The following is a 144,179-nucleotide window of genomic DNA, read 5'->3' as shown; positions in this document are numbered from 1 at the left end:
TCAAATATGATGGTGAAATTAGGACATTTCCAGACAAGCAGAAGTTTAAGGAATTTTTAAAAACCTAACCAATATGACAAGAAATAATAAAGGGAGTTCTCCAGTTAGAAAATCAATAACATCAGCTAACAACCCAAAACTAGAACACGGGACAGAACTACCAGATATCAACCCACATAGGGACGTCACAAATAAATGAAAGCTAAAACACTGAAAATATAGAAACAGAGACATTGATCTGTAAAAGATGACAACATTAACACAAAAAAGAGGGACTAAATAATGTAGTCATAGATTTTTCATACGGAGAGGAAGTCAAGACGATATAAGGAAATAAAAGATTGGTTTAAATTTAGAAAAACAGGTAAATGTTAAGGTAACCCAAAGGAAACTAACAATCCTACACATTAAAATTTAAAAAAAAGCAAGGAAAACATAAATTTTCAGCAAATACAAAAGCAACAAGGAAGAAGATGAAAGACTAAAAAGAAAAACGATTCAGCACAGAAAAAAATAAATTAGCAGTAAATACAAAGGCAACAAAAATGAAGAGGACGGAAAGAAAATGCACCAAGAAAAACGACTCAACAGAGAAAATTAAATGGAATAAGGAAAATGCCAACAAGACATACACAAAAAAGATGAAAATGACAGCACTAAACTCATAAAAAAACTCGTTAACTATGAATAATTACGATAAATGTAAATGGTTTAATCGCACCCATAAGGAGACAGAGAGTAGCAGAATGGATTAGAAAACATGATCCATCTGTATGCAGACTGCAAGAGACACACCATAGACTCAAAGACATAAACAAACTAAATCTCAAAGAATGAAAAAAAAAATATATATATATACACATACATGAAGCACACAACAATAAAAAATAAGAGTGGCAATATTAATCTCTGATAAAATAGGCTTTAAAGTAAAATCCTCCACAAAGGAAAAGGAAATACACTATATAATGATTAAAGGGTCAATATACCAGGAGGTCAAAATCATAATAAATACTTATACACCCAATGATAGGGCTCCAAAATACACAAAACAAACTCAAACAGCATTGAAAAGAGAAATAGCTCCACAATAATAGTAGAAGACTTCAACACACCACTTCTGATGACAGACAGGATGTCCATAAAGAAGCTCAGTAAAGACACGGAAGATCTACTTGGTCTCATAGACTTAAACACAACACTTCACCCAACGGTAGTCAAGTAAAACTTCTTTTCTAACGCTCATGGAGCATTCTTGAGAATAGACCACATATTAGGCCACAAAACAAGCATTAACAGAATCCAAAACATCAAAATATTACACAGCATGTTTCCTGAGCATACAGCCATTAAAGTCAAAAGGCTGTAGTTATCATAAATTCTAATTTCTTACATATTTTAAACCCAATAATGTCTATTCTTATTATGTTATGCAGTCAGTAATCCTCTATTTTTACTCGTTTCACTAACTTTCATTCCTTCTTGCATCTTAAGCCTTTCACCTTATTTTCTTTCTGCTTGAAGAATACCTTTGGAATTTTCTTTAATGTGGGCATGCTGATGTTAACTTATCCACGTTTTGTTTGTCTGAAAACAAAAGGTCTTTGCTCATTCATGATGTTTTTCCTCAGCATAGAGTTCTGGGTTGCCATGTGTTTTCTCTCTATAATTTAAATATATCATCTTATTGTCTTTTTTTTTATTATCGTAGGGTTGTCGCTATTTCTCTAGAGAAGTCATCAGTCAGTTTTTTTGTTTGTCCTTTAAAGATAATCTCTTCTATTCTTTAAGTAGTTTTAAATTATTTGTTTTTTGTGGGTTTTTTTGTCTTTAGCTTCAGCAGTTCTACTATGATGTACCTAGATACGAATTTCTTTGTATTTACCCTACATGGGTCTTATAAGGAAACCCTGGTGGTGTAGCGGTTAAGTGTTATGGCTGCTAAGCAAAACGTCAGCGGTTCGAATCCACCAGGCGCTCCTTGGAAACTCTACGGAGCAGTTCTACTCTGTCCTGTAGGGTCGCTTTGAGTCAGAATCGACTCGACGGCAGTGGGTTTTTTTTTTTTTTGGTTTGGGTTTTGTAAGTCTTCTAGGATCTGTGACTTGATATCATTAATCATTTGAAGAAAATTCTCAGCCATAATCTCAGTTTTTCTGCCTCATTCTTTTTCTTCCTTCTTAATCTTATGCTAGATATTCTCATTGTATTCTCTATATCTTATTCCTTTTTATATTTTATATATTTTTTCTTTTGTCTATGCCTCTATTTTCTTCCAACATATCTTCCAGTTCACTAAATCTCTCTTCAGCATTTTTAATCTGCTGTTATATACATGCATTAAGATTTTAACTTCAGCTATAGTTTTCAGTTGACTTTCTAAGTTGATCTTTTTCTTAGTTTCTAGTTTTTTGCCAAATTTCTAAGTCTTGCCTTTATTTCTTTGAACATAATAGAGTTATTTCAGTGTCTTTGTCTGATAGCTCAAATATCTAGTTTTTCTGTGGATCTCATTCTGTTATTTGTTGTTTCTACAGGTTTCACTCTTTTTTTTCTTTTTTAAAAAAATTGTTGATTATATTAGAGAGGCGAGGCCAAGATGGCAGAGTAGTGAGACGCCGCCAGTCATCCCTCTTACAAAAAAGACCAGAAAAAACAAGTGAAGCAAGTATATTTATGACAAGCTAGGAGCCCTGAGCATCAAAGGCAAAGTTAGAAAATGGACTCAGCGGCAGGGGGAGGGAGAGACTATTCAGAAGTGGAGAGGAGTTACTGGACCTGAACAGCCAGGAACCCTCAGGCACCGTTCCCTGGAGCGACTGCAGCGGGGCTGGCAGTAGTGTTCCAGAGGCATTTAGCTCACGGAAAGACTGCAAGTTGCACAGACTACTCACACCTCCAGAACAAGAGAAGAACGGCACTCTCAGCAAAAGCTAATTACTTGTGTTTATTTTACCACGCCCCCAGCCCCCAAGCTGGCTTCAGTGGCTGTCAACTTCCCTGGGCCTGAGATAGGCCCTGGTACCACTCTGAGCCATTTTTCCATCCTTGAAGAAGGTATAAGTTCACAACTGGGGGAAAGATAATCTGCCAGCTCAATTAAGCTGGGGAGCTCAGGACAGAAGCAGCTCTTGTTCAGGCACAAACAGTCCATGGGCTTTGAATACCTTTCACCCCAGCATGGACCTGTGTGGGCCCATTTCAGGAGAACAGGCCCTTGTTGCCAGACTGCAATGGTTTCAGCTGGACGGTGGAAAGATGGGTGTTTGATGTTTGACACTGCTTTGCCTATTAAACAGGGTCTTCACCTACCCACATCAGGGGCCTAAGGACTGCTGGCTCCACCCACAATACCTGGCCACCTGTGACAGGGCTCCAAGGATAAGTAGTACCGCCCAGAACTTACAACCAAAAGCATTGGGTACCCATCGCCCTTCTGCAGAACCCACCCGTGTGCTCTACAGAACAGGGATGCACTTTCCTCACAGACACTCAGAGCACAGCTGTCAGACCCCTGCCTTGATCAGAGCCTGACCCCCTACTGCAGCCAGATACTTCTGCCTACACCAATAACCCCTGCCCCTCTAAGACTGTAGGACAGAGCCCGTACCACACACTTTATGACCAACTACCTGGGCACCTGAGTTGAATCCATACAAGAAAAGTAAATGAACTCCTAGGCTCATATACCTGGTAACAGTGCTAGCCATCTGGTGATAGTACATTAGAGCTTCAAAGGTGAAAATAATCAACCTAGCGCACTCAAGCAGCTTATTTGGGTATACCAAAACTAAACAAAGCAAGAAGCTAGGATACAAAAAGCAAGCATAAAATAAACTGATACAATAACTTACAGATTGCTCAGAGACAACAGTCAATATGAAATCACATAAAGAGGCAGACACAGGAGCAGGACCAAGATGGCTGACTAGGTAGAAGCTTCCGCTTATCTCTCTTGAAACAAAGACTCGAAAAAACAAGTGAATCAATTACATAAAGGACAATTTACAAACCCTGACCATCAAACACAGAACTAAGGAGTTGACCTGAGTGACAGGGGAGCAAAAAGCCACACTGCAGCAGGGACCACTTCCGGAGCCAGTGTCCCATGCCACAGCCTTGAGCCCTCGCAGTTCCCTGGTGCCAGAGTGGTGGGGCTGATTGTGGCTTACTGAGACAGGGAAGCACGGATGTAGGCCTAACCCTCAGGAAGAACCTCGGAGGAGACCCAGGCAGCACACACAGGCTCCACACAGACGCGGCTGACAGGGAAATGAAAAACCATGGGGAAGCAACGACTGGTTTTGGAGCCTGGAGTGCAGCGTCCCAGAAAGGAAACCTTGGTGCTGGGCTTGGGACTAAGTGTGGGGGAGCTGATTGCAGCTTCCTGAGACGGTGTGAGCATGGACGCAGCCCTAACCCTCTGGGACAGTCTCAGCAGGGATCTAGCCACCACACACAAGCTACACAATGCTCTGGAATCTCAGAAAAAACAGTCCTCACCAAACAACATAAGTAAACTTTGTATATTTTGCCAGGCTACTCTCTTCTATATATCTGATTCCACCCCTCATTGCCCCAGCCAGCTTCATTAACATTGGAATTCTCTGTGCTAGAGAGTGAAGTGCACTGCTCGATTTTTTTTCTTCTTTCTTTTCTAACCCATTCCCCTGGCCTGAGAAAAGCAGCATTTAACAATCAAAGAAAAAATCCTTCCCTGACTTCCCTAAACTGGAATAACAATACAGAATCAGCTCCATCCAGGGATTAAGAGACCCATAGTCTTTGGCTTTTACCCTACAGGTAACTAGGTGGCTATTATAATGCAAAGGCGATTCTGATAGAGATCTCACCATAATTATTTTAGCTCGGCAGTGGAAAGGCAAGTTTTGGAGGTCAGATACCTCTCTACCTACTAAACAGAGCCCTCGCTGATCCACACCAGCGAAAAGAGGGCTGAGACTCCACCCACACCACCTAGCCACCTGCTAGAGGGGTCTGAGAATAGTGACATCTCCCAAGCATTGGGTGCCTAAGATACAGCTGCAGAGCCCACCCACCAGAGTGCTCTAGAGAATAGAGCCACACCTACCTCACTGACACTTGAAGGAAGGCTGTCAGCATCCTGCCCTCCTCGAAATGTGACCCCCTGCCACTAATAGAAACTGGTGCATACAACCATCACCACTACTCCTCTAAGATAATAGGTGAGAGCCTACACCACACACTAGGTGACCAGCTATCAGGACACCTGAGCTGATTCTATTCAAGAATAGTGAATGGGCTCATACAATTATATACCTGGTAACAGCTCAGGCAAGCTGCTAATAGGACGTAAGTGATTCAAAACCTACAGCAATCACCATACCACAACCTAGTAGCCCATCTGAGTGTATTGTAACAGAACAAAACAACAAGATAAGACTCAGTGAGCAAATATAAAAGAAAATATTACAAAATCTTATAGATGGCTCAGAGACAGCAGTCGACATCAAATCACATGAAGAAGCAGACCATGATTGCTTCTACAAACCCCCAAATCAAAGAATCAAAATCATTCCTGGATGTAGATACATTCCTAGAATTGCCAAATATAGAATATAAAACAATTGTATACAGAATGCTTCAAGACATCAAGAATGACCTCACAAATGAAATAAGGCAATCTACAGAAAAAGCCAAGGAATACACGGGTAAAGCAGTTGAAGAAATCCAAAAGGTTAATCAAGAACATAGTGAAAAAATTAATAAGCTGTAAGAATCCATAGAGAGACAGCATTCAGAAATCCAAAAGATTAACAATAAAGTCACACAGACAACTCAATAGGAAGTCAGAGGAGCAGACTCGAGGAACTGGAATGCAGAGTGGGGGAGCTGGAAGATAAGACAATTGACACAAATATAGTTGAAGAAAAATCAGATAATAGAATTTAAAACTATGAAGAAACCCTAAGAATCATGGGGGACTCTATCAAGAATAATTTGCGTGTGACTGGAGTTCCAGACAGGGAGGGGTAACAGAAAATACAGAGAGAATAGTGGAAGATCTGATGGCAGAAAAATTCCCTGGCATCATGAAAGATGAAAAGATATCTACCCAAGATGTTCATCGAACCTCATACAAGATAGACCCCAAAAGAAAATCACCAAGACATATCATCAAACCTGCCAAAACCAAAGATAAAGAGAAAAATTTAAAAGCACCCAAGGATAAACGAAAAGTTACCTACAAAGGAGAATCAATAAGTTTGCACTATTCGGCAGAAACCATGCAGGCAAGAAGGCAATGGAATAACATATATAGAGCACTCAAAGAAGAAAAACTGTCAGCCAAGAATCATATATCCAGCAAAACTCTAAAACCTGAAGGTGAAATTAAGATATTTACAGATAAACACAAGCTTAGAGAATTTGCAAAAACCAAACCAAAACTGCAAGAATTACTAAAGGAAATTCTTTGGTCAGAAAATCAATAATATCAGATTCCAACACAACACAAGGTCACAGAACAAAACATCCTGATATCAACTCAGATAGGGAAATCACAAAAACAAAATAAGATTAATTAAAAAAAAACTGCTCAAAACAGGGAATCATTGATGTGATTATGTAAAAGATTACAATAGACAAAAAAGAGGGACTAAAATACAGGAGGCATAGATCTTACATATGGAGAGGAAACCAAGGCGATACAGGACAAAACAACTTAGGTTTTTACTTAGTCAAACCGGGGTAAATATTAAGGTAACCACAACGAGGTCTAACAATTCCATACTTCAAAATAAAAACCAAGATAAACATAACGACTCACCAACATAAACTCAGATACTATAAAAAGGAGGAACACACATTCTATAAAGAAAAACTCAGCACAAAAAAGTAAATGGAAAAATGAAATTGTCAAAAACAGGCATCAAAATGACAGCACTAAACTCATACTTATCTATAATTATATTTAATGTAAATAGACTAAATTCACCAATAACGAGACAGAAAGTTGCAGACTGGATAAAAAAAACACGATCAGTCCGTATGCTGCCTAAAAGAGACATGCCATAGACGTAGAGACACAAATAAACTAAAACTGAAAGGATGGATAAAAATATATCAAGCAAACAACAATCAAAAAAAGACCAGGAGAGGCAATATCAATTTCCAACAAAATAGACTTTAAAGTTAAATCCACCACAAAGGATAAAGAAGGACACTACATAATGATTAAAGGGACAATTTACCAGGAAGATATAACTGTATTAAATATTTATGCACCCAATGATAGGGCCGCAACATTCATAAAACAAACGTTAACAGAATTAAAAAGTGAGACAGACACCTCCACAATTATAGCAGGAGACGTCAACACAACACTCTCGGTGAAGGATAGGAAATGCAGTAAGAAGCTCAATAGAGACACGGAAGATCTAATTGCTACAATTAAACAACTTCACTTCATAGACTTATACAGAACACTCCACACAACAGCTGCAAACTATAATTTCTTTTCTAGTGCACATGAAACATTCTCCAGAATAGATCACATATGAGGTCATAAACCAAGCCTTTACAGAACCAAAAACACTGAAATATTACAAAACATCTTCTCTGAACGAAAGACCATAAAAGTAAAAATCAATAACAGAAAAACCAGGGAAAAGAAATCAAATGCTTGGAAACTGCACAATACCCTGCTCAAAAAAGACTGGGTTATGGAAGACCTTAAGGAGGGAATAAAGAAATTCACAGAATTCAACAAGACTGAAAACACTTCCTATGAAAACCTTTGGGACATGGTGAAAGCAGTGCTCAGAGGTCAATTTATATCAATAAAGGCACACATATTAAAGAAGAGCCAAAATGAAAGAACTGTCCCTACAACTTGAACAAACAGAAAGAGAGCAACAAAAGAAACTGTCAGGCACCAGAAGAAAGCAAAAAATAAAAACTACAGCAAAATTAAATGAATTAGAGAATAGAAAAACAATCGAAAGAGGTAACAAGGCCAAAAACTGCTTCTTGGAAAAAATTAACAAAATTGATAAACCATTGGCCAGACTGACTAAAGAAATACAGGAAAAGAAACCAATAATCCAAATAAGAAATGGGATGGGCCATATCACAACAGATCCAACTGAAATTAAAACAATCATAACAGATTACTACAAAAAATTGTACTCTAACAAATTTGAAAACCTAGAAAAAATGGATGAATTCCTAGAAACACACTACCTATCTAAACTAACACAAACTGAAGTACAACAACTAAATAAACCCTTAACAAAAAAAGAGATTGAAAATGTAATCAAAACACTCCCAACAAAAAAAAGCCTTGGCCCTGACGGCTTCACTGCAAAGTTTTACCAAACTTTCAGGGAAGACTTACCACTACTACTGAAGGTATTTCAAAGCATAGAAAAGGACGGAATACTACCTAACTCCTTCTATGAAGCCAGCATAACCCTGATACCAAAACCAGCTAAAGACAACACAAAAAAAAGAAAATTACAGACCTATATCCCTCATGAACATAGATGCAAAAATCCTCAAGAAAATTCTAGCCAACAGAATTCAACAACATATGAAAAAAAAATCCACCATAACCAAGTAGGATTTATACCAGGTATGCAAGGTTGCTTCAATATTAGAAAAACAATTAATGTAATCCAGCACATAAAAAAAAAGACAAGAACCACATAATTTTATCAATTGATGCAGAAAAGGCATTTGACAAAGTCCAACACCCACTCATGATAAAAACTCACAGCAAAATAGGAATAGAAGGAAAATTCCTCAATATAATAAAGGGTATTGATACAAAGCCAATACCCAGCATCATCCTAAATGGAGAGAGCCTGAAAGCATTTCCCTTGAGAACGGGAAACAGACAAGGATCCCCTTTATCACTGCTCTTATTCAACATTGAGCTAGAGGTCCTAGCCAGAGCAACTGGGCTAGACAAAGAAATAAAGGGCATCCAGATTGGTAAGGAAGAAATAAAATTATCTCGATTTTCAAACGACATTATCTTATACACAGAAAACCCTGAGGAATCCTCAAGAAAACTATTAAAACTAGTAGAAGGGTTCAGCAAAGTTTCCGATTACGATATAAACATACAAAATCAGTTGGATTCCTCTATATCAACAAAAAGAACATTGAAGAGAAAATCACCAAATGAATACCATTCACAGCAGCCCCCAAGAAGATAAAATACTTAGGAATAAACCTTACCAAAAATGTAAAAGAGCTATACCAAGAAAACTACAAGGTACTACTGCAAAAAAACAAAAGGGACCTACGTAATTGGAAAAACATACCTTGCTCATGGATAGGAAGACAACATTGTAAAATTGTCCGTTCTACTAAAAGCCATCTATAGATACAATGTACTTCCGATCCAAATTCCAATGACATTTTTTAAAAAGATGGAGAAACAAATCACCAACTTCATATGGAAGGGAAAGAAGTCGCGGATAAGTAAAGCATTACTAAAAAAGAACAAAGTGGGAGGACTCACTCTTCCTCATATTACAACCAATTATACTGCCACAGTAGTCAAAACAGCCTGGTACTGGTACAACAACAGACACATAGACCAATGGAACAGAATTGAGAATCCAGATAGAAATCCATCCACATATGAGCAGCTGATATTTGCCAAAGGCCCAGTGTCAGTTAATTGGGGAAAAGATAGTCTTTTTAACAAAAGGTGCTGCCGTAACTGTATATCCATCTGCAAAAAATGAAACAGGACCCATACCAGGACCCCTACCACACACCATGCACAAAAACTAACTCCAAATGAATCAAAGACCTAAACATAAAATCTAAAACGATAAAGATCATGGAAGAAAAAATAGGGACAACATTAGGAGACCTAATACATGGCATAAACAGAATACAAAACATTACTAAAAATGATGAAGAGAAACCAGATAACTGGGAGCTCCTAAAAATCAAACACCTATGCTCATCTAAAGACTTCACCAAAAGAGTAAAAAGACCACCCACAGACTGGGAAAAAGTTTTCAGCTAAGACATCTCTGCCCGGTGCCTGATCTCTAAAATCTACATGACTCTGCTAAAACTCAACCACAAAAAGACAAACACCCCAATTAAAAAATGGGCAAAGGATATGAACAGACACTTCACTAAAGAAGACATTCAGGCAGCTAACAGATACATGAGGAAATGCTCTCGATCATTAGCCATTAGAGAAATGCAAATCAAAAAACTACAATGAGATTCCATCTCACTCCAACAAGGCTGGCATTAATCCAAAAAACACAAAATAATAAATGTTGCAGAGGCTGTGGAGAGACTGGAACTCTTATACACTGCTGGTGGGAATGTAAAATGGTATACAACCACTTTGGAAGTCAATTTGGCGCTTCCTTAAAAAGTTAGAAATAGAAATACCATACAACCCAGCAATCCCACTCCTCGGAATATATCCTAGAGAAATAAGAGCCTTCACACAAACACATATATGCACATCTATGTTTATTGCAGCACTGTTTACAATAGCAAAAAGATGGAACCAACCAAGGTACCCATCAATGGATGAATGGATAAATAAGGTATATTCACACAATGGAATATTACACATCAATAAAGAACAGTGATGAATCTGTGAAACACTTCATAACATGGAGAAACCTGGAAGGCATTATACTGAGTGAAATTAGTTGCAAAAGGTCAAAAAGTGTATAACACCACTATTATAAGATCTTGAGAAATAGTTTAAACTGAGAAGAACATATTCCTTTGTTGTTACGAGAGGGGGGAGGGAGGGAGGAGAGGGGAGGGGTATTTACTAAAGAGACAGACAAGAACTACTTTGGGTGAATGGAAGGACAACACTCAACACAGTGGAGGTCAGCACAACGGGACTAAACCAAAGCAAAGAAGTTTCCTGAATAAACTGAATGCTTTGAAGGTCAGCAAAGCAGGGGCAGGGGTTTGGGGACCATGGTTTCAGGGGACATCTAAGTCAACTGGCATAATAAAATCTATTAAGAAAACATTCTGCATCCCACTTTGAAGAGTGGCATCTGGGATCTTAAATGCTAGCAAGCAGCCATCTCAGATGCATCAATGATTCTCAACCCACCTGGATCAAGGGAGAATGGAGAACACCAAGAACATAAGATAATAACGAGCCTAACAGACAGAAAAGACTACCTGAACTAGAGACTACATCATCCTGAGACCAGAAGAACTAGATAGTGCCGGGCCACAACCAATGACTGCCCTGACAGGGAACATAACAGAGATCCCTTGAGGGAGCAGGAGAACAGTGGGATGCAGACCCCAAATTCTCATAAAAAGACCAGACTTAATGGTCTGACTGAGACTGGAAGGACCCCAGTGATCATGGCCCCCACACCTTCCGTTTACCCACTACGGGAACCATCCCCAAAGCCAGTTCATCAGACATGGGTTGGACTAGACAACGGGTTGGAGAGGGATGCTGGTGAGGCGTGAGCTACTTGGTTTGGGTGGACACTTGAGACAATGTTGGCATCTCCTGCCTGGAAGCGAGATGGGTGGGTAGAGGGGCTTAGAAACTGGCAAAATGGTCACGAAAAGAAAGAGTGGAAGGAGGGAGTGGGCTGTCCCATTAGGGGGAAAGTAATTGGGAATATGTAACAAATTGTGTATAAGTTTTTATGTGAGAGACTGGCTTGATCTGTAAACTTTCACTTAAAACACAATAAAAATTATTAAAATAAAAAAAAAAGAAGCTGACCCATGATTGCTTCAACAAGCTCTCAGAACAAAGACTCAAGCAATCTTCTGGATGAAGGTGCAATCCTGGAATTACCAGATGCAGAATACAAAAGATTAATATACAGAACTCTTAAAGACATTAGGAAGGAAATGAGGCAAGATGCAGAACAAGCCAAGGAACACAAAGATAAAGCAGCCGAAGAAATTAAAAGGGTTACTCAAGAACATAATTAAAAATTTAATAAGCTGCAAAAAACCATAGAGAGACTGCAATCAGAAATTCAGAAGATTAACAATAAAATTACAGAATTAGAAAACTCAATAGAAAGTAGGAAGAGCACAACTGAAGAACTGGAAGGCAGAATTACTGAGACTGAAGATAAAACTCTTGGGACTAATATATTTGAAGAGAAAGCAGATAAAAGAATCTTAAATGAAGAAATCCAAAGAATCATGTGGGACTTTATCAAGAGAAATAACTATGAGTGATTGCAGTACCAGAACAGAGAGAGCTAACAGAAAATACAGAGGGAGCTGTTGAAGATTTGTTGGCAGAAAACTTCCCTGATATCATGAAAGATGCTCATCAAAATCCATATAAGGTATATCTCAAAAGAAAGTGACCGAGACATATAATAATCAAACTTGCCAGAATCAAATATAAAGAGAATTTTAAGAGAGGCTAGGGATAAAGGAAGTCACCAACAAAGGAGAGTAAATAATAATAAACTTGGACTACTCAGCAGAAATCATGGAGGAAAGAAGGCAATGGGATGACTTATACAAAATACTGAAGGAAAAAAATTGCCAGCCAGGAATCAAACCATAACCCTGGCCCTCTAACTCTAGCCCCTAAGCCCTAAGCCCCAAAGCCCCTAAGACCCTAAGCCCTTAGGTCCTAACCCCCAAGGCCCTAAACTCTAAATCTAACCCAAACCCTAACCCCTATACCCTAAAACCTACAACCTAAACACCTACACCCCAAAACACTACACACCAAAACCCTACACTCTATACTCTAAGCCCCAAACCCTAAACCCAAACCTCAAACCCCAAAGCCCAAACACTAAACCTAACCATAAACCCTAAACCCTAACACCTAACCCTAACCACCCTAACCCTAACGACCCTAACCCTAACCCTCGAACCCTAACCCTCTAACGCTAACCTGAAACCCTAACCCAAAACCCTAACCCTCTAACTCTAACCCTCTAACCATAGCCCTAAACCTAACCCCAACCCCCAAACCCAACTCCAAACCCTAAACCTCAAATCCCTAGCCCTAAACCTAAGAATGAGCCTAAGCCTAACCCTATCACTTAACCTTAAACCATAACACTTAAAACCCTAACACCCTTAGCCCTAACACATTTAACCCGAACACCCTAAACACCAAAACCCTAAACACTAACACGCGTAACCCCAACCTCTAACCCTAACCCCTAAACTTAAACGCTAAACCATCGAACCCTCTAACCCTAATACCCTAACCCTAAACCCTAACCCCAGCCCCCAGTCCAAACCCTCACTCTAAGCCTTAAACCCTAAACCTTAAGCCCTAAACCCTAGGCTCTAAGCCCTAAGCCCTAAACCCTAAGTTCTAAAACCCTAAACAAACCCTAAGTCCTAAAACCCTAAACTCTAAGCCCTAAACCTAACCCTCTAACCCTAAACCCTGAAACCTAACCCCAAACCCATCCCAAACCCCTAAACCTGAACCCCTAAACCCTAGCCCTAACCCCTAACCCTAAACCTCTAAACCATACCCCTAATCCTCTAACCCTAAACCTCAAACCCTATCCCTCTAACCCTAAGTCTCTAACCCTAACCACAACACCAACCCCAACTTCTGAACCCTGAAACCCTAACCCCCTAACCCACTAACCCTAAGACTCTGAACCCTAAGCCTAAACCCTCGAACCCTAAACCCTAACCTTTACCCCCTCACACCCTCACCTTCTCACTCCCTCACTCTATAATCTTCTCAACCTCTAACCCCCTCACCCTCTAACCCCTCACCCTCTAACTCCCTCAATCTCTAACCCCCAACCCCCTAACACCCACCCTCTAACCCAAACCACATATCCCAAACAAACCCAACACCAACCCCAACCCTAAACCTAAACCCTAACCCCTAAAACCTAACCCAAACCCTAACGACTAAACCCCAAAACACTAAACCCCCAAAACCCTAAACCCCAAACTGCAACCCCTAACACCTAACCTATAATTCCAAACTCTAACCTCAAACCCTAAACCTAACCCTAACACCTAACCCCAATCCAAAAACCCTAACCGAAAAACCCTAACACTAAACTCCAACCCCAAACCCTAACTCTAACAACCCTAACTCTAACATCCCTAACCCCAAACCCTAACCCTTTTTGTTAGCGGCCATAGCACTTATCCACTAGCCACCAGGGTTTCCATGAGCAGTCACAGGAATTGACATATGCACACCCGTGTTCACTGCAACATTATTCACAGTAGCAAAAAGACGGAAACAACCTCAGTGCTCATCCACGGAGGAACGGATAAACAAACTACGGTACATACACACGGTGGAACCCTACACGACAAAAAAGACCAATAATGAATCTCCGAAACATCTCACACCATGGATGAACCTGGAGCACATCACACTGACTAAGTCAATCACAAAACGACATACACAGTGAGAGACCACTATCATAAAATCTCATGAAAACATTTACGCACAGAAACAATCCTTGATGTTCACCAGGGAGACGGAGTGGGTAGAGAAAAGCTAACTAAACAATAACCAAAACAACGAAACCCACTGCCGTCAACTCGATTCCAGCTCATAGAGACCCTATAGAACAGATTAGAACTGCCCCATAGAGTTTCCAAGGAGTGCCTGGTGGATTCGAACTGCAGACCTTTGGTTAGCACCGGTGGCTCTTAACCACCACGCCACCAGGGTTTCCTACCAAACGACAGATATGTGGTAACTCTGGTGAAGGACGAGACAGTACACAAGACTGGGGAATCGACCTCAGCCTCACTCCAACCCTAACCATAACCCTAAACCACTTGTGCCCAAGCCTAGTAACCCCAGCCCTAACCCCAACCCCCAACCACCTAAAACCTATACCCCTAAACCTAACTCCCAAACCTCTAACCCCCAGACCTGAACCCCTAACACCAAACCCTAACCCCTAACCCTAATCCTCTAACCCTTCTGCATCTCTGGGCCTCTCGACTCTCCGTCTATTTTCTCCCTCCAAATCCTACTAACACTCGGTGGAATTTTGAAGTTTCAGCTGTGCTTTGCTTCTTGTTGTCTCCACCGGTCCCATCAAGGCACTGCATCATTTGCTCTGCTTCACTATTGAGTTCCAGAACCATGGCTTAGAATCCCCTTACACTGAACTTCAGCGATTCGGCGCAAGGGGGCGTGAGGGCGCGCGCACCGCCGGTTCTGTTCTGCCCACCAGGCCCTCCGAGCATGGGAACCTCCTGGACCTAAGCCGGGACGACCTGGGTACCGCTCCAGTGGCGACAGCAGAAGCTTTTCTTCCCGAGGGACTCAACGCCCCAGGGCGCTCTCTCAATACTCCCATTAATGCTATGATTATCCTAACCCACTCCTTCTGCAAGACCTAGTGGGTCCTCGACCAGGCCCAGCCTTCACGACCCACACCCCCCCTGCCGTGGTCACGTAGAGGAACCTGCAGGGCCGCGCCCTCCCTGCCCAAGCTCTGCCCCTCCATACCCTGATGCCCTGCAGGCCTCTACGAGGTCCCCGCGCAGGGGAGAGCTGTCGCCCCGCACGAGGAGGGGGGGCCACGAGGAAACATTCGGAAACCACCCCCCAGGCATGAAGCCCACTGCCCCTATTGAGACCATGTGAGCAGGGCTGCCCCGCCGACTGGAGCCTGCAGGGCATCACTCACGTTTGTCAGCATCTCACCGCCCTCTGGGCTCGGGGTCCCAGAGCAGCCAATCCCCCCGGGGCGGGGGAGGCGGTCGGTCCGCAGGGGCTGGAAGATCGGGTTGGTGCCCATGGCCGGAGCACTTAAAACCCTTATAAACCCTCATAAACGGCCAGCTCCAGACCTTCAAATGTCAGCCCGAGAGACACCTAATCTCCTCCAACCTAAAAAAAAAAAAAAAAAAAAAAACCACACCTGTGGCCATCGAGTCAATTCTGACTCATAGCGACCCTATAGGACAGAGTAGAACTGCCCCACAGAGTTTCCAAGGAGCGCCTGGTGGATTCAAACTGCCAACCTTTTGGCTAGCAGCCTTAGCACTTAATCACTAGCCACCAGGGTAACCCACTAAACCCACTGCCACCAGAGTAGAGGCTCCAAATCCCGCCAGTGTGAGGAACCCTCAAATCCCCTCAGCACCAGAGACCGCGTCCACAGCGACCGGTACACAGCGCCGCACAAATGCTCAAGTTAACAAACAACATGGGCGCTCAGGACCCCTTCCTGCTACCCCCACCCCCGCCACCCAGAGGGGGAGCGGGACCGGCATCCACACTGTTAACACACACTGAATCGCTGCTTCCACAAGGAGTAGGATCCCCGCACTGCTCCACAGATTCCCAGGACCCCTTCCTTTCCACGTGGGGCCGGGGCCGCGCCGACGCCCCAGCCCTGAGAGTAGACCAGCTGGGCGCGGGCGAGGGCGCGGGGTGCCTCAGCCTCCCAGGCACAGAGCCCAAAACAGTAAGGGGCAGCGGGGCCTTGGGCGGGGGATCGCTCTCTCCCCGTCCCTGGCACCCTACGGAGTCTGGTGGGGGTGGGACGACGAACGGGGGCCAGTGCCCCGTCCTCAGTCTGGAATGTCACCGCCCCCGGGCGAACTCTGGGCCTTGGTTTCCCCCCTGGCACAGGGAGCAGGTGGGGGGTGGGGGGCAGGCGCCCATCCCCCAGCTTGGCCCGCAAACCTGCCCCAGGCAGAGTAGGGACCTTGGCGCAGCCCTGGACACGGCCTTTCTCCCCAAACCCTTCAAGCCCCCAGGCCCGAGGGCACTCCGCAGCTGGATCCCGCGGCTGGACCCCCCCCCCCGCAAATCTATGGGGATGCAAATTTCGCAGACCCCTAGAGTGGCTGTGTCCGCCCGGCCCCGCACCGTGTCCGCCCCTGGGGATCACTCGGGACGCGGTACGCTGGAGGGGGCGATGCAAGCTGCTAACCCAACGTCCGGACTCTCCAACCTCTGGAGCCCACGAGATGCTGGCACTGGAAACCGCCCTCCTGGCGCCTTCCCTCCACACCTTCGAGGGGCCGGGCTTGTTCAGTCTGGGAGCGGGTCCCTCCACCCACCTGCCGGAGTTTCATACCTTTCAGAAAACACGGCACGGAAAGCAGCAGGAACAGCATCCTCTCTAAGGCGCGCCATCCAGCCCAGGCCCCTCACCACCCCACCGGGCGCTTCCGTGAGTAACTGGCTGGACGGCGTGGAACATGGCTGCTGGCCCCGCCCAGCGGCCGGGTGTGGGGCGGGCGTGGGGGGGTTGGGCCTCCAGAGGGGAGGGTGGGGTCTAGAAGCAAGGACTACGCCAAGGTGTAAGGGGTGAGGAGACAGAAGACGTCAGGAGAGGGCCCTCTCGCGTACAGAGTTAAGTATTGGAGGTGCAACGGTTAAGTGCTTGGCTAACTGAAAGGTGGGCCGTTGGAACCCACCAGCTCAGGGGTTGAAAAGATCTGGAGATGGGCTCCCATAAAGATTCTAACCAAACAAAATACAAACCAGTTGCTGTTGAATCAATTCAGACTCGTAGTGACCCTATAGGGCAGAGTAGAACTGCCCCATAGGGTTTCTAAGACTATAAGTCTTTACAGAAGCAGACTGCCATGTATTTCCGCCAAGAAGCAACTGGTGGATTTGAACTGTCCACCCTTTGGTTAGCAGCCGAGCTCTTAACCACCGTGCCACCGGGGCTGCACCATAAAACGCTGCAACCTAGGAAACCTTGTGAAGCAGTTCTAAGTTGTCATACAGGGTTGATATGAGTCAGAATCTCCTGATGGCACACAACCATGATTGTACTAAGAAAAATTCCTCCAAGCAGCTGTCTACATGACTCCTGAAGCAAACATGCATGCACGCTACCAAAGCAGTGCGGTCAAAGACAGGAAACTGGAATAGAGACATTATAGAGTGGACAGTGAAAAGTGATTTCTGAGGGGCATGCAGCTCAAGCGGAGGAGGTAGCATACAACTAAATGCCCTTCTCCTTCTATTGTTCAATGGTCTTGAGAAAGAATGTGTCCCAGGAATTAACTGTAGCCCAGGAGAACTTGAAGACAGCAAATACAGAGGACCGGTCAGGATGCCTCTGCAGTGGTCAGGGTGAGCAGTGATGGTGGTAGTGCAGGTGGGAACAGTGGGCAGGCTTGAGGTGTACTTTGGAGCTTGAGCGGCCAAGAATTGCTGGTCGATCAGACGTATGGGATGAGGGGAATGGAGAATCAAAGGTGACTTCTGGAATTCAGGCTACCATGAGAGCATGGTCACCAGAGCCATTCTCTACCATGTGGAAAACCATGGAGGAACAAACTTGAGAAAATGACCAAAAGATTTTTTCTGGACATGTTAGATTTGGATGTCTGAGGTCATCCAAGTGTGGAGAACAGTTTCCAGCTGTGGATACCACTCTGAGGTAGAATAGTTTTCCAGGTTCTAAGAATTTGGAGATCATCAGCCTATAGCTGATTTGAAAGCCACTGGTGGTGCAGTGGTTATGCATTTGGCTGCTACCAAAAGGTCTGCAGTTTGAATCTACCAGTTGCTCCTTGGAAACCCTGTGGGGAAGCTCTACTCTGTCCTGTACGGTCCCTATGAGTCAGAATCCACTCGATAGCGACTTCTTTTTGTTTCATTTTGTTTTAATACTAAGGTCAGAAAAGTTGTGTGTCAGGGTTGTATTTTTTCACAATACTTATTCAAGCAGTTCGAATCTACCAGCCACTCCTTGGAAACCCTATGGGTCAATTCTACTCTGTCCTTTAGGGTCGCTATGAGATAGAATTGACCCAACAGCAATGGACTTAGAACTTGGACTTAGAGGAGCCCTTTCTTTGTCAAAGCTGAAAGTTTTACTTCATACTTTTTAAAAACTGCCATGTCTCATGCTACGTGGCTACACTTACAGGAGCATTTTTGGTGCTAACTTGACTTGTTCTTGGTGAAGGGCTCTGTATTCATTTTCTAGGGCTGCCATAGTAAATCACCAAAAACTCAGTGTCTTTAAAAAAACATATAATCCATACAGTCCAAGAAGCTGGATCATATGAAGAAGAAGGGGCACCAGGATTGGAGGAAGACTCATTAACAGCCTAGACATGCAGATGACACAACCTTGCTTACTGAAAGTGAAGAGGACTTGAAGCACTTACTGATGAGGATCAAAGACTTCAGCCTTCAGTATGGATTACACTTCAACATAAAGAAAACAAAAATCCTCGCAACTGGAACAATAAAAAAATCACAATAAACAGAGAAAATACTGAAGTCGTCAAGGACTTCATTTTACTTGGATCCACAGTCAACACCCATGGAAGCAGACTTCGAGAAATCAAATGACATATTTTATTGGGCAAATCTGCTACAAAAGACCTCTTTAAAGTGTTAAAAATCAAAGATGTCACTTTGAGGACTAAGGTGTGCCTAAACCAAGCCATGATATTTTCAGTCGCCTCATATGCATGCTAAAGCTGGACAATGAATAAGGAAGACAAAAGAACTGAAACTTGAATTATGTTGTTGGTGAAGAATAATGAATATGCCAAGGACTGCTAGAAGAATGAACACACCTGTCTTGGAAGAAGTACAGCCAGAATGCTCCTTAGAAAACTGGGTGGCAAGACTTGGTCTCACGTACTCTGGACATATTATCAGGAGGAATCAGTCCCTGGAAAAAGACATCGTGCTTGGTAAAGTAGAGAGTCAGTGAAAAAGACAAAGATCCTCAATGAGACAGATTGAGACGGCGGCTGCAACAGTGGGCTCAGACATAGCAATGAGAAAGGCCCAGGGCTGGGCACTGTTCCGTTCTGTTGTACACAGGGTCACTATGAGTTGGAACTGACCCAACAGCACCTAACAACAACATCATAAACTCACTAGATCTCCTGGGGATAGAATGTCATATTCACTGTGGAGTAGATAGTTTGTCTGTTTGTTTACCATATTTACTAATACTATGATTTACATTTGATAACTTCCACAATCAGTTGGATCGCTTTTCTTTGGAGTGGACACAAACGTGCATCTCCTGCAGTCTGTTGGCCAGGTAGCTAGCTTCCAAATTTCTTTGCATGGTGGAGTGGGCATGAACAGTGCTGCATCTGTTTGTTGAAACAACTCAGTGGATGTTCTGTCAGTTCCTGGAGCCTTGTTTTTCGCCAGTGCCTTCAGTGTAGCTTGGACTTCTTGCTTCACTACTACCAGTTCTTCATCATGTGCCACCTCATGAAACGACTGAAAGCTGACCATTTCTTTTGGTACTGTGACTCTGTGTATTCTTTGCATCTTTTGTGTGCGTGTGCTTTAAGTGAAACTTTACAAATCAAGTCAGTCTCTCATACAAAAATTTGTATACAGCTTGCTATGTACTCCTAGTTCCTCTCCCACCAATGAGACAGCACACTCCTTCTCTCAACCCTGTATTCCCCGTGTCCATTCAGCCACTTTCTGTCCCCCTCTGCCTTCTCGTCTCCCCTCCAAACGGGAGCTGCCCACATAGTCTCATGTGTCCACTTGAGACAAGAAGGTCACTCCTCACCACTATCATTTTCTATCCTATAATCCAGTCCAATCCCTGTCTGAAGAGTTGGCTTTGGGAATGGTTCCAGTCTTGGGCCAACAGAAGGTCTGCGGACTATGACCTCCAGGGTTCCTCTAGTCTCAGTCAGATCATTAAGTCTGATTTTTTTTTATGAGACTTTGAGGTCTGCATCTCACTGTTCTCGTGCTCCATCAGGGATGCTCTGTTTCGTTCCCTGTCGGGGCAGTCTTCGGTTGTAGACGGGCACCATCTAGTTCTTCTGGTCTCAGGCTGATGTAGTCTTGGATTTACGTGGCCATTTCTGTCTTCTGGACTCATAATTACCTTGTATCTTTGGTGTTCTTCATTCTCCTTTGCTCCAGGTGGGTTGAGACCAATGGATGCATCTTAGATGGCCGCTTGATAGTGTTTTTAAGACTGCAGACGCCACTCACCAAAGTGGGATGCAGAATGTTTTCTTAATAGATTTTATTATGCCAATTGACCTAGATGTCCCCTGAAAACATGGTCCCCCAACTGCTGCCCCTGCTACTCTGGCCTTTGGAGCATTTGGTTTATTCAGGAAACTGCTTTTGATTTAGTCCATTTATGCTGACCTCTCCTTTATTGTATGTTGTCTTTCCCTTCACCTAAAATAGTTCTTGTCTACTATCTAGATTTGCAAATATCCTTCTCCCTCCCTTTCTCCCCACCCTCATAACTATCAAAGAATATTTTCTTCTCTGTTTAGACTATTTCTTGAATTCTTATAATAGTGGTCTCATACAATATTTGTCCTTTTGCAACTGACTAATTTCACTCAGCATAATGCCCTCCAGATTCCTCCAAGCTATGAAATATTTCACGGATTCATCATTGTTCTTGATCTGTGTGAAGTATTCCATCGTGTGAATGCACCACAATTTATTTATCCATTCATCTGTTGATGGGCACCTTGGTTACTTCCATCTTTCTGCTATTGTAAACAGTGCTGCAATGAACATGGTTGTGCATGCATCTGTTCATATACAGGCTCTTATTTCTCTAAGATAGATTCCAAGGAGTGGGATTGCCATATCCTATTGTAGTTGTATTTCTAGCTTTTTAAGGAAGTGCCAGATTGATCTCCAAAGTGGCTGCACCATTTTAAATTCCCACCAGCAGTGAATAAGTGTTCCAGGCTCTCTACAACCTCTCCAACATTTATTATTTTGTGATTTGGCATTAATGGCAGCCTTGCTAGAGTGAGATGGTGTCTCGTTGTAGTTTTGATTTACATTTCTCTAATGGCTAATGATTGTGAGCATTTCCTCATGTATCTGTTACCTGCCTGAATGTCTTCTTCGTTGAAGTGCCTGTTCCTATCCTTTGCCCATCTTTAAAATGGATTATTTGTCTTTTTGTTATTGAGTTTTTGCAATATCATGTAGATTTTAGAGATCAGAGGCTGATCGGAAATGTTATAGCTAAAAACTGTTTCCCAGTCTGTAGGTAATCAGTTTACTCTTCTGGTGAAGGCTTGGGATGAGCGTAAGTGTTTGATTTTTAGGAGTTCTCTTTTCTCTTTGGGTGCTTGCACATTGTTAGCAATGTTTTTTGTACTGTTTATGCTACATATTTTTTTTTTTTATTAGGGCTCCTAGTGTTGTCCCTGTTTTTTCTTCCATGATTTTTATCATTTTAGATTTCATATTTAGGTCTTTGATCCATTTTCAGTTAGTTTTTGTGCATGGTGTGAGGTATGGATCTTGTTTCATTTTTTTGTGGAGGGATATCCAGTTATGCCAGCACCATTTGTTAAAGAGGCTGTCTTTCCCCCATTTAACTGACTTTGAGCCTTTATCAAATATCAGCTAATAAGTGAATGGATTTATGTCTGGTTTCTCAGTTCTGTTCCATTGGTCTATGTGTCTGCTGCTGTACCGGTACCAGGCTGTTTTCACTACTATGGTGGTATAATAAGTTCTAAAATCAGGTAACGTGATGCCTCCCACTTTGTTCTTCTTTTTCAGTAATGCTTTATTTATCTGGGGCCTCTTTCCCTTCTATATGAAGTTGGGGATTTGTTTCTCCATCACATTAAAAAATGTCCTTGGAATTGGGATTGGAATTGCAGCATTATCTATAGATCGCTTTCAGTAGAAGAGACATTTTTACAATGTTCAGAGTTCCTATCTATGATCAAGGTATGTTTGTCCACTTACGTAAGTCTCTTTTGGTTTCTTGTAGTAGTGTCTTGTAGTTTTCTTTGTATAGGTCTTTTATGTCTCTGGTTACAATTATTCCTAGTATTTTATCTTCTTGGGGGCTACTGTAAATGGTATTGATTTGGTGATTTCCTCTTCAATGTTCTTTTTGTTGGTGTAGAGGAATCCAACTGATTTTTGTAGGTTTATCTTGTATCCTGATATTCTGCTGAACTATTAGTTTTAGTAGTTTTCTTGAGGATTCTTTAGGGTTTTCTCTGTATAAGATCGTGTTATCTGCAAATAGAGATACTTTTATTTCTTCTTTACCAATCTGGATGCCCTTTATTTCTTTATCTGGCCTAATTGCTCTGGCTAGGACCTCCAGCATACTGTTGAATAAGAGTGGTGATAAAGGGCATCCTTGTCTGGTTCCCGATCTCAAGGGAATGCTTTCAGGCTCTCTCCATTAAGGGTGATGTTGGCTGTTGGCTTTATATAAATGCCCTTTATTGTGTTGAGGAATTTTCCTTCTATTCCTATTTTGCTGAGAGTTTTTCTCATGAACGGGTGTTGGACTTTGTCAAATGCCTTTTCTGCATCAGTTGATAAGATCCTGTGGTTCTTGTCCTTTGTTTTACCTATATGGTGGATTACTTCGATTGTTCTTCTAATGTTGAACCATCTCTGCATACCTAGTATGAATCCCACGTGGTCATGGTGAATTATTTTTTTTGACATGTTATTGAATTCTATTGGGTAGAATTTTGTTGAGGATTTTTGCATCTAATTTCGTAAGGAATATAGGTCTGTAATTTGTTTTTTTTTTTTGTTTTTTTTTGTAGTGTCTTTACCTGGTTTTGGTATCAGGGATATGCTGGCTTCGTAGAATGAGTTTGGGAGTATTCCGTCTTTTTCAATGCTCTAAAATACCTTTTCTAGTAGTAGTGTTAACTCTTTCCTGAAAGTTTGGTAGAACTCACCAGGGAAGCTGTCAGGGCCAGGGCTTTTGTCGTTGTTCTTGGGAGATTTTTAATTTTTTTAATTACCTTTTTCAACTCTTCTTCTGTTATGGGTTTATTTAACTGTTCTACCTCTGTTTCTGTTAGTTTAGGTAGGCAATGTGTTTCTAGAAATTCATCCATTTCTTCTAGGTTTTCAAAGTTGTTAGAGTATGATTTTTCATACTAATCTGATATGATTCTTTTAATTTCAGTTGGGTCTGTTGTGATGTTGGGTAATTTGCTTCTTCTCCTGTTTTTCTTTTGTCAGTTTGGCCAATGTTTTAGCAATTTTGTTAATTTTTTCAAAGAACCAGCTTTTGGTCTTGTTAACTCTTTCAATTTTTTTTCTGTTCTCTATTTCTTTTAATTCTGCTCTACTTTTTATTATTTAATTTCTTCTGATGCCTGAGGGTTTCTTTTGTTGCTCTCTTTCTATTTGTTCAAGTTGTAGGGATAATTCTTTGATTTTGGCCCTTTCTTCTTTTTGGATGTGTGCATGTATTGCTATAAATTGACCTCTGAGCACTGCTTTACCTGTGTCTCAAAGGTTCTGGTAGGAAGTGTTTTCATTCTCATTGGATACTGTAAATTTCTTTATTCCATCCTTAATGTCTTCTATAACCCAGTCGTTTTTGAGCAAGGTATTGCTCAGTTTCTGAGTGTTTGATTTCTTTTCCCTGATTTTTTTGTTTGTTTGTTTTTGATATCTACTTTTATAGCTTCATGGTCAGAGAAGATGCTTTGCAATATTTTGATGTATTGGATTCTGTTAAGGTGTGCTTCATGGCCTAATATGTGGTCTCTCCCAGAGAATGTTCCATATGCATTGGAAAAGAAAGTATACTTGGCTGCTGTTGGGTGGAGTGTTCTGTATATGTATGTGAAGTCAAGTTGGTTGATTGTGGCATTTAGATCTTCCATGTCTTTACTGAGCTTCTTTCTGAATGTTCTGTTTTTCACCAAAGTGGTATGTTGAAGTCACCTAATACTGTCGTGGAGCTGTCTATCTCACTTTACAATGCTGTTAAGAGTTTGTTTTATGTATCTTGAAGCCCTGTCATTGGGTGTGTGAATATTTAATATGGTGATATCCTCCTGGTATATTCTCTGTTTAATCATTATATAGTGTCCTTCCTTATCCTTTTTGGTGAATTTAACTTTAAAGTCTATTTTGTCAGAAATTAATATTGCCACTCTTGCTCTTTTTTGATTCTTTTTTGCTTGATATATATTTTTTCCATCCTTTGAGTTTTAGTTTGTTTGTGTCTTTAAGGAGTGTCTCTTGTAGGCAGTATATAGATGGATCGTGTTTTTTAATCCATTCTTTCACTCTCTGTCTCTGTTTGTGCATTTAGTCCACTTACAGTCAGTGTAATTCTGGTAGTTATGAGTTTTGTGCTGTCATTTTGATATCTTTTTTTGTATGTTGTCGAGTTTCTTTTTTCTGCTTAATTTTTTGTACTGAGTAGTTGTTCTTTGAATATGGTCTTTTCCTCTTATTCATTGTTGATTTTTTTTTTCTGAGTTGTTACCTTTTTCTTGTATTTTATTTTGATGTGTAGGATTGTTAGTCTCCTTTTTGGTTCCCTTAATATTTGCCATTATTTTTCTAAGTTTAAATCTAACTTTTATTTCTCTCTACCCCTTGACTATCTCTCTATATGAAAGATCTATGACTACATTTTTCAGTCCCTCTTTATTATTTTAGTATTGTCGTCCTTTACGTAATAACATCACTGTTTCCCTGTTCTGAGCATTTTTTATCTTGATTTATTTTTGTGATTTCCCTACCTGGGTTGATATCTGGTTGCTCTGTCCTGCATTCTAGTCTTGGGTTGATATCTGATATTGTTGATTTTCTAACCAGAAAACCCTCTTTAGTATTTCTTCTAGGTCTTTTTTTTTTTTTTTTTTTTACAAATTCCCTAATCCTCTGTTTATCTGCAAATGTCCTAATTTCACCTTCATATTTGAGAGACAGTTTTGCTGTGTATATGATTCTTGGCTGGCAATTCTTTTCCTTCATCACTTTATATAACTCATCACATTGCCTTCTTCCCTGCATGATTTCTCTCGAGTAGTCTGAGCTTATTCTTATTGAGTCTCTTTTGTAGGCGACTTTTCGTTTATTCCTAGCTGCTCTTAAAATTCTCTCTTTGTCTTTGGTTTTGGCAAGTTTGTTTATAATATGTCTGGGTGACTTTCTTTTGAGATCTACCTTATGTGGGGTTCAATGAGCATTTTGAATAGATATCTGCTGCTCATCTTTCACGGTATCAAGGAAATTTTCTGCCAACAAATCTTCAACAATTCTCTCTGTTTTTTCTGTTAACCCTCCCTAATCTGATACTTCAATCACTCTTAGGTTATTTCTCTTGATAGAGTCCCGCATGATTCTTAGGATTTCTTCATGTTTTTAAAAATAATTTTATCTGATTTTTCTTCAAATATATTGGTGCCACGTTATTTATCTTCAATCTCACCAATTCTGCTTTCCATTTCCTCAATACTGTTCCTCTGTCCACTGAGTTGTCTAATTCTGTAATTTTATTGTCAATCTTCTGAATTCCTGATTGCTTTCTTTCTATGGATTGTTGCAGCCTATTAAATTTTTCTTTATGTTCTTGAGTAGCCTTTTTAATTTCTTCATCTAATTTATCTGTGTGTTCTTTGGCTTGTTCTGCATTTTGCCTGATCTCCCTGATCTCTTGAAAGTTCTGTATATTAACCTTTTGTATTCTACATCTGGTAATTCCAGGAAGACACCTTCATGTGGAAGATTCCTTGATTCTTTGTTTTGAGAGATTGTTGAAGTGATCATGGTCTGCTTCTTTATGTGATTTGATATTGACTGCTGTCTCTGAGCCATCCATAAGTTATTTTATTTTATAATTTTACTTTTGCCTACTGTATCCTAGCTTTTTGCTTTGTTTTGTTTTGATATGCCCAAATAGGCTGCTTGAGTAGGTGAGCTTGATCATTTGCAACTTTCAAGATTTAACGTCCTGTCACCAGATGGCTAGAGCAACCAGGTATATGAGCCTAGGAGTCCATTCACTTTTCTTGTATAGATTCAGCTCAGGTGTCTAGATAGTTGGTCATCAATTGTAGGTCATCAAGTCCTACAGTCTTAGATTGGGAGGGGTGATTGTTGGAGACACAGGTATCTGGTTGAAGCAGGGGGTCACACTCTGAACAAAGGCAGGGGGCTGACAACCATCTCCGAAGTATCTGTGAGAAAAGTGCACCCCTGTTTTCTATAGTGCACAGGTAGCTGGGTTCTGCATTTATACCACAGGCACCCTATGCTTTTGGTTGTAAGGACTGGGAGGCACCTGTTATCCTTGGACCCCTGTCTTGGGTGTCTAGATGATGTGGGTGGAGCCACCACTCCTCAGGCCACCAATGTAGGTAGGTGAGGACCCTGTTTAATAGGCAGAGCAGTGTCAAACATCAAAAACACACCTCTCCACTGCAAGGTAAAACAGTTGAAGTTGGATACCCAGCACATACACCATTGCAGTAACAAGGGCCTAATCTCCTGAGATGGGCCTACACAGGTCCATGCAGGGGTGAAAGGTATTTAAAGTCCGTGGACCATTTGTGCCTGGAAAGGAGCTTCTTCTGTCCTGAGCTCCCCAGCTTAGTGGAGCTGGCAGATTATCTTTTCCACCAGTTGTTAATTTATTCCTTCTTCAAGGCCAGGAGAATGGCTCAGGCTGCACAGCAACACCTATCTCAGGTGCAGGGAAATCTACAGCTACTGAAGCTGTCTTGGGGGCTGAGCGCACAGTAAAACGAATGCAAGTACTTAGCTTTTGCCAACAGCACTGTTCTTCTCTGGTTCCGGAGTTGTGAGTAGACTGTGTGACTTGCTGTCTCCCCCTGAGGAAACTGCATCCTGAATGCTACTGCCAGCCCTGCCACTGTCCCTCCAGGGGACTGTGTCCAAGGGGTGCAATTTCTCACCAAGTCAGGTCCGGCAACTGCTTCCCACTTCTGAACCGTGTCTCCCTCCCCCTGCCACTCAGTCTGATTTCCTAACTTGCCTTTGATGTTCAGGGCCCTTATCTTGTCATGTATAAAATTGTTCCACTTGTTTTTTCAGGTCTTTATTTTTTTTTTTTTGGTTTTTGTTGTAAGAGGGATCACTGGAAGTGTCTGACTACTCCGCAATCTTGACTCTGCCTCTCTCTATCTTCTTTTGATGCTTTCTGTGTCATTTAATATTTTCCCTGTAGAATCCTTCAATATTGCAACACAAGGCTTGAATTTTTTTCTTCAGTTCTTTCAGTTTCAGAAATGCCGAGCATGTGCTTCCCTTTTGGTTTTCTAAACTCCAGGTTTTTACACATTTCATGATAATATTTTACTTTGTCTTCTTGAGGTGCCCTTTGAAATCTTCTATTCATCTCTTTTACTTCATTATTTTCTTTTTGCTTTAGCTACTCTACATTCAAGAGCAAATTCGGAGTTTTTTCTGACATCCATTTTGGTCTTCTTTTTTTCTTTCCTGGCTTTTTAATGACCTCTTGCTTTCTGTTTTTTCCAACAGATATACATATATATTTTATTTTATATCTTTATTGTCATACTTTAGATGAAGGTTTACAGAACAAACTAGGTTCCCATTAAACAATTAGTACACATATTGTTTTGTGACACTAATTACCAACCCCACAATATGTCAACACTCTGCCCTTCTAGACCCTGGGTTCCCTATTACCAGCTTTTCTGTCCCCTCCTGCCTTCTAGCCCTTGCCCCTGGGCTTTTGTGCCCCTTTAGTTTTGCTTTATGGGTCTGTCTAATCTTTGTCTGAAGGGTGAACTTCAGGAGTGACTTCATTACTGAGCTAAAAGTGTGTCCGGGGGACATATTTAGCATCTCTCCAGTCTCTGTCAGGTGAGTAATCTGGTCTTTTTTTGAGAGTTAGAATTTTGTTCCACATTTTTCTCCAGCTCTCAGACCCTCTATTGTGATCCCTGTCAGAGCAATGACCTCTTACTTTCTTCAAGTATGATGTCCTTGATGTCATTCCACAACTCATCTGGCCTTCAAGCATTAGCCTTCGATTCATCAAATCTATTCTTGAGATAGTCTCTAAATTCAGGTGAGATATAATCAAGGTTGTACTTTGGCTCTCGTAGACTTGCATATGAGAAATTGATGGTCTGTTCCACAGTCAGCCCCTGGTCTTGTTCTGACTGATGATATTGAGCTTTTCCATTGTCTCTTTCCACAGATGTAGACATTTGATTCCTGTATATTCCATCTGGTGAAGCCCATGCGTATACTCACCATTTAAGCTGTTGAAAAAAGGTATTCGCAATGAAGAAGTCATTGGTCTTGCAAAATTCTATCATGCTGTCTCCAAGGCCAGATTTTCCAACTACTGTTCCTTCTTGTTTCCAACTTTCACATTGCAATCATCAGTAATTATCAATGCATCTTGATTGCATGTCTGATCAATTTCAGACTGCAGAAGTTGGTAAAAATCTTCAGTTTCTTCATCTTTGGCATTAGCAGTTGGTGCATAAATTTGAATAATAGTCATATTAACTGCTTGTCATGGATTGAAATGTGTCCCTAAAAAATATCTGTCAACTTGGCTAGGCCATGATTCCCAGTATTGTATGACTGTCTACCATTTAGTCATCTAATGTGATTTCCCTATGTGGTGTAAATCCTATCACAATGATGTGATGAGATGGATTAGTCGCAGTTATATTGATGAGATCTATAAGATTAGATAGTGTCTTAAGGTAATACCTTTTGAGATATAAAAGAGACAAGAGAGCAGAGAGATATGGTGACCTCATAACACCAAGAAAGCATCCCCAGTAGCAGAGGATGTCCTTTGGACCCAGGGTCCCTGCACCTGAGAAGCCCCTTGACCAGGGGAAGATTGATGATGGAGACCTTCCCACAGAGCTGACAGAGAAAGTTTCCCCTGGAGCTGACACCCTGAATTTTGAATTCTAGCCTACTAGACTGTGAGAAAATTAATTTCTCTTTGTTAAAGCCACCCACTTGTGGCATTTCTGTTACAGCACCACTATATGACTAAGACACCGGTCTTCCTTGTAGGCATATGGATATTATCCTATCACTGACAGCATTGTACTTCAGGATAGATCTTGAAATGTTGTTTTTGATGATAAACTTAATGCCATTTCTCTTCGATTTGGCATAGTAGTCCATGTGATTGTCTCATTCAAAATGGCGAATATCAGTCCATTTCAGCTCACTAATGCCTAAGATATTGATGTTTATGTGTTCCATTTCATTTTTTAATGATTTCTAATTTTCTTAGATTCATACTTCATACATTCTATGTTTCTATTATTAATGGATGTTTGCAGCTGTTTCTTCTCATTTTGAGTCATGCCACATCAGCAAATGAAGGTCTCGAAAGCTTGATTCCATGCATGTCATTGAGGAGTGTGTGCAGTTTTGTTCTTATGTAACTTGTATCTTTTAAAATAAATCTTGTAAAGCTTTTGTTTAATTATATGGTTTTGAAAATTCATCTAAAACCATTGCTAAGCTTTCTGTTACACTTCATCAATTGCATTTAATTTCTATTAGGTTTTCTGTTTACACTATTGTATAACCTTCAATAATAATTTTTTATATCAATTCACAACCATTATAATTTCTTTCTCTTTCTTTTTTGGGGGGGTGTAAATCTGAAATCTGAATATGAATAGAAGTGTTAAGAGCAGATATTATTTTCTCATTTCTTCTGTTAAATAAAGTTTTTTTTATTAACTTTTATTGAGCTTCAAGTGAACGTTTACAAATCAAGTCAGTCTGTCACGTATAAGTTTATACACATCTTACTCCTTACTCCCACTTGCTCTCCCCCTAATGAGTCAGCCCTTCCAGTCTCTCCTTTCGTGACAATTTTGCCAGCTTCCAACTCTCTCTATCCTCCCATCCCCCCTCCAGACAGGAGATGCCAACACAGTCTCAAGTGTCTACCTGATATAATTAGCTCACTCTTCCTCAGCATCTCTCTCCTACCCACTGTCCAGTCCCTTTCATGTCCGATGAGTTGTCTTCGGGAATGGTTCCTGTCCTGTGTCAACAAAAGGTTTGGGGACCATGACCGCCGGAATTCCTCTAGTCACAGTCAGACCATTAAGTATGGTCTGTTTATGAGAATTTGGGGTCTGCATCCCACTGATGTCCTGCTCCCTCAGGGGTTCTCTATTGTCCTCCCTGTCAGTGCAGTTATTGATTGTGGCCAGGCACCAACTAGTTCTTCTGGTCTCAGGATAATGTAGGTCTCTGGTTCATGTGGCCCTTTCTGTCTCTTGGGCTCTTAGTTGTCATGTGACCTTGGTGTTCTTCATTCTCCTTTGCTCCAGGTGGGCTGAGACCAATTCATGCATCTTAGATGGCCACTTGTTAGCATCTAAGACACCAGACGCCACATTTCAAAGTGGGATGCAGAATGTTTTCATAACAGAATTATTTTGCCAATTGACTTAGAAGTCCCCTTAGAGCATGGTTCCCAAACCCTGGACCTTGCTCCGCTGACCTTTGAAGCATTCATTTTATCCCGGAAACTTCTTTGCTTTTGGTCCAGTCCAATTGGGCTGCCCTTCCATGTATTGAGTGTTGTACTTCCCTTCACCTAAAGCAGTTCTTATCTACTAATTAATCAGTAAGAAACCCTCTCCATCCCTCCCTCCCTCCCCCAGTCGTAACCACAAAAGTATGTGTTCTTCTCAGTTTTTACTATTTCTCAAGATCTTATAATAGTGGTCTTATACAATATTTGTTCTTTTGCCTCTGACTAATTTCGCTCAGCATAATGCCTTCCAGGTTCCTCCATGTTATGAAATGTTTCACAGATTCGTCACTGTTCTTTATCAATGCGTAGTATTCCATCGTGTGAATATAGCACAGTTTATTTACCCATTCATCCGTTGATGGACACCTTGGTTGCTTCCAGCTTTTTGCTATGGTAAACAGAGCTGCAATAAACATGGGTGTGCATATATCTGTTTGTGTGAAGGCTCTTGTTTCTCTAGGGTATATTCCGAGGAGTGGGATTTCTGGGTTGTATGGTAGTTCTGTTTCTAACTGTTTAAGATAACGCCAGATAGATTTCCAAAGTGGTTGTACCATTTGACATTCCCACCAGCAGTGTATAAGAGTTCCAGTCTCTCCGCAGCCTCTCCAACATTTATTATTTTGTGTTTTTTGGATTAATGCCAGCCTTGTTGGAGTGAGATGGAATCTCATCGTAGTTTTAATTTGCATTTCTCTAATGGCTAATGATCGAGAACATATTCTCATGTGTCTGTTAGCTGCCTGAATATCTTCTTTAGTGAAGTGTGTGTTCATTTCCTTTGCCCACTTCTTGATTGGGTTGTTTGTCTTTTTGTGGTTGAGTTTTCACAGAATCATATAGATTTTAGAGATCAGGCGCTGGTCGGAGATGTCATAGCTGAAAATTCTTTCCCAGTCTGTAGGTGGTCTTTTTACTCTTTTGGTGAAGTGTTTAGATGAGCATAGGTGTTTGATTTTTAGGAGCTCCCAGTTATCGGGTTTCTCTTCGCCATTTTTGGTAATGTTTTGTATTCTGTTTATGCCTTGTATTAGGGCTCCTAGGGTTGTCCCTATGTTTTCTTCCATGATCTTTATCGTTTTAGTCTTTATGTTTAGGTCTTTGATTCACTTGGAGTTAGTTTTCTGCTTGGTGTGAGGTATGGGTCCTGTTTCATTTTTTTGCAAATGGATATCCAATTATGCCAGCACAATTTGTTAAAAAGACTATCTTTTCCCCAATTAACTGATACTGGGCCTTTGTCAAATATCAGGTGCTCATATGTTGTTGGATTTATATCTGGGTTCTCAATTCTGTTCCACTGGTCTATGTGCCTGTTGTTGTACCAATACCAGGCTGTTTTGACTACTGTGGCTGTATAATAGGTTCTGAAATCAGGTACAGTGAGGCCTCACACTTTCTTCTTCTTTTTCAGTAATGCTTTGCTTATCCAAGGCTTCTTTCCCTTCCATATGAAGTTGGTGATTTCTCTATCACATTAAAAAATGACATTGGAATTTGGATAGGAAGTGCACTGTATGTATAGATGGCTTTTGGTAAAGTAGACATTTTTGCTATGTTAAGTCTTCCTATCCATGAGCAAGGCATGTTTTTTTACTTAAGTAGGTCCTTTTTAATTTCTTGTAGTAGAGCTTTGTAGTTTTCTTTGTATAGGTCTTTTACATCCTTGGTAAGATTTATTCCTAAGTATTTTATCTTCTTGGGGGCTACTGTGAATGGTATTGATTTGGTGATTTCCTCTTCGATGTTCTTTTTGTTGATGTAGAGGAATCCAAGTGATTTTTGTATGTTTATCTTATAACCTGAGACTCTGCCAAACTCTTCTATTAGTTTCAGTAGTTTTCTGGAAGATTCCTTAGGGTTTTCTGTGTAGAAGATCATGTCATCTGCAAATAGAGATAATTTTACTTCCTCCTTGCCAATCTGGATGTCCTTTATTTCTTTGTCTAGCCTAATTGCCCTGGCTAGGACTTCTAGCACGATGTTGAATAAGAGCGGTGATAAAGGGCATCCTTGTCCGGTTCCCGTTCTCAAGGGAAATGTTTTCAGGCTCTCTCCACTTAGAATGATGTTGGCTGTTGGCTTTGCATAGATGCCCTTTATTATGCTGAGGAATTTTCCTTCAATTCCTACTTTGGTGAGAGTTTTTATCATGAATGGGTGTTGGACTTTGTCAAATGCCTTTTTTGCATCAATTCATAAGATCATGTGGTTTTTGTCTTTTGTTTTATTTATGTGATGGATTACATTAATGGTTTTTCTGATATTAAACCAGCCTTGCATAAAAAAAAAAAAACCTGGTATAAATCCGACTTGATCGTGGTGAATTATTTTTTTGATATGTTGTTGAATTCTATTGGCTAGAATTTTGTTGAGGATTTTTGCATCTATGTTCATGAGGGATATAGGTCTGTAATTTTCTTTTTTTGTAATGTCTTTACCTGGTTTTGGTATCAGGGAGATGGTGGCTTCAGAGAATGAGTTGGGTAGTATTCCGTCATTTTCTATGCTTTGAAATACCTTTAGTAGTAGTGGTGTTAACTCTTCTCTGAAAGTTTGGTAGAACTCTGCAGGGAAGCCGTCTGGGCCAGGGCTTTTTGTTTTTGGGAGTTTTTTGATTACCGTTTCAATCTCTTTTTTTTTTTATTGAAGTTTTTTGATTACCGTTTCAATCTCTTTTTTTGTTATGGGTCTATTTAGTTGTTCTACTTCTGAATGTGTTAATTTAGGTAGGTAGTGTTTTTCCAGGAATTCATCCATTTCTTCGAGGTTTGCAAATTTCTTAGAGTACAGTTTTTCATAATAATCTGATATGATTCTTTTAATTTCAGTTGCTTCTGTTGTGATGTGATCCTTCTCGTTTCTTATTCGGGTTATTTGTTTCCTTTCCTGTATTACTTTAGTCAGTCTAGCCAATGGTTTATCAATTTTGTTAATTTTTTCAAAGAACCAGCTTTTGGCTTTAATTCTTTGAATTGTTTTTCTGTTCTCTAATTCATTTAGTTCAGCTCTAATTTTTATTATTTGTTTTCTTCTGGTGCTTGATGGATTCTTTTGTTGCTCACTTTCTATTTGTTCAAGTTGTAGGGACAGTTCTCTGATTTTGGCTCTTTCTTCTTTTTGTATGTGAGCATTTCTTGATATAAATTGGCCTCTGAGCACTGCTTTTGCTGTGTCCCAGAGGTTTTGATAGAAGTATTTTCATTCTCGTTGCTTTCTATGAATTTCCTTATTCCCTCCTTGATGTCTTCTATCACCCAGTCTTTTTTCAGGAGGGTATTGTTCATTTTCCAAGTATTTGATTTCTTTTCCCAGTTTTTCTGTTATTGATTTCTAGTTTTATTGCCTTGTGGTCTGAGAAGATGCTTTGTAATATTTCGATGTTTTGGACTCTGCAAACGTTTGTTTTATGACCTAATATGTGGTCTATTCTAGAGAATGTTCCATGTGCGCCAGAAAAAAAAGTATACTTTGCAGCAGTTGGGTGGAGAGTTCTGTATAAGTCAATGAGGTCAAGTTGGTTGATTGTTGTAATTAGGTGTTCCGTGTCTCTATTGAGCTTCTTACTGGATGTCCTGTCCTTCTCCGAAAGTGGTGTGTTGAAGTCTCCTACTATAATTGTGGAGGTGTCTATCTCAGTTTCCAGTTCTGTTAAAATTTGATCTATGTATCTTGCAGCCCTGTCATTGGGTACATAAATATTTAATATGGTTATGTCTTCCTGGTCAATTGTCCCTTTTATCATTATGTAGTGTCCTTCTTTATCCTTTGTGGTGAATTTAAGTCTAAAGTCTATTTTGTCAGAAATTAATATTGCTACTCCTCTTCTTTTTTGCTTGTTGTTTGCTTGATATATTTTTTTCCATCCTTTGAGTTTTAGTTTGTTTGTGTCTCTAAGTCTAAGGTGTGTCTCTTGTAGGCAGCATATAGATGGATCGTGTTTCTTTATCCAGTCCGAGACTCTCTGTCTCTTTATTGGTGCATTTAGTCCATTTACATTCAGCGTAATTATAGATAAATAAGTGTTTAGTGTTGTCATTTTGATGCCTTTTTATGTGTGTTGTTGACAATTTCATTCTTCCACATACTTTTTTGTGCTGAGACGTTTTTCTTAGTAAATTGTGAGATCCTCATTTTCGTAGTGTTTGACTTTATGTTTGTTGAGTCGTTACTTTTTTCTTGGCTTTTATCTTGAGTTATGGAGTTGTTATACCTCTTTGTGGTTACCTTAATATTTACCCGTATTTTTCTAAGTAAAAACCTAACTTGTATTGTTCCATATCGCCTTGTATCACTCTCCATATGGCAGTTCTATGCCACCTGTATTTAGTCCCTCTTTTTGATTATTGTGATCTTTTACATTTTGACTTCAGTGATTCCCTGTTATGAGCATTTTTTTTTTAATTAATCTTAATTTGTTTTTGTGATTTCCCTATTTGAGTTGATATCAGGATGTTCTGTTTTGTGACCTCGTGTTGTGCTGGTATCTGATATTATTGGTTTTCTGACCAAACAATATCCTTTAGTATTTCTTGTAGCTTTGGTTTGGTTTTTGCAAATTCTCTAAACTTGTGTTTATCTGTAAATATCTTAATTTCGCCTTCATATTTCAGAGAGAGTTTGGCTGGATATATGATCCTTGGCTGGCAGTTTTTGTCCTTCAGTGCTCTGTATATGTCGTCCCATTCCCTTCTTGCCTGCATGGTTTCTGCTGAGTAGTCTGAACTTATTCTTATTGATTCTCCCTTGAAGGTGACCTTTCTTTTCTCCCTGGCTGCTTTTAAATTTTTCTGTTTATGTTTGGTTTTGGCGAGTTTGATGATAATATGTCTTGGTGTTTTCCTTTTTGGATCAGTCTTAAATGGGGTTCGATGAGCATCTTGGATAGATATCCTTTCGTCTTTCATGAAGTCAGGGAAGTTTTCTGTCAGCAGATCTTCAACTATTTTCTCTGTGTTTTCTGTCCTCCCTCCCTGTTCTGGGACTCCAATCACACACAAGTTATCCTTCTTTATAGAGTCCCACATGATTCTTAGGGTTTCTTCATTTTTTTTAATTCTTTTACCTGTTTTTTTTTTTCCAGCTATGTTGGTGTTAATTCCCTGGTCCTCCAGATGTCCCAGTCTGCATTCTAATTGCTCGAGTCTGCTCCTCTGACTTCCTATTGTGTTGTCTAATTCTGTAATTTTATTGTTAATCTTTTGGATTTCTACATGCTGTCTCTCTAAGGATTCTTGCAACTTGTGAATTTTTCCACTATGTTCTTGAATAAATGTCTTTCTTTACTCTCTGGTTCTTTTTAAGATTTTTTATTGTATTCATGTACTGAAGTTTCACTACATTATATCTTGATTCAGATTTATTTTTACTTTACCCTCTTGGGATATCTTTGCCTTCCCTAATCTAAGGATTTATATGTTTCATTGTTTTTAGTCACTAGTTCCCCAAATGTTTTTTCCTATATTTTTGAAGGGATAGAATTCCTCCACGTTTTGTGAATATATGTACATCATATTTACAATCACGTTTTTAAAATGGTTTTGCCCACGAGGTAGCTAATATTTTCCTAAATTAAAGAAGTGGGGAAAACAGCACAATACAGAAGTAAGGAATGCCACATCAGATCAGTTATTTGATGCCATGTCTTATGACTGCCAATGTAACATATTGTTTTTTATCCATGTCTCCCTGTTTATGTGCTAGTATCCTGTCCTGTGAACTCATTTCAAGGGCTGTGTGCCTGACCCGGAAGCAGCTTTAAGCATTTTCCCCAGGTCTAAATAGAAGAGGATGTTTTTTCTTCTGTAAAAAGAAATCCAAATAGGTTTTTTTTTTTGTCCCTTTTATTTTTATTTTATCCATTGAAAGAAAAATAAATATTTATTTGTAGTCTATTTACAAAACTTTTAACCTGTCTTTATTTTTAATTTTCCCCCATAATTTTGTGATATGGGCACTAGCATTTATTACATTATACACAAAAAGAAAGGACAAGGAGAAAAAAATCTGATGATAGTTTCAGAGAAGAAACAAAAGTGGGAGAAACAAGCCTTAAATCTGGACCATGACCATACATGGGAGGTAAAACTTTTATTCACCACCTTCACTGGGTGACACCTAAAATATTTCAGGATTTGTGTCAGGATTAAATTGTAGTTTATACTTCACACAACCTCTTAAGGTTGATATCACCACTGACATTTTATAGATGATAAAATTGATATGAGGGATTTTAAGTAGTTTTCCCTAAATGTCCAGCTAAATTATGTATATATATAAAACCTTTTAAAATACATACCCTGTAAACCAAACCCATTACCATAGAGTTGATTCCAACTCACAGCTACCCTATATTATCTCTCAACTATTTGGAACTGGTGAATCTAAAGGGTGGTACACTTTTTAATGACATAGAACAGAAAGAGAGAGAGAAAGGAAAGAAGTAAAGGAAGGGAGGGAGGGAGGAAGAGAAAGAGAGAGGGAGGAAGGAAGGAAGGTAGGAAGAAAGAAACGAAAGTTATTAAAATAGAAATTCTCTGTATATAGTACAGGATCAAAAATATATATAAAAGAATTTTTATTCCCAGATGAAATTGTTTTAGTGTTAAAAATTTATTGATTTTAACAAATTCTTGTGTTTATATTTCATCATATGTCCTGGCTCTAACATATTCTCATTCAACAGTGAGTTATTCTAAAACAACCAAAATCTAATGAATGATAGAAGGAGAATGCGTATATTTACTTAAGAGTCTTAACTAAATATACGCATTCTTCTCTTTAAGTATAACTTCTCCGTAAAACAGCCTTTCAGGAAAAGAGATTGAAAAGAGGTCAGCATTGCTCTCCTTTGAGTGCTTACACCCGAAATTTACTAAGAAAATCACCCTCATAGAAAATTTCTTTCAATGACGTCACACATTTATTATGACGTTTCAGGGGAATGAGGTCATTTCTAAGTTCCAAAGGAACAAATTCATTGGAATTCAATGCATGTGGAATTAAAGAAAAATAACTTCTTAAAAAATGGGGGGGGCGGAGCCAAGATGGCGGACTAGGCAGACGTTACCTCGGATCCCTCTTACAACAAAGACACGGAAAAACAAGTGAATCGATCACATACATAACAATCTACGAACCCTGAACAACAAACACAGATTTAGAGACGGAGAAGGAACTAATACAGGGAAGCAGCGATAGTTTCCAGAGCCTGGAGCCAGCGTACCAGTCAGGTACGGCACAAGCACAGAGACCTGCTCCACCCCCCTGAACTAACCCCGGGAGGGGGACCAGCCGGATCCACGGGCGGCGTGGGACACAGCCGGTAGGAGAAGTCCCCGGGAGGCAGTGACCGATCTTGGAGCAGAAAGAGCAGCATCCGAGCCGGGGAACCGTCCCGCAGGGATTTGGACTGCTCGCAGGTACGCCATAAACACGGAGAGTTGCTCCACCCCCTGAACTAACCCCGGGAAGGGGACCAGCCGGGTCGCGCGGGCGGCATGGGACGCAGCCGGTAGGAGAAGTCCCCGGGAGGCAGCGACTGGTATTGGAGTGGGGAGAACAGCGTTCCAGCCGGGACACTTGGTCGCGGCACAAGCACGGGGAGCTACTCCACCCATCTGAACTAACCCCGGGAGGGGGCCCACCTGGTTCACGGGGGCGGCACGGCCACGCGGCTGGAGGGACGAGAAGTCCCCGGGAGGCAGCGACTGATTTTGGAGTTGAGAGTGCACCGTCCCAGTAGGGGAGCCTTGATGCTGGGCGTGGGGCTGGAAGCGGAGGATCTGACTGTGACTCCAGCGGGCCAGACCCCCTGGGGGCAATCTCCACACAGCCAGCACACATAGGCGACGCGCCCGCGGGAATCTCAGATATAACAGTCATTCCAAGCAAGACAAGCAACTCTGGCTATATTCTGAGGTGCTACTCTCCTATCTCTCTGTTCCCTCCCCCACCCTCCCCAGGCGGCTTCATTAACATCTGAATAGCCTGAGCCAGAGGGAGAACTCTGATAGGGACCTGACTGCAGTTTTTTTTTAGCGGATTTTCTGGAAAAACTAGTTTCCCAGTGATGGCTCGGAGACAACAATCCATATCAAACCACTTAAAGAAGCAGACCGTGACAGCTTCTCCAACCCCCCAAACAAAAGAATCAAAATCTTTCCCAAATGAAGATACAATTTTGGAATTATCAGATACAGAATATAAAAAACTAATTTACAGAATGCTTAATGATACCACAAATGAAATTAGGATATCTGCAGAAAAAGCCAAGGAACACACTGATAAAACTGTTGAAGAACTCAAAAAGATTATTCAAGAACATACTGGAAAAATTAATAAGTTGCAAGAATCCATAGAGAGACAACATGTAGAAATCCAAAAGATTAACAATAAAATAACAGAATTAGACAACACACTAGGAAGTCAGAGGAGCAGACTCGAGCAATTAGAATGCAGACTGGGACATCTGGAGGACCAGGGAATCAACACCAACATAGCTGAAAAAAAATCAGATAAAAGAATTAAAAAAAATGAAGAAACCCTAAGAATTATGTGGGACTCTATCAAGAAGGATAACCTGCGGATGATTGGAGTCCCAGAACAGGGAGGGGGGACAGAAAACACAGAGAAAATAGTTGAAGAACTTCTGACAGAAAACTTCCCTGACATCATGAAAGACGAAAGGATATCTATCCAAGATGCTCATCGAACCCCATTTAAGACTGATCCAAAAAGAAAAACACCAAGACATATTATCATCAAACTCACCAAAACCAAAGATAAACAGAAAATTTTAAAAGCAGCCAGGGAGAAAAGAAAGGTTTCCTTCAAGGGAGAATCAATAAGAATATGTTCAGACTACTCAGCAGAAACCATGCAGGCAAGAAGGGAATGGGACGACATATACAGAGCACTGAAGGAGAAAAACTGCCAGCCAAGGATCATATATCCAGCAAAACTCTCTCTGAAATATGAAGGCGAAATTAAGATATTTACAGACAAACACAAGTTTAGAGAATTTGCAAAAACCAAACCAAAGCTACAAGAAATACTAAAGGATATTGTTTGGTCACAGAACCAATAATATCAGATATCAGCACAACACAAGGTCACAAAACAGCACGTCCTGATATCAACTCAAATAGGGAAATCACAAAAACAAACAAATTAAGATTAATTAAAAAAAAAAAAAACACATAACAGGGAATCACGGAAGTCAATAGGTAAAAGATCACAATAATCAAAAAGAGGGACTAAATACAGGAGGCATTGAACTGCCATATGGAGAGTGATACAAGGCGATATAGAACAATACAAGTTAGGTTTTTACTTAGAAAAATAGGGGTATATAATGAGGTAACCACAAAAAGGCATAACAACTCTATAACTCAAGACAAAAACCAAGAAAAACGTAACGACTCAACTAACATAAAGTCAAACACTATGAAAATGAGGATCTCACAATTTACTAAGAAAAACGCCTCAGCACAAAAAAGTGTGTGGAAAAATGAAATTGTCAACAACACACATAAAAAGGCATCAAAATGACAGCACTAAAAACTTATTTATCTATAATTACCCTGAATGTAAATGGACTAAATGCACCAATAAAGAGACAGAGAGTCACAGACTGGATAAAGAAACACGATCCATCTATATGCTGCCTACAAGAGACACACCTTAGACTTAGAGACACAAACAAACTAAAACTCAAAGGATGGAAAAAAGTATATCAAGCAAACAATAAGCAAAAAAGAAGAGGAGTAGCAATATTAATTTCTGACAAAATAGACTTTAGACTTAAATCCACCACAAAGGATAAAGAAGGACACTATATAATGATAAAAGGGACAATTGATCAGGAAGACATAACCATATTAAATATTTACGCACCCAATGACAGGGCTGCAAGATACATAAATCAAATTTTAACAGAACTGAAAAGCGAGATAGATACCTCCACAATTATAGTAGGAGACTTCAACACACCCCTTTCGGAGAAGGACAGGACATCCAGTAAGAAGCTCAACAGAGACACGGAAGATCTAATTACAACAATCAACCAACTTGACCTCATTGACTTATACAGAACTCTCCACCCAACTGCTGCAAAATATACTTTTTTTTCCAGCGCACATGGAACATTCTCTAGAATAGACCACATATTAGGTCATAAAACAAACCTTTGCAGAGTCCAAAACATCGAAATATTACAAAGCATCTTCTCAGACCACAAGGCAATAAAACTAGAGATCAATAACAGAAAAACTAGGGAAAAGAAATCAAATATTTGGAAAATGAACAATACCCTCCTGAAAAAAGACTGGGTTATAGAAGACATCAAGGAGGGAATAAGGAAATTCATAGAAAGCAACGAGAATGAAAATACTTCCTATCAAAACCTCTGGGACACAGCAAAAGCAGTGCTCAGAGGCCAATTTATATCAATAAATGCACACATACAAAAAGAAGAAAGAGCCAAAATCAGAGAACTGTCCCTACAACTTGAACAAATAGAAAGTGAGCAACAAAAGAATCCATCAGGCACCAGAAGAAAACAAATAATAAAAATTAGAGCTGAACTAAATGAATTAGAGAACAGAAAAACAATCGAAAGAATTAACAAAGCCAAAAGCTGGTTCTTTGAAAAAATTAACAAAATTGATAAACCATTGGCTAGACTGACTAAAGAAATACAGGAAAGGAAACAAATAACCCGAATAAGAAATGAGAAGGACCACATCACAACAGAACCAAATGAAATTAAAAGAATCATTTCAGATTATTATGAAAAATTGTACTCTAACAAATTTGAAAACCTAGAAGAAATGGATGAATTCCTGGAAAAACACTACCTACCTAAACTAACACATTCAGAAGTAGAACAACTAAATAGACCCATAACAAAAAAAGAGATTGAAACAGTAATCAAAAAACTCCCAACAAAAAAGAGTTCTGGCCCGGACGGCTTCACTGCAGAGTTCTACCAAATTTTCAGAGAAGAGTTAACACCACTACTACTAAAGGTATTCCAAAGCATAGAAAATGACGGAATACTACCCAACTCATTCTATGAAGCCACCATCTCCCTGATACCAAAACCAGGTAAAGACATTACAAAAAAAGAAAATTATAGACCTATATCCCTCATGAACATTGATGCAAAAATCCTCAACAAAATTCTAGCCAATAGAATCCAACAACACATCAAAAAAATAATTCACCCTGATCAAGTGGGATTTATACCAGGTATGCAAGGCTGGTTTAATATCAGAAAAACCATTAATGTAATCCATCACATAAATAAAACAAAAGACAAAAACCACATGATCTTATCAATTGATGCAAAAAAGGCATTTGACAAAGTCCAACACCCATTCATGATAAAAACTCTTACCAAAATAGGAATTGAAGGAAAATTCCTCAACATAATAAAGGGCATCTATGCAAAGCCAACAGCCAATATCACTCTAAATGGAGAGAACCTGAAAGCATTTCCCTTGAGAACGGGAACCAGACAAGGATGCCCTTTATCACCGCTCTTATTCAACATCGTGTTGGAAGTCTTAGCCAGGGCAATCAGGCTAGACAAAGAAATAAAAGGTATCCGGATTGGCAAGGAAGAAGTAAAGTTATCACTATTTGCAGATGACATGATTATATACACAGAAAACCCTAAGGAATCCTCCAGAAAACTACTGAAACTAATAGAAGAGTTTGGCAGAGTCTCAGGTTATAAAATAAACATACAAAAATCACTTGGATTCCTCTACGTCAACAAAAAGAACACCGAAGAGGAATTAACCAAATCAATACCATTCACAGTAGCCCCCAAGAAGATAAGATACTTAGGAATAAATCTTACCAAGGATGTAAAAGACCTATACAAAGAAAACTACAAAGCTCTACTACAAGAAATTCAAAAGGACATACTTAAGTGGAAAAACATACCTTGCTCATGGATAGGAAGACTTAACATAGTAAAAATGTCTATTCTACCAAAAGCCATCTATACATTTAACGCACTTCCGATCCAAATTCCAATGTCATATTTTAAGGGGATAGAGAAACAAATCACCAATTTCATATGGAAGGGAAAGAAGCCCCGGATAAGCAAAGCACTACTGAAAAAGAAGAAGAAAGTGGGAGGCCTCACCTTACCTGACTTCAGAACCTATTATACAGCCACAGTAGTCAAAACAGCCTGGTATTGGTACAACAACAGACACATAGACCAATGGAACAGAATTGAGAACCCAGACATAGATCCATCCACGTATGAGCAGCTGATATTTGACAAAGGACCAGTGTCAATTAACTGGGGAAAAGACAGCCTTTTTAACAAATGGTGCTGGCATAACTGGATATCCATTTGCAAAAAAATGAAACAGGACCCATACCTCACACCATGCACAAAAACTAACTCCAAGTGGATCAAAGACCTAAACATAAAGACTAAAACGATAAAGATCATGGAAGAAAAAATTGGGACAACCCTAGGAGCCCTAATACAAGGTATAAACAGAATACAAAACATTACCAAAAATGATGAAGAGAAACCCGATAACTGGGAGCTCCTAAAAATCAAACACCTATGCTCATCTAAAGACTTCACCAAAAGAGTAAAAAGACCACCTACAGATTGGGAAAGAATTTTCAGCTATGACATCTCCGACCAGCGCCTGATCTCTAAAATCTACATGATTCTGTCAAAACTCAATCACAAAAAGACAAACAACCCAATCAAGAAGTGGGCAAAGGATATGAACACACATTTCTCTAAAGAAGATATTCAGGCAGCCAACAGATACATGAGAAAATGCTCTCGATCATTAGCCATTAGAGAAATGCAAATTAAAACTACGATGAGATTCCATCTCACACCAGCAAGGCTGGCATTAATCCAAAAAACACAAAATAATAAATGTTGGAGAGGCTGCGGAGAGATTGGAACTCTCATACACTGCTGGTGGGAATGTAAAATGGTACAACCACTTTGGAAATCTATCTGGCGTTATCTTAAACAGTTAGAAATAGAACTACCATACAAGCCAGAAATCCCACTCCTAGGAATATACCCTAGAGATACAAGAGCCTTCATACAAACAGATATATGCACACCCATGTTTATTGCAGCTCTGTTTACAATAGCAAAAAGTTGGAAGCAACCAAGGTGTCCATCAACGGATGAATGGGTAAATAAATTGTGGTATATTCACACAATGGAATACTACGCATCGATAAAGAACAGTGACGAATCTCTGAAACATTTCATAACATGGAGGAACCTGGAAGGCATTATGCTGAGTGAAATTAGTCAGAGGCAAAAGGACAAATATTGTATAAGACCACTATTATAAGATCTTGAGAAATAGTAAACCTGAGAAGAACACATACTTTTGTGGTTACGAGAGGGGGAGGGAGGGAGGGTGGGAGAGGGTTTTTTTATTGATTAATCAGTAGATAAGAACTGCTTTAGGTGAAGGGAAAGACAACACTCAATACATGGAAGGTCAGCTCAATTGGACTGGACCAAAAGCAAAGAAGTTTCCGGGATAAAATGAATGCTTCAAAGGTCAGCGGAGCAAGTGCGGGGGTCTGGGGAGCATGGTTTGCGGGGACTTCTAAGTCAATTGGCAAAATAATTCTATTATGAAATCATTCTGCATCCCACTTTGAAATGTGGCGTCTGGGGTCTTAAATGCTAACAAGCAGCCATCTAAGATGCAGCAATTGGTCTCAACCCACCTGGAGCAAAGGAAAATGAAGAACACCAAGCCCACATGACAACTAAGAGCCCAAGAGACAGAAAGGGCCACATGAACCAGAGACCTACATCATCCTGAGACCAGAAGAACTAGTTGGTGCCCGGCCACAATTGATGACTGCCCTGACAGGGAGCTCAGCAGAGGACCCCTGAGGGAGCAGGAGATCAGTGGGATGCAGACCCCAAATTCTCATAAAAAGACCAAACTTAATGGTCTGACTGAGACTGGAGGAATCCCGGCGGCCATGCTCCCCAGACCTTCAGTTGACACAGGACAGGAACCATCCCCGAAGACAACTCATCAGAAATGAAAGGGACTGGTCAGCGGGTGGCAGAGAGAGATGCTGATGAAGAGTGAGCTAATTATATCAGGTGGACACTTGAGATTGTGTTGGCAACTCTTGTCTGGAGGGGGGATGGGAGGATAGAGAGAGAGGGAAGCCGGCAAAATTGTCAAGAAAGGAGAGACTGAAAGGGCTGACTCAAGACGGGGAGAGTAAGTGGGAGTAGGGAGTGAGATGTATGTAAACTTATATGTGACAGACTGATTGGATTTGTAAACGTTCACTTGAAGCTTAATAAAAGTTATTATAAAAAAAAAAAAAAATGAACTACCATAAACAGTGCCACTTTACAATGGAGACTTTGTCTTCCACAGCAGTGCCCCCAAAGGGTGGTGGGTCTCTGGGGAAGAAGAAAGAAAGCATGGGGTCTGCAGAGGTGGAGGATGTGGTGATGGAGAGGCCTCCAGCGGTCCCTATGACCAAAGCTTTGGGGTCACAGGTGAGCATAAGGACCCTGAAAGCTCTACTAAATCTACTCTCTATTCTCAGAGGTCTCTATCCAAGAGGAAAATGCCCAGGAGTCAACAATACCCCAAGCAAAAAGCCCAAGTTCCAGGCCCAGGAAGATTCCAAAAACCATCAGAGAGCTCTTTTCCTTCATTTTCCACCAAGCAAACCTCTCACTCCTCCAGCTAGGGGGCTGCCCCAGGAAAGCGATGGGTCATGTGCGCATATTTCACCAAGGTGCACACAGTCAAGGGGGTGGCGGTCGCCTGGCAGACCAAAACCTCCTTTGCCCCGTGGGCAAGATGCCCCAGGTCTTTGAGGCCAAGCTCTCTGAGGAGAGCACGATCAGCTCTGCCCCTACACTGGCCAATACTCAGTCCCTGGTCAGTACCCTGGAGCCCTGGCAGGACGGGACCCAGACCTGTACTCCGGACACCACCGACCAAGGGGAGGAGCATGGGGAGAACCCCGCGCAACCACCCCGGAGTGGCTGGTGAACCGTGAGCACGGCTTCCGCTGCGTGGTCCGCTGCCCCGTGTTCGAGTCCCGGGAGGCCCTGGTTGCGCACGCGGCGCGTGGTGTGACTCAGGGCTTTAGCTACCGGGTCTTCTTTGAAGAGCTGCTGGAGAGGTGGCTGCCACGCTCAGTCCAGTGCAGGCGCCAACGCTGCCACCAGCTGGCCAGGCGTTACCTGATGGCCTACAAGAAGAGGGAGGTGAGGGAGAAGAGAGCAGTCTGCAGGCACCTGTAGGAGCAGCTGGAGAAGCAGAGAGAAGAACTGAAGAGGCTGAGGCACCAGCTGGACAGGCTGCAGAGGCAGGCCAGGCTGCAGAAGGCACAGCACCAAGGCCAGAGGGGGAAGCACCTAAAGACCTGCTAGTACCCTGGGACTAGGAGGAGCAGGGCCTTTGGGCTGGAAACGTGGGCCCTTCAGGAGAGACCTCCATTCAGGGTCGTTTAACCCAGCTTCCCTGGAAGATCCTAGCCTCCTTCCCGTGTGCCCACCAGCCTTCAACCCCAAGGGCACAAAGAGCTCCAGCCCTAAGCGGGATCTGGATGGAAGAAGCCCCAGATAGCTGAACACAGACACCAGGTCCCCTCAGAGGCTCCCCTGGCCCAGGAGAGGACAGGACAGGCCTCATCTTGATGGTGAGGTCTTGGGACCCTAAGGATGAGCACAGCGTAAGTAGGGAAAGGGGAATGGGATTTCAGTGGGACTTGGGAGGCTAAGGGGGACCCTGTTGAGGTGTGATGGTGAAGGGGGTATCACTGAGTTCTTTGGAGAAGGAATCAGAGAGATGGCAGGGTGTCAGGAAACCTGCCTGCAGGTGAGCAGTGGGCATAAAGCCCTAAACGAAGGACTCTGGGTCCCTTCCCAGCAGCATACAGGCAGAGAAAGAGGTAGGGCTTGGCAGAAGGAGAGGAGGGCCCAGTGAAGGAAAATGAATTCACCCCAGCCATGTCTTCTGGTCTCCTAGGGTGAATTTGGGGTTATGATTAGGATGCATTGTTGTTGCCTCATTAGGGGAATGTAACTGGGAGGTGGTGTAGAAAAATCCCCCTGGGTGTTAACCATTTCTGGATAAGAGTTGATCCAGCGCTTGCAGGGTATTTCTTGTAGAGTATGTCCTCGGGTAAGGGGCAGAGCTTTGGAACTTTTTCTTCTCCTTTAAATAAAGCTGTACATTCCGGTTCTTGACACGTCAATAAATCTTGTTAATTTTTTTTCCCCCCCTGTGGTCAAATCTTACCTGTCCCGAGGTCAAAGAACTGGAAGAAAAAGGCCATCTGAGATCAAAGAAGCAAAAGAGAGGAGAGGCTTCTGAACCTGGGGAGAACAGCGAGAACACAGGTGACCAGAGGTATGGATGGGAAGAGGCAAATTCAGGCCCAGACTCAACAGTGGACAAAAAAGACCAAGTCTCAGTCACAACATCAAATCCCAGGTGTGGGGAAACCCTGGACATGACAGGGATGTATCCATCTCTCTGGGCAATGAGACCGCAGAGGGCAGAGGAAAGGAGGGCAGGGTCTCTAGGATGGACACCTCCGTCCACAGTCTGTCCTGTGTGTATGCCTCAGAGTGACAGAGACAGCTCCTGTGAGGGAGAGGGTCACAGGCAGAGAAGAGCCAAGGTGTTCAGGCCAGGTAAATTCTGCAGTCTCCTAAGGATCCAAACCGAAAAATCAGAGATTCTCAGAGGTATCAGGGTGGGAGGGGTTGGCATTCCCAGGCTGGGGAGAGGCTGGCTGGGGAGGTGCTGCTTTCTGAAATCTTTTGATCAACGTCTTTCTTCTTAAAAGCTACCTTCCCAGTTGATGTCCTCTTTTATGCTCTAGGCTCAGACCTGAAAAGGGCCTCGAATGCACAAAGGCGGGTTATACAGTGGGTCAAGGCAGGGAGGAGGTGGTACCAGCACATCCAGGAAAGAGAATTTTCTGGAGCGCCATGAGTTACCTAGTGAATCGCACATGGTGTCCAGCCTTCTACATTTAGCTGTAGACATGTGCTTGCAAACGTGTTTGGGGGTTAATTCTACTGAGTTCCCAAAATTATTTTTGGTCATTTCCAGTTATAGAGACCAGAAGAGCTCACTGGTTCCAAGAACAAGAAGAAATGCACTGGATCTGATTATTACCGTCTGTGGTGTGCTCTCCTTCCAGTGATTAAAATCTTTTGTCTGTCATTATAGAAAATTTTCACCTATTTAAAATATCTAATGAAACACATTAAAATATACATGTATCTATGATGTTTATCAACTTCCAAAGTTCTGAAATTGTTTTTTATTACATTTTCAAGATTACAGATTTGTATGACAAAAAAGTTATGTCAGGGTCCCACCCTCATATGTAATTTGCTCCCACTCCCACAAGGTATCCAATGTTAATAGACACATGTGTGTCTTTCCCTACATTTCTCTGCAGGGAAACATATACACAGTTATAGGTACACAAGTACATCTGCTGGAGTGTTTGCTTTTATGGAGACTTCGTCTCACTCTACCCACATTGTTCTCGCCCCTTCTTTCACTTGACATTCTACCTTGATTCTCTGTAAGTCATTAGATATGGCACTAACACTATATTTTGGGGTCTTTAACTTACATGAATAATTTAAATAGATGGTATCAACTCAGTACACTTTATCTGGACTTATACATGTTGTTGTTAAAAGCTATCAAGTCAGTTCTGAGTCACAGTGACCCTAGGCACCACAGAACAAAACTCGGTCCAGTCATTGCAATCCTAATAATCGTTGCTATATTCGAGCACACTGTTGCAGCCACTGTATCAATCTCATTGAGGGTCTTCCTCTTTTTCCCTGGACCTCTGCTTTACTAAGCATGATGTCCTTTTCCAGGGACTGGTCCCTCTTGATAAGATGTCCAAAGCCATCCTTACTTCTAAGGAATATTCTGGCTTTCTCTGCTCAAGATAGATTTATTTGTCCACACATAACACTACTAATACAGAAGCATTATCATCCATGCTTTTTAAGTCCACTCTTCCTGCATGTTCTAATTCTCCTCCCCCTGTTCCTTCCCACAAGTGAATCCAAGGTAATTCAGGTTAACAATGTAGTAAGTAGTCTCTCCTATCCTTGCTTAAACAAGCACACACAGACATACATGTATCCTCATCTTCTCATTTATACACACACATAAACATCAACAGGTATTCAAGCATATTCAAACAATTGATATTGTTTAACCCAGATGTGCTCATTTTATATACACTTCTCTGCACCTTGATTGTTTCAGTAATACTTCCATAATACTTCATAGAGATTTCTCCCACTCAACTACTACAACTCTTTTTCATTCTAATGACTCCCTGTTTTATTGAGGATGTAGCTTTACCATAAGTTCTCTATCATTCCACCATCAATGGACAAAGTTTGGTCATATTAATAATAACTATCCTTTCTATACTATAGGATTTGTTTCTGTGGAATAGACTCCACAGAGTGAGATTTCCAATTCAAAGAATGTTAAAAGTACACAGCCATGGCCATGTCTTTCCCCTAGAGGCTGCCATAATGCACCTTTCCAGCCACGTCTCAGGGTATCCTTCTCTCCACAGCCCAGCCAGCCGTAGGTTGCGCTGATTTTCCAATTCTGCCAGTTTCACTGGCAGTTTGATATTTTCTTAACTTGGACTATGTTTACTGGGCATGTGGATTTGCTCTGAATGAACTGTTTGAATTCACTGCTCATTGTTCAAGTGCTTAACTTTTATCCTTCTGTGTAAAATGGAAATTGTTATTAAGCCTTGTCCTCTCCATTTCACATGATTTTCCAAATCTATCATTTGTGTATCACATTTTTGCAAGCTTTTTCCCCCAGAACAATCACTTGAGTCAGCACCATTTATTAAATAAATATAATTTTCTTGAAATGCTACCTTTGTAAGTTATTGTGACTTCTTAACAGATTTTCTGTTTCATTGGTCTACTTGTCACCTTCTATGCTATGTAATATCAATTTGTTCTGTTACCCGAAGAGATAGACACCTGTTACTATCCTGCTTTTTCATGTTTTACTTTGGTAAAACCGCCCTGGTTTTGCAGCGATTAAGTGCTCAACTGCTAATCCAAAGAAAGTTTGGCAGGTCGGACCCACCAGGTGGCTCCAAGGGAGAAAGACCTGGTGTTCTGCTCCCATAATGATTACGACCTAGAAAACCCTATGGGGCAGTCAGATGGGATGGCTTTGAGTCCAAAATCGCCTCCAAGTCTCGTAACAACAGGAATATTCCTTGTTATCTATTCTTTGTTATCTACTGTACTATTTGTAGAATATGATCACTGTATACAGTTCAAAACAACTATCTTAATATTCTGGCTAGAAATGCATTCCACTTATATATTAGTTTTAGGGACCTCCATTTAATTGACAAGACGTTCCATTTGAAAATATGGCATATTTTTGCATATATTCAGGTTTCATTTTATGTACTTTAATACATTGTCTTCCCTCATAGAGGTCCTTTGCTGCTCTGGTTAAAACAATGTTTTGCTAAATATTTTACAGTTTTGGACACAGTGTGGTACAGTCAAGTAGTAGGGGAAAGAGAACGGTCTGCCCTTCCCACCCTTGCCAATTTTAGACCCTTATTCTATACTGGAGAGAAACCATTGATTTTGATGCATTTGTCTTTTATGCAGGTATGTAATTATATCATCATTATTTTAAATATCTTTTAATACTTGTACTAGTTATTTAAATTTTCTAGTTCATTCCTTCACCTAAAAACTATGTTGAGTAATACCAAAATTTTTGTCTAGTTCCAAATTTATCAGAATGGGTTTAATATTTTTCCATTTATCTCACACCTGATAAGTTTGGGGATATTTTGTTATGCACCAATAGATAACTAATACTCTGAGCTACTGACCTTTATGGTAATCTACACACAACTTGTTTCTGACAGTTAAGTACTTCCACCTGGCCTCTGTTCAGCTGGGATACCATGATTTACATTGCTACTTGGCAGCCCAGCCTCCACTAAAACCTGAGCCTATAGAGAATTGTTCTTGTTAGCTGTCATCAAGTCATTTCTGACTCATGACCACCCCATGTGGGCATAGTAGAAGTGTTCAATAGGGTTTTCAAGGCTGTGATCCTTTAAAAGCAGATCGTCAGGACTGTCTTCTGAGGTGCTTTTGAGTAGGTTCAAACCACCAAACTTTCAGCTAGTATAGAACACTTAACTGTTTGCGGCGTCCAGGGACCCCCTGCAAAGGTACATATTGGTAAGCTCCATGTTGCTGGTGCTCCCCTCAGCTCTACATTCCTTATTCTTTTAATGAAATGGGTGTCCTTCAGGACCTCCAAGAAATGGTCTTATAGAAGACTAACTCAGACATGCCCACATATTGGAGGCTTTTATTCCCTCTTCCAACACCTGACACAGTAGGTCTGGTATTTCGATTTCATAGAATGTGGGCCGTTGCCTTTTCCAAACTTCCAAAAGCAATCCCACAGCATATTAAACCCATTTCCAGAACCCTTGCTATGGCAATAAATCCTTGTCAACAAACAAAGTCTACATAAGAATTACAGTGTTTCCTTGAATGGACAACATTTTACATGCCCCCATAAAGAAAATGCCTCAAGGGCAAAGTTTAAGAGTAAACCAAGGCATTTCCCATCACTCCTTACCTGAGAGGCTCTTTGTGAGGATTTCCTGACACACATGGCAAAGGACGTAGTAGACACTGCCTTCTTTTTTACCTCTTCCCTCCTAAACAAACAGAGACCTTTGCTAAGATGTCAGGTGTCAATTCCCAACTCCTCTTCTTATCCTGTATGTAAGTTCTGTAATGAGACGAGGACCCAGGCAGTATTTCCCATCTTTCAAAGTTTCGAGGTCCAGTGAAATCCTGTTACAAGTCACTAGATCAGCCCAGGAGCTGGAAGACTGAAATTCCTGGTCCTCTGACAAGTGGGAAGGGCAGGATGGGATTGGGCAGAGCCTCCTTGACCATCACTTGCCCCAAGAGGCTCTGGAGGCTGCTTCATGTTATAAGTCAAAGGCCCTTCCAGCCCAGTCGCATAAGAGCAGCGAAAGACTTTTTCCATTGAAATAAAAGATGGGCTCAGGAGCAGCAGATTTGAGGCCATTCAGCTTCGGTCAGCTTTGCAGCTTCAGGACATCCTGGCCGCTGGTCACCTTCACAGCTGGGCCTTTATACCTTTTCACCTCTCTCTCCCTCCCATTTTTCTCCCAGTACCATGGGCTGTGGCTTCTGCTAGTTTCAATGATTTCAGTGTTTCAGTAGCTCCTCGCCCCGCTCAGAGGAGGCAGCTTTGCAGGGTGTGAGGGACAAACCCATAGTGCTGCTTAGGTGTCCTTCAACAGAAACAGTCCTGAGGTGACAAGCTGTCCTGACTGATCCTGACACCAAGACAGAGAGAAACTCAGTGAAAGGGTCATTGGCTTCTGCAAGTGTCAGCACTCTCAGGGTCATGTCCTGGGGTCATGCCCAATTGCAGGAAAAATGAACTGGCTCTGAACCAGTACACAGGCCCCGGAAGCCTCAGGAGGATTCTGTCTTAGTCTAACCCAGCACTGGGGAAATCCTCATGGGGTGGGAGCAGTGATATTCCTGGGATCTTTATTCAAAAATCTCAGAGCAGTTGATACAGTCTTGGGAGGTGGGAAAAGAGAAAGCTTGGGACCACAGGGTGGCAAAAGAAGGAGCCTCTTATCACTCACTCTCTCTGGGGTCTTGTTCAGGTTTTTTTTTTTTAATGCAACTTGGGCTCCAGGCAGGCACTTATTGCTAAAGTTCTATTTCTCTGTTTTAATTTGTGATATCTAAGTCAAATCTGGAGTCTTGAGCTCATTTTGATAATTCGTCTTTAGTCTGTGCAGACAAGAGTCCGCTCACAGCCATAATGAGAGCAGAGGAAATAAATTCCCTAGCCTAGACCAGGGCTGGCTCTCTTGCTCCTCAAAATAAGAGTACCACACTTGGGGAGCTCTCCTAGGGCAGCACAGGCGGTGAGTCCAGTCTGGGGCCCTGGGAGGGGGACAGAGGTGGGTGCCAGGCAGTATGGCCTCTGTGGCTTCACCTTCTCCTCCGGGAAGTGCATCTCGAAGGCCTCCACATTCGGATCCTGACGCTAACCAGAAGTTCCCACCCTTCTGTGTCCACTGTCTGGACCCAAGTCCCCATATGCCTCCTCTGCCCTCCTATCCCATCATAAGCACTATGATAAGGCTTAGGTATATACCCTGGATCTCGCCCTCTATGGTCTTAGGCTTCCCCTAATTCTATTGGGACCTGCCAGCCTGCTGAGTCTGAGGTCCAGGTGGGGCTGGGTGGGCTGGGACTGTCACAAAAGGCTCCTGAAGCCAGCTCTTTCCTGCTCCCCGCCAGCTTGTGGTAGGGCTGCCCGGGACCTCGCGCCTCCCCCGGGTGCCCCTCTCTGAGCATCCCTGCTGCCCCCTCCCCTAGCTCTTGAGGCGCCTTCTCTTGATGCACAGGTGCAACTGGGCACCTCACCACACTGAACCCGAAGTCGGTTCTCAGCTAGATTATAGACCTGAACCTGAAATGCACAACCTTAAAACCACTAGAACCAATAACTTGTTGTCATCTAATCCATTCCAACTCATAGGGACCATAAAGGGCAGAGTAGAACTGCCCTATAGGGTTTCCAAGGAGCGCCCGGTGGACTTGAACTGCCAACCTTTTAGTTAGCAGCTGTAGCTTTTAACCACTACTCCACCAGGTTTCTTAAAACTGCTAGATAGGTGTGAAATGAAAAAAGAAAAAAAAAGGAAAATAAAAAAAATTTAAGAAAAAGAACAATTACAGAATATATAAAAGAAAAAAATAACAAAACAAAAAAACAACTACAAAAAAATCACATAATATGAGACTGTAACCTCACATTATGGACTCAAGGAGGCTGGGTTGTATCTTTCTTTGCAAATAAGTCTTAGATAAGGGAATTGGTACCAGGAGTAGATACACACTCTCACTTCAGGAAAATGGAAAATCTGGGATTAATTGACCTGGATGAGGTGGAAAACAGTGATAACCACATAATATTTAAAGATGAAATCCTAACAGCCTAAAACATGCAGTGGAAATTTGTCTAAGTAAAGTAGCATCAGAAGAGGCCTTTAATCACTACACAAAATGGGTCAGTAGTTCGAGATCTCCCTACAAAGATGGAATCAACTCGATGGCCAACTGGTTTTGGGTTTGGTAGATCACTTTTAGGCAGGTTCCAGCAAACATGCAAAAAACAGATCATTTCAACCTTGTACACAGTCAATAAAGAAGAGAAAGCTATGAGATGCTCCCCAACTTGTTCCCTAAGGCTACTTTAATATTGATACCAAATTAGAAAAGGAAGGTATAAGAAGAGTTACAGGACAAGCACACTAAGCAACTGAGATGCAAAAACCTACATAAAATGCTGGCAAAGAAATCCAGCAAAGTATAAAGCACGTAATATGCGAGCATCAAGGGGGGTTATTGTCAGCATACAAGCTTGAGTGAACGTTAAAGATTTAATAATTTAATTCACCACATGTGTAGGTTAAGGAAGAAAAGACATAGGTTCACCTCAAGAGACGGTGAAAAGGCAGTGATAAAATCCAACCACACTGAGACATAAGAACTCTGAGCAAACATGGAACAGAAAAGGAGTTCCCGAATATGGAAAACTACAACTCGCATGATAATTCCTGGTGAAATGTGGGACATTCTCTTTAAAATTAATTAGAAATAAAATAAAGATGTTTTCTCTCATTATTTCTATTAAATATTTAACACGGGAGTACAAAAAGAAAAACATATAACTCTTATTATTCATAGATTACAGGAATGTCTCCACAGAAAAATTTAAGAACCATAGAAAATATTAGAATTAATATTAGTTAATCATAAATTTTTTTTTTTTATAAATACAAAGTAAAAAATAAAGTGAATGTCTATGCAGCAGCATCAAGGCAACTCTGTCATAGCTCTCAGTGAAAGCAGAGGACACTGACAGGGAAACAGCAGGATTCAGGTGGGCTAGACCACAGAGGGGAGAGCACTATTTTACACTGGGCTGGATTTATAAGCACAGGTATGTGTGTTAGTTACCTAGTGCTGCTGTAAGAAAAAAAAAATGACAGTTGGGTGGCTTTAAAGAACAGAAATTCATTTTCTCACAGTTCAGGAGGCTACCTGCCTGAATTCAGGGCACGGCTCACGTCTACTTCAGCTTCTAAAAGCTTCCAGCCACCCTTTGTGTTCCTGGTCTTGTAGATGCATCTGCTCCGTTGTCTGTCTTCCTCTGCCACTGAGTGTGTCTGTGTCTATTCTGCTCTTTGTATAACTCAGAAGGGACTAGGTTTAGGACCCAACCTACACTGGTATGGCCTCGTCAATATAATTTTAAAATCCCTTATATCCAAATCAGGTCACATTTACTGGTACAGTGGTTAGGATTTCAACATACCTTTTGGGGTTACACAATTCAGTCCATAATAGTGCCCTCACCAGATACTCTGGACTGAGAATACTAGCATGAGCAGTTGAGAATGGTTCTATTTTTTTTTCTGCATTAGTTGTTTGTAACTTGTCTCAATGGTCACTCATATGAACTTTGGAGCAACTTATTATGAAGACCCTGACCAACCTTTTGTACCCATGTCCATTGTGTGGAAAAACACACAGACTCCCATCACTGAAGCCTTGGGAAATCCATTGATAAGTGTGGGGAATGGAGTTGGGACCAGAATTGTTTCGTGGCCTTGATAACATGGCATAGCTGTTAGATACCCACATGGAGATGTCAGGTAATAATACTAACAGCTAACACTTACTGAGTACATGCACTGGTGCCAGGATTCTTGTAAGGGCTTCTCCTTTCCTAAGATATTTGTTCTGCTTGATAGCCCTGTGAGGAATGTACCATTATAATGCACATTTTATACATGAAGAGGCCGATACAGAGATTTAAGCTGATATTTGAGTATAAGTCTGGACCCAAGAGGAGTTGAAATGGCTGGAGGTGTGAATCTCACATCCTCAGCTACAGACCGATGGCTGTGGACTCACTGAGGCATCTCAGAGAGAGGGTGTCAACACAGAGAGAGGACTAAACACCGAGCGCTAGGGCACCCTGACGCCTACAAGCTGGCCAGGTGAACCACAGCCAATAAAGCTCTCTGAAGGTCAGTGTGGTTCCTGGAAGGTGGTCTGTCCTTTCTCTAGGCCGAATTTCCCACTGCCTCTCCCACCTGCACTGGCTTGTCCCCTTCCTAATGGCAGGGACAGTGTGTAACTTTCACCACTGCCCAAGATCCCAAGGTTACAATAACATTGGTATGGAAAGCAGAATGATGGAGTCAGGAAGCCTGGTGGTCACATGCAACCAGTTGGAAACGGAAAAGAGGAAATAAAGACGGGGAGAAGACCGTGAGCCAGAGGAGTGGGAGAAATGAATATTTCCTGAGTGCTAAGTAAGGCTGGGCGACTGCTAGTGGCATGTAGTTCCTCACTTAAACTTCAGAGGGACACAATGGGTGGAATAGACATTGCTATCCACTTTCATCATGCAAACGTTTTATTATCTTTGATTTTAACAGTAACTTCTTACAAAAACAAATGAGAAAATAGAAAAGAGTATAATAAAAGAATAAAAAAAGAAAACATCTCATCAATTCAGTACTATCATTTTGCCTCAGCAGCTACACATTTTTGTTGTTGATGTAAATATAACACACAACCTTTGCCAAGTGAACGAGTTATAAAGGTGTACACACTATTGACAGGAATTACATTAATAGGCTGTGCAACCCTACCCTTAATCAGTGTGATTTTTCCATAATTGTAAACAGAAACTCAGTTTCCATATGCAATAAAAAAAAATATGCAATAACACCCCTTTATTCCCTCCCTCCTGTCCCTGGGAACCCCTATAAACTTTCGTCTCTATACATTTGCCTGTTTTTGTAAAAGGCATGCTTTTTAATTTGAAAGTTCATGACAAGCTACAAGGGAGAATTCATGTGGAAGCAGAAGTTATTTGCAATACATACATCCTACTACAAACTTGGTTCTAAAATATGCAAAGGATGATTCATAAAGAAAAAAAACAATTCAATAGACAAGTAAATACTTGAGTGCTCTCTAAAAGATTTCTGTATGGCCAACATACATATGGAAAGGGACTACATCAGTTATCAGAGGAATTCTAATAAAAGCTCACAATGTGATCCTAACCCTGCACACCAGAATGGCTAAAATAAAAAAAAAAAAAATGGAAATACCAACTATTTGGTAGAACACGGAGCAACTGGAATTCTAATCTACTGCTAGTGAAAGTGCAATTTGGTACAACCACTTTAAAAATGCTTTGGCCATATCTACTACAGCTGTGAACATCCATATATTCTATGACCCAGCAATTCTACTTCTAGATACATACCCAATAGAAATGGGTACATATGTTCACCAGAACACATAAGTCTAACCATCTGCTAAGGAATGAACACCCTCCTTCTGAATGCCTAACTTTTGTTTTTAATTGTTCTTTAGATGAAGGTTTACAGAGCAAAGTAGCTTCTCCTTAAACAGTTAGGACATATATTGTTTTATGACATTGGTTACCAACTCTAAGACATGTCAACACTCTCTCTTCTTGACCTTGGGTCCCCTATTACCAGCTTTCCTGTCCTCTCCTGCCTTCTAGTCCTTGTTCCTGGGCTGGTATGCCCCTGGAGTCTCATTTTGTTTTATGGGCCTGTCTAATCTTTGGTTAAGGGTGAACCTCAGGAGTGACTTCTTTATTGAGCTAAAAGGATGTCTGGGGGTCATATTCTCAGGGTTTCTCCAGTCTCTGTCAACCTAGAATTCTGTTTTTTTTTTTTAATTAGGATTTTCTTCTATATTTTTCTCCAGTCCTGTCCTGAATGTCTCACTTAAAAAGCACTATTCTCGTCTGTTCTAAGGTGATGGCCATATATAATGATAAACTTATAAAGAAAAGTCTAGAGCTTTCTGTGAAATGCAGCAGCAAATCTCTGGAGGCTCATGTTCTTATAGCTTCTGCTCCCTCTGGAGCTACTGCTTCTGTCTGTCCTTCTGCTGGGCTGCACCACATGGAACCAGTTATAAAATTCAACCTCATCTTATAAATTCACAGGAGTCCTACTCACACAAAATTTTTATTGGCTATGAGAACAGGTGTGTAGAGGAGGTATAGAAGGGATTTCTATTGCAGCAAAGCAAAACCTTAATATGAAATGGCTGGGAATGGCGGGCCTCCTTCTGTAAAAATGCTTTTCTACATGGAATATGGGAAAATGCAGTTAAGATATGGCTTATGCAAAAAGGCAAAAAGGAGTGCTTGCAGCAATTTGGTAATCATTTAGATCACCTGTAAAAATATTTTCATCCTTTTTCTCATAGCTTACAGGAAATGAAATTCCAAAAGGATCGCATATTTAAAAGTAAAATACGTCACCATACAAATTTCAGAAGAAACTATGAGAGATTTTGTTTTGCTTTTTGTTGGTAAAAAACAAAGATTATCTAAAAATCCCAAAGCTGTGAAGGCTAAAACTGGTAAGATACAGATATAGATGTTTGGCATATGAAAAACTATATGAAGAAAGCAAAAATACAGGCAAAAATCTGAAGAAAAATTCGTAGGCTAAGGATTTGAATAGACATTTCTCCAAAGAAGATATAGAAATGGTCAATAATCACATGATAAGAAGCTCAACCTCATTAGTCATTAGGGAAATGCGAATCAAAACCAAAACGCACTATTATTTCAAAACCACTGAGATGGCTCAAATCAACAGGATGGACAACACAAGTGGTGAGGATGTGGAGAAACTGGAACCCTCATACATTGCTGGTGGACATGTAACATGATCCAATCGCTTTGGAAAACAGTTAGGTGCTTGCTCAGAAAGTTAAACATAGAGTTAGCATGAAACATAGCATTCCACTCCTAGGTATGCATCCAGGACAACTGAAGCACGTTCACATTATAACTTACAAAAGAATTTTCATAGCAGAATTATTTATAAATAGCCAAAATGTGGAGAGAATCCAAAAGTCATGAATTGATAAACTGTGATATACTCGTAAAATGGAATATTACTCAGCCATTAAAAGGCATCAGGTACTAATACATGGCACTATATGGACAAACCTTGAGAACGTTATGCTAAGTGAAAGAAGCCAAACAGAAATGACCGCATGGTGCATGATTCCATTTACATGAAATACCCAGAACAGACAAACCAACACAGACAGAAAGTAGATTAGCAGTTGCTATGTCTTGGAGGAAAGGAGTAATGAGATGACTACTAATATGTAGGGCGTTTATTTACAGGGTACTGAAAATATCCTGAAGCTAGACAGTGGTGATTGTTGCACAACTCTGTCCATATACTAGCAACCACACAATTGTGCACATTATAAAAGGCAATGTTATGGCCGGTGAATTATATCTCAATAGAAATATTTGTGATTCCCGAAAGACTAACATTTCAATGAAATATATACAATCCATAAATCAGAAGGCGAAAACAACCCATTTTACCATATCTCTCTCCAGGCAAAGTGAAGGGGGTACATTCTATTAATACATCTTATTTTTTTATCTCTTCATGAACAAGTTCTGTTCTCATTATACATAACTAGTCTCCATTTCTAATTATACATAACCAGTCTCCATTTCCTTATGCCTGTTTTCACTATTGTAACTACATAAACAGAGCACTTCCATGGCTTTTATAAAAACCCACCCACTCATTCAATCAGACATATCATATTTGGAAGCTTCTTAGGTGCCAGGAACTAGGATACTCTGACCAACACAGCAGACAAGGTCCTGCCTGCATGGGCCTTCTATTTTTGTGGAGCACTCAGATGATAAACCAGCCAAACAGTATGTAATGTTACCTAACATCAGGAGGGAGACGTATAATTTTGGAGGTGTCCCAAGCTGTGTCTCTCTCATGAAGAGTTCCCTCTTGCCTCTGAACCCAGTGGAAAGTAAACACTTTGAAGGAACTGTGAGGTCAGTAAGTGTGAAAAAGACATTTCATTTCAGTTTCATTTTGTTGGTTTTACCTGCTACGCTGTCGACATTTTTTTAAACACTATCCTGCAGCTGACATCAACCAACCCCCCAAAAAACAAAAACAAAACCCGATGCCATGCAGTCGATTCCGACTCACAGCGACCCTGTAGGACACAGTAGGGTCTCCAAGGAGTTCCTCGTCTTAGGGCACAAATAATTCCTGCTTATGAGAATCTGAAAGTTGTTCACTGTGGATGTGTGAGGGACTCAGTAACACTTGCAGAGATTCCATGTGGGTGTGGTGCTCAAGTGTGAGAATCGGGGGGAATGGACCCCATGGCACTTTGCATCCTTCTGGAGATTATGACACAACAAACATTCCCTCCTCATCGTCCTGCATCTTGTAAGAGAACAGAGGGAATTGTTAGGCAGAACCATTTGAAAATGCATGGCAAGAAATTTTATTGAAACATTAAATTCAAAATAAAATCTTCCTATGTTTTTCAACCTTCCCTACCTCATTTCAAGAGGTAACTGGACTCACAGAGTTAAAGCCCTGAAACTTCGAGACTCTGAAGAGTCTGTTGGAAGAGTCTCAGCTCATTGCAGTAATCACACCGAGTGAACTGGAAACCAAGGGAAGAGTGGGAGTCAGACAGCAGAGACCTACACATTGGGAAGGGGTGAGGCCTGCTTCTTGATAATGCCCTGGGCTAGGTGGCAGCACCTCAAAGGGTAATGCAGGCACACAAGTAGACAAACCACGTTATGGTGTTCCCAGCCCTGCCAAGGTTCTCATGCTCCATCTGAGAATGGAAGCAGCAGAGACAATGCTTCTAGAGAGATCACCCACATAGGCTGAGGCGATGGGTGTGTTAAAGATCTTCAAACCTTGGTCTTTCTTTAGACCCCGGGGTACCTAGAAAATAAACCAACACCAAATATACCCCTGCAAAGAAGTAAGGTTAAAATTTTACCCCAATTTTGTAAGCCGAGAGCTCTGAGTTGGAATTCAGTTTATTTAAAGAAATATCAAGTTTTCTTGTACACATGAATTTGTGCTGATTCACTTACAATTCGTATTATTCATTCATCCACGAAGTCAGCAAACATTTACACTATAACAGCTACATGTGAGACCCTAAGGCAGTTGCTCTTGATGATGAAATGACTCAGAGAATTTCCCTCAATGCCTGGTGAGAGAAACAGCCAAGTTAACAGTTGTATCAGTCATGTATTGCTGTGTAACAAATGACCCCAAATTGTCGTGTCTTAAAAGAGCAACAATTTACCAGCTCACAATTTTTCAAGTTGTCAGTTTGGAGCTCTTCTGATCTGGGCCAGCCTCAGTGGCTCACAACACGGCTTCCTCATGTGTCTACAATTTGCTTCCAGGTAGCTGGGAGCCAGTTCATAACATCAAGTCAGTGAAACCGCTAGATCCTCCCTCCATTGGTCTTCCATCATCTAGCAGGCTGGCCTGAGGATGTTCCCATGAGTTCTCAGGGTTTAAGAGCAACAAAAGGGAAGTCTCAATGTAAAGTCTTTCAACTCTCTCATTTTATCAGGTTTTCTACCATCCCAATGTCCAAAACAATAATGTCAGCCCCAACTAAGGGATGGAGAAAGACTCCTACTGCTAATGAAAGGCTCTCCAGAGTCTCATAGAAGGCATGGGCACAGACAGCAGATAAATGTGTAGACATTTCTTACATCAACCACAAAAAGTAAATGCAATTGTGTTTTATGCTGTGGTAAAGGGTTTTGCAGGTACAATGGAGTAGGGAGCAAGAAGTGAACAAATCTACCAGGAGGATATTTAGGGACGTGATGTCTGAACCAAGTTGAGAATATGATTGGATAGTTAAGGGGTGACAAAAGGCCCGGGTCCAGGAAGCCCCATGTCTTCTCCAGAGAGAAGTCTGAGGAGACAGGCTGAAGCCACTGAGGCATTTGGTACATTTGTGACCAGATGCAGATCATCTTTTGTTCTACTGTTTTCCAACCACTCATCCCTATTTATAGTTTGGAGTCATACAAGAGTAGACCCTAGCATTTCCCTGTTGAAAATTTATTTTCCTCTGAGAAGTCATCACCACCCCAATGTTCTTAATTGCTTCCTCAAATGCTGTCTCCATTTACCAGCTCCTTTTCTAAATGGGCTCCAGAGTGAAAGCAGAGCCTGGAAGATGCACAGGTCATGGACTTTCCCCAAGTCAACTCCTAAACCTCCCATTCTGGCTGACCACAAATTCCTGAGTCTTAGCATTTTATGGTGAGCTCATAAGCCCAATCTGTTCCAGTGGGGTCAGTTCTCTTAACCACCATGCTTCACCAGAGAGTAGGCCATCAGATGGGATGGGAGAGAAAATCTAGTCACGGGGAAGAGCCTGTGTGAAGCCTCAGAGGCTAAGGAGACCTGAGAGGTGTTCAGAGTGGACGTTGTATGACCAGGGCTGGAGAGACACGATTCCAAGAGAGTCAAATGAGAAGTTTTGGAGAAATCAACTCCTGGTCACACTGTAACGATTCCATGTACTCTCTCTCTCCCGACCAAGGGATAGTAACGACATGGAGTGCAGAGAAAAGTTGCAATTCCTTTTTTATATCCAAGCCCCCTTTTCCCAGTCTGGGACTGGCAGTATTCAGGCTCCTACTTGAACTGTTTCATATTTTTCTTTTTCCTGTGTTTCTATTCAAAGTGGGACCATGGAACTGAGCAATGTCAGGAATGATGTCACACAGGGTTATGGAAGCCATGCCGTTCATGCTGATCTCACCTACTCTTTTGGAGAGGGTGTCGATCTGAGATCCTGTGGGAGAGCACCTGGAACTACTCTATCACAGAAATTCTGGACTAAACCGGGGTCCCCAAGTCACCAAACGGTCATGCATCATGAAGAACTGGGAAAAGGGATAAAGATCCTTCAGAACATCATTATGATTGGACATCTTCACCCAGAGAGGATGAAACACTGATACAGAAGGAAGAGGCCTTTCTCTAAGACTCTAGATAAGGGTGAGAGGAAAAATTGTCCCAGATTGATGTGTGTTACGGAACAAAGGGTCTGGTTTCCACCAGAAAAGACAGCCATGATAGGACAAGATGAAGGAATTGGGAATGGATAAGGTCATAAGGAGGAGCGTCCTGAGAAAGCATTTCCTGTCATTTGGTGGACAATTAACCAAATTCTTATATCAACAAGAAATGTAGGAAAAAGTGAGGGATCAAGCTACAGAATTCATTGGGAGTTTGAGAGCTTTCCAGAACAGATTCAGACGAGGCACTCTGCTGTTTAAGATCTGTACCTGGTGGAAAGGAAGGAAGCCAGTGGACAACTAGGGCAGAGAGTAGAGGATGGGGCAAAGGGTGGTTAGAGAGAAGCGTACTTATTATATTTTCTAATGACATGATATTAATGTACTATGTGAAGAATTAAGAAAATATCTCAGGAGGTTCTGGCAGTGAGAAGTTGAAGGAGCCCAGAGCCCACATCATTGAGGGCAGAAGATGGCTTGCAGACTCCTCCCCTAGATCCAGCAACTCCCCTTCTCCTCCTATGTCTTCTCCCCACATCTCCCGAAGGGCCTAAGAAACCCTTACAGCAAAGAGAGCTGTAGGATAGAATTTTTTTACATTCCTACTTTTCTTAACCTGAATTTTGTCTAGGATCTTTAATTTGCCACTCCTTTCAGGGCAGTTTTGTTGCCCTCTCCACTACCATTATTTTTGCTGCCCCCCACCACTACTCCAGTGCTGCCCTCCACTGGCCCTATTTCCTTTTGCTTCCTAGGTTTCTAACTGGCCTCTAAAACCCTCTTGAGAGATCCTCTGCTACAACTTCTGTCACGGAGTTTGCACTCCACTCCCAAGCTGCTTCCATCTCTTTCTTCCTTAACTCGCCAATCCTACCTTCATACTCAGAAAAATACAGACCCTTATGTTGACATATACAACCCACCCACACACACAGTTGATGTGGTTGTGTCTTGGCTACTGAGATTTGTACCATCGGACTCTCAAATATGGACATCTCTTTCGGCCTCACACTGAAAGAGTATTTCTCATAATGACATGGTGAGAGCTTTCTGTTCAGGGAAAGGCAATTTTAAAGGAGAAGCTTTAAATTATACATATACAAATTTTGCTCTAAGTATAATTTTTTGAATAACAGGTCTTCCTTTAATGGCCACATAAACCAGGGACTCCATCAGCCTGAAACCAGAAGAACTAGGTGGTGTGCAGCTACAGTCAATAACTGCTCTGACAGAGGATACTTGCAAGTTATAAAAATGATGGTACCCTCAAATACAGCCCTTATACTGAAAGAAAAGACCAATATGAATGTCAGAGATACTCTGAAACTTGCTCTTGAACGTAAAGTAGCTAAAGGAAATGAAAGAAAAGATGAAGTAGAAGAGCTGAAGAGAAGATTTCAAAGGGCGGCTCGAGAAGACAAAGTATGATAATGACATGTGCAAAGACTTGGCGTTAGAAAAACAAAAGGGAAGAACATGCTTGGCATCTCTCAAGCTAAAGGAACTGAAGAAAAAATCCAAGCCTCGACATGCAATAGTGAAGGATTGTACGGGCAAAATATTGAACAACACAGGAAGCATCAAAATAAGATGGAAAGAATACACAGGGTCACTGCACAGACACACACACACACAAAAGCATGGGTCGATGTTCAACCATTTCAGGAGGTAGCATGTCATCAAGAACTGATGGTATTGAAGGAAGAAGTCCAAGCTTCACTGAAGGCATTGGCAAAAAACAAGACTCCAAGAACTGACAGGTACCAATTGAGATGTTGCAACAAACAGATGCAGCACTGGAGGTGCTCAATCGTCTATGCCGAATAATTTAGCCATCCGATTGGAAGAGATCCATGTCTGTGCACATTCCAAAGAAAGTGATTCAACAAAATTCAGAAACTATCAAACAATATCATTAATATCAAAACCCAGTAAAATTTTGCTGAAGATCATTAAAAAGAAGTTGCAACAGGAATTCAAGTCAGATTCAGAAGAGGATATGGAATGAGGAATATCATTACTGATGTCTGATGGATCTGGGCTGAAAGCAGAGAATACCAGAATACCAGAAAGATGTTTCCATGCGTTTTATTGACTATGAAATGGCATTAAACTGTGTGAATCATAACAAATTATGGGTAACACTTCAAAGAACGGAAATTCCAGAACACTTAAGTTTGCTCATTTGAAACCTGTACATAGACCACGAGGCAGTTCTTCAGAGAGAACAAGGGGTACTATGTGGTTTAAAATCAGGAATAGTTTGTGTCACGGTTCTATCCTTTCATCACATTTATTCAATCTGTATGCTGAGCAAATAATCCAAAAAGCTGCACTCTATGAAAAAGAACGTGGCATTAGGTTTAGAGGAAGATTCATTAACAACCTACGATATGCAGATAACACAAACTTGGTGAAAGTGAAGAGGACCTGAAGCACTTAGTGGTGAATATCAAAGACTACAACCTTCAGTATGGGTTGCACCTCAACATAAAGAAAACAAAAATCTTCACAACTGGACCAATAAGCAACATCATGATAAACAGAGAAAAGATTGAAGTTATCAAGGATCTCATTTTATTCAGTTCCCCAGTCCACGCTCATGGAAGCAGCAATCAAGGAATCAAATGATGTATTGCAAATCTGCTGCAAAGAACTCTTTAAGCTGGTGACAAGCACAGATGTCACTCTGAAGGCTAAGGTGTGCCTGACACAAGCCATGACATTTTCAAACGCCTCATACGCATGTGAAAGCTGGACAATGAATAAGGGAAACCGAAGAAGTGCTGCCTTTGAATTATGGTGTTGGTGAACAATATTGAATATACCATAGACTGCCAGAAGAACAAACAAATCTGTCTTGGAAGAAGTACAGCCAGAATATTCCTTACAAGCACAGATGGTGAGTGTTTGTCTCACATACTTTGGACATGTTATCAGGGGAGACCAGGCCCTGGAGAAGGACATTATGCTTGGTAAAGTAGACAGTGAAAAAGAGGAAGACCCTCAGTGAGATGGATTGACACAGTGGCTGCAACAATGGGCTCCAGCATAATAACAAGTGTGAGAATGGCACAAGACTGGCCAGTGTTCTGTTCTGCTGTATATAGGGTCACGATAAATTAGAACTGACCTGATGACACCTAACAACAATACCCTGTTCGGCTCACTGCCTGTCTCTTAGTTTGCTGTACTGTGGTGGTTTGGATGTTGCTATGATGCTGGAAGCTAGGCCACCAGTATTTTAAATACCAACAGGGTTATCCATGGTGGACAGGTTTCAGTGGAGCTTCAAGACTAACACACACTAGGAAGAAAGACCTGGAGATTTACTTCTGAAAATTAGACAATTAAACCCTTACAGATCACAAGAGAATACTGTCCAATTCACTTGCTTTGGACATGTCATCAGGAGAGATTAATCAGTCCTAGAGGAGAATATCATGGTTGATGAAGAAGAAGGCCAACAAGGCTGTAGGAGACCCTTGGTGACATGGACTGGCACATTAGCCATAATGATGGAATCTAAATTGCTGGCACTTGTGAGGATGACACAGGACCTGGCAACCTTTAGTTCTGTGGTACCTAAGTTCACCATTAGTCGGAGTCACCTCAATGGCAGCTAGCAAAACATTACTGTTTGAGAGGAGAACTGAGATATGAACTTGATACAATATACCAAATATTAAAATGTTCAAAGATCTCATGTTTACTATAAAAGAATAGGAATTGAAAATACAACTTTCAAATCGCTAGAAGGAAAAAAAAAGTAAGAGAAATTTCATCATTCCAATAAAAAAAGAAACAGGAAAAGCAGAATAATAATAAAAAAAAAGAACAGTGAATATGAAGTATAATATGGGAATTATGTCTAAATGTATGAGTAATAGCAAGAAAAAGGGATTAATACCTAAGGAAAAAACATGTACACTCAGCTTAGACTTGCAAATCCACCCATATCTTATTTATAAAAGAAAGTTAAAACATAATGTTAGAAACTTTTAAATTATGTAAATGAAGAAATTTCTACTGTCTAATGACTACATGAACAACCCTCTGCCAGATACTGTTGATACAGAAATGATTAAGAAAAGATTCCTTGCAGTCTGGTGAGAGAAACAGCCCAGTTAACAAATCAGTTATCAATTGCTGTATAACAAATGACCCAAAAATGAAGTGCCTTAAAAGAACAAGCAGTTACTTCGCTCACAGTTTTGCGGGTTGGCAGTTTGGGGTTCTTCTGGTCTGGGGCAGACTCAGCTGCTCTCAGCTGGGCTCCCTCATGTATCTGGAATCAGCCACCATGTCAGCTGGCGGGCAGAGGGCCTGAAATCTTCTCAGCGGGATTCTCTCTCTAATGGTCTCTTGTCATTTATTAGGGTGGCCTGGGCTGTTCCCATGGGTTCTCAGTGTTTGAAGAGCAGCAAGAAGTCAAGGAGCAGCCCTGGTGGTGCAGTGGTTAAGGGCTCAGTTGCTAAAGGAAAGGTAATCAGTTTGTACCCACCAGCTGCTTTGCGGAAGAAAGACATGGCACTTTCCGTCTGTAAAGATTACAGCCTTGGAAACCCTATGGGGCAGTTCTACTCTGTCCTTCAGGGTCACTATGAGTTAGAATATTCTTGAGAGTGATGGGTTTCGTTTTTGGTAAGAGAGCAAGTCACGATGTGTCTAATTATATTCGGTCTCTGCTTCTATTGGTCTTTGTACTGTCCCAAAGGCCAAAGCAATCATAGATCAGTCCAAATTCAAGGACTGGAGGAAGAATCTTGCTCTTGAGAAAGGGAGCTGTAGGTCATATAATATGTATGGATACATACATATTAGAACATGTGGCCATTTTTGCTATCCATCACAACATGTAAATGCAACCAAGTTTGTCCCTAGTTGTGGCAGAAGCGTTTCTTAAATACAATAGAGTGTGGAGCAGGGTGGGAAATTCTACCAGGTGTGGGGTCGGAAAGGCTTCCACCAGGAAGTGATGTTTGACCTAAATTTTGAAATACGAGTGGATGGTTAGGAGATTTTCTTTTTTTTTATATTTCCAACCACTTGCCCACATTCTACCATCTGTCGTCACACAAAGCGAGCCCTCTGCTCCCATGTTGACATCTTTATTTTTCCTTCAAATCCTCAGGCTCTCCTCTACCTACCAAGCACAACTTCCCAAACCCTGCCTTAAAATGTTTCAACAATTTGCTTGTTCCTTTTCTAATCGCCCCCTGGACAAAAAAGGAGATCAAGCAGAGGACAGTGGACCTTTCCCTGAGGGCTCTCCTAAGCCTCCCAGGCAGGTTGACCACAGACGTCTGGAGTCTCAGTGCTTTTCTGTGATGATGTAATCCTACCCTTTTTAGTGGCTCCAAGGGAGAAGCATGTGGACAGGCCAAGAGGCTTCACAGGGTTGAGAGTCAGGAGGTCAAGAGAGAGTGGCCTAGACACCACCGAGTGATGGTACCTCCAGGCAACAGACCAAAAACTCCATTGTGCACGGATGGCTACGAAGGGTGAGTCTTTTGGAAGAGTTTTCTTTTATTTAATCAATAGATATATATTGGGTATCTCCTATGGGTGGGGTTCTGTCTCACTTTCTGGGACTGCCAAATATGAGGCAGACCTTGTCTTTGTCCCCAAGTTATTTACAACACATTTGGAAGACACAAATTGGAAATTGAGCATCTCCTATGACTCAGTGCTATGATGGAGGATTACTAAAAGATTACTAGGTCCTCTGAATACATAAAGCAGGAGCACAGACTGGGTACCTTGGAGGAGGAACCAGTCAACAGGAAGGGAGAGAACGTCTACTAGTCAGAGGGAACAGCCTGTGTGAAGCCTAAGTGGCAAAGGAGGCCTGAGAGGTGTTCAGAGTGGACATTGTGTTTCTAGAGATGGAGAGATTTGATTCAGGGCCAGAGAAGAGGTTTGGGAGAAATAGCGACTCATTATACTCTTCTATTTCCTCAACTCACAGTTTCCTTCCTCTTAGATGTTGACTTCTTTAAGTGAACATTTCAATTCATTTTTAAGATATAATTTCCCTCCTCCCAGCCTCCTAGCCTCTCCCACAACAGTTGCCATATTTTTTCCTAGTGCGGTGTTTAGATTCAAACTGGGACCTTGGAACTGAGCGATGTCAGCGATGATGTCACACAAGAGTTACTGGAAACCTTGGTGCTCACTCAGATCCCAACTGCTCTTTGGAGAGGTTGTGGGTCTGAGGTCTCCTGTGGGAGAGCGACTTTGGATACCAAATTACAAACGGTTCTCCCTAAATCAAGGTCCCCAACTTGTGAGAGTTTGGGACATCATCTCTACGTGGGAGGAGGAGAAACATCTTGCTGGTGACCATCCTTCGTGGTTCATCTTCACCCAGCCAGAATGGAGCGGCAATACATGAGGAAGAGGCCTTTCTCTAAGGCCCGAGGTAAGGGTGGGAGGAAAATTCAGTCTGTGCGATGGGTGCTGGGCAGCAAGGGGTTTGATTCACCCCGGAAACAAGGACCACAAGGGATCACCGAGGCTTTCACCTGAAAAAACTTCCTGTCAATTAGTAAACAGTAAGAAATTATAGTGTGAATAAATAAATGAAGGAATAAATATGTGAGTGAAGTATAGAACTCTACTGTCATCTGAGGGGCTTTCCATAACAGTAGCAGACAAGTCAGATTTGTGAACTCTCGTGCTTTGTTAGTGGAAAGAACGCAGGTGGGCAACTGGGGCAGTGGGTATAGAACCAGGGAGAAGGGTGGTTACAGAGACTTGTAAATAATTTTTTCATGAGAATGAATTAATATATCATGCGAATTAAAAAAAATATCAAATTTATCAGGAGGTTTTGGGAGTGGGTGGTGTGATGGAGCACAGTACGACACATTCATTCAGAGTTTCCAGTCAATGTAAGCTGCCACAGTCCTCAGCCTGGACTCAGGCAGAAGAAGGTCCAGGAAGGCCCTGCCCCTCTAGCTCTAGGGATTTCCCTTCTCCTCCAAGGTCTCCTGACCATCTTTACCTAAGGGTTTAACATTTCTTCTAGGTAAAGACAGCTATAGTATAGATCGTTTTTTTTTCTCTTGTAATTGCAAAGTTTTATTTTTTTAAATTGTGTTGAAAATATACATAAAACATAACTGAATAATTGCTAATGTATGAGTCAGTGATACTCATTACATTCTTCAAGTCATATAACCATTCTCAATATCCTTCTCCAAACATTTCTACAACCATTAACATAACCTCAATGCCCCAGTGGAAAAACTTCCCCTTCCCCCTGCCCACAACTGCCAACCACCAATAATCCTTGCTTTCTATATATTTGCTTATTTCATATAAGTCAGATCGTACAGTATTTGCCCTATACTTAGGGCAAATACTAACTTATTCCATTTAGCATGATGTTTTCCAAGTCTAGCAGGAAAGAATTTTAAAATTCCAACTATAGCTAACCTCAGTTTCTGCTATCATTCTTAGTTATCCATTCTTTCTCTGACTAGTCTGCCCCCCCTTTGTCTTCTTTGTTGCTGCCCCATTCTGCCCTTCAGCGGCTGAGCCCTGCTTTCTGCTCCCTCCTTGATCTCTGTATCCTTCTAACCAACTGCTGGCATGTTCCATCTCTGAATCTTGTCTCTCTCTCAAGTTTTCTCTCCATCCAACACACCCGACCGAGCTCCATCTCTTTCTGCATCCTGAACTCTGCAGTCATTCCCACAGATTCAGAAACATACACAGACCTTTAGGTTGACACAGACAACCCACTGCGACATACACAGGAGAGGAGGCTGTGTGTTCTCCATCTGAAGTTCTCGCATCAAGGTTCTCAGATACGGCCATCTCTTTCTGCCTCACTTCATCTACTAAGGACTGGGCTTCTATTCCAAGAAAAACAATTTTCATCTTCTACTGTGGCTGGGTTAAGAAGGGTGCAAGGAAGAGGTATACATGTAAGAATCATAACTAAATATACACATTCTTCTCTTTACGTATAACTCCTCTATAAAAAGCCTTTCAGTAAAAAGAGGATGAAAAGAGGTGACCATTGCTCTGGAGTGTTTACTCTCCAAATTTACTAAGAATATCACCCGCATACAAAACATCAAGTCACACATTTATTATGAAGTTTCATGGGAATGAGGTCATTTCTAAGTTCCAAAGGAACAAATTCATTGGAATTCAATAAATGTGGAATTAAAGAAAAATAACTTCTTAAAAAATGAACTACCATAAACAGTGCCACTTTACAATGCAGACTTTGTCTTCCACAGCAGTGCCCCCAAAGGGTGGTGGGTCTCTGGGGAAGAAGAAAGAAAGCATGGGGTCTGCAGAGGTGGAGGATGTGGTGATGGAGAGGCCTCCAGGGGTCCCTATGACCAAAGCTTTGGGCTCACAGGTGAGAATAAGGACCCTGAAAGCTCAAGTAAATTAACTCTCTATTCTCAGAGGTCTCTATCCAAGAGGAAAATGTGCAACAGTCAACAACATCCCATGAAAAAAGTCGAAGCTCCAGGCCCAGGAAGATTCCAAAACAATCCAAGAACCCTTCTCCTTTATCTTCCACCGAGCAGACCTCTCACTCCTCCAACTACGGGGCTGCCCCAGGAAAGCCATGGGTCAGGTGCGCATATTTCACCAAGGTGCGCACGGTCAAGGGGGTGGCGGTCTCCCGGCAGACCAAAACCTCCTTTGCCCCCGTGGGCAAGATTCCCCAGGTCTTTGAAGCCGAGCTCTCTGAGGAGAGCACCATCGGCTCTGCCCCCAGTCTGGCCAACACTGAGTCCCTGGTCAGCAACCTGGAGCCCTGGCAGGAGGGGCCCCAGACCTGTACCCAGGAGCCCACTGACCAACGGGAGGAGCATGCTGAGAGACCCCGCGCAACCACCCCGGAGTGGCTGGTGACCCGTGAGCGCGGCTTCCGCTGCGTGGCCTGCTGACGCGTGTTCGAGTCCCGGGAGGCCCTCGTGGCCCATGCGGAGCATGGTGTGAGCCAGGGCTTCAGCTGCCGGTCTTCTTTGAAGAGCTGCTGGAGAGGCGGCTGCCACGCTCAGTCCAGCGAAGGCCCAGACGCTGCCACCAGCTGGCCAGGCGTTGCCTGATGGCCGCCAAGAAGAGGGAGGTGAGGGAGAAGAAAGCGGTCTGCAGACGCCTGGAGGAGCAGCTGGAGAAGCAGAGAGAAGAACTGAAGAGGCTGAGGCACCAGCTGGACAAGCTGAAGAGGCAGGAGGCCAGGCTGCAGAAGGAGCAGGCGCACCACCGAGGCCAGAAGGGGAAGCGCCTGAAGACGTGCTAGAACCCCGGGACTAGGAGGAGCAGGGCCTTTGGGCTGGAAACGTGGGCCCTTCAGGAGAGACCTCCATTCAGGTTCGTTTAACCCAGCTCCCCTGGAAGATCATACCCTTCTTCCCCTGTGACCCCAACCCTCCCAACCCAAGCGCACAGAGAACTCCAGCCCTAAGGGGGATCTGGATGGAAGAAGCCCCAGATACCTGACTGCAGACACCAGGTCCCCTCAGAGGCTCCCCTGGCCCAGGAGAGGACAGGACAGGCCTCATCTGGATGGTGAGATCTTGGGACCCGAAGGATGAGCGCAACATAAATAGGGAAAGGGAAAGGGGATTTCAGTGGGACTTGGGAGGATTGGGGGGGGGCCCTGCTGAGGTGTGATGGTGAAGGGGGTGTCACTGAGTTCTTTGGAGAAGAAGGAATCAGAGAGATGGCAGGCTGTTGGGAAACATGCCTGCAGGTGAGCAGTGGACATAAAGCCCTAAACAAACAACTCTGGGTCCCTTCCCAGCAGTATAGAGGCGGAGAAAGAGACAGGGCTTGGTAGGAGGAGAGGGGGGCAGGTGGAAGGAAAATGAACTCACCCAAGCCATGTCTTCTGGTCTCCTAGGGTGAATTTGGGTTTATGATTGGGATGCATCCTTTTTGCCACATTAGGGGAATGTAAGTGGGAGGTGGTGTAGAAAAATCCCCCTGGGTGTTAACCATTTCTGGATAAGAGTTGATCCAGGGCTTGCAGGATATTTCCTGTAGAGCATGTCCTAGGGTAAGGGGTAGAGCTTTGGAACTTTTTCTTCTCCTAAATCAAGCTGTACATCCCGGTTCTTGACATGTCAAACAAACTTGCTAATTTTTTTTTGTTTTCCTGTGGTCAAATCTGACCTGCCGCGAGGTCAAAGAACTGGAAGAAAAAGGCCCTCTGAGGTGAAAGAACCAAAAGAGAGGAAAGGCTTCAAACCCAGGGAGAACAGCGAGAACACAGGTGATCAGAGGTAATGGTGAGCAGGGGCAGGTTCAGGCCCAGACTCAACAGTGGACAACAAAGCCCCAGTCTCAGTCACGACATCAAATCCCAAGTCTGGGGAATCTCTGGACATGACAGGGGTGTACCCATCTTTCCAGGAAATGAGACCACAAGTATCACAGGGAACCCCCCAGGGGCAGAGGAATGGAGGGCAGGGCCTCTAGGATGGGCACCTCCATACAGTCTGTCCTGTGTGTATTCCTCAGAGTGACAGGGACGGCTCCTGCGAGGCAGAGGGTCACAGGCAGAAAAGAACCAAGGTGTTCAGACCAGGTAAATTCTGCAGTCTCCTAAGGATCCAAACCGAAAAATCAGAGATTCTCAGAGGTATCAGGGTGGGAGGGGTTGGCATTCCCAGGCTGGGGAGAGGCTGGCTGGGGAGGTGCTGGTTTCTGAAATCTTTTCATCAACATCTTTCTTCTTAAAAGCTACCTTCCCAGTTGATGTCCTCTATGATCTATGCTCAGACCTGAATGGGGCCTAGAATGCACAAAGGTGGGTTATCCAGTGGGGCTAGGCAGAGAGGAGGTGGAAGCAGCATATCCAGGAAAGAGAATCTTCTAGAGGCGCATGAGTTACCTAGTGAATTGCACATGGCGTCCAGCCTTCTACATTTAGCTGTAGACGTGTGCTTGCAAGATGTGTTTGAGGGGTAACTCTACTGACTTCCCAAAATTATTTTTGGTCATTTCCAGTTATAAAGACCAGAAGAACTCACTGGCTCCAAGAACAACAAGAAATCCACTGGATCTTATTATTACTTTCTGCAGTGTGCTCTCCTGCCAGTGATTCAAATCTTTTGTCTGTCATTCTGGAGAATTTTCACCTATTTTAAATATGTAACAAAACACGTTAAAATATACATGTATCTATGATGTTTATGAATTGCCAAAGCTCTGAAGTTGTTTTTTTATCACATTTGCAAGATCACAGATTTGTGTGGCAAAAAAATTTATGTCAGGGTCCCACCCTCATATGTAATTTGGTCCTGCTCCCCCAGGGTATCCAATGTTAATAGACACACGTGTATCCTTCCCTACGTTTCTCTGCAGGGACACATACACACAGTCACAGGTACACAAGTACATTTGCTGGGGTGTTTACTTTTATGGAAGCCTGGTCACACTCCATCCACATTGCTCTCGCCCCTTATTTCACTTGATATTCTACCTTGATTCTCTGTAAGTCATTAGATATGGCACTGACACTATATTTTTTGATCTTTTAACTTACATGAATAATTTAAATAGATGATCTCAATTCAGTACACTTTATCTATACTTCTACATGTTCTTGTCAGAAGCTATCAAGTCAGTTCTGACTCACAGTGGCCCTTTGCACCACAGAACAAAACACCACCTGGTCACGGGCAATCCTAATAATCGTTGCTCTATTTGAGCACACTGTTGCAGCCACTGTATCAATCTCATTGAGGGTCTTCCTCTTTTTCACTGGACCTCTGCTTTACCAAGCATGATGTCCTTTTCCAGGGACTGGTCCCTCCCTCTTGATAACATGGCCAAAGCCATCCTTGCTTCTAAGGAATATTCTGGCTTTCTCCCTTTAAGACAGATTTGTTCGGCCATACATAACACTACTAAAATGGAAACATTATCATCCATGCTTTTTAAGTCCACTCTTCCTGCGTGTTCTAGCTCTCCTCCCCCTGTTCTTTCCCGCAAGTGAATCCAAGATAATTCAGGTTAACAATGTGGTAAGTAGTCTCTCTTATCCTTGCTTAAACAAGCACATGGACTTATATACACTCATAAACATAAACAGGTATTCAAGCATATTCAAACAATTGATTTTGTTTAACCCAGATGTGCTCATTTTATATACACTTCTCTGCATGCACCTAGATTTTTTCAGTAATAAATAATACTTCACAGATATTTTTCCCACTCAACTACTACAACTCATTTATTGATGATGTAGCTTTACCATAAGTTATCTATCATTCAACTATCAATGTACAGTCAATGTTTGGTCAACATTAATATTAACTATCCGTTGTATACTACAGGATCTGTTTCTGTGGAATAGACTCCATAGAGTGAGATTTCCAGCTCAAAGTATGTTTTAAAAGTACAGAGCCATGGCCGTGTCTTTCCCCTATAGGCTGTCCTAAAGCACCTTTCCAGCCATGTCTCAGGGTATCTTCTCCCCACAGCCCAGCCAGCCACAGATGGTGTTGATTTTTAAATTGTGCCAGTTTCACTGGGACTTTGATATTTTCTTAACTACCAGTGTTTTTGAGCAACTTGGACTATGTTTATTGGGCATGTGGATTTGCTGTGAACGATCTGTTTGAATTCACTGCTCATTTTTCAAGTGCTTAACTTTTATCCTTCTGTGTAAAATGGAAATTGTTATTAAGTCTTATCATCTCCATTTCACATGATTTTCCAAATCTATCATTTGTGTATCACATTTTCTCAAGCTTTGTCCCCCAGAACGATCACTTGAGTCAGCACCGTTTATTAAATAAATATAATTTTCTCAAAATACCGCCTTTGTATCAATGGTTATTGTGACTTCTTAGCAGATTTTGTTTCATTGGTCGACTTGTCAGTTTCTATGCTATGTAATATCAATTTGTTCTGTTACCTGAGGAGGTAGACACCTGTCAGTATCCTGCTTTTTCATGTTTTTCTTCTCTATACCTTTTAAAGCAGCCATGGTGTTGCAGTGATTAAGTGCTCATCTGCTAATCCAAAGAAGGTTTGGCAGGTTGAACCCACCAGGGGGCACTGAGGGGAAAGACCTATTGTTCTCCTCCCATAATGATCACAGCCTAGAAAACCCTATGGGGCAGTGAAATGGGATCACTATGAGTCAGAAATGGACTCCAAGTCTCCTAACACCAGCAACATCCTCTGTTATCTACTGTACTATTTGTAGCATACGATTACTGTATACAATTCAAAAACAACTATCTTAATATTCTGACTGGAAATACATTCCACTTATATATTAGTTTTAGGGACCTCCATTTGATTGACAAGACTTCTCATTTGGAAATATGGCATATTTTTTGCATATATTCAGGTTTCATTTTATGTATTTTAGTACATTAGTTTTCGTCATAGAAGTCCTTTGCTGCTCTGGTCAAAACAATGTTTTCCTAAATATTTTACAGTTTTGAACACAGTTTGATCCAGTCAAGTAGTAGGGGAAAGAGAACGGTCTGCCCTTCTCACCCTTGCCAATTTGAGACCCTCATGTCTATACTGGAGAGAAACCATTGATTTTGATGTATTTGTCTTTTATTCAGCTATGCAATTATATCATCATTATTTGAAAAATCTCTTATTATACTTATACTAGTTATTTAAATTTTCTAGTTTATTCCTTCACCTTAAAACTATGTTGATACCAAAATATTTGTCTAGTTCCAAATTGATCAGAATGAGTTGAATATTAATTTTCCATTTATCTCACACCTGCTAAGTTTGGGGAACTCTATTATGCCCCAATAGGTAACTACTACTCTGACCTGCTGACCACTATTGTAATCACACACAACTTGTTTCTGACAGTTAAGTACTTCCACCTGGCCTCTGTGGAGCTGGGATCCCATGATTTGCATTGCTACTAGGCAGCCCAGCTCCCACTAACAACCTGAGCCTATAGACGATTGTTGCTGTTAGTTGTCATCAAGTCATTTCTGACTCATGACCACCCCATGTGGGCATAGTAGAACTAACTGTTCAATAGTGTTTTTAAGGCTTTCATCCTTTAGTAGCAGATGGCCAGGACTGTCTTCCAAGGACCCTCTGAGTACGTTCAAACTGCCAAACTGCCAGATTTTCGGATAATAGTCAAGCACTTAACTGTTTGTGGTGTCCAGGGACTCCCTACAAAGTATACATATTGGTAAGCTCTGTGTTGCTAGTGCTCCCCTCATGTCCGCATTCCTTATTCTTCTGATGAAATGGGTATCCTTCAGGACTTCCAAGAAATGGTCTTATAGAAGACTAACTCAGACATGCCCACATATTGGAGGCTTTTAATCCCTCTTCCAACATCTGACACAGCAGGTCTGGCATTTCGATTTCAGAGAATGTGGGCCATTGCCTTTTCTAAGCTTCCAAAAGCAATCCCACAGCATATTAAACCCATTTCCAGAACCCTTGCTACGGCAATAAATCCTTGTCAACAAACTCTCCTTGACCCAACTTTATATTAAACACCCCTTGACTCAGCACCTTCAGCACCCACTCCTCAGCACACCCCCGTCCTGCTCACACAAGGCAGCCAGGTCTTGCAGCTCCTTCAGTGTACAGTCCCTCCCCCCCAACCACAACCAGCACTGCCCCCGGTGGCTATGCTGGTATCTGACAACTAAGTATCTGGACAAATGCATGGGTCACTATCTCAGGACTCTGCAAAGGAAAGTGTTGAAGGTGGATGGGGGCAGGGCGGAGCCAGAACATAAAGTATGAACATTCTAGAGGCTGAAATTAAATGACCCCAAATCTCACAGCTGCACACCCGTTGTGGACAGAAACAGCTCTGAGAGAAGCCCTCTCTCATATAAATGGGATAGAAGGTCCGCAAAGGAGAGAGACAGGCAGCTGGGTAGGTGGGCAGACACCTGAAACTCTGGCAGAGGAGAATCCTTCTCTCTGACCAGAGTATGGAAGAACCAAATATTGTAGAGAAAGCTCCATTACATTTTCTCTCTCTCTGCTGTTAACTGACACCTAGTCAATTCTACCTCAAAGGGTGAGACTTTTCAAAAGCTGATTGCCAGGCTTGTCTTCTGAGGTGCTTCTTGACACGTTCAAACTGCCAGCCTTTTGGCTGGTTGTCCAGTGCTTTGGCCCCATAGGCAGAACCAGTCACTGATGTGCACAACAGAATGAGGAAATTAAAGCCCCAGCATTCCCGCCAGTGGGCCAGGAAAGCACTCCTTCTGAACTCAGAGAGCAGAAGAGAAAGAGAGAGAGGAGGCTGTGCAAGAAAGAGATTCTGCAGACTTGCCATGAACTCCTGGTTCACCCCCCAGGTGCATATCCATTGCCCTGACCCAAAGAAGCATTACCAAATCCTTTAAGACCTGCACTATGGGTTAGAATGCCATCAAGGTTCCATACTGAGTGGCGCTCACATAGATTAGACTTTAGTACAGCTGCAAAGCCTTCAAAAATTGAACTCACATTTGAACCATAGAATACAGAAGATGGGACAGAACTTGGAGCCTGAACATAACTGGGTCAATTGACTGCTAAAAACAAAAAAATTCTCCATAAAATTTAAGCAGGACTTGTACTCTCAAAATCATAAGAAACAGATTTTAAAATGCTATTCTAATCCAAGAAATAACAGGGACACTTTTTAAATAAATGGAAAGATAATAGGTGCTATTTGCAAATGAAAATTTTACATGTTAAAAGTACAATTGTAGAAATCAAAAATTCAGTTGATATTTTCACAATAGCAGAATGGTGATGACAGAGAAAAAAACTAAATACTTGAAATAAGATCAGTAGAAAATATCCATTCTGCAAACAGAGAGCAAAATATGGAAAAAAAATGGACAGTGCCTCAAGAACTAGACAAAAAGCTTATTTATTGGAACTCCAGAAGAAGTGGACAAAATGTGTGGTGAAGAAAATAGTATTTGAAAAAATACTGGCTGAACACTTTCCAAATGTGGTGAAAGACATAAACTTACAGATTCAAGAAGTTCAGCAAACCACAGCAAGTTAAAGAATTCCATGCCCCAATACTGTATTTGCACAAAAATATTCTGCGGGTTATAGGTTTTTTGCCAACCCAGTGGGCCTTACCCCACATCCCAAGTATATTTGTAAGTACATTACTCTAATTTTGTTTTTTTTTTTTTTTAAACAGCAGCATGTAAAAAGAAAAAAACAGTATACTGTACTCACAGACACACCCGGGAAGGGAGAAACAGTTGACACATATATATATATATAGAACATGGGTTACTTGCATAAAAATACCATACATCATAATCAACTGCAGAATAACAAAGGTCAAGAAAATACTCAGGAAGGAGGTAGAGAGAAAACAACACATTTCACCTGAGAAAAATAATTTGAATGACTCTGTATTCACTATCAGAAGCCATGGAAGCCAAAAAAATAGATTGTGAAACATCATTTTTTCAACCCTGAAAGATGGAAATATTAACCCAGAATTCTATGTATCATGTATCTATGTATCATTACCTTCAGGAGTAAAGCACAAATAATGCCATTCTTGGGGGAAAGAAACCTGAGAGAATTCATCACCAGACTTCTAAGTGAAACACTAAAGGAAGTACTTCAGGTGGTAGACTTGGAATTTCAGTTGTATTTATGGAAAGCAGAAAACGTGGAAACTATGTGGTTAATATACTACGTCAACACTGTAGTTACTGCACAACATGGCGCTGGACAAGCCTCTTTGGAAAGTTTTTCCAGTCTCTTGGAAACGCTTGGAAATATGTCCTGGCAAATCATTATTAGAGAATGGAATTAATTTTGACAATACCTGAGAGATGTCTGCAGTCAAGTCTCGTGAATAAACTGGAAAATAAATTTACTGACTGAAACTAAGGTGTGGTAACAAAACATGAGCCTCAGTTCTCGTGTGGCCATGAGCTGGCTCTGAAGGCCAACCTTCCCCAGAGAGGCACTTCAAGCACATGGGGGGCAACGGCTTCCTGTTGTTATTGCTAGGTGCCATCGAGTGGGTTTCTGAGTCATTGTGGCCCAGTGTAAAAGGAGAACTGCCCCGATAGGGTTTCCTGGTTTGTAATCTTAACGGAAGCAGTTCGCCAGGTCTTTACTCCTTAGAGCCTTTTGGTGGGTTCAAAAAACTAACCTTCGGTTAACAGCCGAGTGCTCAAATTTGGCACCACCTGGGCTCCTTGGAGCAATGGCAGCACCACAGAATTTGGTAGAAACCTTCCCATAGGCCTTCTCTGAGAGGTAACCCCTTGCTTAAGGACCAAGTTTAGGTTTTATATATACTCATTCTACATAAAGTCTAGATAAGAACTACAGTGCTTCCTTGAGCGGACAATATGTATACGCCTTCCATAAACAAAATGTGTCAAGGGCAAAGTTTAATATTAAACCAAGGCATTTCCCGTCAGTCCTTACCTGAGAGGGTCTTCGTGAGAATTTCCTGAGACTCTTGGAAAAGGACTTAGTAGACACTGCTTCTTTTTACCTCTTTGCTCCTGAACAGAAACCTCTGCTAAGAGGTCATGCGTAAAGCTCCAAACGCCTCTTCTTATCCTGAATGTAAGCCGTGTAATAAGACCAGGAACTAGGCATTCAGCTGGGTGAAGAAACCCAGGAGTACTTCCTGTCTTCAACACCTTCCAGTTCCAGCGAAATCCTGTTACAAGTCACTAGATCAGCCCAGGAGCTGGAAGACTGAAATTCCTGGTCCTCTGACAACTGGGAAGGGCAGGGTGGGGTTAGGCAGAGCCTCCTTGACCATCACTTGCCCCAAGAGGCTCTGGAGGCTGCTTCATGTTCTAAGTCAAAGGCCCTTCCAGCCCAGGCACATAAGAGCAGGGGAAGACTTTGTCCATTGAAAGAAAAGATGGGTACAGGAGTGGCAGGTTTTAGGGCACTCAGCATTGGTCAGCTTTGCGACTTCAGGACATCCTGGCCCATGGTCGCCTTCACGACTGGGCCTTTATAGCCTCTTCACCTCTCCGTCCTTCCCAGTTCTCTCCCAGCACCATGAGCTGTGGCTTCTGCTAGTTTCAATGATTTCAGTATTTCACTAGCTCCTCACCCCACTCAGGGGAGGCAGTTTTGCAGACTGCAGGACACAAATCCACAGTGCTGTTTACGTGTCCTTCAGCAGAAACACTTCCGAGGGTACAAGTTGGCCTCAGAGATTCTGAGACCCAGGCAGAGAGAAGCCCAGGGGGAGGGTCACTGGCTTCAGGAAGTGTCAGCACTCTCAAGGGTCATGTCCCTGGGGTCGTGCCCAACTGCAGGAAAAACAAAGTGGGCTCTGAGGCTCCGTGTGCTGACCGTCCAGTACACAGGCCCTGGAAGCCTTGGAAGGATTCTGTCTTAGTCTAACCCAGCACTGGGGAAATCCTCACAGGGTAACAGCAGTGATATGCCTGGGGATCTTTATTCTAAAAGTCTCAAAGCAGTTGATACAGTCTTGTGAGGTGGGAGATGAGAAAGCTTGGGACCACCGAGAGAGGGTGGAAAAGAAGGAAGACTTTATCACTCCCCCTGTTCAAGTTTTTTTTTTTTTTTAATTGCAACTGGGGCTCCAAACAGGTCTTTGTTGTTAAAGTTGTATTTCTCTGTGTTAATTTATGATCCTTAACTCAAATCTAGAGTTTCGAGCTCATTTTGATAATTCCTCTTTAGTCTGTAGAGACAGGAGTCTGCCTTCAGCCAGTGGTGAGAGTGGAAGAAATAAAGTCCCTAGTCCAGACTGGGGCAGGCTCTGCTGCTCCGCAAACTAGGGGTGCGGTCCCTGAAGAGCCCTTCTGAGGACAGCACAGGAGGGGCGTCCAGCCTGGAGAAAGGGCAGAGGGGGGTGGGGGATAGTTTGTGTGAGCAGTGTGGCCTCTGTGGCTTCGCCTTCTCCTCCTGGAAGTGCAACCTGGGGCCCTTCACGTGCGGAGCCAGAGTCCTAGGGTGACCAAAACTCTCCCACCCTTTCTGGGTCACCCTCTGGACCCAAGTCCCCATACGCCTCCTCTGCCTTCCTATCCCAGCATAAGCACTGTGACTGGGCTCAGGGGTGTACCCTGGGACTTGACATCGGTAGCCTCAGGCTTCCCCTAGTTCTGGTGGGACCTGTGAGCCTAGCGGGTCTGAGTTCAGGGCAAGGCTGGGTGGGCTGGGACTCTCGCGAAAGGCTCCTGCAGCCAGCTCCTTCCTGATGCACGTGAGATTGTGGTGGGGCAGCCTCCGACCTGGCACCTCCCCTAGGCGCCCCTCTCCACACAGCCCTGCCCAGTTCCCTCCCCCCCCCAACAGCCCAACCACCTCCTCCTGCCTCCTAGTTCTAGAGGAGTGCTCTTTTGATGCGCATTTGCAACTGGCACCCCATGGCCCTGCACAGAGTCAATCCAGCTAATGACCTCAACCTGAAGTGCACAACTTTGAAACTGCTAGATAGGTGGGAAATGAACAAAAAAAAAAAAAAGAGGAGAAACACTTAACAACAGTTACAAAAAAAGTTATATGGGACTGTATTCTCACATCATGGACTCAAAGATGCTGGGTTGTATTTTTGTTTGCAAAGAAGTCTTAGATAAGGGAATTGGTGCCAGGAAAAGATGTAGAGTCTGACTTTGGAAAAATGAGGGAAAATCTGGGATTGAGTAATTGACGTGGATGAGACTGAAAATCGTGATAACAACATAACATTTAAAGATGAAATCCTAGCAGCCTAGAACATGCAGTGGAAATTTTTCTAAGTAGCACCAGAAAAGACCTTTAATCACTACACAAAATGGATCAGTAGTTCAAGATCTCCCTAAGAAAATAGGAGGCCGAGACCACTTTCATTCAGGTTACAGCAAACAGGCAAGAAACAGAGCATTTTAATCTTGTGCAAAGTCAGAGAAGAAGAGAAAAAGATGAGATGCTCCTCTACTTCATCCTTAAGGCTAGTTTAATATTGACACCAAATTAGACAGGGATGGTAGAAGAAGAGTTACAGGGCAAGCACACCAAGTAACTGGGATGCAAAAACCTACATAAAATACTGGCAAAGGAAATCCAGCAAAGTATAAACCAGGTAATACGCCATCATCAAGGGGGTTTATCGTCAGCATGCAAGCTTGAGTGAACATTAAAGATTTAATAATTTAATTCACCATAAGCATAGATGGAAGAAGAAAAGACATGCTCACCTCAAGAGATGGGGACAAAGCAGTTGATAAAATCCAATCACACTGAGAGATAAGGACTCTGAGCAATCATGGACCAGAAAAGGAGTTCCTTAAGTTGGAAAGATACAACTGGCATGATAGTTCATGGTGAAATGTGGGACATTCTCTTTAAAATTAATTAGCATTAAAATAAGGATGCTTTCCCAATTTGAAGACTGGCGTCTGGCGTCTTAAACATTAGAAAGCAGCCATCTAAGGTGCATCCATTGGTCTCAACCCACCTGGATCAAAGGAGAATGAAGAACACCAAGGACACGAGGTGATTACGAGCCCAAGAGACAGAAAGGGCCACGTGAATCAGCTACTACATCATCCTGAGACCAGAAGAACTAGATGGTGCCCGACTACTACCAATGACTGCCCTGACAGGGAACACAACAGAGAAACCCTGAGGGAGCAGGAGAACAGTGGGATGCACACCCCAAATTCTCATAAATTCATACTTAATGGTCTTACTGAGACTGGAAGGGTCCCAGTGGTCATGGCCCCCAGACCTTCCGTTGCCCCAGGAAAGGAACCATTCCCGAAGCCAACTCTTCAGACATGGATTGGACTGGACAATGGGTTGGAGAGGGATGCTGGTGAGGAGTGAGCTTTTTGGATCAGGTGGACACTTGACACTATGTTGGCATCTCCTGCCTGGAAGGGAGATGAGAGGGTGGAGGGGGTCTAGAAGCTGGCGAAAAGGACACGAAAAGAGAGAGTGCAGGGAGAGAGCAGGCTGCCTCATTAGGGGGAGAGTAATTGGGCGTGTGTAGCAAGGTGTATATGCGTTTTTGTGTGAGAGACTGACTTGATTTGAAAACTTTCACTTAAAGCACACAAAAAAATATTTAAAAAATAAGGATGCTTTCTATCATTATTTATATTAAATATTTAACACTGGAGGTCCAAGCTAGAACAAAATGACAACAAAAAGAAGGAAAAGCTGCAACTGCTATTATTCATAGATTACAGAAATGCCTCCACAGAAAAATTTACAAACCATTGAAATTAATGCCAGTCAATCGTAAATATAAACTAAAAAATAAACTGCATTTCTATGCATCAGCATCAAGCCGACTCTGTTGTAGCTCTTAGTGAAAGCAGAGGACACTGATAAGGAAATAGCAGGATTTGGGTGGGCTAGACAAGGAGGGGAGAACACTATTTTACACCAGGCTTCATGTATAACCATGGGTATTTGTTAGTCATCTAGTACTGCCATGAGAAAAAAATAACACAATTGGGTGGCTTTAAAGAACAGATATTTATTTTCTCACAGTTCGGGAGGCTAGAAGTAGGAATTCAGGGCATGGCTCGTGTCTACTTCAGCTTCTAGCAGCTTCCAGCCACCCTTTCCGTTCCTGGCCTTGTAGATTATCTTCCCCTTTGTCTGTCTCCCTCTTCCCCTGTTTGTGTCTGTGTCTATTCTGCTCTTTTTGTAACTCAGAAGGGATTAGGTTTAGGACCCACCCTACACTGGTATGGCCTCATTAAAATAATTTTAAAAATCCCCTATTTCCAAATCAGGTCACATTTATAGGTACAGTAGTTAGGATTTCAACGTACCTTTGGGGTTACACAATTCAGTCCATATAGTACCCTCACCAGATATTCTAGGCTGAGAGTACAAATATGAGCAGCTGAGAGTTCTATTTTTTGTCTATATTAGTTGGCTATCACTTGTCTGAGTCCACCCATATAAACTTTGGAGCAACTTATTATGAAGGACCAGGCCAACCTTTATTAGCCATGTCCATTATGTGGAAAAACACACACATTCCCATCACTGAAGCCCTGAGAAATTCATCGATAAGGGTGGAACGGGGTTGGGACCAAGAATTGTTTCATGGCGTTGGTAACATGGCATAGCTGTCAGACATCTACGTAAAGATGTCAGGTAATAATACTGACAGCTAACACTTACTGGTGCCAGGACTCTTGTGAGGGCTTCTCCTTTCTTAAGATACTTGCTCTGCATGATACCCATGTGAGGAATGTATCATTATAAGGCACATTTTATAGATGAAGAACTCAGTACAGAGAGTTACGCTGACATTTGAATAGAAGTCATGAACCAGGAGGAGTTGAAATGGATGGAGGTGTAAACATCACATCCTCAGCTACAGACAGACAGCAACCGACTCCCTGAGGCATCCTAGAGAGAGGGTGTCAATAGAGAGAGAGGACTAAGCACTGAGCCTGGGGGCACTCTGACATCTAGAAGCCGGACAGATGAACGGCAGCCAACAAAGCTCTCTGAAGTCCAGTGTGGTTCCTGGAGCATGGTCTGTCCTTTCTCTTGACTGCATTTTACCAGTTCCCCTCCCACCCGCACTGGGTGTCCCCTTCACAATGGCAGGGACAATGGGTACTTTCACCATTGCGTCCACATGATGTAGACTATTCCTGGCACATGGAATCTTTATCTGAAATTCCACAGCAAATCTCTAGAGGCTCACGTTCTCATAGCTTCTGTCGCCTCTGCAGCCCCTGCTTCTGTCTGTCCATCTGCTGGGCTGCACCACACGGAACCAGTTATGAAATTCAAGCCCATCTTGCACTCGCCAAGGTCCTACTCACACAAAATTTGTATTAGCTTAAAAGAAAAGGTGTGTAGATAAGATACACAAGGGATTTAATTGCAGAAAACAAACCTTAAAATGAAATGGCTGGGAATGGTGGCCTCCCTTTATAAAAAGGCGTCTCTGTACGGACTACGGGAAAATGCAGTGAAGATATGGGTCATGGGAAAAGGAGCGTTTGTAGCAATCTGGTAATCACTCAGACCACCTGTAAAAATGTTTTCATCCTTTTTCTCATACCTTACACAAAATGAAATTCCAGATGGATAGAATATTTAAAATTAAAATATGCAACCATAAAAATTTTAGAAGTTTTTATTTTCTTTTTATTGATAAAAGAGAAAGACTTTTTAAAAATCCCAAAATATGAAGGCTAAAACTGTTAAGATCTATAGATCTTTGGCATATCAAAAAGTATATGAAGGGAGTAAAAATACAGGCAAAAAGCTGAAAAAAGGTTTGCAGGCTAAGGATTTGAATAGAGATTTCTCAAAAGCAGATACAGAAACTGTCAACAAGCACAGGAAAAGAAGCGTAACCTCATTAGTCATCAGGGAAATGCAAATCTAAACTAAAGTGCACTACTATTTCAAAAGCAGTAAGATGGCTAAACTCAACAGGATGGACAAGTGTCGGCGACGATGTGCAGAAGCTGGAATACCGCTGGTGGAAATGTAAAATGATCCAATTGTTTTGGAAAACGGTTTGGAAATTCTGCAGAAAGTTAAACATAGAATTACCACACAACACTGCAATTGCACTCCTAGGTCTGCACCCCGGAGAATCAAAAGCATATTCACATACAAACTCACACAGAGGATTCCTAGTAGTGTTATTCATAACAGCCAAAATGTGGAGAGAACCCAAATGTCATGACCTGATAGACAGGATGTGGTATATTCATAGACTGGAATATTACTCAGCCACAAAAAGGCACCAAGTACTGATACATGCCACAACATGGACGAACCTTGAGAACATTACGCTAAATGAAAGAAGCCAAACACAAATGACCGCAACGTGCATGATTCCATTTACATGAAATGTCCAGAACAAACCAACACAGACAGAAGTAGATTAGTGGTTGCTACGGCGTGGAGGAAAGGAGTAATGAGGATGACTGTTAATACGCCTTCATTAACAAGGGCCTTTATTTACTGGGCACTGAAAATATTCTGAAGCTAGACAGTGGTGACTGTTGTGCCAAGTCTGCCCATATACTAAAAGCCACGGTATTGTGCATATTTTCAAAGGCAGTGTTACGGCAGGTGAATTGTATCTCAATAGAAGTATTTGTGATTCCTAAAAGACTAACTTTTCAATTAACATATAGAACCTATAAATCAGTAGGGAAAAAACAATCCAATTTTAAAATGTCTCCCTCCAAAGCAAAGGGAAGGGGGTACATTCCATCCACACAGCTTATTTTTTTATCTCTTCATTATTCAACTTCTATTCTCACCTTATGTAACTCTAAATTATACAAATAATTGTCTTCATTTTCCTTATCCCTGTTTTCACTATTTAACTAAATAAAGACAGCAACACAGTGTTTTTTTATAAAAACCCACCCACATTCACTCAAATAATTTTTTAGCACTTCTTAGGCACCAGGTACCAGGATACTCTGACAAACACAACAGACAAGTTCCTGCCTGCATGGGCCTTCTATTTTTGTGAAGCAGGCAGATCATAAACCAGCCAACCAGCTCTTAATGTAACCTAACATTAAGGAGGGAAACGTAATTTTGGAGCTATCTCAAGCTGTTGTCTCTCTCACAAAGATTTCTCCGAATCTAGTGAAAAGTAAACACCTCGAAGGAACTCTGTGGGGCCAATAAATGTGAAAAAGCCATTACATTTCAGTTTTGTTTTGTTACTTTCACCTGGTACTTTGTCATCATTTTTTAATAACACGATTATGGAGCTGACATCAAACTCTCACCACTTGGCTGAAAGAAAAAACCAAACCTGTAGCCATCTAGTCAATTCTGACTCAGAGACCCTATACGACAGAGTAGAACTGCCCCATAGGGTTTCCAGGGAGCAGCTGGTGTTAGGACACAATTCCCTCTTATAAGAATCTGAAAGCTGTTCACTGTGGATGTGGGAGGGACTCAGTAACACTTGCAGAGATTTCCACGTGGGTGGGGTGCTCTAGTGTGAGCATCGGGGGAATGGACCCCATGTGCACTTTGCAGCCTTCTGCAGATTATGACACAACAAACATTCACTCTTCATCGTCCTACATCTTGGAAGAGAACAGAGGGAATTGTTAGGCAGGACCCTTCAAAAATGCAGGGCAAGAAATTTTATTGCAACATTAAATGGAAAATAAAGTCTTCCTACATTTTTCCTCTTTCCCTACCTCATTTCAAGGAGATAGCTGGACTCACAGTGTTGAAGTTCTGAAACTTCAAGACTCTGAAGAGTCTGTGGTAAAAGCCTCAGCTCACTGAGGTGATCACACTGAGTGAACTGGAGCCCAGGGGAAGAGTGACAGTCAGATAGTAGTGTCCTAGACATTGGGAGGAGTAGGAGCTCCTTCTTGATAGTGCCCTGGGGTAGGTTACAGCACCTCAAAGGCTGATGCAGGCACATAAGTAGACAAACCCTGTTATGCTGTTGACAGCCCCACCAAGGTTCTCATGCTCCAGCTGAGAATGGAAACAGCAGAACGAATGCTTCTAGAGAGATCACCCACATAGGCTGAGGCAATGGGTGTGTTGAAGGTCTTCTCCAAGCACTGGTCCTTCATTAGACCCTGGGAATTACTGCATATCTGGATGAGGGAGTACCCTAAAAGTAAGTGAGGTTAAAAACTCCCCTCAATTTTGTAAGCAGGTAGTTCTGAGCCTCAATTCATTTTATTTTTTAAAAAATCATGCTTTTTTTCATACATGATTTTGTGCAGACTCGCACATAAAATTCGTATTACTAATTCATGCAGTAAGTCAACAAAGATTTCCTGTATAAACAGCTACATGTCAGACCCTAGGCCAGATGCTCTTGGTGATGAAATGACTTAGAGAAGTTGCCTCACTGCCTGGTAAGAGAAACGGCCAAGTCAACAGGTGTATCAGTCACGTATTGCTGTATAACAAATGACTCCAAAAGGTAGTGTCTTAAAAAAACAACCATTTACTAAGCTCACAATTTTTCAGGTTGTCACTTTGGGGTTCTTCTGATCTGGGCCAGCCACAGTGGCTCGCAGCAGGGCTTACTCATGTGTCTACAATTTGATTCCAGGTCACCTGCGAGCCAGTTTCATAAAATCAACTCAGTGAAACCGCTGGATCCTGTTTCCAATGGTCCCTCATCATTCAGCAGGCTGGCCTGGGGTCATTCCCACAGGTTCTCAGGGTTTAAGAGCAACAAAAGGGCAAGACTCAATGTAAAATCTTTTCAATTCTCTCCTTCTATCATCTCTGCTACTATTTCAATGGCTGAAGCAACCGTAAGGTCGGCCTTCAACAGGTAGAAGAAGACTCCTACTGCTAATGAAAGGTGTTCTGGAGTCTCATAGAAGGCATGGGCACAGAGAGGGGAAGAATGTGTAGTAAATGCAATTGTGTTTTATGCTGTGGTAAAGGGTTTCCTGGGTACAATGGAGTACAGAGCAAGAAGTGGACTCATCTACCAGGAGAAGATTCAGGGAAGACTACAACCAGGAAGTCATGCCTGAACCAAGTTGGGAATATGACTGAATAGTTAAGGGATGAAAAAAGGCCGAGCATCCAGGAAGCCCCAGGTATTTTCCACAGGCTTCAGTAAAAGGGGAAGGATGGCTTGATGAGAAAAGTCTGAGGAAACAGGGTAAAAGCACTGGGGGATTTGTTACATTTGTGAACAGGCACAGATTATCTTTTCTTCTATTGTTTCCCTACCATTCCTGCCTCTTCTGTCCTTTTCGGTCACACAAAACAAACCCCTACCATCCCCATGTTGGAATTTTTATTTTCCTTGGAGAAGTCTCCTCCTTCCTCATCACCACCCCAACCTTCTTAATTTCTTCCTCAAATGGTCTCCCCATTTGCTGGTTTCTCTTCTAAATTGCCTCCTAAACAAAAGCAGAGTCTGTCATGGGCTTTCCCCAAGTCAACTCCCAAACTTCCCATTCTGGCTGACCACAAAATTGCTGAGTCTTAGGGCTTTTTGGTAAGTCATAAACCTCATCTGTTCCAGTGGGGTCAGTTTTCTTCACCTCCACGCTTCACCAGGGAGAGTAGGCCAGCAGATGGGAAGGGAGAGAACATCTCCTAGTCAGAGAGCAGAGCCTGTGTGAAGACTCAGAGACTAAGGAGACCTAAGAGGGGCTCAGAGTGGACATTTTATAACCAGAGCTGGAGAGACATGATTCCAACAGAGTCAAATGAGAGGACTGGGAGAAAGCAGCTGCCCATGATACTGTTATCATTCCCTGTGCTCTCTTTACCCACCAAGGGATAGTAACCCCTTACACGGCACCGAAAAGTTTCAATTCATTTTTAGTATCTACTCTCCTTCTTCCCACATTGGCACTAGCACTTCTCAAGCGCCTACCTGACAGTTTCATGTTTTTCTGGTTGCTGTGTTTAGCTTCAAACTGGGCCCATGGAACTCAGCAGTGTCAGCAATGATGTCACACAGGATTACGGAAGCCTTGGTGCTAACTCAGATCTCAGCTGCTTTTTGAAAAGGGTGCCAACCTCAGGTCTTGTGGGAGAGAAACTGTAGCTACTGAATCAAGGAAATTCAGGAGCAAGCCAGAGTCCCCAGGTTATTAAAGCTTCCTGCTGGGAGAAGGGATAAAGGTCCTTCAGACCATTATGTTTGGACATCTTCACCCAAGCAGGATGAAACAGTGATACACGAGGAAAAGGCCTTTCTCTAAGACTCCAGATAAAGGTGAGGAAAAGTTGTCCCCGATTGATGAGTGCTACAGAACAAAAGGTCTGACTTCCACCAGAAAAGAGAGCCATGGTAGGACAAGATGAAGGATTTGGGGTGAATGGATAAGGTCATAAGGAAGATTCTCCTGAGAAAGCACATTCTGTCATTTAGTGGATAATTAACCAAAGTTTATTTTGTCAATAAGAAATGTAGGAATAAATGAGGGATGAAATGAAAGAATTCAATTGTAAGTTTGAGAGCTTTCCAGAATAGCTGCAGAAAAGGCACTCTTTTGTTCTGGATCTGAACATGGTGGAAGGGAAGGAAGCCAGTGGGCAACTGGGGCAGAGAGTATAGGATGGTGGAAAGGGTGGGTTGCAAGAAGCGTACTTCATTATTATATTTTCTAATGAGATGGAATTAATATACCATGTGAAGAACTAAGGAAATTTCTCAGGAGGTTCTGGGAGTGGTAGGTTGAAGAGGCCAGAACCCACATCATTGAGGGCAGAAGAAGGGCTGTAGACTCCTTCCTAGATCCAGGAACTCCCCTTCCCCTCCTGTGTCTCCTGCCCACCTCCCTCAAGAGCCTAACAACTCCTAACCACAAACATGGCTACAGGATAGAATTTTTTATTTTCCTACTTTTCTCAACCTGAGCTTCATCTAGGATCAGTCATGTATCACTCTTTTCAGGCCAGTTTTGTTGCCCTCCCTACTACTATTACCTCTGCTGTCCTCCTCCACCCAGTGCTGCCCTCCACTGGCCCTGCTTCCTGCTGCTTCCTGCTTTTCTGACTGGCCTCTAATACCCTTTGAGAGATCCCCCACCCCATCTTCTGTCTGTCACTGGAGCTTACACTCCCCTCCCAAACTCCTTCTCTTTCTTCCTTAACTCGCCAATCCTTCCCTCAAACTCAGAAAAAAACTGACCCTTAAGCTGACATATACAAGCCCCGCTCGCCCACACAGGAGGCATGGTTGTGATTCAGCTACTAAGGTTTGTGCCATCAGACTCTCAAATACGGACATCTGTTTCTGCCTCACGCTGAAGGACATGGTAATGGGCTTCTGTTCAGAGAAAGGCAATCTTAATCTCCTGGTGTAGGCTAGTTAAGGGTACGAGGAGAAGTTTTAAATCACACATAAAAGTACAAATTACGCTGTCTCTTTAAGTATAATTCCTTCTGTGAAAATCCTTCCCTTAAAAGGAGTATGAAAACAAGTTACAAAGAGGAGACCGATTCTCCTGTTTCAATGTTTACACTCTAAATTTACTAAAAAAAATAACTTTCATAGAAAACAGTTTTTAGAGAAACCATGTATTATCATGAAGGTGCAGAGGATGAGGTAACTCCCATATTCCACAGGAGCAAATTCACTTCCATCCAACAAACGCAAAAAAAAAAAAATTTTTTTAATGTGGCGATCCTCTGTTTATATTATAAACTATCACAGGATAAACCTTCGGCTGCTAACTAAAAGGTCTGGCAGTTGGAATCCACCAGCTGCTCCTTGGAAACCCTAAGGGGAGTTCTACTCTGTCCTATAGGGTTGCTATGAATTGGAATCTACTAAAAGAAAACTGGGAGTTTTATTTTTAAATCAATGTATTATAATTTTTGGAAAAACGATAGACTTTTGCTATAAGGTAGTACCATCGCTGAAATTTTCTGGAGGAGACTTTATTGCCCAGAGTAAATTCCCTAAAGTATGGTCTGTGCCTGGGGAAGAAGAAAGAAACCATGGGGACTGTGGAAGTGGAGGATGGTGGTGATGGAGAGGCCTCCAGGGATCCCTAGACCAGAGACTTAGGTCACAGTTGAGACACCAGAGCCCAGAGGGCTCATGTAAATTAACTCTCCATTATTGCAAGTCTCAACCCAAGAGGAAAGTGTCACTCAGGGTAGAACATGAGAACAAAAAGCCCAAGTTCCAAGCCCAGGAAGATTCCCCAAGTATCAGCGAGGCCTTTTGCATCAGCTTCCACTAGGCAGAATTCCCACTCATCAAATTACTCCAGAGATCCATAGGTCAAGTATGAGTATTCTACCCAAGTGTGTAAGGTCAAGGGGTTAGCCATGGTCTGGCAGACCAGACCAAAACATCTCACACCCCTGTCGGCAAAAGGCCCCTGGTCTTGAGGCCGAGTTTTTGAAGAAAGTGAGTGCCATCAGGTCTGCCCTCAGTCTAACCAACACTGAGTCCCTGGTCAGCATCCTGGAGTCCTGGCAAGAAGAGCCAGGCACCTCCAGGAGCATCTGGAGGAGGAGACAGGGGCTGAAGAGGCTACCACACCTACTGGTGCTGCTACACATGTCGGAGACCTGGCTGCAGAGGGTGCAGGCATGGCCTCAAGGTCAAAGGAGAAAGCACCTGAAGACGTGCTAGGACACTTAGACTGAGAGGAGCAGGATGTCTGGACTGCAAAATATGCACCCTTCAGGGAAGAACTTCATTCAGGCTTCTTAAACCCACCTCACCTGGAAGATCCACTCTTTTAGCCTTGTGCCCCTTCCACGACCCCTCAAGTACATGGAGAGATGCAGCCCTAGAGCACCAGGGTGGAAGAAGCCCCAGGATAGCTGTCCAAAGACATGAGGTCCACTCCAAAGCTCCCCCCGCCAAGGAGAGAAGAGGACAAGACTCACCTGCAGATGAGGTCTCAGGGCCCTGAGAATGAGCACAATGTTTGTAAGGAAAGAGAAATGGGATTTCAGTGGGACATGGAAGTCTGAGAAACAGCCTCTGCAAAGATAGCTCTAAGGGAGGTGTGATTGTGAAGGTGGGCTGGTCACTGAGTTCTTTGTAGTACAAGGTACCAGACAGAAGCCAGACTCTGGGGGGAACCTGCCTGCCGGTGAGCAGTGGGCTTAAAACCCTAAACCAATGAGAATCGAATCCCTTCCCAGCAGCTTCTGCACAGATCAGTGATGTTTGCTTGGTCTTTCTCTTTTCTGTGGTCTAACCTGATGTGTCCTGAGATCAGAGAGTTGGAATAGAAAAGCCTGACTGAAATGAAATGAGCAAAGAGAAGACAAGGCCTCCTAAATCTGGTGAAGACAGAACACAGATAACCAAAGGTGAGGATGGGAAGAAACAGATTGAGTTCCAAGTCCCATCCACAGTATCCCAGGGCCTGGGAATCCCTGGAAGTGCCAGAGGTGTGTACTCCCTGGGAGATGTGACCCCAAGTGTCGGAGGAAGCCCTACGGAGCAAGGAAGGGAGGGCAGGGACTCTAGGATGGGCACTTCCATACAGGCTGCCCATGTGAATTTCTCAGAGTGACCGTGACAGATCCTGAGAGGGACAGTTTGAGGCAAAGGAAAGTAAGTTTTCTGAAGAGGGGTGAATTCCACAGTCTCCTGATAATGAAACAGAAATCCCGTCCTGCTCAGAGGTACTGAGTAGGAGGGATTGTGAATTCCCATCCTGCACAGAGGCTGGCTGGGAAGTTCGACTGTCTAAAGACAATGTGGCCAAAGTCTTCTTTATCTTTCAAAGATGTATCTTCAACTTCCTGCAAATTCAATCCTGGAAAAAAGCCTAGAATATACAAGTGTGGGTTTTTCAGGAGAGCAACAAGGGGAGAAGGTGATAGTGGCATATCAGAGAAGGAGAACAACAGTCTAATAGTCCCTGTGTTACTTAATGAATCACACATGGTGTCCAGCATTATTCCTTATCTGTAGACATGTAAATGCAGTAGATGTTTTAGCAATAACTGAATTAATCCTCACAGAATTCTTTTTGGCCATTTCCAGGTACAGAGACCAGAAGAAGTCATTAGTTACAAGAGCAAGCAATAATTCGCTGGTCTGAATTTTGTTCAATTTCTGTGTTTGCCCTTCATAGATTGATAAAAGTCTCTGAATCTGGCATTGAAGACAGTGTTTTCTCTGTTGTTATGGATTGAATAGTGTCCCCCAAAATGTGTGCCAACCTGGCCAGACCATGATTCCCAGTATTGTGTGGTTGTCCTGCATTTTGTGATCTGATGTGATTACTTATGTGTTGTAAATTCTAACCTCTGTGATGTAAATAAGGCGGGATTAGAGGCAGTTAGGTTAATGAGGGAGGACACAATCTACAGGATTAGGGTGAGTCTTGAGTCAGTCTCTTTTGAGATACAAAGAGAAGAGTGAGCGGAAATGAGAGGGACCTCATACCACCAAGGAAGAAGTGCCTGGAGTGGAGCACGTCTTTTTGACCCAGTGTCCACGCGCTGAGAATTTCCTAGGCCAGGGGAAGATAGATGACAAGGACCTTCCCCCAGAGCCACAAAGAGAGAGAGCTTTCTCCTAGACCTGGTGCCCTGACTTCAAACTTGTTGCTTCTTAAACTGTGAGAGAATAAGTTTCTGTTTGTTAAAGCCATCCACTTTTGGTATCTCTGCTATAGCCACACTAAAAAAAAAACTAGATAACTAAAAAACACATATATAAAATAGTCAAAAGAAAAAAAGTTTCAAATACACACACATACACGTATGATGTTATTAAACTTTAAAAGCTTTTACATTCTTATAACACATTTAACAATAGAGATTTGTATATAGAAGTTATAATAAGAGCCATCCCCACATAAGTATATTATACCTGCTCCCCTGAAGTGTCCAGTGTCCAAAGATACATATGTACCCTTTTACACACTTCTTTTTGCCGGGACACATGTAAGTACATTCATTTGTTTGTTTTTATGGAAATTAGGTCACACTCTATCCATGTTTTTCTCTGAATCACTCTTCACTTGGTCAATATCATGAGTCAGAATCAGGGCAGGGGCTGACTGCAGAACAGATGATCAGTTGCTCATATTCACGTTCAAGTTGAAGCTGAAGAAAATTAAAACAAGTCCATGAGTCAAAGTATGCCCTTGAGTATATCAAACCTGAATTTAGAGACCATCTCAAGAATAGATTTGATGCACTGCACACTAATGATCGAAGACCAGATTAGTTGTGGGATGATAGCAAGGACATCATATATGAAAAAAACAAAAAGTCATTAGAAAGACAGGAAAGAAAGCAAAGACCAAAGAGGATGTCACAAGAGACTCTGAATCTTGCTCTTGAATGTACAGTAGCTAAAGAGAATGGAAGGAAAAATAATGTAAAAGAGTTCAACAGAATACCTGAAAGGGAAGCTGGAGAAGACAAAGTATGATAATATAATGTGAACAGATCTGGAGTTAGAAAACCAAAAGGGAAGAAAACACCTGGCATTTCTCAAGCTGAAAGAACTGAAGGAAATATTCAAGCCTCTAGGCGCAATACTGAAGGATTCTATGGGCAAAATATCGAACAACAGAGGAAACATCAAAAGTAGATGGAAGGAATACAAAGACTCAATACACCAAAAACAATTGGTCGACGTTCAACCATATCAGGAGGTAGCATAGGATCAAGAGCTGATGGTACTGAAGGAAGAACTCCAAGCTGCACTGAAGGCATTGGCAAAAAACATGGCTCCAGGAATTGATGGCGTACCAAATGAGATGTTTCAACACAGGGACGCAGTGCTGGAGGTGCTCACTTGTCTATTCCAATATATTTGGAAGACAGCTACCTGACCAAATGACTGAAAGAGATCTATATGTGTGCCCATTCCAAAGAGAGGTGGTCCAACGCAATGCGGAAATTATCGAGCAATGTCATTAACATTACATGCAAGAAAAATTTTGCTGAATTTAATTTAAAAACAGTTGCAGCAGTACACAGACAGGAAACTACCAAAAATTCAAGCTGGATTCAGAGGAAGACATGGAACATGGGATATCATTTCTGATGTCTGATGGATCTTGGCTGAAAGTAGAGACTATCACTAAGATGTTTACCTATTTTTGTTTACTATACAAGCACACTCAACTGTGTGGCTCATGACAAATTATGGATAGCTTACCAAAGAATGGGAATTCCAGAACACTTAACTGTAGTCATGCGGAATATCTATGTAGACCAAGAGGCAGTCATTTGAGTAGGGCAAGGGGATACCGTGTGGTTTAAAATCAGAAAGTTATGTGTCATGGTGGTATCCTTTCACCATACTTACTCAATCTGTATGCTGAGCAAATAATCTGAGAAGCTGGTCTGTAAGAAGAAGAACATGGCATCAGTTTTGGAGAAAGATTCACTAACAACCTATGATATGCAGCTGATACGACCTTGCTTGCTGAAAGTAAAGAGGACTTGAAGCAGTTACTGATGAAGAGCAACCACTACAGCCTTCAGTATGGATTACACCTCAACATAAAGAAAACAAAAATTCTCACAACTGGACCAGTAAGCAACACCATGATAGAGAAAATACTGAAGTCATCAAGCATTTCATTTAACTTGAATCCATAATCAATGCCCACAGAAGCAGCAGTCAAGAATTCAAACAATGTATTGCATTGGGCAAATCTATTGCAAAAGACCTCCTTAAAGTGTTGTGAAGGAAAGATGTCACTTTGAGGACTAAGGTGTGCCTGAGCAAAGCCATGATATTTTCTACCACCTCACATGCTTGAGCAAGTTAGACAATGAATACGGAAAACCAAAGAACTGATTCATTTAAAATATGGTGTTGGCAAAGAATACTGAATATACCATGGACTGCCAGAAGAATAAACAAATCCATCTGGGAAGAAGTACACCAAGAATGCACCTTAGAAGCAAGGATGGCGAGACTTCGTCTCACGTGCCTTGGACATATTTTCAGGAGGGACCTGTCCCAGGAAAGGCTCATCATGCTTGGAAAAGCTGAGGGTCAGAAAAAAAGAGGAAGGCGCTCAACAACATGAACTGACACAATGGCTGCAAGAATGGGCTCAAACATAGCAATGATTGTGAGGATGGTTCAGGATCAGGCAGTGTTTCATTCTGTTTTACACAGGATCGATGGCCTCTAACAGCCACAACTAACATATGTAAGCATATATGGGTGGGTGGGTGTGTGTGTGTGTGTGTACCCATTGCCGTCGAGTCGGTTCCAACTCATAGTGACCCTACAGGACAGAGCAGAACTGCCCCACAGAGTTCCCAAGGAGCGCCTGGTGGATTCGAAATGCTAACCTTTTGGTTAGCAGCTATAGCTATTAACCATTATGCGACTAGGGTTTCCATATAAAAAAAAAAAATTTTTTTATATGTATATATATATATATACACACACATACACACACGTATATATACACACACTCTTTTTTTATATATATATATGTGTGTATATATATATTCTGTTCACCAGTTTTGCATCTCTAGAGATCCCAGGCTAAGACATTTGGTACCTACAGTGGTTCCAGAGGAACCAAATCTTAAGGATGAGTTTTCTGAATTGATTCTCAAGTCTGGCTAATCTTAAAGGCACTGATGACTGTCTCCAGTAGTAAATAGGCTATTGCTAATCCATGGTGGGAGGTGACAATAGAAATACGCAAAATACTACTACCACTGGATCAAATATTTGTGAGAGACAAGGCTCTGCCTGATTACATATTTGATACTTTTCTATAATTTTGTCAGAATAAGAATAATAAGGAAGCTGCTTGGTTGGTCCTGCTTTTGCTAGCCACACTGGTGAATGAAAGAAATGGACTCAAAGCTCAAGCACCACATACAAGATCTGAAAGCTGCCACTTGTGCCCAGAAAGAAAACCATATTTCTTATACTAACAAGGCTAATGCTGCCAAAAATAAACTCAGATTCTTATCATAAGAGTGACTGAATTAAAGCACCAGTTGAATATCCAACCTCACTCAAATGGTTTCTGAAGTTAAAGTAAGGGCACTGATTGGGAAGAAATGGGATCCTGAAACTTGGGATGAGGACATATGGGCAGATAGTCAGGAAGCGGGGGACAATGAACCTCCAATTTCTGTTGAATCGCTCTTCCTAACAGAACCAGACCTCTTACTCCCATCTAAAGAGATTCTCTAACTTTGCCGGCTAAGCCACCCTTCCCAGTAAAACAATTATCCCTTCCACCTCCATCTGATGAGATTACCCCAGCTGTGCCTGAAGTGTCTTGTTTGAGTTGTCTCCTGGGGTGGTGTCTGGGGCATTGCCTGGGGCATCACCTTAGGCAGATGCCTTATAAGACACGGCTGAACATCCCACTGCCTCTGCCCATTTTTGCTTCTAGACCTATACCTAGACTTCAGTCCCAACAAGCCCCAAAAGGTGAGCTATGAAGTGTGACCCAGGATAAGCTATGCTAAACTCCAAAAGAACTGCTTGATTTTTCTAATATATACATACAGAAACCTGGTGAATATGTGTGGGAATGGCTATTTTGGGTGTGGGATAACGGTGCAAGCAACATAAAGGTGGATTAGTCTGAGTTTATTGATATAGGCCCAGGAAGCATAGATTCTTCATTCAGTGTTTCAGCTTGAGAGGTTAGAAAAGGATCTCATAGTTTATTTGGCTGGTTTACTGAAGCATGGATTAAGTGGTGGCCTAAAATAAATCAAGTGGAAATGGCAGATCTGCCATTGTATACTGTAGGAGAAGGTATCCAAAGGCTGAGGGAAATTGGAATGTTAGAATGGATTTATTAGGCTGGACCCACAGACCCACACACGGAGTGCCCAGAGGGCTCTCTTTTTACCATAGCAGTGAGGTACAAATTTGGGAAGCAAGCCCCAGCATTATTGAAGACTTCTGTGGTTGCTATTTTATGTAAGTAAGAGTCCACAGTGAGAACTGCCCTAACTGAATTAAGACACCTGACTACAATGCAGTTGACTGGACCCCATGGTGGTAGCATCCAAGTGGTGGCACTCAATCAACAAAGACAAGGTGGGTGTGGTTACCATAACAGACAGTAGAGTCAAAGCAGTAATCAGAACAGTCTGCTCGCATGGATTTATGGCATTGGCTACTTAGTCATAGTGTCCCTGGGAGCGAAAGAGCTGGGAAATGTACATCTCCTGGTACCTAGCGTCTTAGATATCTAGTGCTCCTGTAACAGAAATACCACAAATGGATGACTTTAACAAAGAAAATTATTCCCTCACAGTCTAGGAGGCTATAAGTCCAAATTCAGGGTGCCAACTCCAGGGGAAGGCTTTTTCTCTCTGTCACTCCTACGAGAAGGTCTTTGTCACCAATCTTCCCCTGGACAAGAAGGTTCTCAGCACAGGGATCCTAGGTCCAAAGGATGCACTGCTCCTGACACTTCTTTCTTGGTGCTACTGAGGTCCCCCTGTCTCTCTGCTCTTTTCTCTTTTATATCTTAAAAGAGATTGACTTAAAACACAACTTAATCTTGTAGACTGAGCCCTGCCTCCTTAACATAACTGCTTCAAATCCTCGATCATTAACATCATAGAGGTATGATTTACAATACATTGGAAAATCACACCAGCTGACAAAATGGTGGATAATCGCACAATACTGAGAAGCATGGCCTAGTCAAGCTGATATATACATTTTGGGAAGACAGAATTTAATCCGTAACACCTAGTATGCAGCTATCGACCTGTTAATGCCTTTTTCTCCATACCTGTTTCAAAGTATCACCCGAAACAGTGTGCCTTCTCTCTGACCTAAGTATATAAGGACCAAATAATGTACAGGAATCTCTGTTACATTTTCTCCATCTTACCATTATTTGGCCTCATACGCAGACCCAGTCACTTAATTGTGCAGCAGAATGAAGAGATTAAAGCCCCAACATTCTTGCCAGTGGACCAGGAAGGTAGCTGCTCAGACATCAGAGAGCCTCAGAGAGACAGAGACCAGGCGGCTCAAGAGGGGGATACCATAAAGTTGTTTTTCATACCCCTCCCCACTCCCACAGTTGCATATGCTTTGCTCTGACCCTAAGAAGTAGATCAATCCTTTGAGAACTGCATTATGGGTTAGAACACCAACAAGGTCCCAGACTGAGTGACACTCCCATAGATTACATCCAAATATCACTGCAAAGTCTTCAAAATCTGAACTGACATCTGAGCCACAGCACACAGAAGTTGGGAAAGAACCTGCAGCCTGAACATAACTGGGTCAAGTGATTCCTAAAACAAACAACATCGACATTTTCTGTAAGATTGAAGTAAGACACAGTCTTGGAATCACAGACAAAAACTTTAAAAAGCTACTTTAACCATGCTCAAAGAAGTAACAGGCACAACTTAGAAAAATAGAAAAATACATAGAAACCATTCACAAATGAAAATTTTAGACAGGAAAAACAGAAAAATAGGATAAAAAATTCACTTGATCAGCTCTACAGTGGAATGCTGTTGACAGACAAAAGGATCAATGAGATGAAAACAGTTCAATTGAAAATATCCAATCTGAAAACAGAGAACAAATATTGAAAAAAAATGAACAGAGCCTCAAAAAAATTCAAAAATATCTAACATTTATTTATTGGAATTCCATACGGTGTAGAAAAAATATGTGGTGTAGAAAAAAGTATCTGAAGAAATACTGGCTCAACACTTTCCCAATTTGTTGAAAGACACAAACTTACAGATTCAAGAAGCTATGCAAACTCCAACAAGTTAAACTCACATAATTTTATGCCCAAATGCCTCATTGTCAATTGTGGAATAACAAGGACCAAGAAAATATCTTCAAAGAAGCTAGAGAGAAAACAAGTCATCTCACACAGGAGAAACAATTGGAATGACTCTGTATTCATCATCAGAAGCCATGGAGGCGAAAAGGCTGTGAAAACAACATTTTTTCAACACTGAAAGAAAAGAAACATTAACCCGGTGTTCTATAGGCTGTTATTTCCTTCATGAGTAAAGGAAAAATATTGACATTCTCAGGTGAAAGACGCTTAAGAGAATTCATCGCCACCAGACTTGCTCTAAATGAAACACTAAAGGAAGTTCTTCAGGTGGCAGGCTTGGAATTTCAGGAATTATGGAAAGCAACAAAGTGGAAAGTATCTTCGGAAGTTCGCCCTCCACCAAAGATTAGACAGGTCTATAAAACAAACAACAACACACGTGAAGAAAGTGTTTCTTAGTTCAATCATGTGTATGAGACCAAAAGTACAAAACCAGCCCAAAAGCACTGAAAAGAGGGCAGGACGGAACAGGAATCATGGCGGATGGAAACGGGGAACTGGAGCATAGGAGAGGACAATATTGACACATCATGAATATTGCAACCAATGTCACAAAACAATTGTGTATAAATGGTTGAACAAGAAAGTAATTTGCTCTGTAAAGTTTCAAATGAAGCACAATAAAAAATTAAAAAAAGTGGTAGGTATCTCGGTAAACATATTATGCCAACCCTGTTATCACTGCACAACATGGCGCAGGACTCCCCTCTTTGCAAAGACTTTCTAGCCTATTGGAAAAACTTTGGAATATACTCTTGGTGGCACATTAGTATTAGAGAATGGGGTTAATTTTGAAAATATGAGATGTCTGTACTCATGCCTGGTGGATAAACTGGATAATAATATTTTCAGAGCGAAATGAGATGTTCTAACAGAAAAATAGGCCTGAATTCCCACGTGGGCCATGAGCCTACTACTCTGAAGGCCTTTCCCAGAGAGGCATTTCAGGCACTTCTAGAGCAGCAGGAGCGCTGGGGAATGCAGGTGTCAACCTCCCCCAGGGCCTTCTCTGAGGGGTAAGTACCTGCTTTAGTACTGAGCTTAGTGGTTCATAAATTGTCATTCTGCATAAGGTCTTCAGGTTCAAGTCTGTAATCCAGCTGGGATTCTGTGTGTGCTGCATCTCTGCATCAAAAGAACATGCTTCTAGAAGCAGAATGCCAGGAGAGAGGCGGTTGGGCAGTTGGCGTTGGGGGGTGCTGCGCAGACAGGGGTGCCCGAGGGAGGCACAATATAGTCATTCTGCAGGAGGTCTAGTCCTTCTGCACAAGAATTAGAATGCTTCTCAATGCACAACAGTTTACATGCAGGACATAAACAAAGTTACTGAAGGACAAAGTTGAATAGTAAACCAAGCCACTCCCTGTCAATCCTTACCTGAGAGGGTCTTCATCAGGACTTCCGGGGATGGAGAAGGAAACAGCAAACGCTGATTTATTTTACCTCTTCCTTCCTCAAGAAACAGGAACTGGTGTTAAGATGTCAGGTGTCAAGCCCCAAACTCCTCTTCTGGTCTGTATTTAAGCTGTATAATAAAACTGGGAATCAGACAATCAGCCATGAGCAGACAGACCCAGAGTATTCCCAGTGCCCCACATCTTTGAGCTCCAGTGAGATCCTGTTCTTAGTCCCTAGATTAGCAGAGGAGCTGAAAGACTGAAATTCCGTGTTTTCAGGCAACTTGGGCTTCAAGCAGGCACTTATTGCTAAAGTCGTATTTCTCTGTGTTAATTTATGATCCTTAACTCAAATCCGGAGTTTGGAGCTCATTTTGATAACTCCTCGTTAGTCTGCCTAGACAAGAGTCTGCTCACAGTCAGTGATGACAATGGAGGAAACAAAGTCCCTAGCCCAGAGGAGGGACTGTTCCCCAAATTTAGGGAAATGCCCCTGGGGAGCATCAGCGAGGTGCACTGTGGCCTCTGTGGCTTTGCCTTCTGCTCCTGGAATTGCACCCTGGGGGCGTCCATATGCAGACGCAGAGTCCGTGGGTGACTACAACTCCTGCCCTTCTGGGTCATCGTCCGGACGCACGTTGCGATATGCTTCCTGCCCTCCTTCCCAGCATAAGTGCTGCGATCACACGTGGCAGAACCAGTTCCCAGGTCCAGACCCTAGGTCTTGTCCTCCTTGGCCTCAGGCTTCCCCTAGTCCTGGGGGAACCCGCAAGCCTGGCGGGTGCGAGGTTAGCACCCGGCTGGGCGGGCTTGGGCCTGTCTCAAAAGGCTCATGGTGCACGCAGGTTCCGCCTCCTTGGAGTCTGCGGGCTTGCGGTGGGCAGCCCGGCATCTCCTGCCTCCCTCGGGCGCCCTCTCTGGGCAGCAGCTCCCCTCCCCCCGCCCCGCCAACCACCGAACAGTCGCACTGCCTGCTTTCTGCTTCTAGAAGCGTGTTCTTTTGATGCACACATGCAGCACACACAGAATCCCAGCTGGATTACAGACTTGAACCTGAAACGCACAACTTTAAAACTACTAGACTGGGGTGGGGGGCGGTATTGGCAGTGAAAAAAGGAAAAAAAAAAAAAAAAGAAAGAGAACAATTACAAAAAAAGTATTAGAAGACTGTAACCTCACGTTATGGACTCAAGAAGGCTGCGGATACACAACCGCGTAGATAGCATACTGTTGTATCTTTCTTTGCAAATAAGTCTTAGATGAGGGAATTTGGTACCGGGAATAGTTGCAGAGCCTGACTTTGGGGAAATCTGGGATTGATTAATTGGCTTGCATGAGGCTACAAGCCCTGATAATCAATATTTAAAGATGAGATTCGAGCAATCTAGAACATGCATCAGAATTTTTTACAAGTAAATTAGCACCAGAAGAGGCCTTTAACCACTAAATAAAATGGGTCAGTAGTTCAAGATCTCCCTACAAAGAAAATGGCAGACCTAGATCGTTTCCAGTCAGGTTCCAGCAAACATGCAAGAAACAGTCATTTTAATCTTGTACGCAGTCAACAGAGATTAGAAAACCATGAGACACTCCCCTAACTTGATCCTTATGGCTAGTTTAAAAATGATAACAAATTAGAGAAGGAAGGTAGAAGAAGAGTTAGAGGACAAGCACACTCAGTAACTGAGATGCAAAACCCTACATAAGATGCCAGCAAAGGAAATCCAGCAAAGGGTAAACCACGTAACATGCCATGATCAAGGCGGTTTATTGTAGGCATACAAATTTGAGTGAACATTAAAGATTTAGTAATTTCATTCACCACATGCATAGGTGAAAGAAGAGAAGACATATGCTCACCTCAAGAGATGGGGGCAAAGCAGGTTGATAAAATCCAATCACACGGACAGATAAGGACTAGGTGCAAACATGGAACAGAAAAGGAGTTCCCGAACGTGGAAAACTACAACTAGCATGATAGTTCATGGTGACGGGTGGGACATTCTCTTTAAAATTAATAAAAAATAAAATAAGGATGCTTCTATCATTATTTTTATTAAACATTTAACACTGGAAGTGTAAGCTAGTACAAAAAAAGTATAACTGCTATTCATAGATTATAGGACTGTCTCCATTGAAAACTGTAGAAAATATTGGAATTAATAGTAATCATAAATAAAAAATAAATTGAAATTTCAATGCGTCAGCATCAAGCGGACTCTGTCATAGCTCTTAGGTGAAAGCAAAGGACACTGATAGGGAAAGAGGAGGTTCGGGTGGGCTAGACCAAGGAGGGAAGAAAATTATTCTGCACTGGGCTGAACTTACAAGCACGGGTATGTGTGTTAGTTACCTAGTCCCTCCATAACAAAAAATAACACAACTGGATGGCTTTTAAAGGACAGAAATTTATTTTCTCACAGTTTAGCAGGTAGTAGTTCGAATTCAGGGCATGGCTGTAGTGGGAGGTCCTTCCTTGTCTACCTCAGCTTCTAGTAGATGCCAGCAATCATTTGTGTTCCTGGCCTTCTAGAAGCATCTGTCTTCTTTGTCTGTCTTCCTTTTCACCTGTTTGTGTCTGTGTGTATTCTGCTCCTTTTATAACTAAGAAGAGTTAGGCTTAGGACCCACCCTACATTGGTATGACCTCATTCACATAATAAAAGCAGGCCCCTTATTTCCAAACAAGGTCAGAATTACAGGTACAGGGGTTAGGATTTCCACATACATTTTGGAGGGACACAATTCAATCCCTAACAGTTGATTTACCAGATATTCTGGATTGAGAGTACTCACATGAACAGCTGAGAGTAGTTCCAATTCTTTGCTACATTCAGTGGCTGAAACTTGTCTCAATGGTCACCCATAGGAATGTTGGAGCAATTTATTGTGCAGGACCTGGCCTACCATTCCTAATCATGTCCATTGTGTGGAAAAACACACACTCCCATCACCGAAGTCCTGAGAAATTCATCGATAAGAACGGAATGGTGGTTGGAACCAAGAATTGTTTCATAGCCTAGATAACATGGTGCAGCTGTTAGATATCCACATGGAGATGTCCGGTAATAAAACTTCACCACACACGGAGATGTCAAGAATAATACCAACAGCTAATGCTCATTGAGTACCTACACTGGTGCCAGGCACTCCTGTGCTTTTCCTTTCATGTTTGCTTTTCATGATGGCCATATGAGGAATGTATCATTATAATGCATAAAGAGGTCAATACAGAGAGTTAGGCTGACATTTGAATATATGAGTCTGGACCCAGGAGGAGTTTGAATGGATGGAGGTATAAACCTCAGGTCCATAGCTACAAATAGACAGCAGTAAACTCACTGAGGCATCCTAGAGGGAGGGTGTCAATAGAGAGAGGAGCAGGCACCAAGCCCAAGGGTACTCTGGTATCTAGAAGCCTGCCAGGTGAACAGCAGCCAACAAGCCTCTCTGAAGTCCAGTGTGGTTCCTGGAGGGTTGTCTGTCCTTTCTCTCAGCTGCATTTCCCCAGTGCTCCTCCCACCTGCACTGGGTTGTCCCCTTCATGACGACAGGGACAGTGTGTACCTTTCACCACTGTATCTGCATAACATAGACTACTTCTGGCCCATGGAATATACTGACTGAATGAAAAATAAACAAAGGATAAGTACGTAAAATCCTTCGTAGTTGATACCTTGAAATACATTAAGGGGCTTCATGAGTAAGAGGGAGAAAAATTGATCAGGGCTGCTTCTGAGACCATCCCTTAGGCGTAATGAGTGTTAAACAACACTTAAACAAAGAGATTTAATGGCAGAGATGTATGTTAAAAAGAGGTAAGTATAGGTTGAAGATTACTAGAAACATGCACATTATTGCAACTATAGTCAAATCGCTAAAAACCATATACTACATGCACACAGAATATTACAAAGTAATTTAATGCCCTCATTAAAAAAAAACAAAAAAAAATTACCATGAAAAGACTAATGTTGAATGAAAATATCAGGATGTAATATCTGTGTTAATATACATAAATGTGTGTGCTAATACACACATAAAACCAGTTGCCACTGAGTCAGTTCTGATTCATGATGACACCAGTGTGCCAGAGTAGAACTGTACCCCATAGGGGTTCCAATGGCTGAGTTTTCGGAAGTAGGCTGCCAGACCTCTCTTTCACAGCAATTCTGGGTGGACCTGAACTCCAACTTTCTGTCAGCAGCTCAAGATATTAACCATTTGCATCAACCAGAGACTCTAATACACATACATGCCAATATAAGCAAGAAAATAGACATATCGGAACGTTAATAATTTATTCTATGCATTACGTATGTTTTCTTGTTTTTTTTTTTTTTTTTTTGCATACTTTCCCATTGCTTCCAAGTTTTTGAGGAATAGAATGTACTTCTGGAAAAATTCATGAGAGATTTTTAAGTAATGAAATAATTAACAGAAACAGAATGAGTAAATCTGTGGCAAGGCAGCCCATGAACCCAAGATTACAGTAACACTGGTATGAAAAGCAGAATTGTGGAGTCCTGAAGCTCAGTGGTTCCATGCATCCATCAGGAAAGAGGGAAGAGCAAATAAACAAGGAGAAAATACAGTGAGCCAGAGGAGTGGGAGCCCTCTGTTGTGGGCACAGTTTTCTCATGAAACTTTAGATGGACACAGTGGGTGGGATTATCCACTTCCATCATACAAACATTTTTATTACCCTTGATTTTAACAGAACTATGTTATAAAAACAAATAATAAAATAAAGTATAATAAAAGAATAAATCTCATCAGTGGACTACTATCATTTTCCCCAGCCACTGAGGAGGGCAGGAGACACACAAGGGAAAGAAGATGGACCAGTGTGAAAACTCATGCTAAGTGGGGAGGAGAGTGTTTCTGAGACAGGCCTTAGCTGCTACCACCTAGGGAAGTAGGCAGCCATGCACAACCAACTGGAAGAAATGGTACATTATTTCTGAGACCTACTCCAGCTCATAACAAATTATGGATAACATGGGGAAGAATGAGATTTCCAGGACACTTAACTGTTTTTATGAGAAACCTGTACATAGAACAAGAGGCAGTCATCTAAACAGAACAAGGAATACAGCATGGTTTAAAGTCAAGAAAGGTGTGCATCACCGTTGTATCCTTTCACCATATGTATTCAACCTGTATGCTGAGCAAATAATCTGAGAAGCTGGTCTGAAGAAGAATAAGGCATCAGGATTGGAGCAAGACTCATTAATAACCTGAGATATGCAGATGATACAATCTTGCTTGCTGAAAGTGAAGAGGCCTTAAAGCATTTACTGCTGAAGATCAAAGACTACAGACTAACAGCCTAACAACTGGACCAATAAGCAACATCATGATAAACGGAGAAAATGTTCACGTCATTAAGGGCTTCATTTTTACTTGGATCCACAATAAACACCCACGGAAGCAGCAGTCAAGAAATCAAACGACACATTGCATTGGGCAAATCTGCTGCCAGAGGCCTCTTAAAGTGTTCAAAAGTACAGATGTCACCTTGAAAACTAATGTGCCCCTGACTCAAGCCATGGTGCTTTCAGTCGCCTCATACGCATACGAAAGGTGGGCAATGAATAAGGAAGACCACAGAAAAATTGAAGGCATTGAATTACGGTGTTTGCAAAGAATATTGAATATACCATGGACTGCCAAAAGAATGAACAAATCTGTCTTGAAAGAAGTACAGCCAGAATATTCCTTAGAAGCAAGAATGGCGAGGCTTCATCTCACATATTTTGGACATGTTGTCAGGAGAGATCAGTCCCTGGAGAAGCAGGTCATACTTGGTAACAAGTGGCCACAACAATTGGCTCAAACATAACGACGACTGTGAAGGTGACGATAGGTAGTTTAACATACATTTTGACCCATATGAATTAAAATTTAAACAATTATTTCATGCCTTTTTGTAGGGGTTTTAGAATATACAATTAAAATAAATGTAAACAATTAATAGAAAAAATCTCTGAAAATAAAATTTAATTTTTTTAAATCACTGCTCCATACCCCAGATCTAAATGGCTTGATATAAAGCACTGGTCTTTGTGATTCACAAAAAGGAGGTGCCAATTCCTGGAGGGGGGATGGGAGGATAGAGAGAGTTGGAAGCTGGCAAAATTGTCACGAAAGGAGAGACTGGAAGGGCTGACTCATTAGGGGGAGAGCAAGTGGGAGTACGGAGTAAGGTGTATACAAACTTATATGTGACAGACTGACTTCATTTGTAAACGTTCACTTGAAGCTCAATAAAAGTTAATATAAAAAAAAAGCCCAGCCCTGACCAATGTTTGCTTAAAAACTTTGAAAGTTTGTTCCTCTCTAAAATAAAGCAGGGTCTAACTTTAAAAATAAATAAATAAATGTAAACAATTATTAGAAAAAATCTCTGAAAATAAAATTTAATTTTTTTAAATCACTGCTCCATACCCCAAATCTAAATGGCTTGATATACAGCACTGGTCTTTGTGATTCACAAAAAGCAGGTACCAATTCCTGAACAAGAACTGAAGTGACAGGAGAAACCCCCCATGCTGTTAGAGCCCTGAGTATGGGCCCTAATCCAATGATCTGTCTTCATTAATTCCTTTTTATTTCATCTCTGTGAAAGAGGGGAGGGAGAAGGTGAGAGAGGGTTACATGTGCCTATTCTGTTCTTTAGCATCCAGTTCACTGCCAGGAACAAGTATTCGTAAGAGTCTAAAAAACGTTAAAGTACAAATAAGGAGGAAAACCTCCTAGTATATATATGTATTAGGTGGCACAAAGAGTTAAGTGCTCAGCTACTAACTGAAAGGTTGGCAGTTTAAATACACTCAGAGTTGCCTTGGAAGAAAGGCCTGGCAATCTACCTCCAAATAGTCACAGCTATTGAAAACCGTATGGAGGGCAGTCCTACTCTGAAAACTCACGGGGTCGTCATGAGTGAAAATCTACTCAATGGCAACTGGATTGGTAATCTATATATGGCATAAATGTTCGGAAAATTAGTTTCTGAACATATACACGGCATACAGAATACACTGCACATTAGTATTATGTGCCAAAACCCACTGTCATCAAGTCGATTCTAACTCACAGTGACCCCAAAGGACAGAGTAAAACTGCCCCATAGGGTTTTCACTGAAGCAGACTGCCACATCTGTCTCCTACAGAGAGGCTGGTGGGTTCGAACCACTGACCTTTCAGTTAGCAGCCAAGTTCTTTAACCACAGAGCCACTAGGGCTCACTGCTGTCATGTACAGTGATTACATAAGCAAATTCTGAAACAAACTGCCTGGGTTTAAATCCTAACTCAATTTATCAGCTGGGTGATCTGGGCACGTTACTTTACCTCTCACTGCCTCAGTTTCCCATTTCTAAAATGGGTCTTATTCAAAAGGTTGTTACGCAGGTTAAAGAAAACACACAAGGCACTTAGAAAAAGGCCTTACACACAGAATGAACACAATAATTGTTAGCTTTCATAATTATTAAGGGAATACAAACAAACGGCTAGGTTGAAGGAACTTCCATTGAGAAAGAGTTGAGTTCCAAAATTCATGTGTAAAGTCATTTACATCAACTGTTAAAGTTGTATGTTTAGATTCAAGTGATTACTGAGGTGTGTTATGATCTTGAACAGAGTTCTGGGGACTATACAGGCAGACTCTGCATGCCCTTCTCCTGCACATCCATTCCATCTCCCTTGGAGCCCAGACATCATGTTATCAATTAAACCCCTCCCACACTGGTGGTGTACTGTTTAAGAGCTATGGCTGCTAACCAAAAGGTCATCAGTTCAAATCCACCAGGCGCTCCTTGGAAAGTCTATGGCACAGTTCTGCTCTGCCCTATAGGGCCGCTATGAGTTGGAATAGACTCAGTGGCAATGGGTTTTTAACGGGTGTGAGGTAACTGTTCAGTGCTTAAAGACGTACCAAAAGCAACCACTAACACAAAAGTATAGTAAAAGGTTCTTATTTCAGAGTAGCAAAACCTTAGTTTCTAACACAGTGGTGAATTAGGGTGGACTGTGGATCAAGAGGAGCCCTGGTGGCATAGTGGTTAAGAGCTCAGCTGCTAACCAAAAGGTCAGCAGTTCGAATCCACCAACTAGTCCTTGGAAACTCTATGGAATAGTTCTATTCTATGCTATAGGGTCTCTATGAGTTCAAATCAACTAGGGTCTCTATGAGTTGGAATCAACTTGATGGTGACAAGTTTGGTTTGGTGGGTGTCATGGATTGAATTATGACCCTAAAAAATGTGTGTCTCAACTTGGTTAGGCCATGATTCCCACTATTGTGTAGTTGTCCTCCATTTTGTGATTGTAATTTTACTTTAAGAGGATTAGGGTGGGATTGATTGTAACACCACCCTCACTCAGGTCACCTTTCCCTGGGGTGTGGCCTGCACCACCTTTTATCTCTCCAGAGATAAAACGAAAGGGAAGCAAGCAGAGAGTTGGGGGCCTCAGACTATCAAGAAAGCAGCACCAGGAGCAGAGCATGTCCTCTGGACCCAAGGTCCCTGCACCTGAGAAGCTCCTTGACCATGGGAAGGCTAAGGACAAGGACCTTCTTCCAGAGCCGAAAGAGAGAGAAAGCTTTCCCCTAGAGCTAATGCCTTGAATTTGGGCTATTAGCCTACTTTAATGTGAGGTATTACATTTCTCTTGGTTAAAGCCATCCACTCATGGTATTTCTGTTATGGCAGCACTAGATGATGAAGACAGTGGGTCAAGGTGGAAGGGGTGGATGAAGGACAAAAAAAGAAAAATGGACAACAAGAGAAATATAAGAATTCAGAGAACTGTGAAAATTTAATTCCTGAATATACTTTCTTTCTCCTCCCTATAACTGGAAGGACTTTTCTCATATACAGTGTATATAAGTAAATCCTGGCAATATTTAAAACACTTAGATTTTTGTAAAACTCATTCTCTGAAAATTCATGGTGGCCCCATTAATTTATGGCTTAAAAACAACTCAGAACTAAAAAGAAGCATAAATAAATAAATAAAGGCACTGCTGTCATTTGCGGGTGATGTTCTTTTCCTGCTATCCACAACCCACACACTCGGGTTAATTTTCCAGGGTCAGTGTTCATAGACCATCCTCTTTCTCTTACCACCACCCCACCACCCTTAATTATTTAGAAAAGGCAGGGCCAGTCAGTGCTCCAAACATCAAGTTTTCTCTCCAAAATGCCAACTGGCACTTGGGGAGCAGGCTACATTCTCAGCTATCAGCACTTCCACTAGCCCCTGCAGATAAGGAATGTGTCTCCACTGAACTGTTCATTGTAATTAAAAAAAAAAAAAAAAAAGTAAAAAACTGTTTCTTAAAAAAAAAAAAAAACAAAACAGGCATTTCCCTATTACCCACCCACCCCACTCTCCCACACCCAGTGCACTCCCACCACACACACACTCAAATATTTCCTACCAAGGGTGTGTCCCAAGCACGGGGTCTGGCTCCACTCTTCTTTTACATCCCTTGGAGGCCTCTGGAGAAACCATACCTTTGGTTGGCAATTCCCTGAACCCTGCCTATTCAAGCTGGCACTTATTCAAAAAGGCAGGTGAGTCTTCAAGTCAGGTTTTTATAAGGAGTTTAAGAGGAGCCAGGTGATATGCCTACTCACCCTCAAATTTCTCAAAGGTAATAATTTCTTGAGATGTTTACAATGTCTCAACTATGGGTTAATTAAATCCCTTAGGATGGTGGGCATAGGAAAATCCTCCATCTCAATGCCCCCATTTCGAAAAAAAAAGAGAGGAATCTCCAAAATTACAAATTTCAATTTCTACATACTTGATTGAACTAAGGAGTAAGTTCCTCACATGTGTTATTCTTGGTCTGAGTCCTGGTGGTGCAGTGGGTAAGAGCTAAGCTGCTAACCAAAAGGTCTGCTGTTTGAATTCACCAGCTGCTCCTTAGAAACCCTATGGGGTAGTTCTACTCAGTCCTATAGGGTTGATAAGAGTTAGAATTCACTGGATGACAATTGGTTTGTTTGCTTTTCAATCTTTGGCTGAAAGGTGGACTTTGTTATCAATTTATTAAATCAACTGGTAATTTGCTGGATATTTCTCATACAGGAACTTATGATGTCTTCAAATCCAGCTAATCAGGTTTAGGGAGAGAGAAACTTCTCTACCTTAGCTTCCCTGCCACTCCCACACCTTTTTCATTGATTTCCATGCCCTGTTTAAGTAACATCACTCATCACTTCTCACTGTCTAGGTTATCTGAGCCAATTCATGGCAGTCAATTCCACCTGAGCCCTAGGATACCCTCATTTACATACTCTGCCCTGTTCCTTCACCAATGGCTGACCTCACATCTCCACTGGAATGTCTACTAGGCATCTCAAACTTAATGTGGTTCAAATAAAATTCTTCGTCCAAGTGTCTTATCTACCTCCCAGTCTTCCTTATCTCAGCAAATGTTCTCACTATCCTCTGGGTTGTTCAGGACAAAAACCTAGAAATCATCCTTCATTTCTCTCCTTTATTCAAATCTTGCATCCAATCCATTGACATATTCTGGACTCTTGGCACTACCTTAACATAAATCCTGACTCTATCCACTTCTCACTACCTCCACCTTACATCCACCATCATCTCTTGGTTAAAACTGGACTCCATGCACCGATCTTCCCTCTTACAATCTACATAACAGCATCATTTCAGTGGCTTCTCATAGCAATTAGGAAAAATTCCCAAATCCTTCCCATGGTCTTTCATGATGCGGGGCTTGCTCACCATACTAACCTCATTTCCTAACAGTCTTCCCTCGGTTCACTCCACACTAGCCATGACTTATTTCCTGAGCTTCCTCAAATGTGCCAAAACACTTGGTTATTTAAGGGCCTCAGAAACAACTTTTTCCTTTATTGGCAATATCCCTCCCTTCAGAACTTCATAAACCTATTCTCTCCTTTGATATAGGTCAGTTATCTCCTCAAATATCCTGCTCCCATAAGCCTTTACTATTAATCTAAAACAGCTCACCCCACTCATTCCCTCACACGCAACTCTGTCTTATTTTCAAAATATTTAGCTCTCCTTGACATTTTTTGTTAATTATTACCTGTATTTTTTCTGGTTGAGAATATATGCAGCAAAACATACACCAACTCAACAGTTTCTACCTGTACAATTTAATAACACTGGCTACATTCTTGAAGTTGTGCAACCATTCTTACCCTCCTTTTCTGAGTTGTTCCTCTGTCATTAACATAAACCCACTGCTCCTTAAGGTTCCTATCTAATCTTTTCAGTAGCTGTTGTCAATCTGATGCCATGTAGACAGTTCTTAAAAGAGCATATGCTCAAGGTAGACCATTTTTATTGGTTAAGTAAGCTAATGTTCTGGAGCCCTCATGGCACAGTGGTTAAGTGATACGGTAGCCAAGCAAAAGAAGAGCAGTTTGAATCCACCACCTGCACCTTTGAAACTCTATGGGGCAGTGCTATTCTGTCTTACAGAGTCTCTGAGTTGGAATCAACAGCAACAGTTTGGTTTTTTCTTTTTCATACTTCGGTTTTAAGATGATTCAAGGGAATGCTTTTGGTGTAATGTTTAAAGATTATCTCACGGCAATAGTTTCAGGAGTTCATTCACCCTCAGTGGCTCCAAAAAGTCTAGGGTTCATTTGAAATTCTGTTCTGCATTTTCCCCCTTTTGATCAGGGCTTTTCTATGGACTCTTTGATCAAAATGTTCAGCGACAGCAGCTGGGAACCTTCTGGTTCTTCTGGTCTCATGGCATGCTAGATGTTCTTTTAAAAAACATGAGTGGATGCTGAAGGTTATCAAATACTTATTTTATTACACCTACTAATATAATCACATTTATTTTTCCTGTACATATGGCAAATTATACTGATTCATTTTTGAATGTTAAACTAACCTTGAATTCTTGGGATAGACCCAACTTGGTCATAATATATTCTTCTTTAGAGTATTGCTGGATTTGTTTTGCCTATTTATTTTTATATTTTGCATCTATGTTCATCAGTGACATTGGCCTGTAATTTTCCCATCTTCTGCTGCTCTTGTCAGGTTTTGGTATCAATATTCATTCTACAAGCTTTATAAAATGAGTTTGGGTATATATTTCCTTTTATATTGAAGAATTTGTGAAATATTTCTTGAATATTTGGCAGAATTTGCAGGAAAAGCCATCTGATATGAAGTTTTCTTTTTGAGAATAGTTTGAGCTCTAATTCAATTGTATTAACAGTTGTGGAATTACTTTTGCTTCCTGTTTCTTCCTGAATCGTTGTTATTAACTTACATGGTATGATACGTTTGCCTACTTTACCTAAATTTGCAAATTTATTGGCTAATACGGTTCATAACATTCTCACATTATCTTTATGTTCTGCAAGATCTGTAGTCATTTTCTTTCTAATTCCTGATATTCGTTTTTTATATCTTCATTCTTTTTCACTTGATCAATCTTGCCTAAAGTTTGTCAATTTTACTAGCATTTTCTAAGAATCAACTTTAGTCTTTGTTGATCATCTGTTGCATGTATTCAATCATTAATAGAAACAAAAATTCCTATGAATGTTTGTTTCTGGTTTTTTCCCAACATTTTGAATGGATGTTTAACTCACTTATTTTTCAAGATTTGTTCTTTCCAATTATATTTTTAAGGCTATAAGTTTCCTATATTATATTGTCTGTACTGCACAAATTTTTGTATGCACTATCTCCATAATTGTTTACTTCAAAATGTATTCTAATTTTCATTATGATGTCTTTTTTGACTCATAGTATTTTAAAATATCCAAGCACATGGAGATTTTGTATTTTCATTTTCTAAGATGGTTTTTTTTTTTTTTTTTAATTATGGTGTACTTACATAAAAAAAAATGGAGATTTTGTATTTTCATTTTCTAAGATGGTTTTTTTTTTTTTAATTATGGTGTACTTACATAGTATCCTCTATATTATTACAGACTCTTGAAATTTGTTGAGACTTGCTTTATAACACAGTATACAGCTAATTTTTATACACACTATGTTATGTATGTGCATGAGATGAATGTATATTCTTTCATGGTTAGATAATACACACAAATACACATATAGCAATTTGGTATTTTTTTACATGTTAAATCTTCTGTATCCTTGATAATTTATGGACTTCTATGTTTCTGAGGGGTGTGTTAAAAATCTATTATGATGCATGATGTCAAAAGGAGCCCCAGTAGTGCAGTGGTTAAGCACTCAGCTGTTAAACGGTTTGATTTGATCCACCAACTACTCCACAGGAGAAAGATATGACCGTTCCCTTCCATAAAGATTACAGCCTTAGAAACCCTTTGGAGAAGTTCTACTCCATCCTATATTCACTATGAGTCAGAATTGACTCAACAGCACACAAGAAAAAATGTATGATGTGATGGAAACTCAGAAGTACGAAGCTAAAAAGAATTGGTCCTACCTCCAGGGTCAAAGGATGAAGGACAGAGAAAACAGCAGAGACATCCAAAAGCTTGGAAAAAGGGCTGAGAGGACAATGGTTGGTGGTTTAAGGGCTTTGAAGGGCTACCATATATACTGAGGAATCTGAAGTGCAATGTTCTTGCCTAAGGATGAAGACATGCTCATAAAGATCCTGACAAAGCTTTAGGCTTGCATCTCTGGCTGATCTTTGGGCTCCATGGGGGCAGGAAGTGAAGGCTAGGGCAGAGTTTTAGGCACTCTTGCTTAGCATTGAAAGAACGTGCCAGTTCAGAGCCAATCTGCAAAGACTGGGATAATGTTACTTTTTCTTTTTGGCTACAAGCATTTAAAGAAAGCACTGTCAGGTCATGAACTGACTGCTGAGATAACAGAACAGAACTTCAGTGTCCACACATGAGAAGACATACAATCTTTGCAGAAATAGTTTGGAAACATCACTAAGCAAATGGATGACTGGCCCTCAACAATTAAAAAAAAAAAAAAAGCAAACCCTAATGACAGGAGGGAATCTTATTTCCAGAGTCACATTATAATATCTAAGATATCCAGTTTGCAACACACTATTCTAAGTCATAAAAAGAAAAAAGAAAAGGATGGTTCATTTGTTAAGAAGAAAGAAAGAAGAGAAATGAACAGAAAGCATCCCTAAGGAAACACAGATATTGGGATTACTAGACAAAGATTTTAAACCAACTGTCTTAAATTTCCTCAAAGAGCTAAACAAACCATAGACACACACACAAAAAAAGGAAACCAAGAGAAGAATGTATGAACAAGTAGAAAACATTAATAAAGAAATATTATACAAAAGAACCAAATAGAAATTATAGAGCTGAAAAGTAGAATAGCTGAAATAAAATTTCATTAGAGGAGCTCAACAGCAGATTTGAGCAAGAAAGCAGGAAAATGTAAGCTTGAAAAAGCACAACTGAAATTGTTCTAACTGAGGAGCATAAAGGAAAAAGAATGAAGAAAATGAATAGAGCCTAAGGGACCTGCGGGACAACATCAAGCATACCAATATACTCATTAAGGGAGTCCCAGAAAGGAAAGAAAGATGAAAGGACAGAAAGAATATTTAAAAACGTAATGACTGGAAGTTTCCCAAATGTCATCTAGATATCCAAGAAGCTCAATAAACTCAAAGGACAGTAAATACATAGATATCCACAGACAGACATAATCAAAATGTCAAAAGACGAAGACAGAAACTTGAAAGCAGCAACAGATAAGTGACCCCTAATGTACAAGAGAGTCTCAACAAGTTTAACTGTTGATTTTTCATCAGAAACCATTGAGACAAGAAAATAGTCGGATGATGTATTTAAGGTACTGGAAAAAAAATACAGAAACAAAACTATGAACCAAGATGTCAATATCTAGCAAAACTATCTTTCAAAAATGAAGGTGAAATTAAGACATGCCCAGATACACAAAACCTGAGGGAGTATGTTAGCAGCAGAACTGCCTTATGAGAAATGCTACAGGGAATCATCCTGGCTGGCACGGAAGGACACTAGACAGTAACTTGAAGCCATAAAAAGAAACGAAGACTCCGTAAAGGTAACTACTTAGATAAAACAAAGTCAGTAATATTTTTATATCACGACTCTTTTTTTCATATATGATTTAAAGCACAAATGCATAAAAATACTTACACATCTCTCTTAATGGACACACAATGTATAAAGATGCAATTTTTGTAACAGCAACGTAAGTAGGGGAGGTAACTGAGCTGAATAAAAGCAGAATGTTGTATACTGTTGAAGCTAAATTTGTATTAATTAAAAGAAGATTGTTATAAACATAAGATATTAATTGTAATCCTCATGGTCACCACTAAGAAGTTAAAAAATATAAGGAAAGGAAATAAGGAGAGGATCAAAATTGTACACTTGAAAAAAATCAGTCAAACACAAAAGTGGACGGTAGTGAAGAAAATGAGAAACAAAATACATATATGACCTACTACAAAGTAGAAGACATAAGTCCTTCCTTATCATTAATTGCTTTAAATTTAAATAGATTAAATTCACAATTGGGATCATTAAAGTTGTGTGTCAACTTTGTTGGACCATGATTCTCAGTGCTTTGGCAGTTATGATGTAGTTTAGCAGTCGAATAACGATGCAATCATTTCCATGATGAGATGTGATATAATGTGATTACCTCCATGATGGGATCTGCTGTGAGTAGCCAATCAGATCTAAGGGAGTTTCCTCGGAGGTGTGGACTGCATCCAATATAGGTGGACTTTCTGGCAAGGCTCTTGAGCTTTTGCTCACTCTGAATCCTGCAGCTGGCTCCTCTTCATCTGATCTCAAGTTTTTGGGACTTGAACTCTCAGCTTACCTTCCAATTTGGGGATTCACCAGCCTCCGCAGTCTGTGAGCCGCAGCCTGCCAGCTTACCTGCCGATCTTGAGATCTGTCAGCCTTTGCAGCCTGTGAGCCACAGACCTGTTGTATGACCTGCAGATCTTCAGTTCTGCAGTCCCTGCATCTATGTGAGTCAGGAGAAGCCACAAGCCTGACCCATGGACTTGAGACTTACCAGCCTCTACAGCCTCGTGAGCCATTTTCTTGATATAAAGCTATTTATATATAAATATATATATATACACCTCACTGGTTTTGTTTCTCTAGAGAACCCAGCCTAAGATACCAATTAAAAGACAAACATTGGCAGAATGCATAAAAAAATCATTCGATTGCTGTTAAGCTGATGTGACTCATGGTGACCCCTCCCCTCATGTGTGTCAGAGTAGTACTGACACACAAGTGTGTCAGTTCAATGGCTAATTTTTCAAAAGTAGATCACCAAGCCTTTCTTCCAAAGTGCCTCTGGGTGGACTCAAACCTCCAACATTTTGGTTAGCAGCTGAATGCATTAACCGTTTGTACCTCCCAAGGACTACAACATGTATCTATGTTTATTTCTGTATTACTTCTCTTTATACTATATACATACATACACACATACACACACATACATACACACACACATAGACATCCATGAGTGGTTCATACAGATGCTTTGGACTTCAACTAGCAGGGCTCTATTAATTATTGATAGAAAAGTACTGATACCAGTTATAAATGCGTATTTGTCCATTTCCCCTTTCAGATTTATTAGTTTTTGTATTTTGGAGCGCTGTTGTTAGACACGTACACATTTAGGAGTGTTGTATCTTTTTGGAGAATTGAACCTTTATTATGTTATGTCCCTACTTATTCCCAATAATACTCCTTTTTCTGAAGTATAATTTGTCTGATATTAATACAGCCACTGCAGTAGAACTGGATAATTTTCAACCATTTCAATAGGTAGCATAAGATCAAGAACTGATGGTATAAAAGGAAGGAATCGAAGCTGCATTGAAGGCATTGGTGAAAAAACTACCCTCTCTCCACCATCTTCACTAACTCTGACACCAACTGTCCCTCACACAGCACTCCCTACTTCTCTGCCGGGTTCAATAACTCATTGCAATGGCCACACAGAACTCATAGTCCATATTCACGATTATGGGGTTTATTAGGGAAGTAACAGTTATAGCTCAGGCTCAAAGACACTCAGAACACAGTTTTTCTATCAGGACAGCCTCTTCCCTCCTGTGCTCATAGGTGTGCCTCTGCCTGGCCTTGGGCCGGCCTCTCTCCAAAGGCACTCAGCTTTCCTTCTCCCTGGGCCATCATCTCCTATAGCCAGGTCCCTGTTGCTCGGTCTCTCCTGCCATGGCATCTTACCATCTTCAGGGTTACAGCTTCCTCTCTCTATCTCAGTCTCCTGCTTCTAGGAGCTTCTCAGTGCAGGGATCTCAGGTCCATAATATACGCTCGGCTCTTGGCTGTTCTTCCTTGATGGGAGTTGAATCCTCCTCTTTGCTCTGGAACTGGTTCTCTTTGAAGGCAAAATAAACAATCCTCTTGGTGAGCCACAATTACCCTATCACACAGTCCTGCCCAAGCACCAGGGTGGATGTTATAAGACCATGGCTAGAAAGGCCACACAAAGTAAACAATCACATCACAGTACCTTGGACTCATTTTTCAAGTGAAGTACCAAAAATCCCATACAAACAGATTGGTAAAGAATATAATCAACAGCAAGAACATTTTCATACTTATGTTTTCTGTATTTGGAAGAAATCTATAGCACTATTCTTATTTTGCCAATTCAAAGGGATCACAGAGATTAGTGGTAGATGTTGCAGTACCAGAAAACTCTCTGGTAAAACAGTCTGTGAGCAGTCTTACAAACATGGATATTCCACCAGAGTCAAAAGAATGACGTTACATATCATCAAAGAGAACATTTCAAGATCTAGCCTGAAGTACAATGTTGTCACTGATAGGCTAAAATCCATACACTTACAAGGAAGACTAGTTTATATGACTATTCAAATGTATGCACCAACCACTAATGCCAAAGATAAAGAAATTGAAGATTTTAAACAACTTCTGCAGCCTGAAATTGATCAAAGATGCAATCAAGATGCATTGATAATTACTGGTCATTAGAATGTTAAAGTTGGAAACAAAGAAGGAAAAGTAGTTGGAAAATACAGCATCGCTGAAATAAATGACGCCAGAAATCTCATGAAAGAATTTTGCAAGACCAGTGACTCATCCACTGCAAATATTTTTTTTCACCAACATAAACGGCAGCTATACACGTGGACTTTACCAGATGGAATACACAGGAATCAAACTGACTACATCTGTGGAAAGAGAAGATGGGAAAACTCATATCATCAGTCAGAACAAGGCCAGGGATCGATTGTGAAACAGACTGTCAATTGCTCATATGGGAGTTCAAGCTGAAACGGAAGAAAATTAGAATAAGTCAAAAGGGGCCAAAATATGACCTTGAGTATATCTCACCTGTATTTAGAGACCACCTCAAGAACACATTTTACGTGTTGAACACTAACGACTGAAGACCAGACGAGTTGTGGAATGACATCAAGGACATCACACATGAGGAAAGCAAGAGATCCTTTAAAAGACAGGAAAGAAAGAAAAGACCAAAACGGATGTCGGAAGAGACTCTGAACGTTGCTCTTGAATGTCGAGTAGCTAAAGTGAAAGGAAGAAATGATGAAGTTTTGAGTATTGAGACGCCGCCAGTCATCCCTCTTACAAAAAAGACCAGAAAAAACAAGTGAAGCAAGTATATTTATGACAAGCTAGGAGCCCTGAGCATCAAAGGCAAAGTTAGAAAATGGACTCAGCGGCAGGGGGAGGGAGAGACTATTCAGAAGTGGAGAGGAGTTACTGGACCTGAACAGCCAGGAACCCTCAGGCACCGTTCCCTGGAGCGACTGCAGCGGGGCTGGCAGTAGTGTTCCAGAGGCGTTTAGCTCAGGGAAGGACAGCAAGTTGCACAGACTACTCACACCTCCAGAACAAGAGAAGAACGGCACTCTCAGCAAAAGCTAATTACTTGTGTTTATTTTACCACGCCCCCAGCCCCCAAGCCGGCTTCAGTGGCTGTCAACTTCCCTGGGCCTGAGATAGGCCCTGGTACCACTCTGAGCCATTTTTCCATCCTTGAAGAAGGTATAAGTTCACAACTGGGGGAAAGATAATCTGCCAGCTCAATTAAGCTGGGGAGCTCAGGACAGAAGCAGCTCTTGTTCAGGCACAAACAGTCCATGGGCTTTGAATACCTTTCACCCCAGCATGGACCTGTGTGGGCCCATTTCAGGAGAATAGGCCCTTGTCGCCAGACTGCAACTGTTTCAGCTGAACGGTGGAAAGATGGGTGTTTGATGTTTGACACTGCTTTGCCTATTAAACGGCGTCTTCACCTACCCACATCAGGGGCCTAAGGACTGGTGGCTCCACCCACAATACCTAGCCTCCTGTGACAGGGCTCCAAGGGTAAGTAGTACCTCCCAGAACTTACAACCAAAAGCATTGGGTACCCATCGCCCTTCTGCAGAACCCACCCGTGTGCTCTACAGAACAGGGATGCACTTTCCTCACAGACACTCAGAGCACAGCTGTCAGACCCCTGCCTTGATCAGAGCCTGACCCCCTACTGCAGCCAGATACTTCTGCCTACACCAATAACCCCTGCCCCTCTAAGACGGTAGGACAGAGCCTGTACCACACACTTTATGACCAACTACCTGGGCACCTGAGTTGAATGCATACAAGAAAAGTAAATGAACTCCTAGGCTCATATACCTGGTAACAGTGCTAGCCATCTGGTGATAGTACATTAGAGCTTCAAAGGTGAAAATAATCAACCTAGCACACTCAAGCAGCTTATTTGGGAATACCAAAACTAAACAAAGCAAGAAGCTAGGATACAAAAAGCAAGCATAAAATAAACTAATACAATAACTTATAGATTGCTCAGAGACAACAGTCAATATCAAATCACATAAAGAGGCAGACACGGGGGCAGGACCAAGATGGCTGACTAGGTAGAAGATTCCGCTTATACTTCTTGAAACAAAGACTCGAAAAAACAAGTGAACTGATTACATAAAGGACAATCTACAAACCCTGACCATCAAACACAGAACTAAGGAGTTGACCTGAGTGACGGGGGAGCGAAAGCCACGCTGCAGCAGGGACCGCTTCCAGAGCCAGTGTCCCACGCCGTAGCCTTGAGCCCTCGCGGTTTCCTGGTGTCAGAGTGGTGGGGCTGATTGTGGTTTACTGAGACAGGGAAGAACAGATATAGGCCTAACCCTCAGGACCAACCTCAGAGGGGACCCAGGCAGCACACGCAGGCTCCACACAGACGCGGCTGACAGGGAAACGAAAAACTATAGGGAAGCAGCGACTGGTTTTGGAGCCTGGAGTGCAGCGTCCCAGAAAGGAAACCTTGGTGCTGGGCTTTGGACTAAGTGTGGGGGAGCCGATTGTGGCTTCCTGAGACAGTGTGAGCATGGATGCAGCCCTAACCCTCTGGGACAGTCTCAGCAGGGATCCAGCCAGCACACACGAGCGACACAATGCTCTGGAATCTCAGAAAAAACAGTTCTCACCAAACAACATAAGTAACTTTGTATATTTTGCCAGGCTACTCTCTTCTATATATCTGATTCCACCCCTCATTGCCCCAGCCAGCTTCATTAACATTGGAATCCTCTGTGCCAGAGAGTGAAGTGCACTGCTGAATTTTTTTTCTTCTTTCTTTTCTAACCCATTCTCCTGGCCTGAGAAAAGCAGCATTTAACAATCAAAGAAAAAATCCTTCCCTGACTTCCCTAAACTGAAATAACAGTACAGAATCAGCTCCATCCAGGCATTAACAGACCCATAGTCTTTGGCTTTCACCCTACAGGTAACTAGGTGGCTATTACAATGTAAAGGCAATTCTGATAGAGATCTGACCATAATTGTTTTAGCTCAGCAGTGGAAAGGCAAGTTTTGGAGGTCAGATACCTCTCTACCTATTAAACAGAGCCCTCGCTGATCCACACCAGCGAACTGAGGGCTGAGACTCCACCCACATCACCTAGCCACCTGCTAGAGGGGTCTGAGAATAGTGACGCCTACCCAAGCATTGGGTGCCTAAGATACAGCTGCAAAGCCCACCCACCAGAGTGCTCTAGAGAATAGAGCCACACCTACCTCACTGACACTTGAAGGAAGGCTCTCAGCATCCTGCCCTCCTCGAAATGTGACCCCCTGCCACTAATAGAAACTGGTGCATACAACCATCACCACTACTCCTCTAAGATAATAGGTGAGAGCCTACACCACACACTAGGTGACCAGCTATCAGGACACCTGAGCTGATTGTATTCAAGAATAGTGAATGGACTCATACACTTATATACCTGGTAACAGCTCAGGCAAGCTGGTAACAGGACGTAAGTGATTCAAAAGCTACATCAATCACGATACCACAATCTAGTAGCCCATCTGGGTGTATTGTAACAAAACAAAATAAGAAGATAAGACTCAGTGAGCAAATATAAAATATTACAATATCTTATAAATGGCTCAGAGACAGCAGTCGACATCAAATCACATGAAGAAGCAGACCATGATTCCTTCTACAAACCCCCAAATCAAAGAATCAAAATCATTCCCAGATGTAGATACATTCCTAGAATTGCCAAATGTAGAATATAAAAAAATTATATACAGAATGCTTCAAGACATCAGGAATGACCTCACAAATGAAATAAGGCAATCTACAGAAAACACCAAGGAATACACGGATAAAGCAGTTGAAGATATCCAAAAGATTATTCGACAACATAGTGAAAAAATTAATAAGCTGTAAGAATCCATAGAGAGACAGCATTCAGAAATCCAAAAGATTAACAATAAAGTCACAGATTCAGACAACTCAATAGGAAGTCACAGGAGCAGAATCAAGGAACTGGAATGCAGAGTGGGGGAGCTGGAGGATAAGGCAATTGACACAAATATAGTTGAAGAAAAATCAAATAGAATTTAAAACTATGAAGAAACCCTAAGAATCATGGGGGACTCTATCAAGAATAATTTGCGTGTGATTCGAGTTCCAGAACAGGGAGGGATAACAGAAAATACAGAGAGAACAGTGGAAGATCTGATGGCAGAAAAATTCCCTGGCATTGTAAAAGATGAAAAGATATCTACCCAAGATGCTCATCGAACCTCATACAAAATAGATCCCAAAAGAAAATCACCAAGACATATCATCAAACCTGCCAAAACCTAAGATAAAGAGAAATTTCAAAAGCACCCAAGGATAAACGAAAAGTTACCTACAAAGGAGAATCAATAAGTTTGCACTACTCGGCAGAAATCATGCAGGCAAGAAGACAATGGGATAACATATATAGAGCACTGAAAGAGGAAAAACTGTCAGCGAACAATCATATATCCAGCAAAATTCTAAAACATGAAGGTGAAATTAAGATATTTACAGATAAACACAAGCTTAGAGAATTTGCAAAAACCAAACCAAAACTGCAAGAATTACTAAAGGAAATTCTTTGGTCAGAAAATCAATAATATCAGATACCAACACAACACAAGGTCACAGAACAAAACATCCTGATATCAACCCAGATAGGGAAATCACAAAAACAAAATAAGATTAATTAAAAAATTGCTCAAAACAGGGAATCATTGATGTGATTATGTAAAAGATTACGATAGTGAAAAAAGAGGGACTAAATACAGGAGGCTTAGAAATTACATATGGAGAGGAAACCAAGGCGATACAGGGCGAAACAACTTAGGTTTTTACTTACTCAAACCAGGGTAAATATTAAGATAACCACAACAAGGTCTAACAATTCCATACTTCAAAATAAAAACCAAGATAAACATAACGACTCACCAAAATAAATTCAACTACTATAAAAAGGAGGAACACACATTCTACAAAGAAAAACTCAGCACAAAAAAGTAAATGGAAAATGAAATTGTCAAAAACAGGCATCAAAATGACAGCACTAAACTCATACTTGTCTATAATTACACTTAATGTAAATGGACTAAATTCACCAATAAAGAGACAGAAAGTTGCAGACTGGATAAAAAAACACGATCAGTCTGTATGCTTCCTAAAAGAGACACGCTTTAGAGTTAAGAGACACAAATAAACCAAAACTGAAAGGATGGATAAAAATATATCAAGCAAACAACAATCAAAAAAGAGCAGGAGAGGCAATATTAATTTCCAACAAAATAGAGTTTCAATTTAAATCCACCACAAAGGATAAAGAAGGACACTACATAAAGATTAAAGGGACAATTTACCAGGTACATATAACTGTATTAAATATTTATGCACCCAATGATGATAGGGCCGCAACATTCATAAAACAAATGTTAACAGAATTAAAAAGTGAGATAGACACCTCCACAATTATAGCAGGAGACTTCAACACAACACTCTCGGTGAAGGATAGGAAATGCAGTAAGAAGCTCAATAGAGACACGGAAGATCTAATTCCTACAATTAAACAACTTCACTTCATAGACTTATACAGAACACTCCACACAACAGCTGCAAACTATAATTTCTTTTCTAGTGCACATGAAACATTCTCCAGAATAGATCACATATTAGGTCATAAAACAAGCCTTTGCAGAACCCAAAACATTGAAATATTACAAAACATCTTCTCTGAATGAAAGACCATAAAAGTAAAAATCAATAACAGAAAAACCAGGGAAAAGAAATCAAATGCTTGGAAACTGCACAATACCCTGCTCAAAAAAGACTGGGTTATGGAAGACCTTAAGGAGGGAATAAAGAAATTCACAGAATTCAACAAGACTGAAAACACTTCCTATGAAAACCTTTGGGACATGGTGAAAGCAGTGCTCAGAGGTCAATTTATATCAATAAAGGCACACATATTAAAGAAGAGCCAAAATGAAAGAACTCTCCCTACAACTTGAACAAACAGAAAGAGAGCAACAAAAGGAACTGTCAGGCACCAAAAGAAAGCAAAAAATAAAAACTACAGCAAAATTAAATGAATTAGAGAATAGAAAAACAATTGAAAGAGTTAACAAGGCCAAAAACTGCTTCTTTGAAAAAATTAACAAAATTGATAAACCATTGGCCAGACTGACTAAAGAAATACAGGAAAAGAAACCAATAATCTGAATAAGAAATGGGATGGGCCATATCACAACAGATCCAACTGAAATTAAAACAATCATATCAGATTACTACAAAAAATTGTATTCTAACAAATTTGAAAACCTAGAAAAAATGGATGAATTTCTAGAAACACACTACCTACCTAAACTAACACAAACTGAAGTAGAACAACTAAATAGACCCATAACAAAAAAAGAGATTGAAAAGGTAATCAAAACACTCCCAACAAAAAAAAAGCCCTGGCCCTGATGGCTTCACTGCAAAGTTCTACCAAACTTTCAGGGAAGACTTACCACTACTACTGAAGGTATTTCAAAGCATAGAAAAGGACGGAATACTACCTAACTCCTTCTATGAAGCCAGCATAACCCTGATACCAAAACCAGCTAAAGACAACACAAAAAAAGAAAATTACAGACCTATATCCCTCATGAACATAGATGCAAAAATCCTCAACAAAATTCGAGCCAGTAGAATTCAACAACATATCAAAAAAATAATCCACCATAACCAAGTAGGATTTATACCAGGTATGCAAGGTTGGTTCAATATTAGAAAAACAATTAATGTAATCCACCACATAAAAAAAGGACAAGAACCACATAATTTTATCAATTGATACAGAAAAGGCATTTGACAAAGTCCAACACCCACTCATGATAAAAACTCTCAGCAAAATAGGAATAGAAGGAAAATTCCTCAACATAATAACGGGTATTGATACAAAGCCAATACCCAGCATCATCCTAAATGGAGAGAGCCTGAAAGCATTTCCCTTGAGAACGGGAAACAGACAAGGATCCCCTTTATCACTGCTCTTATTCAGCATTGTGCTAGAGGTCCTAGCCAGAGCAACTGGGCTAGACAAAGAAATAAAGGGCATCCAGATTGGTAAGGAAGAAATAAAATTATCTCTATTTCCAAAGACATTATCTTATACACAGAAAACCCTGAGGAATCCTCAAGAAAACTAATAGAAGGGTTCAGCAAAGTTTCAGATTACAATACAAACACACAAAATCAGTTGGATTCCTCTATATCAACAAAAAGAACATTGAAGAGGAAATCATCAAATGAATACCATTCACAGCAGCCCCCAAGAAGATAAAATACTTAGGAATAAACCTTACCAAAAATGTAAAAGAGCTATACCAAGAAAACTACAAGGTACTACTGCAAAAAAAACAAAAGGGACCTACGTAATTGGAAAAACATATCTTGCTCGTGGATAGGAAGACAACATTGTAAAATTGTCCATTCTATCAAAAGCCATCTATAGATACAATGCACTTCCGATCCAAATTCCAATGACACTTTTTAAACAGATGGAGAAACAAATCACCAACTTCATATGGAAGGGAAAGAAGTCGCGGATAAGTAAAGCATTACTAAAAAAGAACAAAGTGGGAGGACTCACTCTGCCTGATATTAGAACAAATTATACTGTCACAGTAGTCAAAACAGCCTGGTACTGGTACAGCAACAGACACATAGACCAATGGAACAATATTGAGAATCCAGATATAAATCCATCCACATATGAGCAGCTGATATTTGCCAAAGGCCCAGTGTCAGTTAATTGGGGAGAAGATAGTCTTTTTAACAAAAGGTGCTGGCGTAACTGTATAGCCACCTCCAAAAAATGAAACAGGACCCCTACCACACACCATGCACAAAAACTAACTCCAAATGGATCAAAGACCTAAACATAAAATCTAAAACGATAAAGATCATGGAAGAAAAAATAGGGACATCAGGAGACCTAATACATGGCATAAACAGAATACAAAACATTACCAAAAATGATGAAGAGAAACCAGATAACTGGGAGCTCCTAAAAATCAAACACCTATGCTCATCTAAAGACTTCACCAAAAGAGTAAAAAGACCACCTACAGACTGGGAAAAAGTTTTCAGCTAAGACATCTCCACCCGGTGCCTGATCTCTAAAACCTACATGACTCTGCTAAAACTCAACCACAAAAAGACAAACACCCCAATTAAAAAATGGGCAAAGGATATGAACAGACACTTCACTAAAGAAGACATTCAGGCAGCTAACAGATACATAAGGAAATGCTCTCGATCATTAGCCATTAGAGAAATGCAAATCAAAACTACAATGAGATTCCATCTCACTCCAACAAGGCTGGCATTAATCCAAAACACACAAAATAATAAATGTTGGAGAGGCTGTGGAGAGACTGGAACACTTATACTCTGCTGGTGGGAATGTAAAATGGTATACAACCACGTTGGAAATCAATTTGGTGCTTCCTTAAAAAGCTAGAAATAGAACTACCATACAACCCAGCAATCCCACTCCTCGGAATATATCCTAGAGAAATAAGAGCCTTTACACAAATAGATATATGCACATCTATGTTTACTGCAGCACTGTTTACAATAGCAAAAAGATGGAACCAACCAAGGTGCCCATCAATGGATGAATGGATAAATAAATTATGGTATATTCACACAATGCAACACTGCACATCAACAAAGAACAGTGACGAATCTGTGAAACACTTCATAACATGGAGAAACCTGGAAGGCATTATGCTGAGTGAAATTAGTAGCAAAAGGTCAAATATTGTATAAGACCACTATTATAAGATCTTGAGAAATAGTTTAAACTGAGAAGAACATATTCCTTTGTTGTTATGAGGGGGGGAGGGAGGGAGGGTAGGAGAGGGGTATTTACTAAAGAGATAGACAAGAACTACTTTCGGTGAATGGAAGAACAACACTCAACACAGTGGAGGTCAGCACAACTGGACTAAACCAAAGCAAAGAAGTTTCCTGAATAAACTGAATGCTTCGAAGGTCAGCAAAGCAGGGGCAGGGGTTTGGGGACCATGGTTTTAGGGGACATCTAAGTCAACTGGCATAATAAAATCTATTAAGAAAACATTCTGCATCCCACTTTGAAGAGTGGCATCTGGGATCTTAAATGCTAGCAAGCAGCCATCTCAGATGCATCAATGATTCTCAACCCACCTGGATCAAGGGAGAATGGAGAACACCAAGAACATAAGATAATAACGAGCCCAAGAGACAGAAAGGACTACATGAACTAGAGACTACATCATCCTGAGATCAGAAGAACTAGACAGTGCCGGGCCACAACCAATGACTGCTCTGACGGGGAACATAACAGAGATCCCTTGAGGGAGCAGAACAGTGGGATGCAGACCCCAAATTCTCATAAAAAGACCAGACTTAATGGTCTGACTGAGACTGGAAGGACCCCAGTGATCATGGCCCCCACACCTTCCGTTTACCCACTACGGGAACCATCCCCAAAGCCAGTTCATCAGACATGGGTTGGACTAGACAACGGGTTGGAGAGGGATGCTGGTGAGGCGTGAGCTACTTGGTTTGGGTGGACACTTGAGACAATGTTGGCATCTCCTGCCTGGAAGGGAGATGGGTGGGTAGAGGGGCTTAGAAACTGGCAAAATGGTCACGGAAAGAAAGAGTGGAAGGAGGGAGTGGGCTGTCCCATTGGGGGGAAAGTAATTGGGAATATGTAACAAGTTGTGTATAAGTTTTTATGTGAGAGACTGGCTTGATTTGTAAACTTTCACTTAAAATACAATAAAAATTATTAAAATAAAAAAAAAAGAAGCTGACCCATGATTGCTTCAACAAGCTCTCAGAACTAAGACTCAAGGAATCTTCTCGATGAAGGTGTAATCCTGGAATTACCGGATACAGAATACAAAAGATTAATATACAGAGCTCTCAAAGATATCAGGAAGGAAATGAGGCAAAATACAGAACAAGCCAAGGAACACAAAGATAAAGCAGCTGAAGAAATTAAAAAGGTTACTCAAGCACATAATTAAAAATTTAATAAGCTGCAAGAAACCATAGAGAGATTGCAATCAGAAATTCAGAAGATTAACAATAAAATTACAGAGTTAGAAAACTCGATAGAAAGTAAGAAGAGCACAACTGAAGAACTGGAAGGCAGAATTACTGAGATAGAAGATAAAACTATTGGGACCAATATATTTGAAAAGAAACCAGATAAAAGAATTTTAAATGAAGAAATCCAAAGAATCATGTGGGACTTTATCAAGAGAAATAACTATGAGTGATTGCAGTACCAGAACAGGGAGGGCTAACAGAAAATACACAGGGAACTGTTGAAGATTTGTTGGCAGAAAACTTCCCTGATATCATGAAAGATGCTCATCAAATTCCACATAAGGTGATCTCAAAAGAAAGTGACCGAGACATATAATAATCAAACTTGCCAAAATCAAACATAAAGAGAATTTTAAGAGAGGCTAGGGATAAAGGAAGTCACCAAAAAAGGAGAGTAAATAATAATAAACTTGGACTACTCAGCAGAAATCATGGACGCAAGAAGGCAATGGGATGACTTATACAAAATATTGAAGGAAAAAAATTGCCAACCAGGAATCAAACCATAACCCTGGCCCTCTGGCCTTAGCCCTCTAACTCTAGCCCCTAAGCCCTAAGCCCCAAAGCCCCTAAGGCCCTAAGCCCTTAGGTCCTAACCCCCAAGGCCCTAAACTCTAACCCTAACCCAAACTCTAACCCCTATACCCTAAACCCTAAATCCTAACACCTAACCCCTAACCACCCTAACCTTAACAACCCTAACCCTAACCCTAACACTCGAACCCTAACCCTCTAACGCTAACCTGAAACTGTAACCCTCTAACCCTAGCCCTCTAATCCTAGCCCTAAACCTAACCCCAACCCCCAAACCCAACGCCAAACCCTAAACCTCAAATCCCTAGCCCTAAACCTAAGAATGGGTCTAAGCCTAATCCTAAACTGTAAACCCTAACACTTAAAACCCTAACACACAAAACCCTAACACCTTTAGCCCTAACACATTCAACCCTAACATCCTAAATGCCAAAACCCTAAACACTAACACCCTTAACCCCAACCCCTAAACCCTAAACTTAAACGCTAAACCATCTAACCCTCTAACCCTAATACCCTAACACTAAACCCTAAACCCTAACCCCAGCCCCCAGCCCTAACCCTCACTCTAAGCCTTAAACCCTAAACCTTAAGTCCTAAACCCTAGGCTCTAAGCCCTAAGCCCTAAACCTTAAGTCCTAAAACCCTAAACTCTAAGCCTTAAGCCCTAAACATAACCCTCTAACCCTAAACTCTAAAACCTTACCCCAGACCCATCCCACACCCCTAAACCTGAACCCCTAAACCCTAGCCCTAACCCCTAACCCTAAACCTCTAAACCATACCCCTAATCTTCTAACCCTAAACCTCCAACCCTAACCCTCTAACCCTAACTCTCTAACCCTAACCACAACACCAACCCCAACCTCTGAACTCTGAAACCCTAACCCCCAACCCTAAGCCTCTGAACCCTAAGCCTAAACCCTCTAACCCTAAACCCTAACCTTCACCCCCTCACACCCTCACCTTCTCACTCCCTCACTCTATAATCTTCTCAACCTCTAACCCCCTCACCCTCTAACCCCTCACCCTCTAACTCCCTCAATCTCTAACCCCCAAACCTCTAACACCCACCCTCTTACCCCAAACCACATATCCCAAACAAACCCAACACCAACCCCAACCCTAAATCTAAATCCTGACCCCTAAAACCTAACCCAAACCCTAATGACTAAACCCCAAAACCCTAAACCCCCAAAACTGTAAACCCCAAACTGCAACCCCTAACACCTAACCTGTAAATCCAAACTCTAACCTCAAACCCTAAACCTAAGCCTAACACCTAACCCCAACCGAAAAACCCTAACCCAAACCCTAACAACCCTAACCCTAACATCCCTAACCCCAAAACCCTAACCCCAACCCCTAACCCCAAACCCTAACAACCAGAACTCTAACAACCCTAACCCTAACATCCCGAACCTCAAACCCTAACCCTTTTTGTTAGCAGCTGTAGCACTTAACCACTAGCCACCAGGGTTTCCATGAGCAGTCACAGGAATAGACATATGCACACCCGTGTTCACTGCGACATTATTCACAGTAGCAAAAAGATGGAAACAACCTCAGTGCTCGTCCACAGAGGAATGGATAAACAAACTACGGTACATACACACAGTGGAACACTACACGACAATGAAGACCAATGATGAATCTCCGAAACATCTCACACCATGGATGAATCTGGAGCGCATCATGCTGACTAAGTCAATCACAAAATGACATATACACTAAGAGACCACTATCATAAAAACTCATGAAAACATTTACACACAGAAACAATCCTTGATGTTCACCAGGCAGACGGAGAGTGGGTAGAGAAAAGCTAACTAAACAATAACCAAAAAAAACAAACCCACCGCCGTCGAGTCGATTCCAGCTCATAGAGACCCTATAGGACAGATTAGAACTGCCCCATAGAGTTTCCAAGGAGCGCTTGGTGGATTCGAACTGCAGACCTTTGGTTAGCACTGGTGGGTCTTAACCACTATGCCATCAGGGTTTCCAACCAAACGACAGATATGTGGTAACTCTGGTGAAGGAAGAGACGGTACACAAGACTGGGAATCAACCTCAGCCTCACTCTAACCCTAACCATAACCCTAAACCACTTGTGCCCTAGCCTAGTAACCCCAGCCCTAACCCCAACCCCCAGCCACCTAAAACCTATACCCCTAAACCTAACTCCCAAACCTCTAACCCCCCAACCTGAACCCCTAACACCAAACCCTAACCCCTAATCCTCTAACCCTTCTGCATCTCTGGGCCTCTCGACTCTCCGTCTATTTTCTCCCTCCAAATCCTACTAACACTCAGTGGAATTTTGAAGTTTCAGCTGTGCTTTGCTTCTTGTTGTCTCCACCGGTCCCATCAAGGCACTGCATCATTTATTTGCTCTGCTTCACTATTGAGTTCCAAAACCATGGCTTAGAATCACCTGACACTGAACCTCAGCGATTCGGCGCAAGGCCGCGAGAGGGCATGCGCACCGCCGGTTCTGTTCTGCCCACCAGACCCTCCGAGCATGGGAACCTCCTGGACCTAAGCCGGGACGACCTGGGTACCACTCCAGTGGCGACAGCAGAGGCTTTTCTTCCCGAGGGACCCAACGCCCCAGGGTGCTCTCTCAATACTCCCATTAATGCTATGATTATCCTAACCCACTCCTTCTGCGAGACCTAGTGGGTCCTCGACCAGGCCCAGCCTTCAGGACCCGCAGCCCCCTGCCGTGGTCATGTACAGGAACCTGCAGGGCCGCGCCCTCCCCGCCCAAGCTCTGCCCCTCCATACCCTGATGCCCTGCAGGCCTCTACTAGGTCCCCGCCCAGGGGAGAGTTGTCGCCCCGCACGGGGGGGGGGGCCACGAGGAAACATTCGGAAACCACCCCCCAGGCACGAAGCCGACTACCCGTATTGAGACCGTGTGAGCAGGGCTGCCCCGCCGACTGGAGCCTGCAGGGCATCACTCACGTTTGTCAGCTTCTCACCGCCCTCTGGGCTCAGGGTCCCAGAGCAGCCAATCCCCCCCGGGGGGGGGGCGGTCCGTCCGCAGGGGCTGGAAGATCGGGTTGGTGCCCATGGCCGGAGCGCTTAAAAACCTAACAAACCCTCATAAACCGTCAGCTCCAGACCTTCAAATGTCAGCCCAAGAGACATCTAATCTCCAACCTAAAAAAAAAAACCACACCTGTTGCCATCGAATCAATTCTGACTCATAGCGACCCTATAGGACAGAGTAGAACTGCCCCACAGAGTTTCCAAGGAGCGCCTGGTGGATTCAAACTGCCAACCGTTTGGCTAGCAGCCTTAGCACTTAACCACTACGCCACCAGGGTAACCCACTGAACCCACTGCCACCAGGGTAGAGGCTCCAAATCCCACCAGTTTGAGGAACCCTCAAATCCCCTCAGCACCAGAGACCGCGTCCACAGCTACCGCTACACAGCGCCGCACAAACGTTTAAGTTAACGAACAACATGGGCGCTCAGGACCCCTTCCTGCTACCCCCACCCCGCCACCCAGAGGGGAGCGGGACCCGGCATCCACACTGTTAACACACACTGAATCGCTGCTGCTTCCACAAGGAGTAGAATCCCCGCGCTGCTCCACAGATTCCCAGGACCCCTTCCTTTCCAGGTGGGGCCGGGGCCGCGCCGACGCCCCAGCCCCGAGAGTAGACCAGCCGGCGCGGGCGAGGGCGCGGGGTGCCTCAGCCTCCCAGGCACAGCGCCCAAAACAGTAAGGGGCAGCGGGGCCTTGGGCGGGGGATCGCTCTCTCCCCGCCCCTGGCACCCTACGGAGTCTGGTGGGGGTGGGACGACGAACGGGGGCGAGTGCCCCGTCCTCAGTCTGGAGTCTCACCCCCCCGGGCGAACTCTGGGCCTTGGTTTCCCCCCCTGGCAGAGGGAGCAGGTGGGGGGCGGGGGGGCAGGAGCCCATCACCCAGCTTGGCCCGCAAACCCGCCCCGGGCAGAGGAGGGACCTTGGCGCAGCCCTGGACACGGCCTTTCTCCCCAAGCCCTTCAAGCCCCCAGGCCCGAGGGCACTCCGCAGCCGGATCCCGCGGCTGGACCCCCCCCCCCGCGCAAATCCATGGGGATGCAAATTTCGCGGACCAGCTGCGTCCCCCGGGCCAGAGGCTCCCTCTCGCAGCCCCTAGAGTGGCTGCGTCCGCCCGGCCCCGCGCCGCGTCCGCCCCAGGGGATCACTCGGGACGGGGTACGCCGGAGGGGGCGATGCCAGCTGCTAACCCAACGTCCGGACTCCCCAACCTCTGGAGCCCAGGGGATGCTGGCACTGGAAACCACCCTCCTGGCGCCTTCCCTCCACACCTTCGAGGGGCCGGGCTTGTTCAGTCTGGGAGCGGGTCCCTCCACCCACCTGCCGGAGTTTCCTACCTTTCAGAAACCACGGCACAGAAAGCAGCACGAACACCGTCCGCTCTAAGGCGCGCCATCCGGCCCGGGCCCCTCACCACCCGTCCGGGCGCTTCCGGGAGTAACTGGCTGGACGGCGAGGAACATGGCTGCCGGCCCCGCCCAGCGGCCCGGGTGTGGGGCGGGCGTGGGGGGGTTGGGCCTCCAGAGGGGAGAGTGGGGTCTAGAAGCAAGGACAAGGCCAAGGTGTGCGGGGTGAGGAGACGGGAGACGTCAGGAGAGGGCCCCCTCGCGTGCAGAGTTAAGTATTGGAGGTGCAACGGTTAAGTGCTTGGCTAACTGAAAGGTGGGCCGTTGGAACCCACCAGCTCAGGGGTTGAAAAGATCTGGAGATGGGCTCCCATAAAGATTCTAACCAAACAAAATCCAAACCAGTTGCTATTGAATCAATTCCGACTCATAGTGACCCTACAGGGCAGAGTAGAACTGCCCCATAGGGTTTCTAAGACTATAAGTCTTTACAGAAGCAGACTGCCATGTCTTTCTGCAAATAACCAACTGGTGGATTCGAACTGTCCACCCTTTGGTTAGCAGCCGAGCTCTTAACCATGGTGCCACCAGGGCTGCGCCGTAAAGACTGCAACCTAGGAAACCTTGTGAGGCAGTTCTAAGTTGTCATACAGGGTTGATATGAGTCAGAATCTCTTGATGGCACACAACCATGATTGTACTAAGAAAAATTCCTCCAAGCATCTGCCTACATGACCCCTGAAGCACATATGTATGCACGCTATCAAAGCAGTGCGGCCAAAGACAGGAAATTGGGATAGAGACATTATAGACTGCACACTGAAAAGTGATTTCTGAGGGGCGTGCAGCTCAAGCGGAGGAGGTAGCATACAACTAAATGCCCTTCTACTTCTATTGTTCAATGGTCTTGAGAAAGAATGTGTCCCAGGAATTAACTGTAGCCCAGGAGAACTTGAAGACAGCAAATACAGAGGACCGGTCAGGATGCTTCTGCAGTGGTCAGGGTGAGCAGTGATGGTGGTAGTGCAGGTGGGAACAGTGGGCAGGCTTGAGGTGTACTTTGGAGCTTGAGCTGCCAAGAATTGCTGGTCAATCAGACGTATGGGATGAGGGGAAAGGAGAATCAAAGGAGACTTCTAGAATTCAGGCTACCATGAGCGCATGGTCACCAGAGCCATTCTCTACCATGTGGAAAACCATGGAGGAACAAACTTGAGAAAATAACCAAAAGATTTTTTTCTGGACATGTTAGATTTGGATGTCTGAGGTCATCCAAGTGTGGAGAACAGTTCCCAGCTGTGGCTACCACTCTGAGGTAGAGTAGTTTTCTGGGTTCTAAGAATTTGAAGATCATCAGCCTATAGCTGATTTGAAAGCCACTGGTGGTGCAGTGGTTATGCATTTGGCTGCTACCAAAAGGTCTGCAGTTTGAATCTACCAGTCGCTCCTTGGAAACCCTGTGGGGAAGCTCTACTCTGTCCTATAGGGTCCCTATGAGTGAGAATCCACTCAATAGCGACTTTTTTTTTGTTTTGTTTTAATACTAAGCTCAGAAAAGTTGTGTGTCAGGGTTGTATTTTTTCACAATACTTATTCAAGCAGTTCGAATCTACCAGCCACTCCTTGGAAACCCTATGGGTCAATTCTACTCTGTCCTTTAGGGTCGCTGTGAGATAGAATTGACCCAACAGCAATGGACTTAGAACTTGGACTTAGAGGAGCCCTTTCTTTGTCAAAGCTGAAAGTTTTACTTCATACTTTTTAAAAACTGCCATGTCTCATGTTACGTGGCTACCCTTACAGGAGCATTTTTGGTGCTAACTTGACTTGTCCTTGGTGAAGGGCTCTGTATTCATTTTCTAGGGCTGCCATAGTAAATTACCAAAAACTCAGTGTCTTTAAAAAAACATATAATCCATACAGTCCAAGAAGCTGGACTCTATGAAGAAGAAGGGGCACCATGATTGGAGGAAGACTCATTAACAGCCTAGACATGCAGATGACACAACCTTGCTTACTGAAAGTGAAGAGGACTTGAAGCACTTACTGATGAGGATCAAAGACTTCAGCCTTCAGTATGGATTACACTTCAACATAAAGAAAACAAAAATCCTCGCAACTGGAACAATAAAAAAATCACAATAAACAGAGAAAATACTGAAGTCGCCAAGGATTTCATTTTACTTGGATCCACAATCAACACCCATGGAAGCACACTTCGAGAAATCAAATGACATATTTTATTGGGCAAATCTGCTACAAAAGACCTCTTTAAAGTGTTAAAAATCGAAGATGTCACTTTGAGGACTAAGGTGTGCCTGAACCAAGCCATGATATTTTCAGTCGCCTCATGTGCAGCTAAAGCTGGACAATGAATAAGGGAGACAAAAGAACTGAAACTTGAATTATGTTGTTGGTGAAGAATAATGAATATACCAAGGACTGCTAGAAGAATGAACACACCTGTCTTGGAAGAAGTACAGCCAGAATGCTCCTTAGAAAGGTGGGTGGCAAGACTTGGTCTCACGTCCTCTGGACATATTATCAGGAGGAATCAGTCCCTGGAAAAAGACATCGTGCTTGGTAAAGTAGAGGGTCAGTGAAAAAGACAAAGATCCTCAGTGAGACAGATTGAGACAGTGGCTGCACCAGTGGGCTCAGACATAGCAATGAGAAAGGCCCAGGGCTGGGCACTGTTCCGTTCTGTTGTACACAGGGTCACTATGTGTTGGAACTGACTCAACAGCACCTAACAACAACATCATAAACTCACTAGATCTCCTGGGGATAGAATGTCATATTCACTGTGGAGTAGATAGTTTGTCTGTTTGTTTACCATATTTACTAATACTATGATTTACATTTGATAACTTCCACAATCAGTTGGATCGCTTTTCTTTGGAATGGACACAAACATGCATCTCTTGCAGTCTGTTGGCCAGGTACCTAGCTTCCAAATTTCTTTGCATAGTGGAGTGGGCATGTACAGGGCTGCATCTGTTTGTTGAAACAACTCAGTGGGTATTCTGTCAGCTCCTGGAGCCTTGTTTTTCGCCAGTGCCTTCAGTGTAGCTTGGACTTCTTGCTTCACTACTACCAGTTCTTCATCATATGCCACCTCATGAAGCAACTGAGAGTCGACCATTTCTTTTGGTACTGTGACTCTGTGTATTCTTTGCATCTTTTGTGTGTGTGTGCTTTAAGTGAAACTTTACAAATCAAGTCAATCTCTCATACAAAAATTTGTATACAGCTTGCTATGTGCTCCTAGTTCCTCTCCCACTAATGAGACAGCACACTCCTTCTCTCAGCCCTGAATTCCCTGTGTCCATTCAGCCACTTTCTGTCCCTCTCTTCCTTCTCATCTCCCCTCCAAACGGGAGCTGCCCACATAGTCTTATGTGTCCACTTGAGACCAGAAGGTCACTCCTCACCACTATCATATTCTATCCTATAATCCAGTCCAATCCCTGTCTGAAGAGTTGGCTTTGGGAATGGTTCCAGTCTTGGGCCAACAGAAGGTCTGGGGACCGTGACCTCCAGGGTTCCTCTAGTCTCAGTCAGATCATTAAGTCTGATTTTTTTATGAGACTTTGAGGTCTGCATCTCACTGTTCTCGTGCTCCGTCAGGGATGCTCTGTTTCGTTCCCTGTCGGGGCAGTCTTCGGTTGTAAACGGACACCATCTAGTTCTTCCGGTCTCAGGCTGATGTAGTCTTGGATTTATGTGGCCATTTCTGTCTTTTGGACCCATAATTACCTTGTATCTTTGGTGTTCTTCATTCTCCTTTGCTCCAGGTAGGTTGAGACCAATGGATGCATCTTAGATGGCCGCTTGATAGTGTTTTTAAGACTGCAGACGCCACTCACCAAAGTGGGATGCAGAATGTTTTCTTAATAGATTTTATTATGCCAATTGACCTAGATGTCCCCTGAAAACATGGTCCCCCAACTGCTGCCCCTGCTACTCTGGCCTTCGGAGCATTTGGTTTATTCAGGAAACTGCTTTTGATTTAGTCCAGTTACGCTGACCTCTCCTTTATTGTATGTTGTCTTTCGCTTCACCTAAAATAGTTCTTGTCTACTATCTAATTTGCAAATATCCTTGTCCCTCCCTTTCTCCCCACCCTCATAACCATCAAAGAATATTTTCTTCTCTGTTTAAACTATTTCTTGAGTTCTTATAATAGTGGTCTCATACAATATTTGTCCTTTTGCAACTGACTAATTTCACTCAGCATAATGCCCTCCAGATTCCTCCAAGCTATGAAATATTTCACGGATTCATCATTGTTCTTGATCTGTGTGAAGTATTCCATCGTGTGAATGTACCACAATTTATTTATCCATTCATCTGTTGATGGGCACCTTGGTTACTTCCATCTTTCTGCTATTGTAAACAGTGTGGCAATGAACATGGTTTTGCATATATCTGTTCGTATAAAGGCTCTTATTTCTCTAAGATATATTCCAAGGAGTGGGATTGCCATATCCTATGGTAGTTCTATTTCTACCTTTTTAAGGAAGTGCCAGATTGATTTTCAAAGTGGCTGCACCATTTTAAATTCCCACCAGCAGTGAATAAGTGTTCCAGTCTCTCTACAACCTCTCCAACATTTATTATTTTGTGATTTGGGATTAATGGCAGCCTTGTTGGAGTGAGATGGTATCTCATTGTAGTTTTGATTTACATTTCTCTAATGGCTAATGATTGTGAGCATTTCCTCATGTATCTGTTACCTGCCTGAATGTCTTCTTCGTTGAAGTGCCTATTCCTATCCTTTGCCCATTTTTTAAATGGATTATTTGTCTTTTTGTTATTGAGTTTTTGCAATATCATGTAGATTTTAGAGTTCAGATGCTGATCAGAAATGTTATAGCTAAAAACTGTTTCCCAGTCTGTCGGTAATCAGTTTACTCTCCTGGTGAAGACTTTGGATGAGCATAAGTGTTTGATTTTTAGGAGTTATCTAATTTCTCTTTGGGTACTTGTACATTGTTAGTAATGTTTTTGTTACAATCCCACCCTAATCCTCTTTAACATAAAATTACAATCACAAAATGGAGGACAGCTACAGAACACTGGGAATCATGGCCTCACCAACTTGATACACACATTTTTCGAGGGGGACATAATACAATCCATGACATCCACCTTTTAGTATATTTTGGGGACTGGCTCTTTTAGTCAGAAACAGGTTGAATAAAAGTGCTTCCTTACCAGCAGTTTCCCAGCAGTGTTGGTGACGGATCCCCAGTTGGATACACACAATCACACTGACTGCATTTGCGGTGCCTCAGCAAGTCCCACTTGCCTTCATAACACTGATCTCTAGAACAAAACACAGCTCTGTAAGCAAGTCAATTAAAAATAAAGGCATTGGCTATTGAACATCACTAAAGACATAAGTGCATATTGGTTCTGTGTTGGTTGCCGGAATCTAATTCTCTTGATTAATTCATATTTTTTGTAGATATTTTTCTTGCTCCATATACCCAGAGCTCTGTGTACATATAATGAACATTCTACACGTAGGTTTCTCACAAATATTACCCAATATCATTCATTTTTTTGACCATTCACTCAATGTTCAAGAATAAATTGAAGTATAGGAAATATTCTTACGGTTATTTAACTCTAAGGATGAAGAAATTGCATAGTGGGTCTTGGCTCCCTTTAGAAATTCTCTACCTGATGCAGTTCCACACAGCAACACGGACCTTCATCTCAGCACAGGAAGAAAGACAGACAGCTTTGTCTCAATATTTGCCACTGCTCTTCACCTTCTACTAAGGTAAAAATTCTTCAGCCTGCCAAGAGCATTGTTCAAGAATTGGCTCCAAATCTCTCCTTGAAAAGTACAGTGAAAAATCTTATAAAAATGTTAAGTTTTATTATTAGGCAAACCACTATTTCATCAAATCATCGTCTCTATATAAATTTTTCACCACTATGTTTTTTTTTTATGTGGCTTAAGACAACAATCAGGTGTGTAATAATGTGTATATCATTACATTTCAAATTATAAAGTGATGTTCCAATGGTTTAAAGAGTTGGAGGGACTATTGTGGCTACAGAATACTGAATCAAAAAATATTTTGACATGAAAGTTTCAACAACAAATATGTTCCATAACTATAGGTGTACTTGTAGGTAAATGTTTAATGTAATAATTCGGATGGTTAAAAAAGACAAAAACAAATAAAAACACATTAAACAGCAGAATAAGTCAATAGATACCTATTGTCATGACAGATACAAACAGAAAACAAAGAATAAAAAATAAGTGCAGCAGAGGTTACCAGCGTTATGTAAAAGAGAGGAGCATCTTGACACCGAAATAAAATAGCTAGATGCTTCAAAATGTGCATCCAGCAGCTTTTCCCTTTAGCAGGTGTTGCAATTTCTGATTTATTGGAATTAAACTAGTTGTCCATGTCATTCAAGTATTATTTTAATGCAATAAATCATTTTACAAGTCCCATGCTGTAGAAAAAATGCTTAAATCATTACATAAACATAGCTTTGCTCACAACTCTTCCCATTCTGAATGCTTTACCACTTCCTAAATAGCTGTGAAAATCTTCACAGTGCTGTAAACCCAAGTTCTAGTCCCACCACCATTTTATGTGATACTGATCACTGTGTGTCCCTGTGAAGTCTTTTTTTTTTTTTTAACATCCTATATATATATATTTTTTTTATAGCACTATGGTCACTATTGTCGACTCAACATGTTTACTGCCTTATTGCGCTCTTTACCTGTTGTTGAAGCCTTGTTATTTACTTTTAAATGTCTTTCTTATTTCTCTACCTTAACACTTAAAACAGTGTTTCATTTTATTTGCTGTTGTTTTTTTCTTTTATTATATTCTTGTCCACTCAGAGTTCAGGCATGATTAAAAAGTAATTACATTTTTGTGGAGACAGAATGGGATTTAGAATCAAGTTTCAATTACCTGGGTTTTACTTCCTTCATTGACTAGCTGTATATCGGCAATACTTACTGACTATAAAACTTAATTTCAACATTTGTAAAACAGGTTACAATCTATCTATGCTTTTTTTAGATATATACATTTCTTTTTAATTTCAAAATATAAATTCACCAAAAATGATGTTAACATTTAGATTTTTCTTGTGTTAAAAAAAACTAAACCAAACCTGTTGTCATCAAGTTGATTCCAACTCATACCGACTCTGTAGGACAGAGGAGAGCTGCCCCATAAGGGCTTCCAAGGAGTGGCTGGTGGATTTGAACTGTCGGCCTTTTGGTTAGCAGCCAGGTTGGAATCCGCTACATCACCAGGATTCCTTTCTTGTAATAAGTCAGATAAATTGATAAGCTTATATTCCAGCTATGTATTTAGTGCATGAAATATGTCAAAGAGAATTATGTAATGTTTAAAATTTTAAATGTAAATTGATCAAAAATTATAATAAATTCCAAATAAGTAAGATAAAGTGATTAGCTCCAGTTCTCAGTAGGGGTTTAAATGCCTTTGAGACCAGTTGTTGCTCCTGTTTTCACCCATTCTCAATGGCACAAACTCAGCATCAGTCTCTGAATAGTGATTATGATACTAACACAGTAGACAGTCAGGAGTGGTTGGGCTACTATTTTCACATGTTTTGCTGGCTAATAGATTTAAATTATCTTTACTGTCTAATATTTCTTATCTTTTACTTTTGGAGAACGAAGTCAATTGTTCATGTCGTATTATGTATGGTACAGCCCAGAGTGTTTGTAGTGTTCAATACTTTAAATTTCTCACCACTTTCATCATTACTTTTTTGTATAGGAAACTCAGGAATCAAATAGGTATTTTATACTGTCCAGCAATGCTTACATTGTAAGTATAAAGTGGGAGCCATTATAACGTTAAGGGAAATATCATTGATACAATGTTGGCTTTTTAATTACGCAGATTTGTATTTGTAATCCCACTCTGCCCTTAATTGGCTGATGACTTTAAGTATGCTTCTTTACTTTCCGTAGCCTTGATTTACTCTCCCACAAAATGGGATGATGACCCTCATCTGGAAAGAATATACATATATATATATATACACATATATATATGTGTATATATATATATATATATATACATACGTATGAAACTTACTTCTGACAATGGATGAAACAAAGCCAATACTAACAAATATTGCTATTTCTTCTACCTGCCTTCTTTACTCACTCC

General features: G+C 41.8%; 1 long non-coding RNA gene across 2 annotated transcripts; it reads right to left on the bottom strand.

Annotated features, from left to right (window-relative positions):
- Window positions 1–45,384: 45,384 nt before the first annotated feature.
- On the bottom strand, window positions 45,385–126,530 carry LOC135229542 (uncharacterized). Of its 2 annotated transcripts, none has more exons than XR_010320222.1 (3): window positions 120,265–126,530; window positions 103,006–103,153; window positions 45,385–52,061 (listed from the first exon to the last, which is right to left on the bottom strand). It is a non-coding gene; the product is annotated as an uncharacterized LOC135229542 (long non-coding RNA). The 2 variants fall into 2 exon arrangements; XR_010320221.1 differs by lacking the exon at window positions 45,385–52,061 and adding an exon at window positions 92,503–95,890 and having other exon boundaries at window positions 102,653–103,153.
- Between the last annotated feature and the right edge of the window lie 17,649 nt (window positions 126,531–144,179).

Source organism: Loxodonta africana, unplaced genomic scaffold, assembly GCF_030014295.1.
Source record: "Loxodonta africana isolate mLoxAfr1 unplaced genomic scaffold, mLoxAfr1.hap2 scaffold_36, whole genome shotgun sequence".
Lineage (NCBI taxonomy): Eukaryota > Metazoa > Chordata > Mammalia > Proboscidea > Elephantidae > Loxodonta > Loxodonta africana.
Note: the sequence above shows the minus strand (reverse complement) of the source record. Positions and strands in the feature narration are given on the sequence as shown.